General features: G+C 42.9%; 1 protein-coding gene across 2 annotated transcripts; it reads right to left on the reverse strand.

Moving 5' to 3' along the window:
- Positions 1-10,430: 10,430 nt before the first annotated feature.
- Positions 10,431-119,080, reverse strand: TOX3 (TOX high mobility group box family member 3). Of its 2 annotated transcripts, none has more exons than XM_059383985.1 (7): positions 118,763-119,080; positions 40,680-40,745; positions 36,272-36,523; positions 23,334-23,603; positions 18,851-19,078; positions 16,748-16,828; positions 10,431-12,433 (listed from the first exon to the last, which is right to left on the reverse strand). In XM_059383985.1, the coding sequence occupies exons 1-7, from the start codon at positions 118,847-118,849 to the stop codon at positions 11,681-11,683; spliced, it is 1,737 nt and encodes a 578-aa protein (XP_059239968.1). In that variant the 5' UTR covers positions 118,850-119,080; the 3' UTR covers positions 10,431-11,680. The 2 variants fall into 2 exon arrangements, with proteins under 2 accessions (XP_059239968.1, XP_059239966.1); XM_059383983.1 differs by having other exon boundaries at positions 36,272-36,526.
- Between the last annotated feature and the right edge of the window lie 25,099 nt (positions 119,081-144,179).

The following is a 144,179-nucleotide window of genomic DNA, read 5'->3' on the forward strand; positions in this document are numbered from 1 at the left end:
TAAGCTAGCGCAATGTCAATTTGGAATTTCTTCCCTCTTAGCCAGATAGGCCTGGACTAAATGGCTTGAGCTTGAGATAACACTAAGAGTCATGGTCAAATTTGGGATCTTCTTAGGGGCCACGGGAAAAATCCAACCAATTCAACTTCTCCTTCTCATGTGCTCCTTGTGAAGCTGGATTCTGGGGACCATCCCAGTGCTCCAGAGGCTGGGACAGATCATTTGAAGTCCTCTTGCCATCCCCCTGCACTAACTGTTATTAACATGCTACTCTTAAACTAAAGAATTATTAATAAAGTAAATGTTGATTAAAAGTTAAGAACTCTTATTTAAAATCAATAAAGTCCTCTTCTTGATTTCACATGAAAATTATCTGAAAAATCAGTCAATCCACATATTTAAGCATCCACTGTGGACCCAGCACTTTCCTTGGTGATGAGGGACTGCGAAAGATTCAATGTAAGACCCTGCGTGCCATGAGCTTTAAAATAGGTAGCAACCTATCCAACAAAGAAGATAATCATTAAGTGCTTATTTGTTGGTTAACTCAAGTGCTCCATGAGCAAAAGCACCACATAAATATTTGTGAACAGATGCATGAATGAATGAGAATACTATTATTAATATTATGCCTACACTTGAGCCAAAAAGATAATGGGATAAGGCATAAGAAGTCAAGTCCATTGATACTCCATTTCATAAAGCTTAGAGAAAAATCAAAACATTTGTAAACATGAAAAGGTGAGAATAATTAATTGGTAGCACATTCACAGTGAGCCATTAACAGAAACTAGGGTCTTGGAAATAAAATCCTAAACTCCGAGACTAACACCAGAAGGAACAATTGTGGGACGCCTGGGTGGCTCAGTTGGTTAAGAATCCACTTTGGCTCAGGTCATGGTCCCAGAATGCTGGAATCAAGTCCCGCATCAGGCTCCTTGTTCAGCAGAGAGTCTGCTTCTCCCTCTGCCTGCCACTCCCCCAGCTTGTGCTCTCTCTCTTTCTCTCTCTCTGACCAATCAATCAATCTTAAAGAAAAAAAAAAAAAAAAGACAATGATTCTCTTTCATTAACAGTCCCTTGGGCTGCTTGCTGCTTAAACTGTAGAATTAAGCCAGGTTGATTAAAAGGGGTGACATATAGTCAAATAAACCAAACAGTTGTGATATATTGGTTAAGCTTAGTAGTCCATAAATGCATATGCATGTTTATCTGATCTATTAAAAAAAATAGGGTGTGTCAGTGCAGGTCCAAGGAGGGAAAATCCTGAGCACCCTTGCTTACTGAATATTCATATTCTCTTTTGCAAGAGAACCTGATCCCAGAGTTGATTATACATGCTGCTGCACTCATGGAGTCAGGAGCGTTCTTGGCCATCTTCCAGGTGCAGGAAACAGCAAGACAGTTTAGAATCTCTGGAAGGCTGGAGCCATCCACATACCCAGGCGTAATGCAGCAGGGTACCAAAGCCATGCTTCACTGCGTCCCTCCTCCAGGGCCAAGGAGGACAACCAGGAGCAGGTCTCCTTTTCAGAAACCATGCCTAAAACAGGTCGTTTCAATCTAGGCTTGGAACATTTAGTTTTGGCCTCCATCATAACAAGGGAGCTAACTCTCACTCGTCCTGGCTGCTAAGGCAGAAGACATCATGTTTGTTGTCACCTGGCAGATAAATATTCAAGGGCAAGGTCCTCGGAGCCACAAGGAGTGAGCTTATGTGAGTAATAGTCTCCAGCCTGGCGCTCACTCCTCTGCATTAGGAATCGCCGACCTTAGAGAGGGGTCCAGAGGGTAAAGATGCTTCTCCCTTCTTGATGATAACACAGGAACGTTGAAAACCCCCGATAACGCTGTAATAAAGACTCCAGTCATCAGAGTGCAATAATTACCCTCAAGAATCAGGCAAAAGTTCAGCAGTGGATGCCATCCATGAGCAGGGGGGGGGGGGGGGCGCGGAGCACTGCAGAGAGCTGCATTGATTTCAGTGTCCATTACACATGCATTGGAAAACAAGACTCTCACTGAAGTCATTTGTTCTGAAATTTACTTCCCATGCTCTACTGTTCCCAGTGAGAAGAGCTGCTGCGCTCATGGACACAGACCTGCTTTGTAAATGCAATTAAAAGGAAATGAAGTTTCGCTTAAAACGCTAATGAATTTTCTTTGTGCTGGTTTTGTCGCTTGGGGGTGATAGGGACATAGGCTCATCTTTTCTTCCTATTAGAAGACATAAGAGTTTATGTGTAGAAGGATCTGATGTCTGTAGATTCACTAATTCCATCCAGAAACATTAAAATAAGCATTATGCCGACGTACCAGTTGTCACAATGTGGCGTAACAGAACTTTGCTTGGAAAAAAACTGAAGAATTGGGTGCTTTCAGCAGCACAGACCCATTTTTTCCTTTTTTTTTTTAACTGCTAAAATATTGATATATCCACAACTATCCATTCATTTCAGTGGCCTACAGCAGTTGGCTCCTCAAGTCCCAGGTGGCTTGCTACTGGAAGCAAATAAAGGGCCACTGGTTTTCCCAGGAATGCCAAGAAGGAGAACCTGGGCGTTTTATATTTGCAACTTTGCCAAACCTTGCAGAAGTTTGTAAACACCATAAAATATGTTATGATGTTTACAGCATATGTCTCTTATTGTTAAGAACTATTATGAAAGTATGAACAGAGTCTACTTCTTAAAATATTTTTTATATAATAGTTATGGCATCCAATTATACAATAGTAATTGTGAATAATTATACCAAACCCCAGTCTGTTTTATGACTACTTCTCACGCTGAGCTCGTATACTCCACATAAACACCATCTGTATCAAACATAAAACTCTTAGTTGTTCTAAGAATACAGGCTTACAAAATGCAGCTTATTAGTTCTGGGGCCAAGCAGTTTCAGGGCTGTTCCCCGGGCCCCCAGAAACCACAGGAATCCAATCATCTCCTCCTTCCTGGGGCTGCGTTCTCTTTCATTGACGTAGTTCCTACTTACCTGTCAGCTCAGGCCTGTTGCAGGAATCGCGGCCAACGTGTGCAGACCCCTGACACACTTCTGCAGAGTTTTTGTGTAGTGCCGAGCATGCGTAATATGCTCTGGAGAGTTGTGTTCATTTCCTGCAGGAGTGACAGTGATGTCGGCACTTGAAATTGACCAAATGGTGTTTTGTGAATTTCCCCCCGGGGGAAGTGCTGGTGAGGTCTTGGGAGTGCCAGCCTTTGCATCCAGAAATCCCCAAAGGAATTTGTAAAAATTTTTAGCAACTACAGAGAACAACTTTTAAAAAACGTGACTCTGATCTTGAAGCAGTTTTGATTCAAGCATTTATTTTTTTAAAGACTTTTTTCATTTAGTTGTCAGAGAGAGAGAGAGAGAGCGCACAAGCAGGGGCAGTGGTAGGCAAAGGGAGAAGTGGGGTCCCTGCTGAGCAGGGAGCCCGATGTGGGACTTGATCCCAGGACCCTGGGATCATGACCTGAGCTGAAGGCAGACAACCCACTGAGCCACCCAGGTGCCCTTTGGATCAAGCCCTGAATCGGGCTCAGTGCGAAGCCTGCTTCCCCCTCTCTCTCTGCCCCGTGGCTTGTGCTCTCTCTCTTTCTCTCTCTCTCTGTTAAAAAAAAAAAAAAAAAAAAAAAAACTTAATAAAAGAAAAAAGAATTTAAACCTCTGTAGAAAGTTACCTTCTCAAGAGTCTGACTTCCCTATTTTGTTCAAAATATGAACAAAGCACATATTTTATCCCCAATAAATAATATGTTCTTCAGCAATAAACAAACTTCAGGCACAACCTGCAAATAAATGTCTTCAGAGAAGTTAACCCAATGCAAAAAAGATCGTTTGCACCCATTCTGAAAGTCATTCTGGCTGCTTGTGTCTACTAGTCGACTGAGGGCCAAGCAGGGCTCTCAATGACCTAGAAGCAAGATGGCTAGTAGAAGCCACCTTTTCTTGGCGTATTTCAATCCTGAAATTTTTTCCTGCCAATCATCCCAATCTCCTTACTAACTCGGATTTTAGGATTTAAACTGTGAGAAAACACACTTTTTTGGCGGGGGGCGGGGCGGTGGTAAGACGTTTCTACCTCCAAATAACTTAAGCAACAATTTTATTTTCTGCCTATGAAAGGCTAGCACATTTCCCCCACGGAATTACGTTCTGCTTTGAAAAGAACGATCGCTCTCCTCACATTCGTTGGCTAACACATTTTGAACATCATTAAAAAGTCCCATGCTAGGTATGCCAGCATTTGGACACAATTTATAAAAATGTTATTATGGAGAAAATGGTGCCAGTCCTTCCAGGTAACTGTCCAAACATCCAAAGATGGATGTCTTAATTTGGCATCCAAAAAAGCACACCCGAGGTCGGGCTACATGTAGGTAATTTCCTCAGATGCTATTATTTGTCCCCTGGGATTCTACATACTCAATAGCAATTACGGAAGAGAGGATTAAGAATGAGCGGAGAGGGCGGGGGTGGAACAGCAGGCCTGAATGATTTGGACTAAGATCTTGTATCAAATTTGCAAATTACCAATTAAGACAGGTTTAGAACACGGCATCATTTTCTCTCCTTGTGACAAAGTGAAAATTAAGACTCTCTCTGCATGTCAGAGGCATGACATGTAACAAGGACTGGTATCAGAAAGAATATTACCGGGTAACAATAGATCCGTAGATGTGAGGTGACGTGACTAGAAAGAAAAAGTGGGCCAAAAATCTGAAGGTAAGCGTCTCAAAATAACCAGGATGTGCGTCTCAAAATAACCAGGACTCTGTGGACTCCGTAGAAGTCACTCACTTTGCAAATGAAAGCCCCTCCTGCGCCCCCCCCCCCCCCCAAATATTCATTTACCAGAATGCTCACGCCTGGTGTTCTGGGTTTTAGAATAGTTTTTCATTTTTTCTTTTTTTAAGATTTTATTTATTTATTTATTTGACACACAGAGAGAGAGATCACAAGCAGGCCGAGAAGCAGGCAGAGAGAGGGGTAAGCAGGCTCCATGCTGAGCAGAGAGCCCGATGCGGGGCTCGATCCCAGGACCCTGAGATCATGACCTGAGCTGAAAGCAGAGGCTTAACCCACTGAGCCACCCAGGCGCCCCTAGAATTGTCATTCATTTCTATTTGATTTTAGCAAGGAACTGTCTGTGAGATTGCTTTAGAGCTCCGTTCATGTAAAGTTGTGGCAATAACAAAATCTTGCAGACAGGGGACAAAGGATTAGCGAGGTCCTCACCTATGTATTTCCTTTAACAAGTGGTGGGCCGGGGTAGAGCCCACCTCGCTCAGCTGCGGAGGAAGGGGCTGTGGTTGCAGAGATGGAGCGGTCACTCACAAAACAGTAGGCAGGGTCGCTACCGCATAATCCCTAAGGAGATGCCTTTCCTATACAGGCATTGATTTCCCTTGCTCAATATTGATTCACGGGATGCCCTAAATAATGCATAACGACCCACATCTACCTGATGTTCACCCATCCCAATTTCCTTCAAACCCGATTTTTTCCTTCTTTTTTGCACAGGTGGTACAGTGTCATGCTTTGGCATTTCTGGGCTAACTCTGGTCCTAACACTCAAACGCCACAGGTCAAAGCTGTTTGCCTGAATACGAAATAATTACAGAGAGACCCTGGTAGAGAAAACAATCTGACTGGAAAGTATTCACGCTCAAAAACCTGCCATGTGGCATGACGCCCCTTGGAGAACACAGACGAGGCGGCGTTCACTCTGGTTTAAGGTCTGTCCAGCCATAAGGAAAACATGGGTTACTATTCTCTTTTGTATTGATGGATTTCTGTCATCTATGCAAGTATCTATCTGTCATCTGTTATCTCTATATCTATCATCTATTCACACACATATCTATTTGCCTATCTTGTATACCAATATAAAACAGATATAAGTATGTATCTTAGATATGCCATTCCTATGCAAGTATTAGAAGATGAAATCACAGGAAAGCTACAATGAGGATATTTCCATTCCAGTTCCAACTGTGCCTCTTCTAAGCAGAGCTACTGGAACACGTTACAACTCTCTCTGTGCCTCAGTTTCCTAATTTGTTACAGAAGCTTAACACCTGCCTAACTAGAAAGGGAACTGCTTTGAAAAGGGCAGAGCACTATACACATGCTCGGGATAATGAGATGTTTTACAGAAAAGCATTATTCCTCTGCTAAGAAGTGTACATCCACGTTCACATTTTCTATCTGTGAAGGTTCGTCTTTGAAATTAAATTGAGACCATAACCAACCTCCCTCCCAGTGCTGCCTGCCCGAGGTTTTACTCAGCAACAAAGCACGGGCTTCTTTTCATCATTCATCACATTTGAGTTCAAGCACCGAGAGGTACTTCTTACAGTGGTGAAAATAGCTTTCTTTTCACAGCAGAAACACAGAAAAATGATCTCCCTCTCGATGCTAATGTAGGGATAAGGCTTATTCTACAGTCGTCGCCGCAAATGCCTTCCTTTGGCTGTGTCGTTGGTGTGTTCTTGCACCAGGAAGGCTGACGTGGGGTGAGGTGAGGCGACATGAATTGACAGATGTATTGAGGCATGTGAGTCATTAGAATATTGTGGTACATTTTCAAGGGGCAATCTTGTTCCCTTTTTCTTTCTGCTTCAATGCCAACTGGATACCCTCTTCTTAGAAGTCTGTTGATAACCCTGCATGCATTTTATCAATCTTGATCATAGCTTGCTCATTTGGACTTCAGAGCCTTTTGAGTTAAGCCCAAGTCCCTTGCCGGCCTTACCCAGACCTTTGACAAATCTACCTCCTAATTTCCTTTCTAGTACATTCTCCTGCTCCCCTTCCCAGAAGCACTGTGTGTCCGGTTTGCTATACTGTCTACTGCTGTTTTGATGGGGCTGGTGCTATCAACCTACCTGAATGGCTTTTCTCCTGCTCCGCTTGTCCTGGTATCACTTCCATCCTGGCCCACTGAAATCCCACCTAAACTTCAAGATACATCTTAAATGCCAATGATCCCATGCAGCCTTCCCTAATACCCCTAACGAATTGTGACCTCTTCCCTTTCTCAATAAATGTTCAATTTCTTAGATTACCAAAGAAAAACCCAAAACCCAAAAACCAAAAAAACCCCCACCCAGAACAATGTGCTATATGTCTCTTGTTGGCACACTCATCATTCTATCTGGGGGGTACGTTTCTTTGCCATCATAAGCAAAATGTTCCTGATGTTGAAGATGGTTTATTATTATTATTTTTTAATTTTTAAAATCTTTATTATGGAAAGTTCAAACATATACAAAGTAAACAGAAGGTCTTGTTTATTTTTGCGTCTCCTTTGGGACCCATCACAGTGTTTTGCATGTAGCAGAAGTAAATTTAAGTAATTAGGGCAGTAGGCAAATGGAGTGTCTGTCTGCCTATCTCACTTCGTGATTTGTGGGTGGTTAAGCTTCCCCCCCCACCCCCCGCAACACGCTGGCACACACATAGCCTTCACACCTGTAGGATCACAATCAACATGGGTTGGACAGTTCACTGACTTTAAAATTCAGGGAAAGTGTTTAATCCTGAAGGTTACTTCAGATAGTTGGCAAGCTAACTATATTTGAGGGGTGAAAACCATCTAGGAATATTTTCTAAGAGAATACTAATCTGGTTGTGCATCTGTGTGATTTTTCCCAGTTAGGCATTTTTTTTTTTTTTTTTTTTTTTTACAAATTTGCAATATTTCATGGGTAACTAACAACTAGGAGGGCTGTCTGTCTGAACACATCCGGATCAGAGCTTTTCTTTACCTTGCACTGTTAGCTGACACAAGCCACAAGCATCCTCACGAGATATCCTTCCCTGCCCTACACCTCAACCTTGGGACTCCTGTCTATAATTTTAGACATCTTTTTTTTTTTTTTAACTTGTGTCTACTTAGCCTGTTAATTTCTGCTATTACTCCGTGTGTGTGTGTGTGTGCAATGAAATCCTGAAAGCGAACCAGAATTCTAGAGTGATAGATTACACGCCCATGCTGTGTCATATCCAATTAACTCAAATTGACTGTATAGTGCATTATTCTGTGAGTGCATGGAAGATCAATAAATATGGGGACTGTCCACCCCAGCGCCCCACTTTCCCATCCGATTCTCGTAGATCGGTGGCAGATCACGCTACTGTGATGTGGACGCCACAGCCCAGGCAGGCAGGTGGTGCACAGACACCATTCAAACTTGGCCTATTCAATCTCAACGCCTCTAACTCGCCATTCATGCATAGCAAAACACCATCTGGTCCTATTTTGCCTCCAGCAATCACAGCTGACCAAAACCGATAATAACAGCTGTTGCAAAACAAAAGCCAAACAAAGGGGGGGGGGGGGGGGGGGGGGGGAGGAAAGGTTAGATTGAAGTCCAGTGCTGAAATATGCTCCATGAAGTGAGTTACGGGAAAGAAATCATTCAGAGGTCTGAAGCCCGCTGAATGGACACAGCGGAGGACTTCTCCTTAAACTTGAGATATTAATCCATCTGTCTAGAACGCCTTCAAACCTCCGTCAGGTGGTAATAATATATGGCAGAAATTATGCTGCACGGAGGCATTTAAGCTTTTGTTCTTTGAGTTGAGAACTAATGACCCCGTGTCAGCTAAAAATGAGAACCCCCTTATGTTCCTCCATCGTACGGTGGTGTGGGTTAATGCGAAAAAGGAAACGTGTTTAGCAGGAGTAACCTGGCAGGGGGAGAGAAAAGGTGTGCGTGATGGAGATTGGGGGGGGGGTTGTGTGGTGGGGGGTGCGTGATGGGGGGTGGGTAGTGCGCAGGAGCCTCCTTAATGCCCGAGACCACTTAGGAGGGAAGGCAGTTAGACCATTTAGAAATCCCACTCATCAGTTACCAACATTTCTCGCGCCTTATTTTTCATTGCCCTGATTTATTTCTGACCTGTAACCAAAGCAGCACAGCAAGTACTTACTGACGTTTCAGGACTAGGAACCAGTCACATGTATAAACTGAAATACAGGTTGATCCATAATATGCTTTAGCGAATCCTGAGAAAAATAATCGGGTGACAAGGTTGGAGAAGTCTTTTCATGATTCAAGCCTTTTGACATTTTAAACATACAGTTTTGCCTGATGATTAATTTTCCTAAACTGTAGTCATTAAACTATTTTTTTCCCCTTGAAATGGACCGTCAGTGGCTTAGCAGCATTTAATCAAATGTGATAAAACCCAAGATTTATAAAATCATTTAATAGATGTTGCAACACCTGCTTCTAACTGCAAACAGTTGAAAACAGACTTCGCTTGCAATTAAGTCTTATCACTAGTGACATTTTTTTCCCAAGCAATACTTCATGGGTTTTCAAAATGACAATGACAGAACTAATACACAATTACTGTCACATGTAGTTTAGCAATTAATTTTGAAGACATTTGTCTAAAGGTTTCACAACAGAATATAAAATGGTTCTTATTGTTATGTAATGTTAGTTTCAATTCACAGAAAATCTCTTACCATCAGCTCTGCTTCTGATGGGTTGGAGGCAGATCATTTCTTTGTGGAACACAATTGCCTCCTTGTAGATGTGATTAGGCATCGTTCTAAGACTGTTTGAACACTGATACCTGTCAACTAATACATCTTATGAAAAGCTTCAATTTAGACATAAATTTTCCTACAGCAAGAAATCTATAAATTTATAATTAGAATCTCTTGCTGTTCAATATTTGTACATAATACAGAGTACAAGAGGATTATGAAATATTGAAAGCTGAATTCATTATTCATAGCCCACAACATACAGTAAATATTCTTTGAAATACAACAACAACTTTGAGGAATCCATATCCCGTTCTCTCTGAATGTCTCACACACAGGAACTATGGACACCATAACCCACACCCTCATTTTTACCAGATTAGGATTCTGGTCAGGGTTGACACTTTCTGTTTTTAATTTTCATTTTATCATAAGCAGTTTAAGACTGTTGCCAGTGGTAATTTGCAATTTTTATCAAGACCTCTTCATTATAGCTTCTGACAGGACAGATGCTGTAATTAATCATGCAAGACAACTGGGGATAGTGGTTCACACTGTTCTCAAAGAGGAGCCACTACAGAGCAAGAAAAGGGGGGAAGAAATGAACACTGAAATAATTATTTTCACCATCCTTTTTAATAGCAATAACACAATGCCATAAGTTCTAGCCCCAGACAGAGGACAAACGCTCTTTCCTCTACACTTACCTTGCCACTTGCATCTTAACAAAATGATAAAAATGATAAAAAAAAATTTTTCGATTTTCTTAAAAGGTCCTGGATCTAGACCATATGATCCAAATTCCTAGCAATGAATATCCTGTTTCCAACTGAACACAGAAGATGACGCTTTGGCTCAAATAAATGTTGGTATGTCGCGTCCTTTCCCATCATATACGTATTCAAGGAACCGAAAGTGAAATTTGACATATCATTTTATTTGAAAAGTGAACATTTTCCTGGTTGTTGCATCAAAATACAGTCCACAGTTTTTACTGAAATGTGTTTATTCTATAGCAAGATAAAAGCATTTTTGTTTTAGTTAAGCAAAATACAAACAACTTAATTGCTGCTATCATAACTCATAAAAAAGTATAAAACAGCATAAAAACACAATAAGCAACGTAGCAATGAATGGTTTATGTCACCAGTGTTTACGTTAAAGCCTTGTTTATGAAAACTTTACAACACATGATATGAAAACTTACAACTTTGAAAGAAAATATTTACATTGATTATTCAGATGTGGTGCGTTTTTTAAATATTCTACCGGTATCACATCATAATAAAAACTCTTGCATTTTTTTTTTAAATCTTAACTTTTTGTAATAACTGTTTTCATTTAAGTGCATTTCCCTTTTTAAAAATACAGTGTTTTTATTTTTCGAAACTTGTCACTCAAAACACAGAATATAATATTCACATTCTTTTCTTCTAATTGGAATGAGTATAATGGGCTAACAGTGGCCATAGATATCGTTACAACATATACTGTGGTCTGATTTGGAGAAGTCATGGGTTAAAAAAGTGGAAATGAGTCAATAATGGAATCTAATCACTTGCATTTTTTTTTTCTTTTCTGGAGAGATTTAGGAAAAAAAAATAAGAGCTTTGGCAAAAGTCTGTGATTTACATTATTTTTTTTCATGACAAAAAATGCCATCAACGATTCACGTCATACAAATGTTTGTATGAAACCGGATCTTCATATTTCAGGTAATTAGGACTGTGCTTTTTTATTATTTTAGGGCTCTGGAAGTTCAAATAGCCTCGAAGTGTGGTTTATTCACTTCTGGGAGGGAAATAAGGCCATTTTCTATGACTCAGAGAGAGGCCGGTCTACAGTCATCAGTATGTCCCAGGGTTCGTTAAACTGTTTGATTCACATATTGTAGGTATATAGCCTGAATAAATAAAAAAAGGCATCACATAAAAGAGCACAGCTTCTCTTGTTTAAAAACAAAGTGATTTATAGTCAGCTAGAAGATGATACTCAGCTACACTGTGTTCTTATTGCCTATCTAATAGACACTTGAGAGGACCATGTGATCTGTTACACGTTTCCGCGTCACGGACAGCAACTTAACGAGCTGCGGCCGCGGGCGCGCGGCGGACCCTCCTTCCGGGCGCCCACCCCCGAGCGCACCTGCCTCTGCCGCGGGCGTCTTCAGAAAATACTGACCTGCGACAGTACTTGAGTCTGTGTCTGAGCCTGTATTTGCGACTGGTGCTGCTGGGAGGCCGGCTGGGGGCTCCCGATGGCGGGGAGGGGCGACGTCATCTGGGAGGCGGCGGGGGAGTGCTGCCGGGGGGAGGGCTGGGACGGGTGCTGCATGTGCTGCAGCTGCTGCTGCAGCTGCATGTGCTGCTGCAGCTGCTGCTGCAGCTGCTGCTGGCTGATCTGCTGCTGGAGGTGCTGTTGCTGCTGCTGCTGCAGGTGCTGCTGCATGTGGTGCTGGAAATGCTGCTGCTGCATCTGCTGCTGGATCTGCTGATGCATTTGGTGCTGCTGCAGTTGCTGCTGCTGCATCTGCTGCATCTGCTGCTGCTGTTGCTGCTGCTGCTGTAGCTGCTGCTGCATCTGCTGCTGTTGGGTTTGCACGGAAGGGCTCACTTGGGTGGAAGAGGCGGAGCCCACCAGGGTCGCTCCCATGGAGCTTATCAGCGGGGCCCCAATGTTCGATGGCATGTTGGCTGCAATGGTGACCGACGCCACGATCTGGTTCATGGGGAGTCTCATGGTTAGGGGCTTAGGGGCAATTGACCGAGGGAGCGATTGTTGGAGAGTCTGAGGGGAGGCCGACACGGTTGCGTGTTGCGACAGCGGAGGGTTGAGAAGGAGCGAGGATGTCAGATTGGTGGACGCCAGGGTCTGCTGAACGGAGCGGATGGTCTGGGCTTCTGCTGATTCAGCAGCAGCCTGCATGGTGGGGGAGAAAAGTCCCCAAATATTAAGATAGCCAGAGACTGACAGATTGAACTGTTTTTAAGTACTGTAAATGGATTTTTTAAATAAATATTTTATTTATTTATTTGAGAGAGAGAGACAAAGAGAGAGAAAGCATGAGAGGGGAGAAGGTCAGAGGGAGAATCAGACTCCCTGTGGAGCTGGAGCCTGATGTGGGACTTGATCCTGGAACTCCAGGATCATGACCTGAGCCAAAGGCAGTGGCTTAACCAACTGGCCACCCAGGTACCCCTGTAAATGGATTTTTAAAACATGACCGCCATTACTCATTCTTCCCTAGACCCAAGTCTCTGGTCATGTGACTTTTTAGCTTCCCCTCCCCAGAGGGAGAGTGAAATCCCCCACCCCTGGGATCCTGGCCGAGCCTGGTCCCTTCTAATCGCTCTGGGAATCCGCCATCACCATGTATATGGTAAGGGACATACGGCCCTGTCACCACTCAGAAGTCAGCCAGCCAACTGCCGTGTACGTGAATGAGCCCAGGCCCTGCCAACCTCCAGGCTGACTGCAGACTGAGAAGCAGGACCAGCAGATCCTGCAGGGCCGAGACTGCATAACTAGCCAGTTCTCTGGTACCCTCTGAGATAAAGACTCCTCTGTTTTGGGAGTCTTTGGGGCTGGTTGTTACACAGCACGATGTAGCAAAAGGTGGCTGATACACTTCTTCAGTAGTTAAGTCTGAGCTGACCTGCATCCCTAAGAAGCATATTGAAAGACAACAGAGTATCGACTGCCTGTGTTCCAGTCATGCTCTACTACTTAACAACTTCGTGACTTTGGACAACTTAAGTTCCATACTTTCCTTACCTACAAAATGGGGTTCTATGGCATTTACCTTACACAGAGGTTTTGAGCATTAAACTGGCTCATATTTGTTAAGCATTTAGAATAGGGCCTGGCCTACAGAAGCATTTAGCATATGTTAGTAATTTTTTATGAATTAACAGTTACTATTGCCAGAAAACCATGACTTGAAAACACCAGGGCTCTGCACGGGCACAGCAGCGTGGGACCGTGCTCATGTGAATGTAAGAAAAATGTAACTCAATTCTGCAGAGATACTAAATGGAAGTATTTTACAACCTAAGAAATTGTTGTAGTTGACCTGGTATTTTCAAAGATCTCCACAATTTATCACAGGAGTCCTAGATGAGGGGAGAATGTTCAGTACTCAGGTGACTCCATAACCTCTCACAGGATAAGAACAAGTGATCTGATGTGAGGCTCAACGACAGAGAGAAATGACCTATTACATTCTGCGCTGAACATACACAAATACAGTGACAAAAATAAATACTTTTACTCATGCAACAGTGATGGACATAACTGTGCTTACTATTTTTTCTTATTCATCACAGAATTAGGTGTTTCTGGAGGCATTGAGCTGATATCCAGTCTCTTCAGTGATATGGAATGCTTACTTCCAGATTTGTATTACTCACATTTTAAAAATCTACCATGAGAAGGAACCTGAGAGGTGATCTTATATTGGAAATCACTCAGTGTGGGAGAAGCCATGGCTAATGGCTTCTGTTTGAACACATTATCATTGTAAAGCACCATGGATCCGTGGACAGCTCTCTGGTTTCGTGCAGAGGCTTGGTGGCCTTGCATGTCTACTGGAGGGGCACATTCTAAACCCTTAGGGTAAGAAGAAACCTGCAAAGACTCATTCACCATCTAAAAAAACCGTTAAATCACCCATAAGGTAAAATACACACAGTGTGGTACATATTCACAAGAAAATAATTCTTATATACTCTAATGTTTAAAAATCACCCAGCTAGTCTTAGTATGAAACTACAAGGGAATCTATATTTAGACACCTGGGCAATCATACCCGTGTGCCTTTCAGATGCCACCCTGGGGGCGAATAGAAATGAGTAGATGAAAGAGGTCTTGCTTGCCTGCCAGGTTTACTCCCTTATGTTTTACTATTAGGCTCCTATTAATTTTTGTTGGCTGTTGGGAAGATTAAAAGTAATATAGTACGGTGGTGCGTGGGTGGCTCAGTGGGTTAAAGCCTTTCCCTTCGGCTCAGGTCATGATCTCAGGGTCCTGGGATCGAGCCCCGCATCGGGCTCTCTGCTCAGGGGAGCCTGCTTCCCTCTCTCTCTCTGCCTCCCTCTCTGCCTACTTGTGATCTCTCCCTCTTGTGTCAAATAAATAAAGTCTTAAAAAAAAGTAATATAGTACAGACACATCTTAAGAGAGGGGGCCCAGGCTCTGAATGTAGGGGCAAATGTTAAATGCATTTAACGCTACTCACGATTTCTAATGAACATTGAATTTTTGCTGCCTGTGACCTCACTCCCTCGATGAGGTCTTCTATCTGGGGCACAGAGTTCAAACTTGGGCTTCCCACATGATGGCCTTTAACTTGAGGATCAAGATCACATGTCCCCAAGTCCTTGCCCCCATGATTCTTTCAATTATTTGAATATAGTCTGATTTTCAGTCCTTACCATCGTAGAGGCAACCCTCCAGAAGGGCTTTCAGCTGGTTACCATTCCTTTTTAAATTGTAGGGGCCAAAAGAGAACAAATTCTTCAGATGTGGTCTCATCACCACGCTGTACAACGGATACTGCTTCATGTGGGCTCACCACTTTGGACGCTATCTCATACGTTAGGTTCAGACTGAAATTATTCGGAACATCTACCTCAAGGACTATTTGAGTTCCTGCTAGGGCTCTGAATATAAATTAAGGATGCTCTCAAACTGCACTAACTTAATGAAAAGCAAAACAAAACAAAACAAAGAAATCCCAACAAACACTATTTTAGATTTTTTTTCCTTTTAAATTCCATCATACTGGTTTTCGGGAATCGTGGACTTCCATTCGGAGCTACTTCTGAATCCTGATTCTGGAACCCATATGTAACTTTCACAGTACCCCTTCCACTTCAGTGACAGACTCGATGAGTCCAATCGTGGTTGCTGTTCCCTGAATGCCTTTTGAGATATCCGCTCTTGGCTGAAATCCATGTGTGGTCAATTATTCATGCTCTAATGCACAAAGATCACCTATTCCTGCTTCTGGGTAAATGAATGAATAAATGATCCACTTAGGAAGTACATGTACACTGTTCCTATTCACGTCACCCCATCTCATTAGCCAACTATATACCTCCCTTCTTAACATCTGTAGCCCACACATTCGGCTGTTGTCTGCCAATATGCAAATCTGAGGCCAGGACTGGTACATCTTACACGATGGGTCTTGCAGCGCCTCAGAAAAAGGTTTTACTATTGACCTGATGAATGTTTTCTCTTTCTAATGAAGTGGAAGGTGTCCTAACAGTTGGCAGTGGAACTGGATCAGGACCTCTCCTGATCTGATTTGAGCAGCTGCCAATGGTGCATCTTAATATAAAGAAGAGACAGCTCAGGTGAGGAAGAGAAAAAAAGGAATGACATCCTTTCTAAATGGCTACACAGGCAACACCTACCATGCCTTGTAGCCCTACATGGAACCCGAGGCCATGCGCAAGACCATGGAATGGAATGCCCGATTGCCAGAGGAAATACATCAAGAGCAAAAACATTAGTTCCAATTAGTCTCCCCAAAGCCTCTCTAAATTCTAGGAAGGCCAAAGACAAAGTTAATTAAATGTTAAAATATAACCTAATAGCTCATGCTCCTTTTGGATCAAGGTAATAATAATCTAGACTGACATTTGCTTTGGGATATGGGTGCATTTTATAATACATCAAGGTCCATTTTATACTCTATGTATAATATATATACATGTCTTTTTTTTGTTAAGTACTTGGAGCATAATTTTATTTTAAATAATCATGAGGTTTATTTATTTATCTGATGGGGAACAGTTTGGTCAAAAATGCGATACCCCCATTACAATAATATAACCATTGGAGAATTTACTTTAGGATGTCCCAAATATGACCAAAACACCACCTGTTTAAACAGAGGACATTCGCATAGATCTCAGTCCCTGACAAAAAGCAAAGATAAAGAGGCTATTAAAAACCTGTCTACCCTATTTGTGTCTGTTAAATAGTTTCAACACACAGAAAGAAAGACCACAGAATCTTCTGGAAACAACTCAGATTCAGCAGCTTCCATTAACTCCTACTTTTCGGGCCATCACTGTGGTCATCTCTCATGGAAATGAGTTTATGAGTTGTCCAAGATGCCTTTTTTTTGGTCAACTCTAAGGGGAGCTGCCTTGATGTTTTCAACGCCCAGTGGGTGTTCTCAACGCCAGGACTCAGAGACCCGCCATCCCCGCACAGGCTTACCTTAGAAACAAGGCTGGCCCGGTATGCGGCCAAGGCCTTCAGGTACTCCTTTTTGGCAGCTTCTGTTTTCCTTTTATACACCTATTAAAAAAAGACCACAATTAGCACCACCTTTAGCATACAGTTTCTCAGCCACAAAATCACAGCCGTGCAAATGAGGTCACAACCGAACTCACTGAAAAAGTTGGTCTGTGTGGCTTTGATTTTCAAATGTGAACACACACACACATGCGCGCGCGCACACACACACACACACACACACAGACATATTAAAACAAAACCCTGCCATGCTCATCAGAGCACAGTCTTGATGTTTCCGATGATAAATGGAAACAAGATTTCCAGTTGTAGCACAGATGCTTTGAGAGAAACAGCGGAAGGCCTCACTCTAGGGCCCAGATAAGGTGCAAGAAGAGTCAAATTGGCTACAAACGTTCAAATTACAGAAAATCGCAAGTTTCTCTATCAGTGCCTCCTTTCCCTCACACACATTTCTAACCCGCACCAAATCAGAGGATTTAAAGACCAACCACAAAAGGTACGTGTTGTGAAGGCACAAGAGAAAAGATGAAACCACCTTGGGTTTCTTTGGAAGGAAAAAAAAACCGCCAGGAATGAGAAATTTCTGTTAGTGAGGCCAGTGAGTTACATAAACAAGTCCCAATATAGTAAACGTGATGGGCGCTTCCTTTTCGTAACGGTGTCTGATGGCCGTCTGTTAGACCAAAGTGCAACCATCTTTCCAGAGATAAAAGAGGTAGGAGCCTGCCAGTCCCCTTAGGATTACATTTCGGGGACAGAAAATCAGTGTGCCACATACAACAATAAATGGTCAAATTCTACAGCTGCACTGCACCATCCCAAGCTAGCAGGAATGAGGTCATGATTTGTAAAAAAAAAAAAAAAAAAAATCAAGGATTTTCCCCCCATGTTCATTTCTGAGATGGTGATTCTATTTTATTACTAAGAGAGGTCCAGTCATCTGAGGACATGGAACGTCCATTCCTACTAATGGTCATTGGGAGTTTCACACAAGGAGCAAGGAAGCCATTCTCCCTCTCTGTTTGTGGCGGAGATGCTGTAAGGGGAGGCCCAGGAGTCCAGACCCTAAAGAAGTATCTCCTGCCAGCTTGGCTAATCACTCAATACCTCTCATATGGCCGAGTTTTTCAATGACCTTGGAATAAAATTTCAAATGCCCGGTGATGGTAGTGAGACTCGCGGAGGTGGGTTCAAAGTTTGGAGACCCACCAGGACGGCATATAGGTTTGGACAGATGATCAAAGACAAGGCAAGCGGGATGGACCTAATCCCTTTGTAGTGCCCTTTCTGAACAAAGGGGGCAAACTTCACGTTGCTTAAAATGAAAAGATGAGGGCGCCTGGGTGGCTCAGTGGGTTAAGCCGCTGCCTTTGGCTCAGGTCATGATCTCAGGGTCCTGGGATCGAGTCCCGCATCGGGCTCTCTGCTCAGCGGGGAGCCTGCTTCCTCCTCTCTCTCTCTGCCTGCCTCTCTGCCTACTTGTCATCTCTCTCTGTCAAATAAATAAATAAAATCTTTAAAAAAAAAAATGAAAAGATGATCATCAAAATTTAGGTGTGCAGGATGCCACCTGAATTTCCCCATTTCTCCTCTGAATGGGTTCTGAACACGCACCCTTAAGGGGGACCGAGAAATCCATATAACTGGGGAGGGGTTTGGATTTACTTAACTGTGTTTCTAAATTCCATAGCTTAGAAAGGCCTTGATGAGAAACAGTCATATTAAGTGAACGTTCATGCAGGAAAGATGTAAGAGGGGCGCCTGGGTGGCTCAGGCTGAAGTTAAGCATCTGCCTTTGGCTCAGGTCATGATCCCGAGGTCTTAGGATCAAGTCCACATGGGGCTTCCTGATCAGTGGGGAGTCTGCTTCTCCCTCTCCCCTTTGCTCCCTCTGCCCCCCGTTCATGCTCTCTTTCTCTCTCAAATAAATAAATAAATAAAATCTTAGAAAGAAAGAAAGAAAGAATGGAAGGAAGAAAAGGAAAGGAAAGGGAAGGAAAAAAGTCCAGGAAATACTCTGGTGACTTTTTCCTATATGGCCGTGCTGGGTCTTTACCTCACCTGCTTTTGTTCTTCGCCAAGGCTGTCCCACATGGATGCCACAATTTTTGAGACCTCTCCAAAAGTGGCATTGGGGTTTTGCCCTTTAATTGCAGCCTGTGTGTCCCTGAAAAACAGGGCATATGCTGATACCGGCTTCTGGGGCTCGTTGGGATCTTTCTTTTTCTTTTTCTTTGGAGTCTTGGGCTTCTTGCCAGAATCTGGAGCAGCTCTTTTCTCTCCAATGGCCTGCAAAGCAGGAAGAAAATTCACTGCTTAGAATGTCCTTGCAGAGAAGGTGGCAAGACCTACCCAGGTCTGCAACTGTACTGTGAAGGTTTTGTTCAGCTGATTCATCAATCGAGGAATCCCCAGCAAAAGCAGGGGAGGGGTGAGTTTTCTTAGAGTTAACTGGACAGCAGAGATTAGCATTTAGAACATTGATTAATGAGACCCAGAAGTATCTTCAATACATTCACAACATATGCTCTAAATAGCAATTATGAGTAATGAGAAACAGAGCAGTCTCTGCACCAGGCAAAGACGTGCATGTGTATATGTGCACGTGTGTGTGTGTGTGCATTCCATGTGTACACATACAATATTTTACATTTTCAGAGGCTTTAGAAATAACTGTAAGTAATTCAGGATGTTGATCTTATCCAGATATTTTAAATGAGGTCCCTGGCCATAGTCACGTGAATCGACTTTCGCAAAGTTTCATTTTTTTATGTTACCTTGCTCAAGGGTCTCCAGAAACTAGCGGAAATTAGCTACAATCCCCGAGCTTGCACAATAAAAGAAAAGTCATCTCTATTTCCTTAAGTCATGATAACGTTCGAAACAATAGGCTAACAAGAACTATAAAAAATGTCAAAATTCCTTTAAGTGGAGATAGAGAAGAAATTTTCTTCATTAAAATTAAAAACCTCTAAGAGTGCGATGATTGTTCAAATCACCAAGGCTGAAAAGAAGATCGATAAGGAAATAGTCCCACGGAAAGTAGCTCTGTTCAGAAGCCGACTGCCACAGGGACAGTAAGTGCCTCACACATCATTACCATCGTACACTCTGAGACCAAGGCCACAGAAATGACCTGGGTATAACTCCCCACGTTCATATACCATGGAGCTCCAATATTCACCTGCTACTCCCCTCATCTAATTTCAGTGATCACATATTATACTTATTAGAGAGGCAGGAGGAAAAATTGATCAGCCTTGCATTCTCTCCCTAGATTACAACAGGACTGAACTGAAGATCATCTTGTAGCTAACTTCATCGGGGAAACGGAAAAATGTGACAAAATTGGTTTTAAAAGCCAGCCGTGGGGAAGATCAAGAGAGATAGACTCAAGTCACTAACAGATTGGTTTTTAATGGCCTTAAGTCTCGGATCCTAAATTCAAATTTTCCGAGAGTATCATTACCTCCTGAATGAGAGTCATTTGGAACTTAATCCGATTACTAAAATTCTTAGAGAGAAGACTGTGAAGTAACTTGTCTCTGAGAGCCCTGAACCCTCAAGATGGGGGAGGGAGCCACAAGTCTACTTCTCTGTGGACCCCCTCAAGTCGTAACAACTGTGTACTTCACACAAGTAGTTTACATATCTCCAATGGTGGTAAGCCACATCTCAACTCTCCTCCAAAATGCCATCTTTCATAACTCACGATTAATGCAATCATTTTCAATAATGGTCTTTTTGTTTTTCCTCTAGATTCTCAGGATAAATGAGTCTTGTTTATTTCTAGTTAATGAATCTGAACTTTTAAGAGACTCGGATGCTTTTCAGTTGGAGGTTCAGCAGGGGCAAAGTTTTCCTTCAGTGAAAAATATCACTTTAGCCCCACAGGAAAAGAAAAAAAAAAAATATATATATATGGAGAGAGAGACACAGATTTTTCTAATTGAGTCCAACAACTATACTGTTTTCCTGGAAGAAAAGTTGATACTGTTGGCACCATCAATGCCCCAACCAATGGCAAGGTGAGAGTAATTTCCGGGGCAGCCTTTCCAAAAGAAAAACAGCTCGATCTCTCGCTCTGTAAACCAGCATTCCATGGTGACAACCTTTGGTATTTCCCTTGGATAACCATGACTTGCCCTAATCATCATTACCTTTGAAGAATAAACCTAAAATGAAGAATCTCACAGTTTAAACAAAAGCTCGGAATTAATTCTCCAAAGGAAACCTGAGCGTTCGGGAAGGGGGAAGGTGGAGTTTATCCTCAATGATGATTTTAATCTTTCTTTCTCAGCTCAGGTGCTTGGAAGACAACCAGTTGGATTCTGTGCCTTTATACAAAACCTAGACCCTTGCTTACAACGGAGTAAGGCGAGGAGTTGTGGATAAGATTCTCCTTAGCCAGGACAATTTCAGAGTGGTACAAAAGTGAGTAGATCGGGCGCCTGGGGGGCTCAGTGGGTTAAGCCGCTGCCTTCGGCTCAGGTCATGATCTCAGGGTCCTGGGATCGAGTCCCGCATCGGGCTCTCTGCTCAGCAGGGAGCCTGCTTCCCTTCCTCTCTCTCTGCCTGCCTCTCTGTCTACTTGTGATCTCTCTCTGTCAAATAAATAAATAAAATATTAAAAAAAAAAAAAGTGAGTAGATCATCTGTGGCAATGTGAGTGAAATGAAAAGAATCCATGTGAATTGTGTCCTGGCCAGCTGTAACTTGGCGGGGCCTTTTTCACATCTCTTGAGTTTCTTTATAATCATTGTTCTCAGGTCACCTTCACAGAAACCTGTGAGCAGAGACTGTTAATGCGTTAATGTGTTGACCCCATCTGTGTCCAGCAGGGTGCTAACATGTCCAGTGAGGAGCTAACATGTCCAGGGGGTGCTAATGTGTCAGGACAGATCAAACCCTTCTTCTTCCAATCCCTGCAATATATTCTTACCTCCCTTCCCTCCTCTTCCTCACTCTCAACCCTCTCTAGTTCCTCTTCTTCCATTTGCTACTTAAAAATAAATGATGCCCAGGGCTCTGGCCTTGACTTGTTCCTTACACACACTGAGAAATCCCAATACTTTTCCCTATCTTCACACCTAGGTGCTGATGGTCCCCAAATGTGTAGTTCCCTCCCCCGCCCCCATGACCTGAGTTCTACACTCAAACATGCTGCTTTGACTTCAACCCAGACCATGGCAAACTCTCATCTTCTCCATGGGAGAAAAAGTAACACTCCTCTTTCTGGGCCGATTCTCTCACTCCCTGATAATCCATGCTGGCTCTCATACTAAAATCCCACTTATCTTCCATGCCTTCAGATCCCAGTGGATTACCAACACCTCATGATCCTCCCTCTTACTTACAATTCTCGCTCATCTGGTACCTCCTGTCCATTCCCTCCTTGGCTAAAAGGAAACACTTCATAGCAACTGTTGATCATTTCCCTTTCCTCCAGTCCCTCCCTCTGTAACACATTCTCTACACAGCCAAAGCCATCTTTCTAAAGCATGAGTTGCTTATGCCCCTCCTCTATGCAAATAATTAATCAGCTCTCAACTACCTGCAGGAGAAAGGCTACCACATTTCAGCGATGGCTTTCTTCAATTCCTATTTCTTTCTTCCCCACATCAAACTGTTCATGATACTCATAAATTGACGTGTACTTCCACTGCTCCCTCGACCAGAATGCTGGCCTCTCTCTTCTGCCTCACAAACTTTTATGTATCCTCTTAGACCTAATTCAAATATCACCTTCTCAATAACGTCTTCCTCAAATCACTCTCCCAAGCAGAATCGATTACATTCTTAGCACATCAAGATACATCAATTATACCTCTAATCACCTCTGGAGCTAGTATTAAACATTGCTTTTCATCCCCAGTGGGGAGTCCCCCAGGTAGTAATTCTCTTATAAATCTTTATATCACCAGAACCAAGTAAAAGGCCAAGCACAGAGTAGGTGTACAAAATATGATGAAAAAGGAAAGGACCTAGGACAGGTAACGTTAATGAAACAGAATACCTTTCTAAGCATTCAGAAAAGTCCTCCCTGAAATTAAGTTTTGATTTCAAACCATGTATATTTGAATTACCATCCTCCATAACAAAAGCAGAGATGTGGAACGATTAGAACTTACTAAGTGATCAACATAGAAGGTGTCAAATATGATGACAGTGGCTCAGCCAACTAACTGGATGAAACTTATCCACATGAACAGTAACTTAGAAGCAGAGCACTTCAGAACTTCTGGGGAATCTAGTGGAAGTCCTCCCTTTTGCAGAATGGGAAAATCATGCCTACAAGAGTTAAGTGACATTTCAATGCCTTATAACCAGTAGGAGAAGCTAGATCTCCCAATTTCCAGTGGAATATGCTTTTTCACAAAAACAAGTAAGTAAAAGAGAGAAGAAAAAAATTAAACTGTCACGAATGTAAATGCTAGCCAAATGCAGAAAGGGGGTTCATACCGTGAGGGAAATTCGAAGACATAGCATGGGCTGATTCCAAATTCTTAGGTAGTGACATAACGAAGGCAGTCAGTCAACTTACTCTGTTGGATTCATCAGCATCCTCTTCATTGATGGAGCTGGAAGGGGAAGGGGTTGCAGACTTGCTCGCTGGTGGTGAAGGAGACGTGTGTGGCATACTGGCCCCTCCCAAATTCAGCCCCAACTGGGCGCTGAGCTGAGACTGGTTGATGGTAGTGAGCTGAGTGGGAGGCATGATCCCAGAGCGAGCAGCGTCAGTCATGTGGACGATGGACCTCATGATCAAGGAGTGATCCTGACGGTACTGGGGCACTTGTGTGTGGCTCTGGTCCTAAAAAGACAACAGACAATGGTTGTGGGGGGGGGGGGGAGGAGGGGAAGATCTTAGTCTTCCCAAATATCAACAAGCTGAAAATGTTAGCACTGGTTCCTCAGACAGGTCTGACCTACTCCAGGATGATGGTCCCTGTTCATTAACTCTAAGGACTCATGCCCTAAAAGTTGAAAGGTCAAAAGCACAAAGCCCAAATGGTCCAGCCTCATTAGTCTATTTCACTCTAAAACTGTCACTGGATGACTTTTAGAGAAAATAATAAAAGACCTGGCAGTGAAAGAAAACTTCCAACTCTTATGGAGGAAATGGGTAAGAAAGGGTTGAAGCGGAGGCTCGGGCCTTTCTGGCTCAGCAGTTGCTCTAGTCCTCCATCCTTCTCACACACACTTTCTAGCTCCATTCCCCTTGACCCAGCTCTGTGAGGGAAGGTGAATCCAGTCTTTATTTTATCCTTCTGGGAATGCATTTGACATGTAGAGAGGACGGGCTTAGGGAAGCAGAGAGCCAACATCTGTTTGCTTCAGGGCACCCTTTGTATAAAACCCTCTGTGGTTAACCAGAGGGTCATTCCAATTCTGAATTACATTGTCAGAGGCATCTGGAAGTCATTCAATGTCTTTGGAATTGGATATCACTTTCTTCTTCTTAAACCTGCCTTGTTTTCTTTCCTTCAACCCGACATGATTTAATGGGCTAATAGATTTTAAAAATATGTATAAGGAGGAGGTAGAGATCATCAGAATTAACTTCTCTGAAAATTACTGCAGTCCCTTCAAAAGTAGCCTTCTGTTTTTGGCAGTCATGTAAAAGGCTGTAGAGCTGTTGCCGCTGCTCCTTTTTTTAATTCCAAAGAATCAAAAAAATGAAGACGTGCTTTTAAACAACTTACTTTAAGACTTGTCATTTAGTGTGAGTCTGTGATTTTTACTGAAACCAAATTCTCTTGACTCACAGTGACCCAGAATCCAATTTTATACACAAGCCTACAAATAAAATTTTAAGTGTTCTTCTTTTGAGTCTTTCCAGTATCTTATTTTTGCTTTTTAAAGAAGCAACAAAATGAGTTGTAAATATCTAAATTGGAACATTTGGTTTCTTAATATTAAATATATAAACGCCACTAAGTAAGAAGCCATCAATAGGAAACTAGTTGAATAAATTATGATCTACCGTACTACAAAGTATTATGAGGCTTTTTAAAATAATGAATTAGATTTATGTGTATTGACTTAGAACAGAGTTTCCAATCTTGGTTCTATTGACATTTTGAACCAGATAATTCTTTGTTGTGGGGCTGTCCTTTGCCTTGCGGGATGTTGACCGCAACCAGCCTCTATTAGATGCCAGCAGCAACTTCTCCCTCCCCACCAGTCATGGCAATCACAAGTATCTCCAGACGTTTCCCTTGAGGAACAAAATTCTCTCACCTGAGAACCACTGACCTAGAGTGATATCCCAGCTATCATAATTGAAAAAAATGAGTTGTAAAATAATTATAGAGTATAGCCCCTCTTTTTTGTTTGTTTGTTTGTTTGTTTGTTTAAAGAAGTATCTAGGGGCACCTGGGTGGCTCAGTGGGTTAAGCCTCTGCTTTTGGCTCAGGTCATGATCTCAGGGTCCTGGGATCGAGCCCGGCATTGGCATCGGGCTCTCTGCTCAGCAGGGGGGCCTGCTTCCCTCCCTCTCTCTGCCTGCCTCTGCCTACTTGTGATCTCTCTCTCTCTCTGTGTCAAATAAATAAATAAAATCTTAAAATTAAAAAAAGGACTGTCTAAACTTTGAGCAATGGTTATATTTTAAGGGGTAGAACTGGAGGGTGAGGAGAAGAGCATCTTAAATGCTTCCATTTATAAAAACACAAAATGAGTTTAAAAACCTAAAATCCTTGAGTCAAGAAAAGCTTAAAACAGAATAGCTAATTGCTTGGGTTACATCTTAAATATATAAACTTCCCATTCCTAAACAGTTTGAGTTATTAAATTGCTGTGCCATCCCAGGAGAAACGTGTCACATGTACTAGAACAATCACACTCTTTTCTGGTTCACTGACAGTATCGATATCCTCTTCCACTGTTCCTAAAATACCACATTCTATTGGCAGGTGTTCCTCTGCAGACTTGTATCACAGAAGTGGATTTTACATTATCCGTTTGTCCTTTTTTTTTTTTGGATTAGCATTCTACTACTCGTTCAGCTTTTTCTCCTCCTCAAAAATTTGAGCTGTCTATACTCTTCCATGTTCTTCTCAAAAAAAATTTTTTTTAAGATTTTATTTATTTATTTGAAAGACAGAGATCACAGGTAGGCAGAGAGACAGGCAGAGGGAGAGGAAGGAAAGCAGGCTCCCTGCTAAGCAAAGAGTCCAATGCGGGGCTCGATCCCAGGACCCTGAGATCATGACCCAAGCCAAAGGCAGACGCTTAACCCACTGAGCCACTCAGGCCATCCTTACTCTTCCCTGTTCTGTTGAAGTTCCACCATTGCTTGCTTACATCACTTCCACCCTCCAACTACTGGCAATTAAGCTACCCTCTTCTTTTTATTTTTTTTCTAAGTTTTACTATTATTTTTTTAAGTAGGCCCCATGCCCAACATGGGGCTTGAACTTACAACCCCAATATCAAGAGTCACATGCTTTACTGACCGAGACAGCCAGGCACCCCCGAAGCTATCTTACTCTTCATTCTACACTCTCTATATGTTCTTCAGAATGCACTTTAAAAGTCCTTTCAGACTTATTTAAATCTAGATGTTTTAAGTGTTTACAAGCAACTTCCAGAGTCCATTTGAACTAAGTATTTTAATTTGGACTGTAAAACAGTAAATTAGCCGACTGGCATGACCAGGAGATACGATGATCTGATTTATGCAACTTTCTCATTAACGTAGAAGTTGCTTTGCTCCAAAACCTATGAAAATCAGCACGTACAGATACTTGTGACTTGTCCCACATCTACAGCTTTCCAGATGAATCTCATCATCAAACAGAAGGCCAGGAAGTAAGTTTCCTTGGCTTCATCAGCTCTTTCTAGCCTCTATGGAGCTAGGGTGATGGGAAAACTGTGCTCTAGGGAGCCATGGCCCACCAGTGGAGGCACATGTTGACAGAGAGAGATGAATGGGGCCCCAAGCTCTCTACCACTATCACCACCCCACCCTGCCCTTCAATGAAAGCACTCTGTATTCATTTATTTTAGAAGTTGAGCACGCTCGAAACACTTCACTTTAAAAAAAGAGAGCGAGAAATAATGGGGATGTTCTGCAGTGGGGACAGGGGAACACTACTCAAGAAACATACTGGTGGTGAGGCCCAGGCCTGACACAGCTTAGAACCTTCACATCTGCAAACATGTAGGCCCCATCTTTCCGACCTCCTATGGGACAACACACCAAGAGCCTCTGAAGTCTTTTCAAGGAATCCCTGACCACATCACTGATGCGTCAAAATGTGCTAGCTTTTGCCATGGTCCACAGCTGTCCCATAATAACTTCCTATGCGTGAGGGTTAGATTAATGGTAAAAGGGTCTTTTTAGAAATTCAAGTTCCTTTAGGGCTGCCAATTATTCACAACTACCTTGGGGAAGTTGGTGACTCTAAACAGTTCCAATCGTTTTCCATAAAAAAGGGTAACCTTTGAAAGACACTTCCTTTGATCTTAGGATTCCCACTTAAAGAAAGATGTCAGCACAGTTCAAAGGTACTTACTGAGCACCTGTTATGTGCCAGGCCAGAGAAACCAATAGACCAATTGCTCAAATCCTTGAAAACTAGAAAACCAGCATGTGGTTCTTTTAAACACTACCCAAGTAAAACACAATTTAGAATGGATTAATAGACTGACAAAGCATAGGCAAGAAGAATTCATATCTACTCCTCAAAAATAGCTTGCGATTTCTCCTAGTAGTCATAACACAATAAGGAAATATATAACCATCGATAAAGCCCTAAGAGATTTAATGAATTTTTTGAAAATCATTACCTCTCCCCCATTAGAATTCAGTCTTAAAAGACTTACCCATGATCACTGAAAGGCAAAGCAACTAGTGGGTTCTAAGAGATTGCCACGATCATGTCCGATGTAAGAGCTGAACGCTAGCTTTCACAATTACATTTTCTATCTAGAGTTCTCTTATATCATTTCCTAAACTGTTCATCCTTTGGGGAAAAACTCCTTCTTTCCTTGGTCTCACTCTGTCCTCTGATTGTTATAAGATAAGGATTTCCCAACCTCAGCAGGATTGACACTGTGGTCTGGATAATACTTCATTGGTGGAGGAGTATCTTGGGCACAATAGACTGCTTAGCACCATCTCTGCCTCCTACACACTAGATGGCAGAAGCCTCCCCTCTCCAACCTGGTTGTGACAATCAAAATGTCTCTGGACATTGGCAATTGTCCCCCTGAGGATGGGGGCAAAATGCCCCTTGTTTGAGAACTACTTTATTAAGCCATTATAATGTAAACATCTTGGGTGTGGAGGAAGAGGGGAGCCAACCAGGAAAGGAGGGTAAATAAATCATGTTCCAGGCAGAGGGAACAGCATGTGCAAAGTCTGAGGTAGGAGAAAGCTTGGCATGCCTGAGAAATGGAAAGGTGGCGGGTACAGGTGGGAGCAGGGTGGGCCAGGTGAAGAGGGCAATGCAATGGACGGAGAAGTGGGAACGAGCCATTCCCAGATGACCCCATCGTGCAAGGTGGGGTCATCTGGGAATGCTTCCTGAGGAGGTGACCCACTAGAGTCAAGGTGCAAAAGGAGCATAGAAGCTACTTAGCTAGAAAAGAGGGAAGAGCATCCAAGGTAGAGAAGAGTATGTGCAAAGGCCCGGCGCATGGAGAAGTAAAGGAGAGGCCAGTGTCACCGGGCCAGGAAAAGCAGGACTAGCTATGAAACTGGAGAGGTAAGGAATGGCCATAAAATGACAGGGTATCCTAGGAAGTCTGCATATTATTCAGAGTGTAGAAGGATGTCATGGTAAGCATAAAGGGTGGTTATCTATCTAGCAGGGTTACTTATTCCAATAGATATTAATTGATCGCCCCTCCAGGGCAACCCATCTAAATCAATGGTAGGCTACTGGATTATAATATAAGTAATATAAATATATATCCCAACACTTTAACCTACATTCTGAAGAGGACCAAGTCTTTCTGAACGGGCAGGCCATGGACTTCACAAGATAAGAGGAGGCACACTGCTTTCTAGTTGCCCATAAGCACAATTCAACAGAGCTTTGATGGTCTGCACACATCTTGGTGCGGGGAGTGCCCAGATGCCATGCCCTTCTCTCTCCACCTGGTAAGAGCCTCTCTGTCTTTTCTTCTTAAAACAGGAAACCGTGGAATGGATATTTCTGGTAGTGGCCCCTCCTTTTCTTAAATTGTCTGAGATCCAGTTTATTCCTGAACCTTAATTATTTGAGTCAACTGTTAAAATCCGAATAATGTTATGTGAAAAGGGAAAACTTTGGATCACTAGTATAAATTAAAACCCAGGGACACGTGGACCAATGGAATGCCAAATAAACACCCAGAAAAGGAAACAACACGGTTGTAGTCTGTCTAAATACAGGGCCTGCCTAAGGCTCTGAGCCAGAACTCTGCTTTCTCTTATTTAAAAAGGATAAAAGAGGTGTGGGACTTATTAGCCCCACACTGAGACTTTCTCCTGGACTTCAACAAGACTGAAAGCAATTGGCAAGGTGAAAAGTGTCCTCACTAAATTACAGTGGGGTATTACCCTTGGACATGAATCATACAAAGATATGTCGGGATTCTGGGGGTGGGAGGGGGCTGGGTGGGAAATGGGCAGTTTGCTCTTACCTTCTCAGCCAACAAAACTCTACCTCCTCTACATATTAAATCTGTTCTTTCTCATTCTACCAGGCCTGGAGCAAGGGCCAGTCCTCCATGGCATTTCCTTGGTGCACGGGTGAAACCCCTTTCCCTCTTGCATTGGCATTTATTATAATATCTGTGTGTTGCACGCTTAGTAGTGTATAATTACATATCCTCAAGTACTGGGTTCGGGTTTCTTTGGCAAATGCGAGACGGAGGCTTTCGAATTGATACCTTATTTGAGGTATCACACATGATTACTCTATTTTATTTATATTTTTCTCATGGCGGTGTCACTTACTTCCTTCTGGGTTGATTTTTGCCATAAAAGATTTTTAAACATCTAATGTGCATCTTCTGTGCACGTGTACAAATAAATATTTTCTGTAACGATCCAATGTTAGGTTTTCATAACAGAAGACAGCATCTAATTAAGAAGCAAATAACCCAAATATATTAGCGAGTGTGACTAAACACATTTGCACTGGGGTGGTTTTTTAAATCAATATTTCTTGAGAAATGGAGCAATTAAACAATTATCAGTAATAAAAATTGCTTTGTATTAATAAAGATCAGAGAACTACAGATATGAAATTCAGGTCAGTAATTTTACGCTCAATTATTTAAGTTACTGCGTCCTATAGCGATGTTAAAAACTTTGTCTCCAAATGAACAACAATCAACCGTCACGGCCAGCTAGTGTATTCCTGACCCCAGTAAATCCTGAAATAAACACCGTTATGACAAATGCATACCAAGGATAATTACAGACCGACATACCACAAACCTTAACTTCATCAAAATATGTGCCCTGAAATAGATAATTTTTCCTTAATAGCTACCCTCAGGGTTATAATCAAACATACCTACACATGAGTGTTTTGTGAAAAACAGCCTTCCTAAAAGTTAATTAATAGTTTCTTAGCAAAATAAAATTTCCAAGAGTTTGCCATAAAACGCTTAATGGTATTGCACCTGTAGACCCCGTCACTCCTTTCTTTTACCAAGGAGTCGGCTCCTTGTTGATTTCTTTCAGCCCCAAGGAAAAGTTCAAGGAGCAATTCCATGTTTACAGCTGTTTATACCTCAAATGGCCTCTTTCATTTTTACTTAATAATCAAGTTATGCTCTTAATAGCAAATACGCAGTCTGTCTTCCATTCATTCTTATATGCAACAGATAAAACACTTATTGAGCGCCTAGTGTATTTTAGCTCAGACACCGTTCCAGGTGTGAGCCTGCCTGCTGCCCATGAGACAGGCAAGAGGAGGGGACAGGCTGTGTATGGGCAAAGGAGGCCACTTCAAAGAGTGACAGGTGCCATGATTAAAGGAAATGGGGCAACAGCACGGAGTACAACCTTCATACCTCTACAAAAGAAGTCTGAGCCCTCACGCCAGTTTTATTCGGCAATCTGAGCGTTGTAAAAAATGCTGTCTCTCCTGTCCCTGACCCACTGGGAGGTGCTGGCGGTATCACCATATAGTAGGTGACTATAGGTTATATAGGCTAAAAGCAAGATCCAGGGCAATAAATCAGGACATGACTTTCTAACAATTCTTTTTCTTGAGTGTTACCAATTAGGCAAGTGATCACGTGCCACGCTTTGCACACACGCGAACCGGGGTTAGCAGAAGTTTGGAACACGCTCCACCTTTTAATGGATGACTGTGAAGTTAACTCAATTTTAAAGACAGAATAAAGAACATTTATGTTAGGGGCACCTGGGTGGCTCAGTGGGTTAAAGCCTCTGCCTTCGGCTCAGGTCATAATCCCAGGGTCCTGGGATTGAACCCTGCATCGGGCTCTCTGCTCAGCAGGGAGCCTGCTTCCCTGCCTGCCTCTCTGCCTACTTGTGATCTCAGTTTGTCAAATAAATAAATAAATAAACTTTAAAAAGAAAAAAAGAACATTTATTTTAAGCTATGCCTGGGCCAAGGCTATTTGCTCTACAGAGAAAGGCAGATCATAAAAATGCCTGTGGCCTGTGTATTTGGGGCACACAATGGTCAAGGTATAGTAACTGCTAAGTTAAAAGTGTGGATGAGAAGCCCCTTTAAAGCAGTCATCAGACTCTGCAAGTTTTTGGATGGCCTGGAAGAGACGCTGCTATTTGAGAAAGCAACTTTGTACATAGGATAATCACTCTCTAATCATTGAGAACAATATATGGCACTCTAGTAGGTCTCAGCAAATACCTGCCAAAGGTGATACCATTTCAATGTGCTCACATTTGGACTTGAAACGGATAGGTCCCACTCCACTCAAAGTAGGTGTTCTGTTGAGGTCATTGGTGCCTTTTCTACTGTTGACTCAGAATAAAAATACTTTTTTTGACTAATCACTTGACCAAAAACATATCTAACTCGTCGTTATCATTCAATCTGTAATCATTCAATCTGTATGAGAGACTGTCGGTCCCTCCAATGGCTATGTGGTAATTATCCTGTGGCATGTAGCTGTGTAGACTCTGTTGACAATGGCAATGAACATGTGCATAACAATAATAAGGGCTTGTTTTAATAGAACGTTCCACGCGTTAAACACATTAATGACCCATGAAATAACTGTTTTATCTGTAACACATTAAGCAACATCGCTAAAACAATGTATTAATTGAAAGTCTGCTATTTCTCTAAATGTAAGATTTTTTCTTAAAGTATAAAAATGGCATGAAAGTCATTTTGTAAAAACGAAAATAATTCAACTTTGAAATCAGAGCCATAACAAACAATGATTGCGAGAAAAACTTTGAAAACAGGCCTGGTAGTTTTCGGTGTGTTATTCTGCTGGTAGCCCCATTTCTCTGCTTATAAGTGGTATCTGTCCAGAGTGTAACTTAAGAATCTTATGAATATTTTAAAAGCTTTTAATTTTCTTCTCTGCACGCATATCTTCTATAGGACTTTTATCACTCCTTTTCTTTTTCCTTAACAGGTACAGAGCCTTCCAAACTCCAATACGCCTCCCTTACTTCCTGCCTTTTCAACTTCCTAACACTATGTCTGATATGACCAGAGTAACGAGAGTAGCATTTTCTATAAATATGCGGTATCACAATTAAATCCAAAGCAATATCAAACAGAAAAATGTCAGTCCTCTAAACATGAAATATAATGTATGAAGGAAAAGTATGTGAATTATCAGTGTGTTTTATAAATTCCCTTTTGGGGGGCATACAAAATATCAGACTAGAGACAATTATTTTACTGTCTGTTTCTTGGATATCAAAGAGAATTTTGAAATTCATCAAAGCTAACCTTCTGTTATGTACAACAGGCTAAGCTGAAAAGAATGTTAACAAGTTCAATTTTCATTCAATCAGCACTACTGCTCTCTGAAATGTTTCATTGCAGGAAAGAAATAAAAATAATCTATATGGTAATTATGAGGATGAATCCCCCAGTAACTTTCAGCTACATGAAAGGTCAGTTCTATTCAAGATATTTTATCAGTCCCCTGCACATACTCCTGTCCTGTCATTTTAAATCTGAACAGCATTTTATTTTCCCATTTACAGCTACCTGCAGAATTAAGTACTTAAGCCAAATAAGAAAAAAAAAAAAAAAAAAAAAGAAAGAAATGTTGAACGCTGGCAAAGGCTATAATAGCACAGAGATAAATCGTTCAGCTGCTCTCTCAAGCCTCTAGGGCTGCTGATTTTTCTTCTCCTGGTGCACTGTGGGTATTCAAAACTTGTTCAACATGATTTCATTTCATTTCAGGCACTGCCTCAGAAAACTAAATTACAGAATCAATCATACAGAAGGTCAGAGTGAGACTTCATTACAAGTATTGCATGCTTGCATGAATATCTTTCATTTATGACTGACCCAATATGTCACAATAGCTGTCTAGTAAAAATAATCCACTTTCTGAAATTGATGTACTACTGATGTCAGTACTACTCAGCAGGCTGGGCAGATTATAGAGAGGTGTTAAAAAAAAAAAAAAAACACCATCAAACCCTTTGGAGCGCACGTTGTAGATTTTTAGAATTGCAATCTTTTGGAGATTAAAATAATTTCCAGATGGTCATCTGTACTGACAATAATGCTTAGAGGTAGAGATTTTTTTTTTTTAACCAGAATATACTGTTGGTTTTGACTGGCCAGCCATGTCCTGTTTCAAAATACACATATACCCCCCTCCCACACCCACACCCACGCAAATCAAGGTTGTTCTCTGAAGCCACAAACACATCCACGTTCAATTTTTCAACAATTTGCTTTCTACTAGGAGGGCATTCTTTGCATATGTTGCAAAATGAATGCTAATCACTGGGCTCTTTTTAATCCCTCCTGTTTTGTTCCCTGCTTTCTGTTTTTACATATAATGGCATAAAGATAAGGAAGATAAACAGGTTGTGTTTGTTGCCAACAAAAATGCGGCTCATCAGTCATGTGACGAAGCTGTCAGTCTTTCTAAAGGAAAACCGGTGAAGCTCTGAAGAGAAGCCAGTTGGATACAGCATAAACAAGCTGGCTTCTCTCCTTCTGGGATAGTCTTAATTCACCGCAGCAATCCTTAACAGACGGCCATATTCATTTGGATAATAAAACTTCTTACTTGGATAAGGTCTGAAATATCCTGAAATATCCAGCACACACTGGGAAACCGAATGCATGATGTATAAAGTATTATTTATTATTTTTCTGGTGACCTTCCTAAGGCAAATCTCCAAGGAGCTGCTGTGGAGTATTATGATGAAGCCAGCCAACTCGGTACCCGGAGGGAGATCTAGAAGAACCTTGACATAGCCTATTTTTAACCATGCCTCTGGCGATTCTGAATTCAAGTTTATAGGTGAACATGTCAGGTAGTACACAGAACAAAGCCAACGACACATTGTATTCATCATAATTCTGTCCAAGTACATTTTATTCTTTCCAACATTTGTGATTTAAAATCCCATGACATTTCTTCAAGGTGAAATCCGACTAGAATTTTCAATACAAGATTAGTTTGTTTCAAGCCAAAATAAATATCACTCAGGTTCAGCAAAACTTCAGAAAGGCACTCTGTAAATGTGATGAGGTCTATGTCCGTACCGTGACAACAGCTTGCACTTAGCTAAAGCACTTCTCCTTTTAAAAATCAATGAAATAATTCAACTGCTTTAGTGATTAGCAATACATTACAAAAGAAGCATTAAAAATTGAGTCCTCTCTCCCAAGGCCAGTCCGTGAAAGCATTGTTCTTTAAGTGTATGTGAATATCATAATTATTTTATGATTCCATCTTTAGTTCTTTCCAATATAGTAAATTCAATTGACCATGAAATGAAATTTCATAGTCAAAATGCCTCCTTTACACTTTTTTATAGCAGCAATAACAGTTTTAGAGCGTTAAGGCAAGGTAATTCATCAGATGTTTAATTTAAAGGCAGATTCTTATATTATTAATAAATATTTACCAATTTAATAAAATACACATTTTAGCATGCATTATATAGTCTTTTAACTATTTCTGCAACTGAAATGAGCCTCGCTGAGCATCTATGAATAATGGCAAACCCCGGTAAACTCCCCTGGTGACTAAACACCCTTTTTATTTTCATGAGTTTCTGGGCACAGCACTACAAGGCTGACTGTAGAAGAACAGAGGACAGAACCCTCCATTCCAGTGTCAAAGGGACAGCAATGTTAAGAAAGTCCACAGGAAACAATTATTTGCAATGGTGAGGGACGTTTATGAATACTTAATGACCATTTCCCGACTGTTCGCTGCCTTATTTTCTGACAAAAAAAAAAAGTAAAAATAACAGCCCTGATGTTCAGCTCAAACACAAAAGATCACAAGCAAAGAAAATTATGTTGCCGCAATCCTATTTGGGAAAGTAATCTTATATCTCAGAGAGCATGCTGAATCTTTGCACCGTTAATCCACTATATATTTTGCAATCATCTGTTGTTATCTGGGGAATTAACAATGAAACCAATAAACATCACTGGCATGGTCCTAATGTGCAGAGAAATATGTAAACAAGAAATAGGATTTGTTTTTTGTTATACCAACACATCTGTTTCATTTTAGCAGGGTTAAAAAAAAAAAAGCCTTATAAACCATTAATCTTGTTTTAAGACGTCTGCTTAGTACCTCACCTAGATAGACACAAATGTATTATATATAGTATGATGGAAGAAAAAACCAATCCCAGCAGAAGACTTTAAAATACTTAAGCAGATTTACTCTGGTGATTGCTGACTATAATTGCACACTAAGAAAAACAGAACCAAAATTATTGCATTAGTGATTTTGGCTCTCTGGAGTGCCTTAGTCCATGTTTATGACAATAAATAACACAATTAGGTATATTTCACACAATAACCGACTCTATGTTTTCCTCTGCTGGCTATGAGCAATTACTCTTTTTCCCTTTCTCTGTATCACAGTTTGATATTTCATTTGAAGTAGGAGCAAATCATGTAGCATAAACATTATGTTATGATCCAACGAATGCAAAAGGCCTAGGTACCCGGTAAGGGCCTCCATTTCTAAAATCTCTCCCGGGCAAACTTCTGACTCAAGTACATCTCTGTGTTAGACCAAAGCCAAGGGAAGACTGCTTACTTCCCAACCAATGGATCAGACTTGCTGAAAAATCATTTCAGATCAGAAGGATCTTGCTGGGTCATCCTCCTTCATGTGATCGTTAATAAACCCATAACCCTCTCGCCTCTGTTTAAATGGCACCGGGAAGAATAATCCTCAGGTCCTTTGGCAGATGGGCAGAAGCCCCTTTCAGAACGTGCATTCTCAGGTCTTTATCATGAGAAGTGTAAACAATTAAAAAAAACACTTTCAGGCAATAAAGGTAGCACCTACCATATGCAACCCACTGCTATGAAGCACGCCATCTTGTTCCACGAGATTTCTTGAGATTGTAATGGAAGGAAGATCCAGGCTTTGAGGGGGAAACTGGGGTGTGAACTCACTTCCCTGGGAAGGCAGTGGATCACTGAGGCCTTGAAAGGGTAGAAGAACATCGGGCATGCCCAGGGCGGGGTCTGACTCTGGAGGAGGCGTGATAGGGGGGATCTCAAACTCCTCATCCCCAAGGCTTGGCGTATGGAATGTCTGCTAAAAGGAAACAAAATAGAGACATCTTCATATTCTCTTCCTACGTCTTATTTCTCCTTAGAGGGAAAAAGAAAGATGTTGCATGATAACACTGCATAGCTAGGCCAAATATTTATTTCTCAAATGAAAACATCTTAAACACAGATTTCCATATATAAAGTTTTGCTGATCGTTCTGATTAAAGATTTAAGTCTCATTATCATATGGTTTTAATGGAGTATCAGTATTAACAGTTTTTTAATGCGTACTTAATTAGCAACATCTGTCTTTGTTGTTAGTGAGAGCATCAGCGACATTAGACTTGGCTATATAACAAATTGCCACTTTATTGATATGTTAGCGAAACAGCTCAAACCGCTTACATTATCCACATGCTTCATAAAATGCTGACGATTTTGTGGTGCGCACACACAACATTAATCTGGAAGTGAACATTACACATACTTACTTTCTGCCACAACATACAAAACACGTAATATTAAATTTGGGGTGTGCTTTTTTAATTTCCTTATTGGTCTACTTCCCAAGCGCAGTGAAGGCTTCTATGGAAATTGTTACGGTTTATAATACAAAATTTTATATAAGGATTATCGGAGCATATATTAGAAGGTCCCAGGGCTTTTATTTAAACTCTAAGGAGAGTTATTTTCTTTCATGATGATTTTAATATGTATCCATCAGAACACTTCTGGCAGTCTTCAACTTCGAAAGACTATCAATAGGAGTGCCTGGGGGGCACAGCTGGTTAATCATGAGTCTTGATCTCAGCTCAAGTCTTGATCTCGGGATTTTGAGTTCAAGCCCCATGTCGGGCTCCACTTAAAACAAAACAAACAAAAAGACAAAACCAAACCAAAAAAGACTAGAGAATGAGCACAGAAATACACTGATACAGACGTACTGAATCGACTGAGGTTGCTCACTTATTCAGAAAAGTGTTATTTCTCAAGACCTAAGGAAATAATAACATTACACTCTTCATTGCTCCTTCGAGTCTTAAAGATAGTGTTTGAAAACTGGGTATTTGGATGCAAACCAGGGCTGCCATGTTCTATCAAGCTAACCACCTTTCTTAAACTAGAACTTGGATTTGGTGGGGTTGGGGTGGAAGACTAATATCCAGGATATTCGTTTTGGCGGGGTGAAGGGGTCAGATATTTTATGTTCCTAGCTCAGAAGATCAAAGGTATCATCCATTATAAGTAGCATTTTTTTTTTTTTAAGAATTAACTGATGCAAGGTAATTTGAATCTGAGACAATTGGTTTAGAGAACTAATTAAGAGCTACAAACCATCACTCCTCAAACTATTAATGACACTATAACTTAATAATCACTTGTGAGAAAATAGAAACAAACTCAAGGAAAAAAAAACCAAAACCATCCCACATATAGGATCTGTCCACTGTTGGTTCTATCTTCCCAGAAATAAAGAGGTCACAAGCTATGGGAGGCTACGGTGGCACAAGTGAACATCTTGAGGTCCCTAGCAGATTTGCTATATATGCAAAACGTGAGAGCATAAAAAGATATTTGAAAGCTAGGATGGAGTATGAGATTCTTTGACATACTTATTCTAATCCTGACCCCCCCCAAAAGATATCAATGTCTGCCTGTGGTACCCCGAGTTCTCAAACACAAAGGGATAGATTGGCCACAAACGTGGTTGGCTAATGAACATAGCCCTATAGCTGGCATTTGCCGTTACTTTGGCACTAATGTGGTCTAGTAACAGATGCAACTGTAATTTGTGACTCATTTGCTACCCCATTACTGCTTAATGAAATCTAACATATCACATTAACAATACGGATAAACACTCATTCTTGATATGTGGCATTTGGCTGTTTTCATTACCACTGTAATTAACACTTGAAATATTATTTCAATAAATATTTAAAGTACTTTAAAAATGGTCAGAGTAATCATGACACAGACAGAAAACATAAAGCAAATGTGTGAATTTCCAACTCGGAGTATCTGAGTCCCCGTGGTGTTATCTACAGGGCAGTATCTATGGGAAGGGAATTGGTTTCAGGCACAATTTCGACTTTCCAGCATTCAAACCTAAAGTCTGCCTGAATTACTTTGCACTCATTAAAATGTTAAAAAACCAAATAAATTTAGTTTTAATGCAATGATTGGGAAATTAGGCACATGCTATAATGCGGTGCATTAACATTTACTTGGGCTTTCTTTTTTGTTCAAGAAAAGATGTACGGCAAAATCATTGTATAAGATTAGGTCTTAAACTCTAACGTAAAGCATGTCTTCTGCTAGGCGGTCAAAATTAAAGAGGCTTTTGTCTTTATTTTTGTTAAGGGACAGAGAGATGTCTTACGTGTAATACATCCCTGTGGGGTAATTTAAAAAAAAATTAATTTTAAGGAAGACTCGGGTCCATTACTAGAGCATAACCTAGCAAAACAATATAATAAAACGACATTAGCATAAATAACCAAAAAAATGCTAAGATCTTGAAACACTTTTAAAGAGAGGTAATATATGAACAATAAAGTTAAGCATTCCTTAGAGAAAAGAGAAGGTGCAAACACTGGGTATGTCTGAAAAGCTACAATAACTATGTATGGTCCCACCACCGACAAAAAAAGACAGACTTTTGCAGCCCTGCCGTATGACCGGTATCAGGTTCATCATCGAGAGCCAACATGATTCCTTCTCACAGATACGGACTCTTCAAGTGTTTACCTTGAACATGTTAAAATAGTATGTACATGGTTAAATACCATCTGTACTGAAATGTTCAAAACATTTGTTCCTTTTGATAAAAATGCAAATCCCGAGAACTGTTGTATCAACATATAACAGCCAATGTCTGACACGGTGAATTATCACAGCTGGAATTAAATTGTCTCTGAACAGCTGCTGGCAGTAGAGCTTTCATCAATGTTTGATTCAAATGTAGGGAAAAAAATCCTACAGAATGAAACATCATGTTGTCCTTACAGATGGGGTTTGTGTTCATTATCACAAACAACACAGCAGCTAGTGCCAGACAATATCCCTTATCTGGGCCGTCTTCTTGGTGAGAGAGAGGATGGTCACTGGAAAAAATGATTCATCTACGAATACCCTTAATTCTTGATTCCTCATTTTTTTCTACTAATTTCTCCAAGTTAATTTCTTTCATACCACTTGCTTCCCTGTACCGAGATCATTTACAAAGCCATTATGATTTTCATCCTCTGGGGTCAAGTTAGTTCAGTTTCCTATATTTGAGAATGTATTTGGGAAAATGAAGACTTTTTATTATAGGAACCCCAGGAGGAAATGTCCCATTTGGACCACTTTCACCTGTGTGTTCTTGTTTTAAAAATCTGATATCTCACGGTTTGCCTTTTTTTGGGAAACTGTTTTCTTGATCTCGTCAAGATGGAGGTTTTTCTGGAGGGCCAGCCAGTGAGCACAGAAAACAGCCGCAGGGCATGTAGTAAAAACAGCAACAAGAAGACGTTTGATCCCTTTGTTCCAGTATGTTCTAGACAGACCCAGAGTCTACGTGGTGCTGCCTCTCAAGTCTGGCACCCAGTTTTTCCCCCCATGGCCAAGTCTTGGAACATATCCTTTCATTCATTCATTCTATCTATATTCATTGAACACCTACTAAGTGCCAGGCACTGTAATAGGCTGTGGGGACTCTAACGAGAAAACAAAACACTCGCTTCATATCACTCCCCTGAAGACCCAAGTAACCATAATACTACCCTGCCACATCCTTTCCCCAACCAGGGTATCTTAATGAAATTATCTCCAGAGCTCAGCCAAGTTGAAGTATTTTCTATTGAACGTCACTTCCACCCTAAGTTTTAAAATCACCACTTGATTTGCTCAGATACCTATTTGAGAAGATAGATTTTATGTACTTTCTTATGTATTCACTTTCGTTTGCATGAGCATTTCTTTCCATCAAGAGATGTGTGTGAATTACTAACGTTGGTAACAGCCTCTGGACAACTGATAGACTTGTCAGGTCATTTTCTTTTCCAAAAGGTTTTTCTCGTTTCTCCTCCAGAGTCGTTACCTTGCACCACATAAGAGAGATAAATTCGATACTTTGCTTTTTCCCTGCAAGCCTTTTAAACCATCTAAATGACACACAAAACATGAACAGACATATGAAGGCAGACACCTACCTCACTGGCTGCAAAGAAAGCACTGTTTGCCTCAGCCATGTTCATGTAATTATTGTTACTCCCGAACTGAAAGAAAACAGATTGTCTTATGTTAATATGCAGAAAAATAAAGAATCCTGATGGTTTCCTTAATACTCAGATGGGATTTGGCAAGAATGGTGGTGTCAAAAGATTTAAGAGTGGTTTTCCTCAGACCAAATGGGGCCTGGGACAGAGGCTCTGTGCTATGTGCTGTCGGCTGCTTCTCTCAGGAAAGAGAGCACGGAGTTAAGCTAACTTGAAAATTCTAGAAAATGGTGTTCCTCATCAAGACGGGCAGTGAAGGGAGAGGATGGACAAACATTTGGCCAACTGGCCACGAGTGGGTGTGGCTTGCTGAACCGGCCTTTGTCAGAGAGTGGAAGGCAAAGTTCCCAAGAAAATCACCTTGACACATTTTTAGAGCATGTTGGGATTTCGCAGCGTACTTTTCAGGAACAGATGTCTCAAGTGTGAGGAGGTTAAAATGTGAAATAAAGGGAATAGAATTCAATTCTCGGGACTCAAATTCTATTTTCTTGTGAATGGGGTGTGGCATGAATATAAATAAATAATGAGACGAAAGAATTTTTTTTTTTTAATCTCCAAACAGAGTTGAAAACGATATCTGTGTCCATCAGAGCTGTTGAAAACAGTGATATTTAATCTCTCAATGTAACATTAAGTGCAAAGAGGTTTAAAAAATAAGCGGGATCCTATGAACACAGCAATTTTTATTTAATTCCCTAACACAATAGCCTATTCATACCATCACAAATAAGACTGTATCAGCATTTCAGACATAAGCTCTTTACTGCGACAGACCTGTTATCAAAATGTAAAACTTGGATTTTGCCAGAAATGTATTTTCAGGTTCAGATGGTGTAAGTAGGCACGTTTTGTTGCTTTAAACATTTCGTTATCAGTCTGGCAATATGGAAACTCTCCATGAGCATAATTATTTGTTGCTATATTATTTTCATCATCTTTCCATGATGGAAAAATGCCCTTCTTCTTTTTATTTATTTATTTATTTTTATGGCGCGTATTGTTTCCTGCCTTCGGTGCATCAAATAACACGCAGGTTTGGCCTCCAAAGGATGAAATGTATATGTCCATTCTCTAATGTAAACAGAGCTAGTTAATTACTTAAAGTAAAAGCGTAACTTTCCCAAGGAGGGAGAGGAGAAAGAGAGAGAGAAATGCAGATACATGGACAGGTAAATGCAGAGAATAAATATAGACACGGAAGACCCACATAATCCTCCTCTCAACAATTCTAGGGGACTCTCAGCCCCTGACTCAACCTGTAAGATCCGCGCACAGACGCGGGATTGACATGCTACACTTTATCATGTCAGGGATCCAAGAACTAAGCGGGATTTACACGAAAGGCTCTAATGGCTCCGGAATGCCACTCTGGTCTACGGAAGCAAAATCCCACCCTGGAAAACGACCCCTAAATACATACTCACACAATGAGCCCTCAGATTCATTTGGATAAACATCTTTATAAGGATTTCTGAAAGATGTATTTGTTAGCACTTAAGAAAGACCTTTATCTGGTTTCTCTGAAGGCATGTGATACCAAAAACATGAGGGGATGCTTTCACCCACGTCTACTTGTCTCCAGACTCACAAAGGCGTCTACATGAACTATGCACAGTTTGTTGTCTGTCCACTGTATTTCAACACAGGGGTTTAAAAACAATTTTAAGATTAAGAAAAGTACATATGGGAGCAGGTACCCGTGCACTGCCGCCCCCCCTCCCCACACACAGACATCTTTCCCCCATTTTTCCACAATGTTAGTTATATGCAAGAAAAAGCATAGGTTTCTGTCTTGGAATTTTCCATGAGTTAATGATGCTAGGATAAAATCTCAAGGCCTCCCTTCCGAACGTTCTTTTTGGGTATTTTCTGAGAACCTGGGTCATGACGTAAATTCCAGGCACCCATCCCGCTTTCCCAGATCGCCAGGCAGCCTGCATCCCAGCTTTAACGTTATTTAAATGTAGGTTTTGCTGGGGAATTAGAAATCCATTTAAGGAAAGCAGCTCATTATCAGAGAGTAATTTTTTTTTTTTTAAGATTAAACTCACTTATTATCTAATAGCACCTAAAACAACAAAGAAAAATAAAATGGCTATTAAACTAAGGGCCTAAACAATTCAAAAAACAAATTAAGCTTTGAGTGAAGTAAGAACTGGGTTAGAAATCCTCTTCTGAACAGTTAGTCTGCGAATGTAATTACTGAAGAAACTACAGCTAATCAGCTGTGAATTGTATCCATTAATTAGTATTTGCCCTGGAGAAATGAGAAAAATCAGTAACAACGCTGGCACCGCGGTGTGCTGATGAGCCACAGGCCCGCCGCGCTGCGTTTAGTCAAGCAGGTGGCTCCAGTGGTCCACGTAATTTGAAAAGCTCTCACCTGAAGTACGGGGCTGGAATTACAAAGCACTCCTTGCATATCTTTTGTATCTATATAAGGCCTTAATTAATGGCTTTTAATTTGGAAACCCTTGGCGATCAGGCAGGAACAGTTATAAATCATTTCAAATAGAAGCGAAGGTTTTCCGTTCAGTGTGGGGTTAAAAAAAAAAAAAACAAAAAACCTCCCCTACAAAGATGCCGCAAATATTGACTTAGGCGGGGAACGAACGGCTTCTCTCTCTCTCTTGCACAAGTGGCTGGGCCCCTGGTTCAGCGTGGTAGAGTAGCTTAACAGACAGAGGGTACCCAGTTAAATCTGGTTTTCAAATGAAGAACTTCAAGTGTAAGTATGTACCATGCACTATTTGGGATATACTTATACTAAAAAAAAAGTGTTCTCTATCTGCGATTCAACTGTAACAGGCCACTCCGTATTTTTACTTGCTGAATTTGGCCACTCTACAGTGTGGTTAAACTGATCAGGGTGAAAGGGATGCCACTTTCCATCTGATTTACCTTATCTGGTAACACTAGCTTAATTTAATTTGTTTCATTTTAAAATGTGACCTATGAGTCCTCCTCTACTCGTTTTGTGTATGAACAGATCTGATTCTGAGAGAAAAAGTGATCCTTTGGGGCAGATCTCTAATATAATGACCTCGGAACAATTAACTTTAACTGAATTGTGTACAATTAAATTTACTTTATGTTCTAAGAGACAGCGACATCGGTAAACACAATATATGACAAAAAACCCCTAGGTCCATGAGGGAAGGGGCTTTTACTGCATTCACTACTGTCTCCCCCCAAAATCAACAACAATGCCCAGCATATTATAAACATTCCAATGTTTGTTGGAAGGCTATTTAGAAAGATTGATCACAATTTTTTTTTTTTTTTTTACCTTCAGTGTCTCATAATCACACATCTTGACTGGAGCAATTTCATCATTTTTTTATGATGATATTGAGACAATAATGATAGTAATAATAATAATTACCATGAGAAACCCTCTACATACATTACTTCCTTTAACTTCCCCACATGTGACTAAATGCAATTTGTTTACCCCAGCACAAGTTAGGAAAAAAAAGTCATTATTATCCCTATTTAATAGGTAAACAGACTGAAGCTTCTAAAGGTCAATGGCCAAAATCATAGATGTAAGCATAGGAGTCTGGCATCCCTCTTGCCTCATAGTATGTATCACTTATGTTCCAAGGGCCACAAAACCTTGACTATTTCACTCAATCATCAATTCAAGGTTAAGACTCCATTTTCATCAGTTTTACTCAGGGCCAGAATTTCCTGGGAGGTACTTCCAGGCACCTCATTCTGGAAAAATGCTCCTGAAGGAAAGAGTTCCAAGGCTCTTAAGTTTGAGAAAGGCTGCAGACCACTGCCCCTCTTTGATGAGCCACAGTGTCCACCACACCAGGTTCAATGTTCTGAGAAGTCCTGCAGCTTATTCATTCAACAAACATTTACTTATGCACCTCCTGTGTGCAAGGCACTGGCCACAAAATGGTGAGGAAGGTGACAAAGTTCCTATCCGGATGAAGCTTATATTTTTCTTTAAGTGGGGGATGGTAAACCCTCCCCCTTTCCCCAAATTTGCCATGGGATGCTGCTTTTGCATTCCCCCACAACAGTCTGTGGGAACACTCTGTGAAACCTTGTTCCAAAGCCTTTACTGACAATACTCTTTTATTTTCCCTGAATCCTTACCAAAGCTAATATCCTCATTTTGTACCACGGTAAACTTCACGCATTTTGTGAATCACCTGAGTAAGAATTTCTAAAAATTATGCATTCCGGGTCATTTAATTGGCTGATTTCCAAACTTTCTAGATAGTAGCTGTTCAGGGATATTCCTTGGAAGATCTCTAACTCAACCAATATAAGGTTTTATAATGTGATTTCAGGAGTCAAAACAAAATATTTCAAATAAACTAAATGAACATCGGGTGAAACGGAGTTACCTGCGGCAAAGAGCATATAAAAACATTGTGAAAGAGAGTCCAATTCCAATGGTTTCCAAGGGCTTCTATATTGGGGGAAATGGTCACTACAAGGCAGGAGCATTTATGAAGTACACTGGGGATGATCGGTCCTTTCCACTTTGATAGGCTCTAATAGATGTGATCCCCAAAGATATAATCCCCAAAGATATAATTATAAAGCAGAACTAAATTACTCTGCCTGTCGAACTTCTGTATCTTAATAATTTCACAAAAGAACATCTTCATTGTACCTGGAGGTAGATTTGCTTTGGCTGCTTGATGAATAATTACAGCTTCGGCAAATACAATTTATGAAGGACATCAATTAAAAGGGAGCATTGCAGGATTTCTAAAAAAATTTATTAGAAACCATCGTGTTCATGGCCTGTCTCACCATGTGAAGTGCCAAAGTAAATTAATGGAGATTGTTAATTCTAGCTTGTCCAGCAAAAGGCCTGGAAGAAAGTAGAGCAGCACAGACAAAAACCCATCTGTAATCACAAGACAAAATACTCCAGCCCGATGAGTTCACACAGCATCATTTCCCCTGAAATTATTTTGATGCCCATGTGAAGAATTGTATGGGCTTCTAATAAAGCGGCATTAACTACCGGGTATCAAACAGCTAAATGGCACAAACGTAATCCTTTAAAAAAAAAAAAAAAAGATAATCCTTCGAATTCTCTTTTCTTTTTTCCCCATTACATCTGTTAGCAAACACCATCCAATGTGATGCCTCAGTAAGGATGTCGGTCAAGTTGCTTACCCAAACGAACTGTGCCATCGTGGCTCCAGCGGGCCAAGCACGGTCACGTGAAGGGAAGGACAGAATCCCGCTCACTCGCATAGTTCACGCACTCTCAAAAGCTCAGCTACCTACCCCCGCGGAAAAGAACTTCCCCCAGATAACCAAGTTTTCACCATTTCCAGCAGCGGTCGTCTGTCTCAAGGTAGACAGCCCAAAAGAGTGAACACAACAAGTCCAGTAGGACAGATGACAATAAATACCGGCGATTACTGGGTGCACCTGCAATCAAGACGGTCTACACCAAAGGTTATGGACGAGACCACAGCCTGGACACGAAACACTGCCAACAGTGGACCAGGAGGTATAATGAGTGGGTGACGATACACAGACGTGCACAAACACGTCTGCTAATTAAGTATATACAGTTAAATACAGAGAGAGGCTGATGTACACACATATGTATAATTATACATATGCATCCATATATTAACAGGTTCAAATATAAAGCAAGAATTTTTTAAGAAAATAAATTTTCAAAAATATTATTTGCCTTTTCCATATGCTAAAAACTCCTAGATAATTATCTCCCGAGTGCCAGACTCATCTATCCAACTGCCTATAGCATTTGCATTTGGATATCAATAGGCAGGCTCCATCCTATGCACGAAAAACTGAATTCCTCATCTTCTCCCCAAACCCGCTCCACCCACAGCCATCCCCATCTCCTCTGATGGGGAGATGACTCACTTCCGGTGACTCAGGCCACAATGCATCCTTGAATCCACTCTTTCTGCCTGCCCCCCATCAAATCATCAAAGATTCCGTTGGCTCATCTTTCCGGTTATGGCCCCACGGCTGGCCACTTTTGTCACCCAGGCCCAAGCCACCCACCCCCTCGTGGGCCACAGCAGTCACTTCCCAGCTGGTCCTGCCTTCTCTAACATGCTGCCCATCAGTGTATTCTCAGCACAGAGCCGAAGAGATCCCTTGAAAACCGAGGTCAGAGCCCATCTCTCCTCTGCACAGAATTTCCAATGGCTTCCTCCTCCCTCAGGGAAGTAGCTAAGACTTCACGAGGGCTCCCCGTTTCTTCTCTGACCCTTGGACAATGTTCTCCCCCTTGCTTATCCTACCTTAACCCTGTTGGCTTCCCTGTTGCTCCTGCAGGCCCCCAGACACATTCTGACTTCAGGGCCTTTGTACCAGCTGCTTCCTCTACCTGAGCCAGCATCCCCAGCAAGGTCCCCAGCAACGTCCTCATGCCTCTCTCCCTTCCCGTTTTTTGGAGGCTTTTCTCAGATGTCATACTCTGACTATGCTATCCAACGTCTTTGCAGCTCTCCTCCTCCACCACCACTTTCTATCCCTCTTTCCCGTCTTGTTCTTTTCTGCAACCCTTTTCCACGTCACATGTTTATTGTCTTTCTCCCCCAACAAGAAGTAAATGTAATGAGGATAACCACGTGTTGCACTGTTTGCGCGGAGGTCCCGGTGCCAAGGAGAGAGCTTGATAAATAGTAGGTGTTCAACAAATCTGCACTGAATGAACCAACAAAGAAATTAATTTCCAGATGGGAAATGCTGGCAGAACTGCTCTCCAGGCCCCCATCTAAGCACCTGAAATTCAAGCCAAAGGAGAAACCAGGCATCGATCCCCACAGGTTCCAGCAATAAGCACACCTAGGCGAAAAAAGGAGAAACAAGAAAGAGTTCTATATTCTAATAAAATTAATATTTTAAACAGTAGATATACTGAGCTTGAAAAAAAAATGCTTTGTTCTAGAAAATGCACCAACCCTTTTATAGAGAAGATATAGAGGCCTGGGTGGGTGGGGTTGGGGTGTGAAGTGGAGGTGGCTGAAAACACACTGCAGGGAATCACACTGATTTGGGTCTGCAGGCGGAGAATCCAGAGAAGAAAAAGCCAATAACCTAACATCAAAGGGGCAAGAATCTTCAGTATTAAATACTTAGTAATAAATAGGACAGTTGATTTTTTTTTTCTGATTTAAAATACTCTGTTTTTTAAAAAATGTTTGCTTTATTGGCTAGGTCAGAGTTTCTCAAACTCTGGGCACCAGGGAATGCCAACTGACCAGGCTGAGCAGATGCCTGTTAAAAATGGGGATTACTCAATTCCCCAAAGTTTACTCTAACAGCATCTCTAGGTGGCGGGGCCCCATGAATCTGTATGTTTAACCAGCTTCTCAAGAATTCTAGGACACACTAATATTTGAAAATGACTAGCCTCATTCCTTTTAGACAAATATGGATTTTTTTTTTTTTTAATAAACCTTTCCAGACATCTGATGATGATCTCATGGAAATGTTGATGGGGCATGAGCTGTTCTGTTTAGAGCAACAAAGGCTCGGCTCAATTATTTCCAATATCTTCTTATGTCCTCACTTACAGGAAAATGGAACCAGCCATGATGGGACCATTGGCCCCTCTCCCAACCCTCATGCGCAGAAGGAAGGATGGGAACATCTTAAGTTGGACCAAGGAGGGAATGCAAGTTCCACTACTAGATTTCTTGACAAGTTCTGTGGACCCACACAAGGGACAACAATGCCTAAACATATGGACTCTACCCAAACACGGGGGCCTTTGGATTTTCATGATCTGGACACATTTGAGTCTGTAAATTGCATAACCATCTGGACTAGTTAGAGGTGGCAAGGGAAAAAAAAAATACCCACAACACCCTCTCAAACCCAACTGCACTTGTTTAATATCAGAAAAACAATTAGAAGCAGAGGAGAGGCTCCTAGGCTTCCCAAATCAAGCTTTCTTTTTAACAAAAATGGAGCAATCTTTGGGACGGGCCTGGCTGGCAAGCATCACCAATATTCAGAGAATAGAGAAAGAAAGGCCTGATTGGCCTTAAACACACACACCAACAAAAAGAAGCCAGTTGTGCTGCACCGAGGGCTAAGTGGTCACCTCTTTGGTGTAATTCTGATTTCTCCATGCACCCCCCCAAAAGGCCTTACCAACTCTAAACCCAGTACCTACTAGATCCCAACTAGTAGCATACGTCTAGGGAATACATCTACCTTTCCTAAGACAAGAAGCAGAAGTAGAAGATACTCTAGTGGCTTTTAAGGGATGACAACCCAGTGAGGGAGATGAGGGCAAAACATTTCTCCACCTAAAGGCCAAGTCAGGGAGTGACACTGACCCATGACCTGCTCATTTAGAAGAACCAAAAGGGAACGAGGAACTTGTTCCACTCTGAGTAACAAGTCTTGAACCGAGGAAGGAGGGGGAAGGAGAGGGCATCCCAGGCGGAGGGAACAGAGTGTGCGAAGCTGCAGACCTACATGAACAACACAGAGACCAATGTGGCCGCAGGGAGGTGTCTGTGTGGGGGGGGGGGGGGCGGGGGAGATGGCAGGCAGCCAGGCCCTGGAGAGCCCCCAAGGCCAATCTTAACACTTTGAAATGCACTAAATTTCAAGGTCTGTTGGGAGGAAGAAGGAGAGAGAGATGGAAAACCCAGCCCCGAGCACACAGATAGTCGGACGTGGACAAGGTTAATTACAAGGGAAAAACTGGAAACAAGACCAGGTAAGACTTCAAGGCAGGCATGAGGCTGCAGGTATCTAGACTGGGCAGAGTCAAGAGTGGGAAGACTCGAATACAGACAACACTTCATCTCGAGAGTCACCAAAGTGGCTTTGAACCCCAGTCCTACCACGGTAGCTGTGGGTTGGTAGTAGGTAGGTCACTGAACTGGTCTTAAGGACAATTCAAATCCCAGCTGAGGTACTTGCTGGCCACGGAACCGTGCACCGGCCACTGGGCCTCCGTGCGCTTCAGGGTTTTGAGGACTGAATGGGTTTGTACCTAAAAAGCACCTTTTCCATCTGTACTAATGGCAAGGTAACACTTCAGTGAGCTCTGCGACACCAAAACAGGCCACGCATGTCTGTTGCATACATTGTCGTGGCTTCTAGCGTCAGAACAGTAGAGTTTTACTATGCAACTCCAATGGCTCCCCAATGATATTTACAGTAAAATCCAAGTTCCTGTATGAACTGGCTGCTGTTTGCTTCTCCAGACTCCCTCCTCACTGAGCCCCAAGCACACTGCTCCGACTCCTCACTGTCTTCTCCGGGCCTTTGCACGTGCCCTCCTCCTGACCCGACCACTCTCTCCCTCTCCACCCTTTATGTAGCTTTTGGCTTCACAACTGGTTCCACCTGGTTTCCTCTGGCCCCAGGGCAATGGGTGGCCCAAGGTTTGTAGGTGCTCAGTAAATAATTGTCGAACGTGTGAGTGAAGGAACGGGCCAGAGAGATCCAAGTTCAAATTCCAGTTCTGTCACTTACAAGCTGAAGATCGTCAGGTAAGCTGCTTCATGTCACCGCTCTGAATTTCTGTTTCTTTACTTCTAAGGGCAGAAGAAAGGAGCTTTAGGGGGACTGGGCTGTGTTAGAAGAGAGAAAACACGAGCCACCCCCCCACCAACCCCACCCCCAGCAAATGGTCTTAGATGGAAGAAGCACTTGGTAAATGTCAGAAAGCTGAGAGTGAGGAGCCTGGAAAGCTAGGACTTTGATCATCTGGGAAAAATAAATGGGTGATGGAAATATTTTACATAGTATTTATTAGGTGCCCATAATCTAAAAGAGATAATGGTGGTATTAGGTAAAAAAAAAAAAAACACGTAAGACTCAGACTCCATGTGGCAGGTGCTACTGCGCATGGATATAACGCAAAGCACGCCCCATGAACAGCAAGCAGATTTCAAAGAAGAGAAGCCACCGGAGTGGGGCTTTGAAGGATGCATAAGAGCTTGCTGGTGAGACAAGAGCATTGTCGTAGAGAAAACCACTTGGGCAAAGGCCCAATGTCATAAAAATGGGCCTGGCTGACAAAGAAATGGTGATACAAGCCTTCTTGGCAGAGACAGCAGAAGGAGGGCTGAAACAGGAGCCAGCAGGCACAGAGCATACTTTGGAGAGGTTTAGCTCAAACATGCTTCACGGATAAAAGAAGATTCGCACATGTTTGTAGGTGGCAGCAAGACCAAACACCAAAGTGAGGGGAAGAGCAGCCAACACGAAGCAGAAGATAATACGATTCGGAGCACATTTTCCAGAGAGTAAGAATAATGCCTATTCTGTGTGTTTTCGATTGTTTCCAGCAAACTGGGGGCATCTTTTATGTAATGCCAGGGACTTGTGAAACAGATGTGCTTGGTCTGTTCTGGTTTCTTGAAAAGCACTGAAATGATAGCTAAGAGTAGTGATTAGTCCGTATGGAAAAGGTGGCTCCTTTCTCTGAGGTCAGGATTAAAACCAGAAAGACCGTGGCCCCTGACATTCTGACCGTCACGTGCAGATAGATTTCCATCACGAACCGCAGTAGACTGCCTCACGTGCGTTTCGAAAGGGCTGTGTCTCGTGATAGATCCTAGTATCTCTGGGAGGAATAATAACTTAGCTCTCATCTGGTAGAAGCACCTCAGTGCGAATTCGTTTACAGGGAATGGATTCCCCTGAAGCACACAATAGGTATCATCAGCAAGGATGGTAGAGAACTAGCCCCTCAGAAAAGTCCTCCTTGGGACCGCCTTGCCCACCGCTGACTGCACCGAGTTCTCCTCCTCCAAGCTCCAAGGCAGGCTGTGTGTCTCTCTGTACTGCGCTCAAGTGATCTACTTCCATACCGGTCTCCCTCGAGGGCAGAGGCTATATGAGAGCCCCACTGGCCACCAAGCACCACTGCCCGGCACACAGTAGGTCCTCAATGGATAAGGCGGTGCCTCGGGGTCAAGTTCAGCAGTACTTCCAATTGGCAGCTTCGGTGGCCTTAAAAACCTGTAACCAAACTATTTCTTTTTATGTACACGTGATTCCGTCCACATCGAATTCAGGTGAACCACCATTAACATCAACCAAAGTACGGCCAAGCCTTGAAACAGAACAGAAAGGGAAAATCAGAGAAGAGAAAGTCAGTTATTTTCCTCATGCTTCCAGACTCCATGGTTCACGCTGCAGTCAAATGACTAAGGGCCTCAGAGACTTTCCACCGAAAACAAACTTTAAGGTCTCTAATGATGTGACCTATTTATACCAAACACCCTTAGTAAGTCTCCTGGGCGGTGTTCCTTACACACCGTATGAAATTTCAAATGTAAAAAAAAAGACCAACAAATGAACCCAAATATTCCTCAGTGGTTTTTAAATGAAACTGTTTTAACCAATAACAGTATTTCTTGAGTTCCGTAACTAAACTCTATTAACCAATGGTAAAGCTAACCCTCTCTCATTTCAGTTGGTCCCTGTAATTATGATTTATCATGAATTCCTTCAAAACATCCATGACTTCTATTATCGGTCTTCTGTTCTTTGATCGCTGAAGTAGAAAATGCAGTGCTCTTAAAGTGTAGGGTGTTCAGGTGCCTAGAACAAATGTGCTAATACAGAAATGGCAGAAAAAGCCATAGACAGAGAGAGGCAGATAGAAGCAAAGAGGTCTACAGATCACACATTCTCAACCATGGGCAGTTTTGTCCCCCTCCGCCCGCCAGGGACATTTGATAACGTCTGCAGAGTTTTTACTGTCACTACTAGAGGCTACTTCTGGCATCTAGAAGGATATTGCTAAACATCCTACCATGCACAGAACAGCGCCCACAATAAAGAATGATCCTGTCCACAATGTCAACAGTAGCAAGACTGAGAAACCCTGATACCGATCAGTCTACACATTCAGCATAAACAAAAGACATTCAAGTATTTTAAAAAATAAATATTACAAGATTATTGCTTCTGCACTATCCAAACACAATCGGGGGTCTGTCTTCAAGTGGGCATTACGCGAACTTTAGATGGATCAACGTGTAAGACTATTGCCTGTAATCAAGGATTACTTAAATGCGTTTCCAGTATGTATCAACTAGTTGGTTGTCAGCTAGGAAGCTTTCCATGTACATAAATACTCTGTTGCTTTTTCTCTCCCTGCTGCACATACATCAAGAAATAGAAACAGTGTAACATGGTATGCTAAGGCTAACATTTTAAAAAAGAGCAACAAATCTATGAATTCTTCCTGAAGAACTGTAAGTGATCTCATGTGTTTGTTTTCCAGTCTCGATCATATTTGATAAACCAAATACCGCAGGCCTACTTGACTCAAAAATCATCAGTGATAAGAAGATACCAACCAGATATAATATGTCATCATTTAAATCAAACAGGATCCATGCCTATGAATTCACATCTATCGTTCCCAAAAGTTAAGAAAAGACTTTTTCGATAAGAGCGAGCATTTAAGAAACTACTGGCAGGGTCTTGGCTACTAGAACAGGTCAGGGCTACAGTTTTATAGCCTGGTGGCCCGGAGCTTTTGCTCATACTGCAAGAACATCTTGATTACATACATCTTTCTGTGATTTTATGATTGCCTGAATTCTGTAGGGACAACTTTTTACCAGATGGGTGATCATACAGCTTTCATTAGTTTCCTGTATCTCACCAGTTATGTTTGTTTTTTAATCTAACATCTTTGACTAGGAAAGGGCTCACACAAGACTCCAAATGCCACTTCGGATAAGGTCTTGGGCCAGGAGAGAGGAAAACTACGTTCCTTGCAACCAGCTCTTCCAAAATGTGTAATTTAAGATTTCATAACACGTTTATTTTTGAAAGAGGGGGTTTTGTTATTTTCCCCCCTAGACCTATATTTTAATTGGAGTATGAGGCTAATGGCTTCTTAAACATAACCATAAAATAAAATCTCTTACATTTCATCTGGGAGACAAAAAATGGAATTCAGTCAAGATGCCGATGTTAATATGGTATATAGCTCAAACTTATTCTAGCATTTTCATATAAAATAACCATGAATTTAAGTAGTCCTAAATAAAGGAGGCATTTCATTCTTGCAACCCCAAAAGTCGTTGTGTACTAACACATTCAAGATTACCTTAACATTACCTTGCATGAATTTAAAGAGATGTGATTATACAGCAATTTGTCAGCAGCTCTCCTTAAATCACATATCAAATTTTATGCACTTCAGCAAAATCCCAATTCTATTCCAGAAGAGTGACTCAACTATATACGAAGAACAATTGTATCCAGTTATAAATGCAAAGGCAACCAAAAACGAGGTAAAACAGAGGCAAAAATCTTAAAACAATCATAAAAGCGTATTTGTGAGGCTGCTTGTTAAGCTAAAGAGTTTACGAATACTATCTAAAAAAACTGCCCAACCCTCTTGACACACCACAGTTAAAAAACACAACCTTATTTGGGGAGGAAATTTTTGCTTAGAAACTTTATCACAAAAGGACAAACTGCTTAGCTTTAAAATAAAATGTTAGCACCTTTTTATGGTGACTCAAGTATACACACTACCAACCTGTACCGACTCCATTTATTCCTAGAAAGAGATTTTTTTTTTCTCATTGCTACTAGCACAAGAATATATATGGCACAAAGGAAAAATTGCTAGACATTTCACAGCGCTGGTTAATAACGGAGGGAAAAAGTAAGATCCGTCTATAAAGCCTATCTATAAATTTCTTCGGCTACCATAAAAATAAGTTAGAGGTATGATCTTTTTTTTTTTTCAAGAACTGCAGCTGCTTTCATATCAAGATTAATATTGAAAACAAACCCCCTATAATAGGGCCCCCTGGGATAAGTAACAGATTCCATGAGGGGTGTCCATCTGGTACTGGCCATAAGCGACTCCCTTCCCCATCGGGCTGTGGAAGCATTCCATACCAAAAATAAGCGCTCACAGAAAGACCATGCCCTCAAAAGCCATGCTTATTGCCCAAATTGTTTCACTCTTAAGTTTTAATAACTTTCATAAGGTGATAAAGCAGGGAAGCTGATACCAGAATGAACAACGGGGCAGGGGGAGTGGGGAGTACATAGAGCACAGAGTTTAACGTCAAAGATGAGGTTCCAGGGCACCTGGGTGGCTCAGTGGGTTAAGCCTCTGCCTTCAGCTCAGGTCATGATCCCAGGATCCTGGGATCGAGCCCCACATTGGGCTCTCTGCTCGGTAGGAAGCCTGCTTTCTCCTCTCTCTCTCTGCCTGCCTCTCTGCCTACTTGTGATCTCCGTCTGTCATATAAAAAAAAAAAAAAAAAAAAGATGAGGTTCCCCCATTGGGAAAATAAACCCTCCAGATAACAGGATATATATTATAGTGAGTCAAAGTTCTTGATTCTGGCACTGACCACAGAGCAGAGCAGAGCAGAGCAGAGCAAAGACCAAGTCGGCATCTCGTTCCAGCATCGAACAGTGAGGAACTCTCCTCACACACCTTTTTTGAAAGTGAGCTAAACCCTCACATACCGACACCTCTAGGGTTGGCCAAAGTTTACTTTAAAGCTGCTACCTTGGGGCGCCTGGGTGGCTCAGTGGGTTAAAGCCTCTGCCTTCGGTTCAGGTCATGATCTCAGGGTCCTGGGATCAAGCCCCACATGGGGCCCTCTGCTCAATGGGGAGCCTGCTTCCTCCTCTCTCTCTCTGCCTGCCTCTCTGCCTACTTGTGATCTCTCTCTGTCACATAAATAAATAAAATTAAAAAAAAAAAAAAGCTGCTGCCTCTGCTAGTCAGGGCAGTTTTTAATACAGGAAAAGTAACTTAACCAAAGAGACACGATTACATTTCTAATGACAGACCCCGAAGTCCATGCTTTATGGTGTCACCTGGAACTGTATAGAGTGGCTCTGTGACCGGTACTGACCAACGCGTCCTCAGCCTGCTCTTGAAACGTACCTTTGACGCTAAACACAACGTAATACACTGTAAATGCAGCCTAACTTTCATCAAACCTTATGGACTCCAGGAGTGTAGAGAAACTCCATTAACTAGGTAAGGTCTTTGTGAGAGCTGTAACTGCATCAACTATAAACATTCTGGAAAGGTTGTAGGTCTCAAATTTATTCATTTTATTTTAAACAGTTCTGAAGTGGTTTTAACGACGTAGGAAAATGGCCAGGGTGTCCACACCATGGTTCAAAACCATACACCGTGTGATGTAATTTTTCTTCTTTTATTTTTGTATGCTTTCTAAAATTAGTACCTACTAGTTCTGTACTCAGGAAAAAAAAATATATTTACAATGGAACTGCTCAGGAAGGATTTCCCTAATCTCTATCAGCATAAAGCATGTAAGTAAATAAAAATCCTGGAAATAAAAAAAGAGCAATAATCAATTTTTACTGTTCATTCATGTACTCATTCTAACAACAAACATATTCTGATAACATCTACGTTGCCAGGCAGTTTGCTGAAGTATTGAAAATACAACGTGAGCCCAAAAAGTCCTTGTCTTCACAGAGCACATAGCTCTGATCAGGGAAATACGAGAGCCATCATATGATAAGAGAAATACATGGTGAAGGGCGCCTGGGTGGTTCACTTGGTTAAGCGTTCGACTCTTAATTTTGGCTCAGGTCATGATCTCGGTCATGAGACTGAGCCCCGTGCTGGGCATGGGGTCTGCTTAAGACTCTCTCTCTGCCCCTCCCCACCCCTCTCTCTCCAAAGAGAGGACAGAAGGGAAGGGGAGGGGAATGGAGGAGAGAGAAGGGGAGGGGTGACGGGGGGAGGGGAGGAGTGAGGATATGGTGAAATGTCACCTGTGAAGTATGCCATGAAGAAAGACATAGAGCGCAGAATGGATTAGGAATGGTGCCGGTAGACCAGCTAGGGAAATAATCCAACAGACCAGATGAGAGATGATGGCAGCAGGAACTAAGGAGGTAATGGGGGACAGAGGCAGGGAGTGGGGTCAGGGGCAGGTGAGGGATGAGAAAAATTAAGAAGTGGATGGAGTCCCAGGATTTTGACCCTGGATTTGATGAGTTGAGAGGGGAGAGCAAGAAGGGGCTGCCAAGGAAGGCAGCTAGGGTTGGAGCCTGCATAACTGGACACAAGGCAATATCATTCATGGAACTAGGGGAGGTAGAAAAGAATGAGTCTTGGGGGAAGGGGGGCTGAATCATGGTGCCTTTTCAATATGTTGGGATTCAGGCACCAAGAGATGTCTGTAGTTTAAAGGAAAGGTGTAAAATAGAGACGGTGTGTGTGTGTGTGTGTGTGTGTGAGAGAGAGATCTGGGTGCAGATGTTCAACGAAGCCAGGGACACGAATGAGCCCTATGGAGAGGCACCTACAGAGCTGGGCGAGAAGAGCCGCCGAGGGCAGAACCTTGAGGAACTGGAGTGTTTAATGACCCAGATGTAGACCCAGCAAAGGAGCCTATGAAAGTGACAAGGGTTATAGATGCAGCTTAGAGAGGGTCGTGTTCCTGATGTCAGGAGAAGGTTTCAGGAAGAAGATAGGGATAAGTAATGGTAGATACAGAGGCTAAAGTGTACCTGTTTGTTTCATGACACCCAGACCCTTCGCCATTCACAAAAAGCACAGAGCAGAAATACAAGGGAGGGACAGGACCCCCAGCCCTTGAGGAGTTGTCAAGGTGAGACAGACAGACTTCCAACAGCAGAGAACCGTATCCAAAAACCCCTCAACTACTTACTCCAGGTTTGGTAGGAGAATACAGAAGGGGAGGAGCAGGAGGGCATGCTGTCGCTAAGGACAAATCACACATACGGGGACTCCTGAACGGTGTGGGGGCAAGAGGCACCAACCCCCACACCGTTGAAAATCCACATATAGGGGTGCCTGGGTGGCTCAGTGGGTTAAAGCCTCTGCCTTCGGCTCAGGTCATGATCCCAGGGTCCTGGGATCGAGCCCCAGATCGGGCTCTCTGCTCATCGGGGAGCCTGCTTCCTCCTCTCTCTCTGTCTGCCTCTCTGCCTACTTGTGATCTCTGTCTGTCCAATAAATAAATTAAAAAAAAAAAAAAGAAAAGAAAATCCACATATAACTTTGATTCCCAAAAAACTTAACTACTGACAGCCTACTGTTGGCCAGAAGGCTTACCTACAGGTAACCAGTCAATTAACACATATTTTCTATGCTGGAGATAATACATCCTGTATCCTTCCAATGCATAGCAAGCCAGAGAAACGAAAATGTTACCAGGAAAATCATAAGGAAGAGAAAACACATTTAGCGTTCTGTACTGTATTTACCCAAAACATCCACATGTAAGTGGACCCATGCAGTCCAAACTTGCATTGGTCAAGGGCCACTGGTATAAAGAAAATGTGCATACTCCTCCTGAGTTCCTGATTTATTATGGAAGGAAAGATGGCAAGCATTATGCCCATGGCAAGTAAATTACCCCTCAACAGATAAACAAGAGTCTAAAAATATCTGTCAAGGAAAATTCCTTAGAACAAATGGACAAAAAAGATTTTCTTACAATGAAGCAGTGATGTACCTTTGGGGATTACAGAAATGACCTTGCCTCACCTACGAACCGTGAGTGCTGTGGGTTCCAGAAACTGGTGGGTTTCCGGTGGTGAAGGGGAACAGGGCTACTACTCCGTGCTCATGCCGCTACCTCATATCCCTCCCCATCAGGGGCCAGTGGAGCAGCTGAGTCAGAGCTGACGAAAAAGGAAAAGGAAAAAAGACATCCCCTTCATCATGAGTGATGCAAACTGGAGTAAAACTGGCTTTCCCGATACCCTCTCACTGCCAGGAAAGGTCATATATTAAAAGGTATTAGAGGCTGACTCCAACCTCAAGACTGAATACTAATCTAGGGGCAATTCAAAATTAAACATCCATGTATTGAACAAGAAACACCTCTCATCTCCCGTTTTACTGACCCACACGCTTCAGGATGAGGAACTTCCAGACATGCTCAGAGGAAAATGACATCCAGTAGGAGAAGCAGGATGGAAAGCATTGCCTCTGTGTCTGGGACAACTGGAAACTGGAAACTGTCACTGTCACATGTCTTCATGATAATGTTTTGAGAACAAGAGAATCAAACCAGACTTTATAGTTCAAGTTAAGGCAGGGCAATAGGAACGGGGCATTTGAGGAAATTTTTCATAAAACGACACCATTCCTCACACAGCAATTTGGTTTTGATAAACATTGGTGCTGGGGATCTATTAAACTGTCTGCGAAACAAAGTGAATTCTACAATTTACACAATTTTTAGAACTGCAAACGGAATGATTAAGAAAATACGGAAATATGGGGTGCCTGGGTGGCTCGGTGGGTTAAAGCCTCTGCCTTCAGCTCAGGTCATGGTCTCAGGGTCCTGAGATCGAGCCCCGCATCGGGCTCCCTGCTCAGCGGGGAGCCTGCTTTCCCCCTCTCTCTGCCTGCCTCTCTGTCTACTTGTGATCTCTATCTCTGTCAAGTAAGTCAATAAATATTTTTTAAAAAAAGAAAACATGGAAGTAAATTCTGAAAGAAAACAAAAGTAATGATGAATGGGCAAGAGTGAATTCCATCCACCTTCCCCACTCTTGTATTGTATGAGGAATGAAATTCATCCACGTGGACTCCCTTCCCTTTCATCTGAGGTCCTGTCAGCTCTCTTAAGGAAGCAGAAAATGTCCATGCCCCCAAATTTGAGTAACTAACTGGCTGCACTTTCTCGGTATGGGAAATCCTGGAATATATTTTCGGCCTCTAACATACCCCGCAGTCTCCCAACTTGGTGCGTGCGTGCACCCGTCTCCACCTGAAATGCTTCTTCCCACCCCCATTCCAACAGGCCCTTGCCCGAAGCTAGGGGCCTCCCCTCGAAATTCCTTGCATTCATTGAGATGCCGAGCAAACAGCTCTGGCAGAGAGCCTTCTCAGCTCAGGCCACCAGAGTTGCTGTCTCCTTCTTTAGAATCTTCAAAGCCCTTCCTTTCTATCTCGTTTATGGCACTCAGCATGTGCTGGTAATAAGGAGTTCCTCCTGCTTCCCCCCACCACCCCCTTCTCCCACTCTAATGGAAGCTTCTTAAGGGCAAGGACCATCTTGTCCACTAGGACTCCTTGGCAGGACTCACTATCCACAGAAGGGACACAATTAAGTATTTGGTTTGATCTTTTCATTCTCCGTGAACTTTTTTTTTTTTTTTTTTAGTGTTAGAGGAAATACCAACTGAAGACAAAGAAACACAAAGGTCATAAAAGCAAAACATAACGAGGAAAAGGGACTCAAGTCTTAACATTATATTATCTGGGTTCCATGAAATAGGCCCTCTCCAAATGGTTTGCGAATCTACAACAACTGACTCATTTATTCAACAGGGGTGTATTGAGCCTTCATTACAGAATATATAAATAGACATGGACACACACATATATGTACACACAAAGGATTAAAATAAGCCTTGGAGACAGGAGCACCAATACTATGTATGTCCCAACAGGCATGATCTATCTCTTTATTATTAGGTTTCTGATCTCAGCAGAGCCCCTGTGAGCACACAGGAATCCCTAGTAACTCTTCCTACTCATTTCTTAGAGCAGCTCTAACAAACCTCTGCCCCTTCTCCCCTTCCCCCTGCCCCCTCCCCTCCAGCATTCTCTCCTATCCTCCTCCAAAGAACATTGTTCCTTACCAAGAAACAGGCCATGAGTTGAATTCTTCACCGGTCGCCCCAAAAACCAGCACCTGAAACCATCCTTTTCCTTCCCTTACCAGAAAAAAACACGTTCTTCTACCACTACTCCAAACCCCGGGCCCCATCTAGAGGTGACTTCCATCAATTCACCTCTCATTTGGTTCTGCAGGTTTTCCCACTGCACCGCTTCCTCCCTCAATTTACAAAAAAATGTTCCAACCCTGTTCCTCTGATGTGGAGGGGGAAGGAGGGGAACCACTGAGACCACAGAGTCCCTCTCAAATCAGTATCACCTCCCTCCCCCATCCCCACTCACTGGCTCCATCCCCACACCTGGATCTTCCATTCACCCCTAACCCTCCTGCCATCAGTCTTCCTCTGTCATGAACCGCTCTCATTAAGTCCGCCATGGACTCCTAAATACCAAATCCCACAGACGCTTCCCCATCGTGTCTTGGTCTCCAATGATCACTTTTCCTTCTCTGACAGGTTCAACCACTCTTTTTACAAAAAGAGTATTCTCGTTTAGAAACAGTTACTCTCAGTTTTCTTATCCCCCTGAAGATTTCTCAGTTTCTTCTTAACACATGCTTTGATAATTCATCACGTCCAACGTGTCAACCACCACCAACTCTCCAGTCTAAACATCAGTTGTTGTACTGAGCTACAGTTTTCCAGCTCCTTCTGAATAGGACCAAGGGCGTCCTACCAACTCAAAGTCAACAAACCCAACGCAGAGCTTTTCTTTACCAATCTTCTGCTTTTCTTGACCAACTACAGACAAGTTCCCCTCAAGGAACCCACCACTATCAGTTCAACCTTCCATCGAAACATCGCCCTGGATCCTCTCCCTCATCTTCGACCAGAGGTCGTTCGGCTAGTCCCCTGGTCAGCTACACAAACCTTCTTTCCCATTGTTCTTAGAATGGCCCTGTCAGTCCCAGCCAGACCTCAGGTCCCACTCCAGATTAGAATCCTTCTAACCCATGTCTGCAGTTACCTTTCTTTCCATTTATCTTCCCGGTAACAGTTTTATTACACTGTAGAACAAAATGTTCGAAGAGCACAACGAACAGAAAAGTCCTTTCTCAACCCACCGGATACACCACCCAGTATTTTCGTATAATGCTTTCCCAGCGTTTTTTATCTTTCCTCTCCACAATGTACAGAGTAATCTCTCATATAAAGTTGGGACCACAGCGTATATGTAAATACTTTTTGAGCTTAAAGGTATTCTCCAACCATTTTCCTCATCGTTACCTTCGAAGATGTGACTTTTAATAGCTATACCGTGGGCCAATGCTTGGGCATGGCAAAATTCACACCCTCAGTGCTCAGTAGGTCCAGCTTTCCAACATGGAAATTGGACCATGCCTGTCCTTGTGGGGCTCAAAATCTTTAAAGGCTGCCCACAACTTACTGACTCTAAGCTCTTTTCCTCAGGAGGACAAAAAGGCCATTCACAAATGGATGTCCCGTTATCTATACAGCATTATTCCCGTTCCTTCCCCTCCCCTGCCATCAACCTCACCCCCTCTACTCCCATGACCCTCTGCTTCTTGGTTCAGCATTTCTTCTAGAAGTGTCCTCTCCTTCTATTATCCAATGGTGACAGGTCTGCTGCCAAGATGCCTGGGCTGTCTTTCACACTACATATGACTGTTTGTCTGTTTCTCTCTTTAGGCTGTGAGCCCCTATGAGACACATCATTTTCTTGCATGGCTGAAGACTCAGCAGCCCCTCAAATTTGTGTTAAATAAGCGGGGACAATGGGGACAACAACAGGCATGTCACCTGTGAGGACTTACTGTCTAATACCTATTATAACAAGAGCTCAAAGTTATTGAACATTAAGTGAGAGCCACGTGAAATGCTGTCTGAGCTTCACAGTGGCAATTTTATTTGTATTTGTATAATTATTTGCCAGACATACTTCCCCATAGACTGGAAATGTCACAAGGGAACCGCTTCCCTCGGTGTTCAGTATTTGGATTGAGTATTGGACATACTGGGTGGCACGAGGTAGGTGCTAAATCAAGGTTTCCCACGTCGATGAACAAATGGCCCTGGGAGGTCACTAACAGGGTCATCTTCATCCTTCAAGAGTGGAAACTCAAGTTCAAACGCTCGGGTTGGGGTGTTCTATCAAAACTCAGATGATATGTCAGTATGGTTTCAATGTCCCCTGACAACTTCTCTGAATGTTTCTTGTCTCTCATGAAAGAAGACACACGGCGGCCATATGCCAAGCAGTGCTCAGGGCTGGATGCCACGTCGCCTGGAGCAATAGAAAGTTCAGGGTCTTTGAAGGACTCCTATCTGAACAGCTCAGATAGGCCCCCTTGACAGGACAAAGGCCGACCTTGAAACAGTACTCTCTCCATTGTTCCTGGCTTTATATATCAGATCCATTTTGAGAAATGGAGCTCTACAATGAATTTTGGTATCAAATTCTTTTGGCAATGTTCTGAAAATGTGTTCACGGAGCTACTCAGGCCAGTCACTTTTAAAACTACCAAAAACATTCCTTCATTTGCCTTTTATGTAGAATATTCCTGAGAAGCTGCATTTTCAATATACCGCACCTAGGACCCAACACAGATGGCCAATCAAAGCTAAGTCCCTCTTCCCCTTTCCCAACTGAGTCGGGGCTCCAAACGTTACCAGGTGTTCTCGGCTATGACAAGAAAAATAAAAGGCCATATCTTTGCTTCTGAGTCACAGAATGATGAAAAGCATCTTCTTCTTCTTTTTTTTTTTCCTCAAGAGTGGAGTCTTTCAACTCTCAATTTTGTTTTCATGAGAGGCACAAGGTAGATCAGACAACCCAACTGACAAAAAAAAATTTCACCTCAGCTTTCGTTCTGAGAACAGTCGGATCAAAAGAATTTTTCTGAAGGCAAAACAGGTGGGTTTTTCCCCTTTATACTTACAAGTGAAACAAATATGTACTTTGTACTTTCACTGAACACAGAACGAGTGGACAGAACTGGGCTCCTCCAGGCTTCGTTAAATAGTCGCACCTGTAAAGGACTCCTGTCTCGCAAAGGAAAGGGGAACCAAACCAGTGACTTATCACTGGGGCAGAGGGAACAGGAACTCAGACACAGCACTGCAAACAACTCGTGCAGAATAAAGTGCACGGAAGGGAGAAATAAATGTAAGGAAATGTTAAGAAATATTTAACTTTGAAAAAAAAAAATATTTAACTCTGTTTACACACCCCCCCCCCCCCCCCCCACACACACACACGCCCCTCGACCTGCTTCCCCTCAGAAACCGGCTCTTTGGAACAGTGAGAGCTACGATTTTTACTCAGGTTCAGCATATCCATAAACTGGCCCATAAAATAAAAGTAGTAATGGTGAGCTCCCAGGAGAGGTTAAAAAATAAACGTCTAAGTAAACGACGGGCTGATGAGAAGCAATAAAGCACTTTTTGTACCAAATCTCATCCGAAGAGAATTACTTACTGGCAGGAATAAAGAGAGACAGTTGGTTACAAATGTTTGACAGCCCTAAATACTCTCTTTGTCCTTCTCGACCCCTGTGTTTCTCCCAAGGAAATGTCCCCAGTGTTGTCTTTTCATCCCAGTCTGCCTCGCAGAAATCTTCTTTAGCAAACTGGGCCTTGGTTGGAGAACATGCCTTCTCCTCCAAACGTTTGTTCCCACCCCTTGAACCCCGACCATCCCTGCAAAGCACCCCCCGCCTCTATTTCGAAGAAAGGTGGCAGATATTTTCCAAACTCCCATCCCTTTAAGCGCCTAATTACCCAGACAGCTCTTGTCACTGCCACCCCCCCCCCCCCCGCCACTTTCTATTCAGTGTCAGGACTCGAGATGCTCTTCCGGTATATTCTAACTCTCCCTGCAGACGCATGCTCTTTAAACATTTATCTGCACCCATGCTGAAAGGCTCGAACATTCTGTCTTAGCAGAGCAGGCGCTTCTGACTGATAATCCGAAACTCCCCTTATACGTTGAGGAATAATTTTCCAATCTCTTCTTCCAACTCCCAAAAGAATCCCCCCATCCGGGCAGACCAACCTGCTTGTCATTTGCAGCTGCAGCGAACTGTTTTCTGCAAATCAGGCTCCTCTTTCCATCCGGGAGCAGGCCCGGAAAACCCCCTGCACTTCCGTGACACCCCGCACCCAGCTCTCAGGCAGGCTCTTGCCGCGGCAGGGTGAGCAGAAAGGAGGGACGTCCCTCCTGGGGCCCAAGCAGTTGAGAAGCAGGTGTCGCTTTCCCACTTCCTGTCCCGGCTGGCTATTGGCACTTAAAAGGAAGATGGCAGAGCCTCCATTAGCCTAAGTTCACTGCCCACCAGATCATCCTTGAACTGTACAGGTGAGGAAGAAATACACCTCGACTATGTGTACCCCATCTCACAGCTGAGGTCTACTTGTTAGAGCCACTAGACTATTCTCACTGGGCCACCGTCTCCTGTTTCCTCACGCTGTCATGCCTCCGAGGCCATCGCCATGGTTCTACATGACCAAGATCACCCTGCGCCCTTCAAGTCCTTCACACCTCTGACCAGGTTCATCTCTCGAATAGAAACTTCCACCCAAAATCACCCTCTGGACACATGCATTGTTTATGTCACCACTCACTTGAGCCTGGTTCCTTCAGCATTTCGATCCCTCCCTCAATAAATATGTATTTAGTACTTACCATCAGATAGGCAAAGTTTCTACCAACCAGCTCATCTGATACTGGAGGAGGAAGGAGGGCTTTCTCATTTGCATGAACTCCTATGACAAATCAACCACCTGGGTCACAGGCCGGGGGGTACAAGAACTTATGTCCCCTGGCCAACAGGGGTTTAAGTCCATCATTTATGACAACACCCTCCTTCGTACCTTCCAAGGAGGGGTGGCAAATAAATCCCCTGGGAAGAATTCCTAAAAATAGGAAGAGTGCCTGATGTTGTGGAAAAGGGCCTGGGTGTACAGTCTGGGGGACGTGGGTTCAAATTCCACCCACCAGCTGGGGTGACAGAAGTTCCTCACCAGATCCTTGAATCCTCCGAGCTTCCACTTCCTCATCTATACAAGGGAGCTAATGCTGAAGTTGGCCTTGCAGGACTGTTGTCCATCAGCTGATGAGAGACGTAACCCCTGTACCTTGAAGACCTCATACTACCAGCTTCCAAAGAGTCAAGATTTCCACAAGTGCTTCTGGAAACAGGGAAAATCTTCCTGTTTCTCAAATTGCAAACTCCCCTGATGTTTCATGTCTCTTCAAAATTCACGGGAGATGAATTTGAAGGGAAGATTTTTTGGGGAGATGTGGAGAATAGCCATGTGACTTTACACTAATCATTATCAAATAATGTGGCAGGGGAGGGATCATTAGGTCCCAAATTTAGCACTCCCGAGTCAGCTTTTCCAGATCTTACTGGCTCTGAAACATCAACGAGAGAGACCACGCGAATGACGTTTACTGGCAAATTTCAGTACACCCTGCCTTGACCACGAACCAACGACGGATGCACTAGTGTCTGCCCCCATTGCAAAGACACAGCTGATTCTCAGAGAAGTTTAGTATCTTGCTCAAAAGCCACACAGTGTGCACGTGCGGTGGACACAGGACTGGAAGGCGGTCTGCCTGTTGCCAGATGGTGTGTTCTTCACCGCCAGTACGGTGTTGACACACACCCTGGCCCTTCCAGAGCCCAAAATGGCATGTCTATAATCTCCAGATTCTTGCAGCAATGCACTGGATCCTAAACTTTCCTCCCCAAATCATCTAGAAATTCTCTGAACCATCCTGGCTGGGGGGCGGCGGGTGAAGGTACAAAGCCCTATTTCGGTACGGTGAAACCCATGGATCACATTTTCTTCCATTTGTTCTCAGTATGGACTTTAGACATGAGAAAGGTGGCCGGCCACCCCCAACCCACCATCAACAATGATTGGACACGACCATCCTGACCCACAGGCCAGTGAAAAGAGGACTTCGATCCCGTTTTATTAAATGCTATTCACAAAAGAGTATCAAGTTCTACCTATGAGTTTTTTTCTCATTCTCTTTAACTAAAGACTTAAAAGCCTACATAAAATAGTAACTGGGAGCTTAAGAAAACATGTAAAATACCATATAATCAAGATTGTTTAAATGTATAAAACTGTCAAGTAGATTATCCTTTATGCAATTCAAATGAGCCTTTGGGAAACAGAATTAACTGAGGGCAAACAAGAGCTTAACTTTAAAAGACAAAGAGTTGGCTTATATCAAGTTGACACTTGCAGATAAGATACCGCATTATACCAGGTTATACTCGCAATAATAATTTTTGATTGGCATATCATTTGCCGCTAACTACTGCTTGGCTCCCACTGAGCACACGCAACATACTATAAACTGTTTTGAAAGATGTCTTTGTATTGTTCAATATTTACAGGGTGTGTTATTTTATAAATGCTCGAGTTGGCATAAGTTAAAAAAAAAAAAGACATTAAAACATTTCAGATCAAAACGATCTCCTCTTGCCTTACAAAAGAAGTACTCTCTAAAGACAGGTGACGATTCTGTTCAGAAATCTTCACACCAAGGCTAAGTAAATGTGCAGTGGTAAAAAACAGAATTGCTTTGTTCAGCTGCACAAACAGATTTCTACATCGCTTCTATTTGCGTATTCCTGAATATCCCCTTTCAGATCCCACTTTTATGGGGAGCAAAATCAATTTTCTTTGGGACAAAAAAGTGAGATCTGGTCTAATGATTTTAATCTTTTAAATAAACATGAACTGAACTTGGAGCACAAGCTTTTTCCCTTAAGAAAAGATCTTTGTTGTTCAGAAAGATCTCTTTCAACCTCGGAGCAGTTAATGCCAGTGACAAGCTAACCTGGGGTTGGGGGGTGGGGGGGAAGAAAATCTGTATTTCTACCAATGTCTTTTTAAAAGGAATAGCGAATATTAAACACACACACACACACACACACACACACAGCCGGCAACCACATTATTCAGCCCCAAATGCAGACTGATGTGAAGTTTAATTTTCGAAGCAAATGAGGTTCCCCAATTCAATTTTCAACAAATAGAAAATGAGAAACAGAAAACTCTGACATAAAACTTTTATGGCTACTTTGCTAAAAAAGCACACTCATGTTTATGAAAGAGAGTCTCCCGAAGCCTCAAAAGGGGAATTATTCCGAAATTCGGTAATGCTGCGGGACCCTCACGAACAGCAGCCCCGTGCAGCTTTTCCAGGCCTGTTTCAGGCCTGCTAATAGTTATTGTTTGTACAACTGTAACCAAGTACATTACCAACCAGTTGTTCAATCTATATAAATTTAAGAAACACACATTGCCAAGGAGTGACTCATATATCAGTCTATTATATGCTACAGGGCTGACTGTATTAAACAAATCACTCTGCCTACAGCCGAAGAATAGAAGCTATATACAGAGCAGAGGTGATTGTCTAATTTAAATCTTGGCTCGCTTCCCAGTGCTGTACAAGATTCCAATTTGTGGAAATGTTGCTCTTTGCTACTGCCAGAAAGGCTGCAGAAAATGGTATTGGGAGCCTTCCAGAAATATGTCTGCAAAACGCCAATCAACAAGTCACTAAAGATTAACAGTATGACTGTACCAAATTAATTTAAATTATAGAAACATATGGCTAGGATGTTTGCTTTGCACTTAAGACAACACCTTCCTCGCGACGAGCTAGGTTTGCTCGGCGGTGTAAGATCCTAGCCCGGCAAAACGGGAACGTCGGCTAATAAATTGGGAGCCAGAGGTCCCTGCTGAGCCCGTCCTTTTGAAGGTTTAGGGTCTTCCCTCGAATATATTCAAAACATATGGGAAGGTATGTGCTCATCACAAGGTAGTTCTTCCCCTCCAAAGATATAAAGAAAAAATCAACATTATTCAGTGACTGAAAACAATTTGCTCTGTAATGTGAAGAAAATTCCGGCTTTATTGAGATTTGCCGTAGAACCTGGAGGATGATGTGATCTACTGCACATTATTCCCAATTCTAAAATATGAGAGTGGGCTAAGAATTTAATATCTCGCCAAGAGAAATGCACCAATTATATGGCCAAATCACGAAAATCAAAAGACAACACAATTTATACCCCGCCAGCTGCTCTCAGTGTATATGACATTCACGCTGCCTCCCCATTATTTTCACACGGATCTTTAATATATACAATCATGTCATCAACCAAAAGGGGGGAAATCAATGGCACTTCAAGCCATAGTTACACATTAGTGTACGCTGTATTTCAACTGAATAGGAAGAGAACTGTTTTATGTTTCTCTCCACTGCTTTTCTATTATTGCCTAGCTAATGGAAATACATCAAACAAATGTTCTACAAGAGCAATAAATATTAAAGTTGACCTATCCGTCTGGGAGAAATGAGAACAGTACTGCTCACTTTTAGCCCAAATATGACACTGATAAATGGAGCGATGAGATTCTATCACACCCGCAACAGTCTGGGCCGCAGCCCCCGCGTGATCCCGGTACCAGCAATTTTCTCCATTCATCTTCATTAGGCAGTCACTTGACCTGCCTCCCGACATCGCTGTCAAATCAGAACCTTTGGGGGGCTTGTTGTACTTTCTAACAATGTAGCCCTAAATGCGCTCTTCATTTTTTTTTTTTTTTTTTCAGAAGCCAGAGGAAGGCCTCAATGAGCATGAAAGAGGGTGCGAACAATTCCTCGGGATGCAAAGAGACATCAAATGTAAGTCATGATTAAAAGGGAAACCGCGGTATGAAATGGGGCCACGCAGCCCCCTGCTTGCCAGCGCATCGCCAGGGTGGCAGGGGATGCCTGGGGCGGGGGCAGGGGCGAGGGCGGGGGGAGAGTAAGGGGGAGCAACATGCACCCCCCCTGAGCCCTACAAAGACAATTAGGTATTCAAATGAAGGATATATGTGGGGCTTTATCACAGATGTAGAAATGCTTTCCATTTCCTACCTCAATCACAGTTGCAAGTGAGCTGGAACAAGAGAGGAGGACATTCTTACCTCGCACAATGAGCGGGTGTCATCACATTAGCGGTTCTACATGGCAGTTCCCATTATTTTCTATTTCAACGGCATAATAAGAGGGGTGCTGATTTGATTATTCCGTAATAGTGAAAATGAATACCAATGCAATATAAAATTGCTATTATAACACAAAGCTACTAATATGATTCACAAGACCCCCTGGAAATTAGGTTTTATAACCATGATCACAGGGGAAAAATTAGAAAGCCAGTAGGCAAGAAGGGAATTAGGTGTTCCTACATCGGTCTTAGCGAGGCGGGCGGTTTGCTCAAATGAAGCTGGCGTTTCCTTCCAACCACATACAAAACCCAGTCCACGTGAATTATCGGAGATGTGCTCCTTTGCGTCGGTCTTTCTGGCATGTGTTCTCAATACTCATAATGTTAACTAAAGCCATGTTCGAGGGTGGTACTAAGGCAAGGTTTTTCTGATTCAAAGAAAGCCGTAAATGAAAGCATGCTAGGTGAAGTACAAAGAATCCATCACTTTCCCCAGAACCAGAGTTTTAAGACCAGACGAATTCTAAAAATCCACAATAAACAGAACGAGACAAGAAGTACAGTTGCCCAAGGATTTCCATCGAAGGGACTCTTTTATCCCTGCCCTTCACCCCCCAATAAAAAAAGATGCCAACCTCACGATCAAGGCTAACGCAATCTCCTCCCTCGCAGTCTTGGAGGATCTAAGACCCAGCTCTGGATCTCTGGAGGCAGGGAGTACACACCTGATATCAGAGAGGCTAACCAAGCTGAAAATACACTTTCCTTTTGTCTTCCAACACAGGCCTGCCTGGACAGGGCGTGGTCGTGAGTGTAGAAGATGCTGGACCACATCTCTGCCATCACCAACCCTCTCCCCTGCCCTGGGTACAAGGTGAAGATCCAAGACCCTCTACAAAAGCTCTTTCCAAGTCAGTTCTCTTCCAGCTTCTAAGGGTGTATGAGATGTCTAAGACAAGCAAAAATCATAGCAAGCGTCAATCTTTGGCTTCGACACCAGTGTCACCAGCCCCAAAGGGACAACTGTAAATTCTCGCATCTGACCCAACGTGAGAAGGGATACTCTTACGGAGGCCAGAAGTCATCCACCTTGGCAAAGACAGGGTGTTCTAGAACTGGAAAAGGATTTCCTATTCCTTACAGGACAGGATTTTCTTCTCCAAATAAAAAAGAGATGCTGCTGTATCCAAGAGACCTAAGAAACAACTTGCTAATGTTCTGTTGGCAGAGGAAACCACCTCGCATCAAATTTTACCCTGTGTCTGCGTATTTCCTTCGTGTGTTTCAACATCTGTTATGGGAGGAGGCGGCATTACGATGAACAAAAACCAAGGATTATGTAAATAAAACAGGTACATCCCACACACATCACCCCTCAGCACAAGCCATAACTCCTGTTACAGCCTTGTCATCAACAAATACCCTGCCAGTTGACAGGGCCAGTACCACCTCAACAGTATTCGGGCATATGAACCAATGGTATCACAATGGAAGGCCTCACAAAGAGCTCCAGAACGTTAAAATGCTGCCAGGTTTTTTAAGCAGGGCACCGGAGAGGCACTTCCAAGACTGGAAAAGGCTGACAGTGACACTCCAAAACTCTGCACTCAGTGCCACCACGTTTTTGAATAATCCATACGCAATGTGTCTTGACAACAATATTTACTGAGCACCTTCCGGACGCTGGGTATTATGCTAATCACGTCCGAGTTATTTCATTTATCCTTTACAGCTATCTTAGGAGGTAGAAACTACCATATTTCACAAAATCTAAGACACCACTGATTGTAAGATAAAACCCAACTACAGATATGTTATAATGTGGAAAAAAAGTATGCCTTCTTCAGTCAATGAAATATGGCATTATCATTATTATTTTTTTAAGATTTTATTTACTTATTTGACACAGAGAGAGATCACAAGTAGGCAGAGAGAGAGGAGGAAGCAGGCTCCTTGCTGAGCAAAGGACCCAACGCGGGGCCCAATCCCAGGACCCCGAGATCATGACCCGAGCTGAAGACAGAGGCTTTAACCCACTGAGCCACCCAGGCGCCCCAGCATTATCATTATTATTAGTAGTAGTACTATTACTATCCCCATTTATATCTAAGGCTCAGAGTTCAAAGCTCAGACAGGTTAAGTAACCTATCCACAATCACACACCAGGAAAATCTGGACTCCATACTGAGAACAGTTGGATTCTGACGTCTTAAATTCTACATAAGTAGTCTCCGGTTATTTTTAGTACATGCCTCTACTAAAGATATTCACAGACATAATCATAGTTCACACATTGCTCTTGCTTTCCATGGTGCCAAACACAGTCCAAAGCCCTCTCTGTGGGCTAACTCATGCATATGTCTCATTAACCTGCAGGACTGATACCATCACTGTACCCATTCTACAGAAGAGCAACTGAGCCCCTTGGCCAAGGCTACACAGTGATGCAGACAAGCAGGCTCCAAAGCCCACACTCCTGAGCCACTGCACTGTCTCTCTAAAAAATGGGCATCCACCCCAACATATGCAAATTTACTTATTTATAATTTATATATACAATGGTTACCATCTGACAAATTATGCATATTTCAAAACATCAAAAACTATAATAAGAAAGGATTGAAAATACAGAATTACTAATATTTTCTCCAGCCATAAAAGTCCCTCCCTGAGCTCTGTGAACTGTACTAGGGAAAACCACTGCCCTCAAGCCACTAATCTAAACAGATTTGTTTTGACAACCTTCCCTATCTAGAATGATCTATAAAAGACAATCATGCCACCAAAGAAGGCTCCCTCCGCCTTCCTTCCCAGGGGGTAGCATGGACTCTTCTCAATTAAGCCCTACAATTACTTGAGGGAAGGTAGCAATAGAAAAGGGCAAGCAGTCTCCCATCATCTGAATACCCACCAAATAAAACCTGGGCTGTGTCAAAAAGGGAAAAGAGGAAACCATCCTCCAGGGAGCTTATCAATACACAGTAACCTGAGACACCGTAACTCCATTTCTTCCTGAAAGTTCCTTCCCGCCCTCTAGTAAGAAACAATTAACATCTCTTGAGCGCCCACTGTTTGCCAGCTCACGTGTGGTACCAGGAGCACAAAAATAAAAGCGAGAGTCCCTCAGGAAAAAGATTTCACAGTCAAAACGAGGAGGAAAATCAAACATTGGTGGAAAAAGCCCCACACTTCCATGTTTCAAGTTTAATTCTTATTTCTAAAACGTCTTCCCTTAATATAAGCCAGAAAGCCGGTCTCCAGTAAGATAAGCTCCAATAAATACGATGCAAGTCAAACCCACAAGAACAGATCTTCAAGAAAAGGAAACAATTTTCGGATCCATGCTGCCATGTCTAATGAGAGACAGTGAGGTTTCTAAGAAAATCTTAAGTATTGAAGTTTGACCAAAAATATTAATTATGTTGTAGTCAAAATGAAGAACTCCACAAAGAGTTCTCAAATATCCCTTTTTAACAAAACTAAGAGCAGAGGAAGTATTTTACAATCATGATAAAAAAAATTTTTGAGGGACTAACGTAAGAATTCCATGATATCCTATTGAAGACTAATCCCAGTAACTCAGTTTCTAAGAATTTGAAAACACTGTCAAACAATATTGCTTCTTGCTTCATGTATAACATAGCTGGTGGAATACTAATGCTACTAATAAAAATAACAATGCATTTTTTCACATTATTTTAAATCAGGGGTTAGCAAACTTTTTCTTAAAGGACCAGATCATAACTATTTTAGGCCCTGTGGGCCATCAGCTCTGCCTGAGGTAGCATGAAATCAACCACAGAAGACAGAGAGTACAGAAATGAATGAGCATAGCTGCGTTCCAATAAAACTTTATTGACAAAAAAAACAGGCAAACCAGCCCACGGACCCTAGTTGGCTGACCCATGCTTTAAATTATTATTTGTATCTACTGAGTTTCTTTTCAAGATTCATGTTTCTCAGGCTCTTTTCATCACAAATACTATGTTTGTTCATTAAAGACATTTGGAAAGTGTAAAAATGCGGAATGAGGAAAGAACACTGGGCTAGGACGTCAAACACGGACGAGGTTCCAGGGCAGCTGTGGGACTCTGAGCAAGTGACCCATTTCAAATTGTCATTTCTTCACTCAAGAAATCAAGATGATGACCATCCTGACTAAATTTTTTTTTAAGATTTTCTTTATTTATTTCACAGAGAGAGATAGAGACCGCTAGAGGGAATCCAAGCAGGGGGAGTGGGAGAGAGAGAGAAGCAGGCCTTCCGCTGAGCAGGGAGCCTGATGAGGGGCTGAAGCCCAACTCTGGACTCTATCCCAGGATCCTGGGATCATGACCCCAGCCAAAGGCAGAAGCTTAACGACTGAACCACCCAGCCACCCTTTATCCTGACATTAAGCATCATCAACATTCCCAGAGGAGTGAATGTGAGTAGAGTTCAAGCCCAGCGCTGGCACTCTGTCACAAATACCGCTATCAACTTCCTTCTAATTCATCTCTGGTGATATTAAAGCACACCCAGCATGATACCCAACATAACTAAGTAGAACGTACTCCTACATAAGCAAATGAAAACGGTAAAAGGATGGAGGGAGATGGTGAATTTTGATCTTAGTTTCCAAGTTAGCGTAAAACCTGAATGAACCTCTTAATGTTTTCTAAAAGAGAAAGGCAACAGAAAGTAATCACAGATGTTTGAACTGCATTAGTAGGTTTCCTAGAGAGAATTCCCATAATTTGTTTTGCTCAGACCTAAGCGGTAAAAGAAAAGACCTGCTATTATACGATATGATTGAACCCAAGGATGCGGTCACAGAAATGACACACAATACTCCAGGAGTAACAGTACCAGGCAGTCACACATCTCTCCAAAGCTGACTTTGTCACTGTTTTTAAAATCTAGGGGTCCTAGGCGCCTGGCTGGCTCAGTGGGTTAAGCCTCTGCCTTCGGCTCGGGTCATATCTCAGGGTCCTGGGATCAAGCCCCACATTAGGCTCTCTCTGCTCTCTGCTCCCCAACCCCTTCTCTCTGCCTGCGGCTCTGCCTATTTGTGATCTCCCTCTCTCTCACTCTGTCAAATAAATAAATAAAATCTTTAAAAAAATATCAAGAGTCTTATGTTGGTGTATGTCTCCCAACAGCATCACCACTTTTGTATTCACAACAGTAGGAGATGAAATATTTAACAAATAATAGGTCAGGAAAATAAGGGACTAAGTCATTTCTTTTGGCAACACTGGACAGGAGAGCAGCATAGGCCAACCTAGCTGTGCAATGATTTCTGTTGTTGGGAATTGACCAAGAAGTCCAGTGTGTTCCCTGAAGGAGATCATGTTCTAAAATGGGGAGCAGGAGGAAATGTCCCTGTGCCCACAGGCCCCCGTAGACCCACGTTAGCTGGAGAGCATGGTCAAGTCAACACGCTCTCTTACCCACATGGCAATATTTCAAAGCACGGGTGAGATTCAAAGAAGGGAAGGGGAGAGATGTGGTTGGTTTCACTGAGGGAATAAAAGAGGCTTGCAGACATCTACGGGGATGGCCAAGTCAAGAGTCAAGTGTGAGAGACAGAAAGGCAGGGTGAGGGGCTCGATCTAGGGAAATGGGAAGAAGAGAGGAAAAGAGGAGACAGAACAGCAGTCCTTGGCAATGTACTAAAAGAAGAGAAACTCTGAAAGGAGCAGGATAGTGAAGATCAGGTAAGGAAGGCAAGAGATGGGAAAGAAAAGGCCTGGCTAGGAATCTCTAACCCTTACCATTTCTATATGGTGTCATCGTAGTCATCGATGCAGTGAAGGTATAATGATTAATTTATGCCACCAGTAGCCCTGCTTTTATTAATCTCTTGCTCAAACAACAATAATCTGGCTAATCTATTACTTCTGAGGGAGGACTTATTTGTTTGTTTCCTTAGCTATAATAAATTGTGAATGCCAGGGTCTCCAAACTGAGCATTAAACAAACTGATTGATAATTTGGAAGCATGGGAATAATTACAGATTATGTGAGACAATATAACTAGATTGTGTTTTCATGAAGCTGATGACTGGATTTTGCCACCAAAATCACACAAACTGCTTTGGCGTCCAGAGAATGGCCTCATGGATAAGCCCCAAGTTCCTTCTGGAGAATGCAAAACAGTCAGAATCACATTCAACGAGCTAATAATTCCGTATCACGATAAGAATTCAGAATCCCTAGGAAGGTCTCCATTTTTATCTAAACCCATTTGAAACCTCAATGATAAATTTATTAACTTGGCCCTGAATTGAAACTTCCAGTCAAAATTATTATCACTGGAGAAGGGTCTCAGCCTTAAACTCTTAAGCTGTTTTATTTACATTCAGGAATTTGGGGAGCACTGTAATGAAAATTTCTCATGCTAAAAACAAGGCATCAGAAGTACTTTTTAGTTTTAGGTCTCACTACGCACATGCCTGAAACACACAAAATGCTCAAGCTGCCAATACCCAGGTGCCCAAAGGTACAGCTACCAAAAGAGAAGAACAAATAGAACAGACAGGCGTATTTTCCGCCAACTGGTAGAAGCCAAGTCCAAGGTGGAGAAAGAGGACAGAACACCAAGTCCTACTGCCTTCATCTCAACCCAACTCACCAAGTAATATAGCAGATTGGGCTGTAGAGAGATTAGAGGCTTTTTAAAAAAAAAAAAAAGATTTTATTTATTTATTTGCAAGACAGACAGTGAGAGAGAGCATGAGGGGGAGAGAAGGTCGGAGAGAGAAGCATGAAGCTCCCCACGGAGCTGGGAGCCCGATGTGGGAATCGACCCTGGGACTCGATCCTGGGACTCCAGGACCATGATCTGAGCCAAAGGCAGTTGCTCAGCCAACAGAGCCACCCAGGTGCCCGAGAGATTAGAGGTTTTATAAAGTGGTTTCCGTATACAACCGAAGAGCTTTGTGAATTCGTAGCCCTTCTTTGAAGAAGGAGGGGTTCTTGACAGTGGAATAACCACAGGCTCATGGCGGCCAGCCCCCTACCATAAGATACTCATGACATAGAAGTCTACTGATCAGGTTCATAAAGTAATGAGGACCCTTTAGAAGCTACAGGCAAGACGTAGCAAAGAAGACTCTTAGTGCGGCAGGAGAACAGGGCTAGAGAGGTCTCCAATGATGAGATACTATTTACAATCATTGTAAAGATGAAAAAAGATGACTAAATCACATCTTAACACTCTCCTCCTTAGAACTCTGCCTTTCCTTAGAATGCCCTTCCAAACCTATTGCATCAAACAAGTGCTACCATTCGTAATGTAATACGGTTTGTGTCAAATTCTCCAAGGAGGTTATCATGGAGACTGGAAGTACCTGGAAGCCCTAGATAGAGTCACTCACAGAGTTGTGAATTCTGCTCAGTGTTCGAAGCTTCCCAAAAAAATGGTCACCGACCCTCTCGGTGATGAGACCCCCTTTAGCTCACATTTATTATGAAAATGTGTAGGGGTTTGGTACCCCACTACTGGGACTCACAGACACCCAGAATCCATACAAAACATGTGCAGAGTTATAGAGTGAAGGTGATAGTTTCCCAAACGATCAATTTTACTCCAAGCATGGGGAGAGATTGGGAACTGTGACTTACGTGTTGTAGCAAACACAGAGACGTTATATAAAAGAATGCAAAATCTGTATTAAAAAATAAAACAAAGGACTTTGAAGAGTTGTTGCAAGCTATGGGACTTTGAAGAATAGGAGCTCTCTACCTTCTTTGCCATCTAGGTGCTCCTGGGGTAAAGCTGAAGAAGGTGTGTTTTTCAGAAGTCATTGACATCTTCATTTCAACATTTATGCTTACCTGTTTGTACATATTGTAATAAATAAAAGAAGCCACAAACAAGGAAAGAATTAGGAAAATATTGTGTCAAAGACTATTTTTAAGGAAAATTATCTATAGTCAGTATGACCATGTTAATGGAGCAAAGGAATGCCACAGAAAACCCAAGAGACCTGGTTCTGGAATCTAGAAGTCATCCACTAAGAAATGAAATCCACCAGATTTTTCACAGTTTATCTAGAGGGCTAGTATCTTTTTTTTTTCTCCCCTTGGTACCTAGATTATATTATTTGCAAATAATAATCTAACCATATTAGGTGGCAGAAGAAAGCCCAGGAAACAGAGAAAGTAAATCAGATAACTCAGCTACGTCCCAAGTGAGCTATAGAGTTTGCGTACCTACAACAACATCATAGGTTTCAGGTTGGTTACAGAACATGTTTAATATTTGATCAAAAATATTGAGTGCTTCTGATGAAGCATAGTAAGCAAAGAAATATGCCATCCAAGCAGAACTCCTCTAAGTTTCCATTTTATAAGAAGTTTCCCTCTGATTTAATCAGACGATCAAGCCTACAAATATCTGGAGATAGTATTATGGAGACTGATTTGGACAAGCTGTCCAGCAGAGACACATTCTGGATGTTGCAACCACTCAGGACAACATTTCACCGTGACCTAATCAAGCCTGTTACCCTACCTGAAAACCCATGAGTTCTACCCCTTGGTAAAGAGATGAAAAGAACTCTTGCATGTTGCACTGGGGTGCAGACACTCAGATGTTTGTAGGGATACCGTTCCTATGGGCAGGATGCTCAGAACATATCAAATGTCCGCTGACAGTGTTGGCATGTTCATACAACGGAATACTACAGAGCGGTGAAAACAGAAGTACAGACCCGTGTGTCAACGGAGGGGAATATCACAAAAATAATAATTGGGGGGAAAACAGCAAGTCACAAAAGGAAATGTACAGCGTAATTCCACTGCTACAGAGACGAGAAGTATGCAAAACCAGACAATACATAGTTGAGGGATAACTAGATGCCTAGTCAAACCGTAAAGAAAAAAAAGGAAATGATAAATTCATGAGGATGACTACCTCCTGGGGATGAGGATGGAGAGAACTGCAACCAGAAAGGACCCCAAGGGGAGAGGGGGAGGCAGGAAATCAATGACAACTTTCAATTGAGTTGGGTGTTGAGTAAGTAGGTGATCATTTTATTATTATTTTTTAAAAGTGCTCATCAGGGGGCACCTGGATAGCTCAGTGGGTTAAGCCTCTGCCTTCGGCTCAGGTCAGGATCTCAGGGTCCTGGGATCAAGCCCCGCATCGGGCTCTCTGCTGAGCAGGGAACCTGCTCCCCCGCCCCCCGCCTGCCTCTCTGCTTGTGATCTCTCTCTCTGTGAAATAAATAAAATCTTAAAAAAAAAAGTCTTCATCAATCATACTCTTGTATATAAAATAGATTTCATTATTTAAATCCACATGTATAGCTCTATATACACATATATATTATATATGTAACAACGAAGAGGCTTAAAATGCCATGGAAGAGGGAATAAGCCCAAATCTCTGGCATAAGAACAATCAAAAGATGATTGTTATTAATAAAGTAACTCAAAAAAAAAAAGCATTAGTGTATTGCCAAAAATCCCGGCTGCTGTGATGTTCCTTCAACCCAGGACAGCCAAGTTAAGGAAAGTTCCACTTTGTGTATCCTTGTTCTAAGCCGCAAGTATGAATAAATGTTTACTTGGAATTATCTCTATAACTATGCTTGAAGCTAATGTTGCAAGCGAAGCTATTTATATAGCCTCATCATTGGTTTGAATGCTTATCACTGCAGTTTTATTACAAAGAACATCTAAAAGATTTCTTTCCAAGCTAAGAGAAAAAAAAAAAAAAGCAGTACTATAATAAGGTATCTTACATTAGCGGGTAAAAATACTCCGTTTAGAGAACATAATATAATTAGTTTCTATTCCAAGTCTGTCAGTGTGCACTGTTAACCTCTGACAACTATACATGAACCTTTTAATTAGTGTGTTATCTTTGGTGCAATTAATAACTTGTACCTCATGTTATAGGCAAATTAAAGTTTTCCCACTAAAGCCAAATTCTTCAGTTAGCCCTAAAACTGTTTTGCCATTTAAATGAAATTTTAACATTCAGATCTCTTGCTCCCCAAACACATAAACCATTTTTCCAGAGCTAGACAGCTTTTTGCTATCACTGTTCTTTCAAATATTTTACCTAAGACAGAGAATCTCATATTAAATTCAATTTCACACTTGCCAATCACACCCACCCACTCACAATTCCTCCAGATGATGTGGCGTGGCCTAATGCCTGTGTGTGTGTGTGTGTGTGTGTGTGCGCGCGCGCGTGCGCACAGCACGCACAGAATGCTTAAATACACAGAAACACATTAACTGCTAGGGACTGGTCAAACCAACAGACTTTTAGCATACCATCAGCAATGGCTGATAGTAGCAATTCTACTAATACCTTTAAATGTGAACTGGCAAGTCCAAGGTCTAAGGTCTAAGGTCCATAGCTGTGGTTCTCAAGTTCGTACTATCATGGTGAGTCATGGCGTTTATGAGATAAATCTAAAAGGAACCCCTCTCTCCCAGTCCCACCTCCCAGAAACCAAAGGTATTTGCTACTGGTAATGGGTGAGGAGGGAGCTTCTAAACGCAAAATCAGCTATATTCCTCCAACCCCTGGAAACCCACCTCCTCCCCTTGTGCCTCAAAAAATACATGTTGCATTTCCAAGAGAAAGAACAAAGGTGGTAAAACCAAACAAAACAAAACAAAAAACAAAAACCACCACTTAACAAGATAAAATGCAAGGCTCTTTTTCACTTTTCTTTTCCCTTTCTCTGATGACAACCTTAGATAATCTCAAAATATCTGTGTCAGTAAAGTGATGCATGAGACATAAAGATTCAAGCAGAGAAAAGTGATACTTAGCATGAGGGCCTAAAAGATCTAAAGTAGCGATGTTGAGCAGAAAAACCTGTGAAACATTTATATTAAAACAAAATAAAAATGGATTTAGTAAAGCTGGATTTAAATTGAAAATAGCTATTTGAATTTGTGACCTTAACAAAAAAAAAAAAGATCTTTACAGCTCTCTCCTTAAAATGACCTAATGGAGAAGTCATTTCTTCCTTCTAGAAGTATGTACATGGAACTATAGCCAAACTTTAGACTTGAATCTGTTCTCCACTCAAAAAGATCAGAGCTCTTTGGAGAACAGTGGATTCCAAGTGTTGGAACAGGAGAATATCGAGATTGACTGGAACTTTTTGTGATTCTCAGAAAACAAAAATGCTTTCAGGATTGCATGGGAGTGAGGCTGACAGGCCATGGAGGGAGCCCCAGAGGTCACACTGTGACCATCTGAGAAGGGACAGGAGAATATAAGTAATCAGAACAAGTGCATCTTAGAAAAAGCTGAATTGAAGATGCTAAAATAGAAAAGTTCATGTAAAGTATATTTTTTAAAAAAAGGTTATCTGTAATACAAAAGAAGAGTGAGTCTAAGAAGATATTTTAAAATAAATTTTAATGGGGGGGGAAGTATTCACAGATTCTGTTCTGTTTCTCCTATTAAGCATTCGCCTCTTTATAAAGTACAGATCTGCATTCTTCATTATGTTGTTTGTACGAAAGAATGAAAACAGGAACTCTGAGTAACCCAATAGTTCCAGAAAAGTATAATACGTTCTGAGAAAACATGAAGGATCCCAGCTCCAGTTGGAAGAATGATCTTAAAGGGTCAGGAAGTTTGAGAACTCTTAGTCCATACTCTCTTGAAAATGTAGCATCCTTTAAAAAAAAAGGAATTCTTCAGTATAAAATCCCAGTGGAGCTCCTAAGGGAGGCAGCAGAACACAGTGGAGAAGCAAATCTGGAATCAGATAACCCTGGTTCAAACACCACCTTCCCTATTTCCCAACTTAAAAAATGTTACCGCCTCCTACACTGTTGGTGGGAATGCAAGCTGGTGCAACCACTCTGGAAAACAGCATGGAGGTTCCTCAAAATGTTGAAAATAGAACTACCCTATGGCCCAGCAATTGCACTACTGGGTATTTACCCTAAAGATACAAATGTAGTGATCCGAAGGGGCACGTGCACCCGAATGTTTATAGCAGCAGTGTCCACAATAGCCAAACTATGGAAAGAACCTAGATGTCCATCAACAGATGAATGGATAAAGAAGATGTGGTATATATACACAATGGAATACTATGCAGCCATCAAAAGAAATGAAATCTTGCCATTTGCAATGATGTGGATGGAACTAGAGGGTATCATGCTTAGCGAAATAGGTCAGTCGGAGAAAGACAACTATCATATGATCTCCCTGATATGAGGAAGTGGAGATACAACATGGGGGGTTAAGGGGGTAGGAGAAGAATAAATGAAACAAGATGTGATTGGGAGGGAGACAAACCATAAGTGACTCTTAATCTCACAAAACAAACTGAGGGTTGCTGGGGGGAGGGGGGTTGGGAGAAGGGGGGTGGGGTTATTGACATTGGGGAGGATATGTGCTATGGTGAGTGCTGTGAAGTGTGTAAACCTGGCGATTCACAGACCTGTACCCCAGGAGATAAAAATATATGTTTATAAAAAATTAAAAATTTAAAAAAAATGTTACTGCCTGCCATTCCTCCCTCTCAGAGAAAATGAGAGGATCAAATGTGCAATAATGTGTTTCAAGTGACAATCTCTGAGGCTTGTATTTGAGGGCATTTGCTAGTCCATCTTTAAGATAGTTGGACCATGAAAAGATTAGGACATTTTATTATCACCATACTTCAGAAATCAGGACTCATTCTGGAAAAGACAAATATTAGCTCTGTTGACTTACTTTTGACTGAATCAAAGGGGTAAAAAATTTACCTCAGGAACAGTTGCTAAAGTGTCCGGAAGGTTCTGGAAGGAAAAACTACCATACTGGCAGATGGCAGTCAACCTCAAAATGATTCCAACCCCAAATGCTCTATAACCCAGAACTTTACTCTGGGGATATTCTAACCAACATGAGTCTGTTTTCCGTTTACCCAGAGCATAGCTACCGCTCAATATGTCCATTTATACAACATATGCCATGTGCTATTCTGCGTGCTTACGATGTAACTGGCAACAAAAGAGAACAAGGTCCCTGAGCGTGACAAGTGGGGACAGGCAAACACAGTTGGCCATCAGTAAGAACTGCAGATGGGGAAAATGCAACAAGATTATGTTACTTAAAGTGAGTTGGTAGAAAGATACTTTTGAAAGAGGGACCAGGAAAGGCTTCTTGGAGAAGGTGACACTTGGAGCTGAGACACACACAATGAGAAGACAGCCTTAACCAAAAGCTGGGGCAAGAATTCCTTGCAGAAGAAAGAGCGGAGAAGCCCTGAGTTAAGAATGAATATGCCCACAGCAAAGGAAACAGTCAAGAAAACAAAGAGGCAACCCACGGAATGGGAGAAGATATTTGCAAATGACAGTACAGACAAAAGGTTGATATCCAGGATCTATAAAGAACTCCTCAAACTCAACACACACAAAACAAATAATCATATCAAAAAATGGGCAGAAGATATGAACAGACACTTCTCCAATGAAGACATGCAAATGGCTATCAGACACATGAAAAAATGTTCATCACTAGCCATCAGGGAGATTCAAATTAAAACCACATTGAGATATCACCTTACACCAGTTAGAATGGCCAAAATTAGCAAGACAGGAAACAACATGTGTTGGAGGGGATGTGGAGAAAGGGGAACCCTGTTACATTGTTGGTGGGAATGCAAGTTGGTGCAGCCTCTTTGGAGAACAGTGGGGAGATTCCTTAAGAAATTAAAAATAGAGCTTCCCTATGACCCTGCAATTGCACTCCTGGGTATTTACCCCCAAAGATACAGATGGAGTGAAAAGAAGGGCCATCTGTACCCCAATGTTTATAGCAGCAATGGCCACGGTCGCCAAACTGTGGAAAGAACCAAGATGCCCTTCAATGGACAAATGGATAAGGAAGATGTGGTCCATATACACTATGGAGCATTATGCCTCCATCAGAAAGGATAAATACCCAACTTTTGCAGCAACATGGACAGGACTGGAAGAGATGATGCTGAGTGAAATCAGTCAAGCAGAGAGAGTCAATTATCATATGGTTTCACTTATTTGTGGAGCATAACAAATAGCATGGAGGACATGGGGAGTTAGAGAGGAGAAGGGAGTTGAGGGAAATTGGAAGGGGAAGTGAAACATGAGACTATGGACTCTGAAAAACAATCTGAGGGGTTTGAAGGGGCAGGGGGTGGGAGGTTGGGGGAACCAGGTGGTGGGTATTATAGAGGGCATGGATTGCATGGAGCACTGGGTGTGGTACAAAAATAATGAATACTGTTATGCTGAAAATAAATTAAAAAAAAAAAACAAAATAATATAAAAGGGAAAAAAAAAAAAAGAATGAATGTGCCAAGAAAAAAAATGAATGTGCCAGAGAGAGGAAGAGAAGAGGAGGGAAGAGGAGGGGAGGGGAATAAGAAAGGAATAACAGGAGAGGAGAAGAGAGGAGAAGGAGGGGAGGGGCGGGGACGGGGGGAGGGAGAAGAAGGAGGGAAGGAGAGAAGGAGGGGAGAAGGGGGGGAGAGGAAGGGAAAAAAGAGCAAGTAAGCAACCAAACGAAGGTGGCTTTAACAAAGTGAAAGCCAAGAAAAATTATGACTTGAGCTTGGACAGGAAGGAAGGAACCAAAGAACATAATGTAAGCAAGGTAAACAAAAATAAATAATATCACTCTTAACATCCAAAACTTGATCAATTTTCTTTTTGCAATTCCAAACACTATGTCAGGACATAATATCACATTGTGCACAACTGCAGCAGGTGAAAAGGAATGAATGGTTATAATGTATATAGACAGCAGCGGATTCTTATAGGGGCTTAAGAAAGCAGAGGTGAAGGGGTGCCTGGGTGGCTCAGTTGGTTAAGCGTCTGCCTTTGGCTCAGGTCATGATCCTAGGGTCCTGGGATCTAATCCTGCATTGGGATCCCTGTTCAGTGGGGAGCCTGCTTTTCCCTCTGCCCTTCCCTGCTGCTTGTGATCTCTCTCTCTCTCTTAAAAAAACCAACGACAACAACAACAAAAAACCTTTAAAAAAATAAGTAAAAAACAGAGGTGGACAAACCAATATGCCAATACAAAAGGCCGAATAAATCACAGCCTTATCCAACAAACACTTGTAAGGATGGATGCTGTAGAAAAGGCAACTGGTTCTCCATTTTCACTCATGCCCAGCTGAGAGCCATCACTAAGAGTAATCTTCCAAGCAATCAGATACACATCACCTGTGTCATAGAAACATTCTGTGTTATGATAATGGGAGATTTATGGGATATTTGTTATAAGGATGCAACAAATCATCTCCTCCTTTGTATACTCAATGTAAAGACATATCTAGGACCTAGTCCATTCTTCCCAGTCACATTAACCGGAGCTGTTGTAAGGGTAAAAGCATGAGTGAAAATCACAGAAGCCTAGATGACACAGAAATTGAAAATATACTGAAAATGATTTCTCTTGCAGTTAAAATAGGAAAATCTATGCAAAGCTCCTAGCAGAGTACCTCAGATCCTATAAGGGTTCAGTAAATGCTAGTTCCTTTCTAAAATAAAAGTAACCTGGTTTTTTCTTCATTGCTTCTACTCTAGTTCTAAAGCTAACTCTACTGAATAAAAGCAGAGTGATCTAGAATTGTAATGGAAAGGTCGATCGAAAAAAAAATCTAAAATAGAGAACTTTCAAAATAAGGAGAAGTTATTTGATTTATTAAAACTACTCAGCAGAAGGGCAGGGAATTTACATATATTTTTCTAGATGCTTTACAAACATTAAACCTTCCAGAGGAACTGGGGTGGATATTACAATCTCCTTATTTCTGAAGAAAAAAAATCACGGTTGGGAGATATTAAGTAATGTCAACAAAGGCACAAAGCCAATAAACGGCAACTGTGGGAGTAGAACAGAAGGTTTTTAGGCTCCAAATTTAGGTATTTTTCCACTATATCAGATTGCCTCTCAGATACAAAATTTAACAAACTCCAAATCATTGAGACCTAAATAAATATATATTTTTATTAAACACTTTATGTCTTCTTTTGTGTTTCTAGGTATCACTGTAGCCATAAATCAAAAACTAGCGCTTTCTTTTTTTTTTTTTTTTTAAAGATTTTATTTATTTGACAGAGAGAGGTCACAAGTAGGCAGAGAGAAAGGGGGAAGCAGTCTTCCCACTGAGCAGAGCCCGATGCGGGGCTCAATCCCAGGACTCGGGGATCATGACCTGAGCTGAAGGCAGAGGCTTAACACACTGAGACACCTAGGCACCCCAAGCAGTGCTTTCTAATTTAACTCCACATAACTGATCTTCAGCAAGATCCTGACTGATACTTAGTCCCTAAACTACTCATAGCACACTTCATTCAACTTTGAAACAGCCATTTTAAAAAGGGGGAAATGGGTATTGTTTTCACAGTGTGGTTGTAAAAGATGAGGTAAGAATAGCTCTAACAAGCTAAATAGAGCTGGAAATAGAAAACTCCAGAAGCCTATGAGAGAATGGGTATACTGGAAGAAGACAAGTAGATTGAAAATCTAACAACAGGTATTTATATGGGAGATAGGAATTATCTTGGAAGGGCCAAGGCCCAGAGGAAAAGAAAGAGCATATAACTTTAGAAAGGAACCAGCTTTATAAGGGAACACAAGAGAATACAGTCCCATGAGAGCAGAGTTTTGGTCTGTCTTGTTTTGTCACACAGTAGACACTAACTAGGTATTACTGGATAAATAAATGAAGCAAATGGTAACTTAAAAGCACAGGTATGTAGAGTTTATAAAAAAGTATTTTTTAGTGGGGAGAGGCATGCCTGTGTCCCTGTCCTTGGTCCTGAACGGTTGTGTTTGGTTACATATGGTTTTCCTAATCCCAGGTCACCGGTGTTGATTCTTTGTTTGAATTTTCATCTTTATGAAATAAAAGAGGATGATTTTTTTTGAGCTGTTTAACAGATCATCCCCTGACTTCTGCTCTGAGCTTGCATTGCTGGCTGCATGGACTTAACAGTTCTACCATGCTCCACTTAACAAATATTTTCCCTGCTCCCTTTGGGAAGTTGGGCGTTATGTGTTTCTCATCCTCCCCTGATGTTATACTTTAGTTTAAAAATAACAGTCATTATCACTCAATTATTCAGTGATCAAGTGTAACACCAGGTGCAAACAAAAGTTCTGACAACACTAAAACATGCCCTTGTTACTGCAGAGGATTTAAGAGCCTGGCATTCACGAAGCTAGTGATCATGTTACTCTCTCAGTTTGAAGGAGGTAAAACAGAAGACCAGCTTAAGCTGATTCTTTTTTTTTCTTTTTGCCCTTGTAACTTCCCTTTTTTGGTATTAAGGGATAGCTGTAGCAAACTATATGTTAGCTTTCCATTTTCTTCACTTTCTCATCAACACAATCAACATCGAGAATGCTTTTAAATTATTTTTATAATCAATCTTCTGAAACAGTAAGTCTAAAATAGCAACAGTATAACAACTTTGGGTTTTTCTCTTTTCCTTTTCATTTATTATTCATGTGTGTTTTGCAGGGTGGGTCTGTATATACATAGCTCTATACAACCACACACACACAAATATAATGCACACATATATGGGGGGGGGGGGACTCAAAGAACTATGTATTTAGCAACTGAAAGGGCATTTGAGTCCAAACTCGTAGTCCTACAGATGATCTCAAATGTAAATTAACTTTCAAATTTCACACAGATGTGTAACATGGTCATGGATATAACAGCTAAGAAAATCAGCTAAAGATTATCATTAACATATTTAGATTTTAAAATCTCATTTAATATTTTTATCAGTTTTCAAATTCCAGGAACTAGATCTTTAAAGCCCTGTGCAACACACTATAAAAGGAAAATCACATTTTTCCCAGTTTAAAAATAAATATATAAATGAAAATTTATAATTGCAAGAGAAAGGGACCTGGATGCATTACTTATATGCTTTTAGAAAAATCTATCTCAGGGGTGCCTGGCTGGCTCAGTCAGTTAAACATCAAATCTTGATCTTAGCTCAGGACTTGATCTCAAGGTCATGAATTCAAGCCCCATGTTGGGCTCCATGGTGGGCATAAAGTCTACTTTAAAAAAAAAAAAAAAGAAAGGCTGGCAACAGAGATAATTAATTATACTTATTTTTCAAGAAACAAATAATTTGGGGTATTTAAAAATCTTTTTTTGCTATAATTGATATAAACTCTTCACTAAAATTCCTTGCATTCTTTCTTTCTGATAATGACTCAACATCACCAAAAGTAGCAAGAGACTGAAGAAATAAAACATATGTTAATCCACAGAGGTTTACCAATATGAATATATTTAAACATTTACATGCTTCTTGGCTTAACTTAATTGCTTTAAAAATAAATGTATATCATAAACACTATATAGACAGAGACAAGATGAGTGGTTAGGGGTTAAGTTGTACAAAGGGGCACAAAGAAACTTTTTTTTTTTTTAAGATTTTATTTATTTAGTTGACAGACACAGCAAGAGAGGGAACACAAGCAGGGGGAGTTTGAGAGGGAGAACAGGCTTCCTGCTGAGCAAGGAGCCCCATGGGGGGCTTGATCCCAGGACCCTCGGATCATGACTTGAGCTGAAGGCAGACATTTAATGAATGAGCCACCCAGGCACCCCTACAAATAAACTTTCTGAGGTGATAGAAATATTCAATTATCACGGTGGTGGTTGTTCACAACGATCATATTTATCAACTTACCAAACTACACGATTAGAATTGGCAAGTTTTATTTTATGTAAATTATCTCAAGAAATCTGAGTCCACCCCCGCATTCCCCCCCTGCCAAAAAACCCAAACCCTGATGTACCATGACTCCTAAGAATAATTTCTATGGAGTACCTGTCTAGAACACCATGTGCACACAAATCCTATGACCTAACATGATATAAAGCGTGCAGAATGTACATGGTGTTCTCCAAGACAACCACACACATGCTACCTGTTAAGGAATAATAAGTACAAAAATTCAGTCAGACACCATCATACAGAACAGAAAATCTATTTCCCACCCCCTGCCCTGACTATCCCTTAATCATGCTCAGTCTAACTTAGGGAAGAATGGGAGAAGTTCCTGAAGTGTCGTAAGTCACTTCCTCCAGATATCCACCCCCCGAAGACTGCCCTTCTTCCCAGGCACTTCCGTCTAGTCTCACTCGATGTTCAGAATGATCCTGACAAGGAAAGAGTAGCTCACCTCCACCCACGCCACTGCCTCAACACCAGTAAGAATGAAGCAGAAAAAGAGATTCAGATACAGGAAGGAAAAAGATCTAGCGGCAAGCCAGGTTTGTTATGGCAAAACCTCCTCTTGACACACTGATAGCTCCCTTCTCCTCGGAGGTGCCCTGGGCTGGCCCCCAAGAGTGTCTATATAGAGAGAGCAGAGGAGAAAAGCACTAATAACGACTAATGTAACATAATTAAATAATTTATGAAGGATAAAATATTAGAGCCAGGGGAGCTCTGGAAGAACAGAAAGGCTACATGTGTCTTATGCACAAGTTCAATCTTTAAAAACCTAACTGTAGGGGCTCCTGGGTGGCTCAGTCGGTTAAGCCTCTGCCTTTGGCTCAGGTCATCAACCCAGGGTCCTGGGATGAAGCCCGGGGTTCAGCTCCCTGTTCAGTGGGAAGTCTGCTTCTCCCTCTCCCTCTGACCTTCCTACCCACCGACTCCCACTTGTGCTGTCTCTCTCTCAAATAAACAAAATCTTTAAAAATAAAGAAATGAAAATAAACAAATAAAAGCCCAACTGTCTCTACGGTGCTGTCACTTTCCACGCAAACTAATAAATCGGGAACACTGTGGTCTTTCTGGTCAGCATGAACCCATGAAGACCACTTCGAATGTATGCAGGAAAACACAAAAGTATCAAACCATAGCATTGTATTTTAAAAAATATAAACCACTCAAAGTATGAAAATATTTGCATTCAGTCCATCTGCGAGCCCTCTGAAACCCCCAAGCAAAGGAGACACAAACATTTCGGCTTCCAAAAAACAGTTTTGTCTTTCTCTGTTTTTTTGGACAAACGGTATAATACATGTGCTTTCAATTTTCAATTTTATTTAATAAAAAGTAGGGCAAAGTAAAAAGCAGGTGCTTCTACAGATGGAATATGCTAAACACATGCAACCCCTCTGATAATTCCAGATCCCCCCCCACCCCCTGCTTTTGGAATTTACAACAGCCCTAAAAACCTGCATTTCAAATATTGCTAAATATTTAGAGTCTAAAAGGATGGGGGCCGTTATTTTGCATGGTAACACATCTTCAAATAATATTTCAGGCTAGTTTTGAAGATCTGCAATTGATATCTTTTCCATATATGCTTAACCTCCTACAGATTTATTTGATTCTCAATAATTACTATTCTCTGGTAAAAGGCATATGTTATTACAGTACACTGCACTCCCACAAGCTGTCCATTCAGTGTATTTTAATAAATCTCTGCCAGAGCTGTATAAATTTGATCCTGTTTAAATTTAATAAGGATCAGAATATATCAAAGCACAAATACCCATGGGAGAAATAGATATTTTGCATAGTTATTGAATGGCCTATTCAGGGATACAATATGTAAGACCCAGACCATCAACCTTGAATTAAAAAGAGAGATTAATGTGTTCAAAGCCGGCTACTTGTTAAATAACATATGAAATTAGTATTTAATAAAACATCTTCTCTCTATTGCTGCTAATGGTATCAGTCCTAATACAGCTTTAATATCAATATTCCCACACAGAATTCTAATATTTACAAGAATTGTCAGCAAAATATTTCTTAAATATCTACATTTACTCTGATAAAATGCAATAGTGGCAAAATGCTACATGGCACAGGGATGAGCAGTACCTTCTACTAATTTAGAATCCTTAATGTTCACCTGAATAATAGAAATGAAAAGAACAACTACTTTACTTGATACATTTCTCACAGATTCCAAGCATAATGAACAATGAATGTTTTTCCAAACATCGTCTTCCCATGGTAGGATGTTTCTGATTTGAATCCTATTTCAATGATCATTAACATTCTGTGATTAAGCAAATCATTTCAATTTTTTTCGTACCAAAATTCATACTTGAGTGTAAACACAAAAGACAGTGACTCATGAGCCTGGATTTAGGACCAGGAAGAAGGTAAAAAAAAAAAAAAAAAAGCAAAATGTCAGTCATCAGGAAATCCTTCCTCATCGTGAGGACAACAATCACCAAGATCAAAGGGAAACCATATCACTCAAGACATGCAAAGCCAACCTCTTCTAGCACTAAACGACCTTCCATGGCAGATGGATGGGCTAACAGGGCTTGAGTTATCTACAAATATTTTTGGAGGCTACAAACTGTTTAAAGCCCATGAAATCGACATTAGCTCCCACATGTTACATTGAAATTTATGCTTTGTTACTCCCAATCACTTTCATCTTCTTTAGACTAGAAATGTAAGGGCTAGTTCATTCATCACTCGAACTGATAAAATACACTACCACTTGCCCACCAAGATCCATTAGCCAACCTTACCAGAAGATTAGGTCTTACTATCAGATAGGTAGTTATCAGGTAACTAAGCCTTATGTCAACATGCTCTGTGCCCTAAGCTAGGCAGTCAGTCACCCCTCCTTCTATATTCTGTGAGCATCTGAGTCTTTCTTCTCTGCCACTTCTGCCTCTTCTGTCCCTCTGCTGGACTGGGCTGGGTGAAAGAAATGAATCCTAGTGAGCAAGTGAAGGCAGAAGGAGAGGGTTGGGTCATCAGCCATTTTTCTTCTCTGGTGAAAAGACACGCTTAAACACAATGACCTACAGATACAATGGCCAACGGAAACCGAAATGTGGATGCAGGTATCGCGTGTCAGATAAACCCAATGGTATGAAGTACTACTGCATAAAATCCAAACACAAAAAAGAGATCCGTAGGAGTAATTGGTGCATTTCAAAGAACCTTGAGGTCATACCTCTACCTCTATTTACAAACTGGCTCTTGGTTGAATGTCTTCAGTTTTCCAATGACAGTAGTGTAATTTTTTCATACTACAATTTCCCTGAGAAGCTTTTAAGATCAGTTTAGCAGCAGGACTAGCCCCTTATCTTAGGCAGAAGACAGAAAAAAGAGAGATGCAACCACTAGCAACTGTTTAGAGCAGCAAAAACTGAGGACTCTATCAGATGTCATGTTTGTTCCTTTCACGTTAATAGAGTCACTGCGAATCACAGCTCTTCACCTTAGATCAGCGTCTGCCAAATTTCAATTATTCATATAACATCTTTATGCATTCTGCCAATTAAAGCAGGTGCACATTCATCTTTATTCCTAAAACTTTGGAGCTGGAATATGTTTTACAGTTGAGAGTTTTTAAGGTTTAGAAAAGTAATACAGGACATATTCCATCTATTACATAATACCTCTAGTGGTTGGATACAGGACCTCATAATCTGCAAATATTTCTGCAGCAAAATGTCTTAATATGGACAAATACATAATGAAAACAGTCTTGTGTGAGCTCAGTTCAGGTTTTGCTGCAAACATGTTGCCATAAACTTATTTTTTAAGCAACTTTGTTTTACAGAGCTTTTAGAATTCTGGAATTATGGATAAGGTATTGTGAACCTTTATTTCTCCTTAAGTCAGCCACTTGAATAAAAACAATTGTGTTTTTTACTAACAAAGAGATACTTGATAGCCTAAGTGGGGGGGGGGGGGCAACATTCTTTGCCATAAATGGAACATAGTCACCAAAAGAAATACAATGAAAGTAAAATAAGTGATTTCATTCTAGCAAACTTCTAGCTCCAGGATTCTGTAACTAAGGAACTAAGTCCCTGGCTCTCTCCCTTTCCCATTCCTCCCTCTCTCCTTTTCTTCACTCTCCGTCTCTCAATCTTTGTGTTGAAAAAAAGAGATTAGCAAGTGTTAGGTGTTAAAGACAGATTGGCACCAACCTGAGAATTTTCTCATTGATGTAATAAGAGAGACTCGAAGGGAAATGGAAAGAAAACACTTTCTATATAATCCAATATGGTTCAATGACATGTCCTTGTAGGTAAAATTAAGTCACACCCTACCACTGGTAGAAGCTCGCCACCATCCAGTTTCCTCCTGCCCTACACCAATGCATCCATCCAACCCAGTGCTTGCTGGTGATCCTGGCCGGCCCTACCTTCTCTGTCAGATGTCTGGAAACTCAGAGGTCTCCAGTATTTGCCTGAAAGGAAACGGAAGTTTATATAAGGCCACAAGGGAAGTGCTTCATTTCCCAAAAAAACCCATCTGAGGCCTGTTTAATAGGTTTTGCCTTTGTCTAGGGATGCCACGGCAGAAGACACTAGCATCCCCTGAGTAGGCAAGCGTAACAGAACACCTGTGTGCGCAAAGCTCCAGTGGACGCCAGTGTATTCTCTCCAATGGCCCCTGACCCCTTGGAGAGGGGTTCACAGCAGTGATAGGTACTCAAACTGAGATCCCAAGACAACAGCATCAGCATCCTCTGGGCACATCGGAAATGCACATTCCTGGGCCCCGCCCCAGACCAAGTAACTCAGAACCTTTGAGTGTGGGACCCAGCAATCTGGATTTTTACAAGCCCTCCAGGGGATTCTGATGTTCATTAAAATTTGAGAAGCAAGTTGGAGGAGGTGGGGGTTGGGGGGAGTTGGGTTTAAATCCCTGCTCTGACACCTTCTAGCCTATGACAGTGAAAGAGTTTCTTCATGTAGCCAGGCCTCTATTTGCTCATCGGCCAGCTGGGACATTAGGAGGGCTTGCCTTGAGCTGTTGAGGGTTCAATTTACTAATACACCTACAGTGCTCAGAATAGGTCCTGGAAATACTCCACACTTATATTAACATCATTTCACGGAAGCTACGTAAAACCTTTACCTACAGCTAATCATGACATTTATTTTCTCCAGACAATACACTGAATAACCATGTTCTTCATTTACCACTTGAAAATTAAGATTCACGGGCCCTCTCTCCTAATGAATTGAAGTCTGGGTCTACTTCAGTAGAGGTAGCCAAATGACAGCCCACAGGCCATATGTAATCCTTAGACAGTTCCAGATTAGCTGCCAACATTTACAAATGAAAAACTACCACAGAAGGAAAATCTCTCTCGTTCCCCTCGAAAATTCGGAGCTCAGAGAACACTGGCCTGCAATTCCCCAGAGCTGTCAGAGTTATGACCACTGCCCTCAAAAGGGTCTGTGCACTCCTGTTCACCAAAGCCCCCAGCCACACACAGGAGCAGGTCTGCTGTCACCAGGTATCATCTTCTAGGTGTCTGTGACCCGTGGTTTTGGGAGTCCTGTCCTCGTGCAAAGTCCAACATCTTCCAATATGTTCTCTGTGCCTATGGTAACCAACTGTCCCAGCCTGCCCGAGACCGAAGGTGTCCCCTGGACATGGGTCTTGCATGCGAAAATGGGAGAGTCCCAGGAAACCCAGAACATCGTGGTCACCCTTTCCATGCATAGGGTCACCAGATCGGTATTCTAGGTGCCTCTCCTGACACTCTGGTCCAACTATCATGGGGAACATTTCCCTTGCAAATTCCACTTTTGCCTCCAAAAATGCCTTTCTTTCCTTCACCCATTCCTTCCGCAAACACTTCCTGAATGCCTCCTCTTTGACAACAGGGGTAAAGCAATGAAGAAAGGAGACAAGGCTCTCTGTCCTCACAAGGTTATAACCAACATGGAGGAGAGAGGAAACTGATAAAATAAGAGTATGTTTTAAGACCACACACTTGGAGAAAAACGAAATAGGGGCAGAGGAGACAGAGAATATCAGGTGGAGGAAAGAGGGTTCAATTTCAGACAGGGTCGGTCATCCACGGCTTCCCAAAAGACCCCGAGAAGATGAAGAAGGGAGATACGGAAGTATCTGAGGAGGGTTGGGGGCAGAGGGAGGTAAACCAAAGGCCCTGAAGAGGGGCGTGTGCTAGAGTTTCGAGTGATAACCAGGAGGCCAGTGTACGGCAAGAGCAGACTGAACCATGCCCAGAAATTTCATGGTCAAGGACATCATGGCGGTCACCTAGTTAAGGCGGTGCAGGTGCAGGCCTGCATGTGGACTGCGACTCTTACCGTGAATGGATCAGAACCACTGGCAAGTTCTGAGCACAGGAGCAATGTGAGAGATAATAAGTAGCTCAATTACTTTTCTAGAATAGTCACCACCATACAGTTGCCTTTTGGTCATATCCAAGTCAGCTCAAGGAAGGTAGGCTCTACCCCTCTATCATTTCAGCATCGTTTCCATCCACCACAGGAACTACACCGAACATCACAGGGTCCTTAAGCAACAAAGACTGACAGAGAATCAGGCAGTTGAAAAGCATGTCTGACCTCAGTTCCTCCACTGGGATTTATGTACTGCGGGCTACTATGCTATTTGTGTTTATGAAGACATTCTGATGAACGATACTTTTTTTTTTTTCCGTTCATGAAATTTTCAACATAAAAGAACCCTGAATTCCTATTTTGAAATCCATTGTGCCATTTTTATTCTGCCTGTATTTTAATATAGCATCAATATTTAACTACTCATTAAATGAAGTGTGACTTTTATAGTGAAAATGTCAGTCTTTGCAGTTCATTAAATTCATTTAAAGCATAGCTGCTTGATATTTTTTTTTTCCTGGAAGAATAAAAGGACTATGAATTGAAGGCATAAACTTTAAATTTAAGCATGTGTTTTCCTCAAAATTAACATTCAGGATCTGGAACATTTTTCATAAGATTGAGGGACTGTTTGTATCTTCCTGCATTTTACTGAGTGACTGTCGTCTTTAAGGAGTATAGAGCTGTTTATCACAGTTGGATATGACCAGTGGAATGTCACTGTGGACATTAAGATGTCATAAGCTATTATGAATCTCTGGAATTCTGCATGTAGTATTAAAAAAACATTATCTTGAACTATGGCATCAGAAAAAATAAAACCCTGGGAGACGTGAAATTTAATAACTCGCTGCATCCGATAGGGGCTAAAAGTGGCCTATTTCAGTTTAAAAAAAAAAAAAATTCTGGTAGGACATTAGATTGCCTGAAAGGAAAGGGTATATTAAAGATGGAATTTGAGAAATGAATTCAAATGAATTTTTTAGATGTTTCCGATTTTTTTTTTTCTTCCTAAAATTACTATGATTTACATGTATGGAGCAGTAAATGCAAATGATTTCAAATCACCACGGGTACGTGTGCATGATTACAAAGTCTCCTAATGAGATTTTGGAAGACTTCAGCTTTCACAGAACAAGACATAAAGAAAATGAAGGCTTCCAGGCCCTTCCTCCGCTGGCAGAGGGCTGAAAGGGACTCAGCTCTTGGGACAAGGACAGGGCCACTCCAGATACTCCTCCCTCTCCTCCTCTCCCAGGGGTGCCCCTTGACGCCAGTTCCAATCTTCCAAAATGGAAATTTAAGCATGTCCCTTGATGTCCATGGAGCTATGAAGTACTTAAAGATAAAACCTAAACTCTTAAGGATAACAGCCTAAGACCTTCCGAAATCTGGCCTCAACTCTCCTCCCCAGATCTCCTGTCTCTGAGAACCCCCAGTTTTTCCCGTTCCTGACCCCTTGGCCTGCTGATGCTTTTACCTCACCCCCCTCCTCTGCCCTGGCACATGTCCCCTAATGTTCTTCTACTGAGGTAAAATTCCCCCAAAACAGTTTCTTTAGCTGGAGTGATCATGATAAAAGAAAAATTCTACTTTATCCTATTCTGGTTTCAAACATCTAAAGAGAAAGCTATTTGAGTGGGGAGAAAAGAGGTTTGTGGGTTTTTTTTTTTAGTTGTTCTTTTTTTTTTAAAGATTTTATTTATTTATTTGACAGAGAGCGATCACAAGGAGGCAGAGAGGCAGGCAGAGAGAGAGAGAGGGGGAAGCAGGCTCCCCGCTGAGCAGAGAACCTGATGCGGGACTCGATCCCAGGACCCTGAGATCATGACCTGAGCCGAAGGCAGAGGCTTTAACCCACTGAGCCACCCAGGTGCCGCTAATTGTTCTTTAAAAAAATAAAACTGCAGAACCTAACTGGGACTGTGTGTGCCCGATCCCACCACACCTATGCAGATAGAGTAAATAAAGTGACTGGAGATTCTTTCTGACGAATGCAGAAGGGGATGGCTGGGGCAGGGACGCTCCATGGGTTATGACGCGATACACTTGAATCCGTTCATGGGGTTGTTTCTTCCTTTTCTTTTTCTTTTGTCCTTCTCCCTGCAGCCTCTCTGTTGGAAAGGAAATAGAAAGAAAACTTATCTGGACCCCAGAGTACCTACCTAAATTACTCGGACAGTAGAGCACCTACAAAATAAAATACTAGGATGCCTGGGTGGCTCAGTGGGTTAAGCTTCTGCCTTCAGCTCAGGTCATGATTTCAGGGTCCTGGGATCGGACCCCGCATGGGCTCTCTGCTCAGCAGGCAGCCTGTGTCCCCCCTTCTCTCTGCCTGCTTCTCTGCCTACTTGTGATCTCTGTCTGTCGAATAAATAAATAAAATATTAAATAAGAATAATAATAATAAATCAAATTGGACTTCAGGCATCCTGACCACTTGCTAGCAAGTGTGCATCCTGCTTCAGTGACTTTACCAGCTACACCTAGAGGGGCAAACACTAATTTCAATTCAGTGGCTACTGCCAAACGCTTATGAATTTATCTCATTGCTTCTTTGGTATCACAGAGAGTAAGGGCATGAATTACAAAGGCAGCAACCAAAGGAAGGACCTCTTTCCAGCCTTTGCTCCTCTCCCCGCAACCCCACTGGGAAGTCCATGGGGACAGGAGGTGCCCAAGCCAGTGCACGCACACGCCATAACATTTTCCAGTATTTCTGTATTTGGAGATAATGGCAGGAATACTCTGTAATACACACCTGCCAAGAAAACCGAAAAGGAAGAGAAACTTTAAAAATGTGTAATATAGCCCACTGAAAGATACCTTCCGGATTAAATTATTTGAATTATTTGTTCCTACCTTTAAACAGCAAAAATCTTGGTCTGTCATAAAGACATAAATGTTCATTTGTTTTCATTCAGATCTTCCAGAATTGACTCTACAAGAACTGCCCCTGAGCTCCGAAGTGGCTACTTTTTATAAAAATTTCCCACTGCCTCGAAAACATTCTCCAACATTCCCAGTGGCTTAAGCATTCTCTCCTACTTTTCCGCCTAAATTTGTCACTCCCCAAATTTAATTACCCCAGAACAATTCAGTCATCGACAACCATCTAAAAGAGTATGGAATTTTTTCCCCCATAAATCTATTCATTGAGATTCTACCGAGCCTGGAATGTTCAGGGAAAGATTCAATAATCAGGGGAGAAATGAGTTGCAGAAACTCAAAGAGAACAGAATAGCCAAGGCAGGAGATTAAGAAGCCAGGAGATGAGGGCTCACTGAATTAAACATTCTTAAGCAGACTTACATACATAATGAATTGGTCAATTCTGTCCAATGTTTCTGAAAGAGATTACCCTTCCAACAAGCCAAATGAGTGTTCAAGGATGGCAGCTCGGATGGATTCCCGAACAAAATAAGTGTTAATCACTTTATCTCCTCCAATCTTTTTTTGTGAAGAAGAGCAACTTTTCATTTCCATAAAGCCTTGAAATCGTTGGCTGGCGGGGGCTTGGGGGGGATGGGAGAGAGCTGGTTAGAGGATGCGGACAATGAAGTCCCTCAAAAGGGGGATTTCCTGACAATAAAACCCTGATCACAGCCAGAGAGGGGACATTGTTGTCTGCAGCACTCCCCCCTTTCCTTTGGGAATTCCAGGCATGGTAGAGAGGGAAGGGTCATGGCGACAACTGCGTTGGGAAAGATCAACCAGGTAGGCTTTGCAATTTACTGCTTGGGAAATAATGCCGGACCAGCACAATGCATGTTCTTGGAGTCTGTCCTTTCAAACCGAATGCTGCAGCCTCCTTGAGACATCCTCCCTCAAAATGGTTCAAAAAATGTGTAAAGTAAAAAACTACAAAATCCTTAAGCAAGGGACACTGAATTGTGGCATGAAATCTTATCATGAGTTACATGTTGAAATGTTCCTACACACCAGGCACAGTGCCAGGCACTGAAGACGGGGCAGGGAACAAGACAGATATGGCCACTGCTCTCTGGAAGCCAAGTCTGAAAGGCCAAGACTGTTTCTGAAATTTCTATGCATGCCACACCATACACAGCAGCCATTCCCAAGATATTTGAGGAATAAATGAAGAAGAGACTTCTGAGGGGCACCTGGGTGGTTCAGTGGTTAAGCCTCTGCCTTTGGCTCAGGTCATGATCTCAGAGTCCTAGGATGGAGCCCCGCATAGGGCTCTCTGCTCAGCGGGGAGCCTGCTTCCCACCCCCCTCCACGCCCATGCCTGCCTCTCTGCCTACTTGTGATCTCTGTCAAGTAAGTAAATAAAATCTTTTTTTTAAAAAAAGAAAGAAGAAGAAGAAGAAGAAGAAGAAGAGGAGATTTCTGAGCATAGGATTCATGTGACTCAAAACAAAAAAAAAAAAAAATGAATTAATTAAATTAAATTAAATATAAGCAGCATATAAACTGGAAGTGACCAGAAATCTGAAATAGTCAACTTGAGTCTGCCCTCAAATTAAAAGAAATCGGATGAGAAATTGAAAAATTTTTTTTAAGATTTTATATATTTATTTGAGAGAAAAAGATGGAAAGGAAGCACAAGGAGAAGGAGAAGAGGGAGAAGCAAGCTCCCCACTGAGCAAGGAGCCCCATGCGGGACTTGATCCCAGGACCCTGGGATCATGACCCACACTGAAGGCAGATGCTTAACCGACTGAGCCAGCCAGGCATCCTGAGAAACTGAAATTCTTGACAGTCAGGTCCTATCCATTATTCCGATACAATCACTGCACAGAGCTAGTCACCAGTTGCTCACCAGTGTTTTCAAAATTCCTCCCCAATGGTTTTGCAACTGACTTAGTTCAAGCACCTAGAGACAGGTAGGCCCCGATGGTGCCAGTTCCCCAGATGATGGTCCCTTACTCCCTTTAACAAATGCAGGCCTTCTCTTCCCCATCCTCTAGATCACACAGCTTCCAAAATTAAAGACATCTTTACTAAGTCCGTGAGATTCCCAAACAAGTTGAGAGAAGCAAAATGAGGGGAAACCGTTGGCAGGTGTCAAGACAGGTGTTGACTCCTGTACTTGGCCCTGGAGCCTCCCTTCCCTGCTGGTCATCCATGGCTCAGAATGGATGCCGGCCTTCGTAGCCTTTCTGAGGAACATGCAAGGGAGAGAGGCTTCTTTTAGCTCCATCAGGCCCGGGAGAAGAAACTGCCCTATATTTAGACAGATGCCCTTTGTAACAAAGGAGTAACTCATCCAGTTAGCACTCCCTAAATGACAAAACCAGAAAGCTTTTCCAAAATATTCCTTTAGCTCAGTGGTTCTCAAGCCGGGGCAAATTTGCACACGTGCGTGCGCATGCACACACACACGGAGAAGATCTGGCAATGTCTGGAGACCTCTTGGGTTGTTGTCACTTACTGGCATCTGGTAAGTAGAGGCCAGGGGTGCTGCTAAACATACCACAATCACAGGAAAGTCCCACAGCAAAGAATGATGTGACCCAAAACGTCAATAGTGTTCAAGCTGAGAAACCTGACCTAAGTATAGAACAGAGAGGGTCTACCCAGCAATGCTCAAAGTGTTAACGTCTCCCCAGTGAGTTCTGTTAAAATATCAAAATATTCTGTGGCAAGATTCTTCTCCCATGGTCCGTGTTCAGCAACCTAACCTTATGTTAGGAAATGTCCCAGATCTCAGGACAATAACAGTATCTTATAATAACCATGATGACAATAGCTAACATTAAATGGTACTTTGTATGGGGTTACAATCAATACGTAACAGCAAATACTATTAGGATTCTCTACACAGTTAGCTTCTCACCTACAATAACCCCATGCCGCAGGTGGGTTTCCAAGTCCCCAGAATCTAAATGTGATGGGGCAGGATTTTCTTGGTTTCATTCACCACTGTTTACCCAACACCCAACAGAGGAAAATGCCCATTTTAAGAGAGGAAGACACTAACAGGCTCAAGAATGTGCTGGAGCTCCTGGTGCCAATAAGTAAGTGGTGGAAATGGGTTCAAACCAGGCTTCTGCCCGCACGCCTTTCCAGCCTGCCAACTACTCGATATCCGAGGACATCAAAATCCAAAGTACTTCTTGGGCCTGACCTTAGATAAATAAAACTCACAGCAACTTAAGCAGGAATGAATCAGAGACTGCTTTCCAAAGTTACCAAAATAAAAATGTCCACTTTTCAGGAAGCTGGTTAAACAAAACAGTGACCCCAAGACAATGGTGAAGTGTATTTGCATGGCCATGAGTCACTTGAAATCAATCTGAGAGGGTGGCTGGTTTTACAAGAAGTTAGCTGCTTCTTTCAATTTGAGCAGGGCTCACAAAGCACCAAGCAGCTTTCCCCAAGTCAAGCCAGCTTTCTCAAAGGACAAATGCCCTGGGTGAGCACAGAAACTCTTTTCAACCACTGGGAAGCCAACTCATGGGTCATGAGATGCACGTGTGGACCCGTCAACACTTGACAACAGGTCCAATGGACGCCCCAATGCCAGTCCAATCTTCCCATACATCGTCCTCAATTCAGATCGATGCTGATTCTGGCATGATGCAAACTTTCGGGAATTTGTATTTTTTGAATAATAAGAGAGCCCAGACTTATTGAAAGGCTCAGGGAGTGAACCAATTTCCCTATTTTCACCATTTCAAGAGATGCCATGATTCTGGTGGAAACATCCTTTAAGAAACAAATTCTAGGGAGAGCTATAAATTGAGAATTACATTCATCTTTATAAAAAGACCAAAAGGGGAAGTGTTCAGTTTTTTAGTTCTACAATACTGGCACAAGTAGACTTTAGCTTTTTTAAGTGGAACTTTCTCTTGTAGAAAGATAAGCAAAGTATCCTTGACACTACACAAACATATTCATCGCAATTCTAAGTACTTGAAGTATTTATTCACAGCCTGCTTTTCTCCACAAAAGGAGTTAGGGGTGAATTTTTAAAGTACTTTTGACTTTAAAAGGAGAGGTAATACTTAAAAGAGTCAAGGCAAAGAAAAAATAAAATTAAGAAGGTAATAAAGCCAAGATGGCCAGCACACGGAATGCGTGTACTACTGTGGTCAGTTACATGTTGGTTTTATGTCGGACTCCAAGCTTCTTGGAAGCTACTGCCAAGAAGGAAACGAAAATGACAAGATTAGTAACACTCCTAAGATAAAACTAAGTGATTTTTTTTTTCAGCTCTTCCTGATACAGTAAGCTAAGACGACTCTCTGGTAAATCATTATAAAAATGGACACTCTTGGGTGCCTGGGTGGCTCAGTGGGTTAAGCCGCTGGCTTCGGCTCAGGTCATGATCTCAGGGTCCTGGGCTCGAGCCCTGCACCGGGCTCTCTGCTCAGCAGGGAGCCTGCTTCCCTCAACCCCCTCCCTCTCTCTGCCTGCCTCTCTGCCTACTTGTGATCTCTCTGTCAAATAAATAAGTAAAATCTTTAAAAAAAAAAAAAAAAAAAAAAAAAAAGGACACTTGATATGTAACAGGCTATATTCTAAACAGAGCCCAAAAAGGACATTCACAAAATTATTATTCATTAACTCCACTCAGTGCAAAGTGAGTGTGTTCATTCCACACATGAGAGATAGCCAGGGAGGGCAACTGCGCAAGGCCTTTCGCAGTGATGAGCCATCATGAGCAGCTCCTAGCCTGGCAGAAGCCTCCCATCAGATTAGGTTCTCTAGATGAACAGAAGCACTGCATCTTCTTCAGGCCACTCTCCACAAATATATCATTTCTAACAACAGAACACTTAATAAAGATTCAGCAGCAGACTTCAAGACTTTAATTTCTGATAAGAAACCAAAGAACAAAAATGTGGTGTCAGTCATTAAGCAGGACTGGCGAAACTTAGCATCACAAACAAAATTTCCCAGAAAGTTGAATTCTAACCTGTACACGTTAGATCCCAGTGGGAACTTTAAGTCAGCGACTAAAATCAAGCAATGAGGGTACTGAGGTGGTGTTGTCCTCCAACTTTAGGTGGAATTCGCCTCATGTCTTAAAATCTACCATCTCTTTTTCCACTCCACAACTAGATACTGATTTTTTTGGTCTCTCTTCCTTATTTAAGAATCTTCTAGATCACTCTCAACCATTGTCACTCTTCATGTCTTCTGTTATCACTATTCTTACTTTTCTCATTAGTCTATCAGAATTCCCTTAACTTGATTTGGGTTTCTTCACTTGGTTTCTCCCTTGAACTTCCACAAGTTTCTCTCTAATAAGCATGCAGCCTCGAAAAATGCGGAGGAAGGAGAATGGAAATGGCTACCCACCATCCTGCCCCTGCTTGAATGGCAGTACATTCAAAGTGCCAAACTATGAAGAGAAGCTCTTCATAAGAAGAAAAGATCTTCTTCGTAAGAAGATGATCAAAGCAGTATGTATCGTAACTACAGAGTTGCCTAGGAATCTAAGATTGAGACAAGCCACAAAAATGGAAATACGTACTATATGATTTTAGCCCACTGGCAGTTAGAAACCTGTTAAGCCAAAGCCAGAATTGAAGAGGGTATTTGAAAAATTATTAAGGAAGACACAGCAAGGCTATTATGCCACCCAGAAAGCTATTTATTATGAACAACCGGGATTTGGGGGACAGGGGAAAAGAGCGGTTTCAAATTAATATTTTCAGAACAACTAATATATCTATGTAATATCTGAAAATATTAAGATAGGCAATCCTACTTTGTGGTTCTGATCTATAACCACTACAGTGACCTTGAGCAGAACTCTAAAACTTAAGAGAATTCACCAGCTTTTTTCTAAGGAAGTTTGGTTTTCCTTAATGTGGTAACTCTGGCACTAGACATGGAGGGTCTTCGATGTCAAACTGAAGACACAGCAATTTATCCTGTCGGCCAGTTCTCTCAATATCTATTACACACACTGGGCTGATTCAATTGGTGTATAAAGTTTGTAAAATGTTCATAGTTGTGCATTTATTGTATGGGTGATTTTTATATATTGCAAGTTATACAAGGTTGCCTTAGGCAATAGTGGAATTAATTTTTAAATGAGTCAATGCAGGGAGGCCAGGGTGGCTCGGTGGGTTAATAAGCATCTGCCTTTAGCTCGGGTCATGGTCTTGGGGTTCTGAGACCGAGCTCCACATGGGGCTCTCTGCTCAGCAGGGAGCCTGCTTCCCTTCTTCTCTCTCTGCCTGCCTCTCTGCCTACTGTGATCTCTGTCTGTCAAATAAATAAAATAAAATAAAATAAAATAAAATAAAATAAAATAAAATAAAATAAAATAAAATGAGTCAATGTAGGGGCATCTGGGTGGCTCAGTCAGTTAAGCCCACAACTCAGGTCACAATCTCCACGCTCAGTCTGGAGTATGCTTGAGATTCTCTCCCTCCGCCCCTCTCCCTGTTCTCTCTCTCTCTCTCAAATAAATAAATCTTTTTAAAAAAACATTAAAAATAAATTAAAATGGGTCAATGTAAAGAAATTCAAATAAATAGCGATACCCATGGTAGGTAGATGTGGCATAGATGAAGGTGGCGGATCTGAGAAAAGACTGCTCGGCACAAGGACAAGTGATCCGAAGTGTTTTCAGAACGAGAATGACAGCTTACACTGGTATCCTTCCAAGGATTAAAGCAGAAGTGGGCCACGGATTCAGCTGGAGATGGGAGAAATGCAGGGTACAGGGGGTCAATGAGGACCCTGCGACTCTAGGCAGAGGCCCAAGCTAGGATCCGTGGAAACACAGACACAAAAGAGATCATCAGAAGGAAAAACAAAGCCCACGTGAAGACTCACAGCACAAAGGGAGTGAAAGGGGACACGTAATCGAAATTCACTTTGTGTACCTGGGAACACAGGGGCGTTGAGAAAAATGGCAAGAACCTGAGCAGGAACTTTGGTTCCATGAGGTTTATGTTGGACTTGAACCACCATCCCGCCATGAAGGGACGGCCTCCCGTAGAGAGCCACGTGCCATCTAGAAGGTGACACATACAGGTTAGGGTAGGGGCAGGAATTTATATCCTTTCCCCTTGAGTCTGGGCTGGCCTAGGGACTGGCTCGGGACAGCAGAGATGGCAGAAGCAATGGTGCGACGTGTCTGCACCTGGGCTCAAGTGCTTCAGGGCACCCCTCAGAACGCAGCCCCCAGGAGGGCTCTTGGGTACAGCGTGCTGGAGGAGCGGGACTCTGTGCAGTGAGAACTGACAGGGAGGCCCCAGCTGGAGCTGGCCAACCTCCAGAAGCAAAGTCAAGCCTGCAGTCGACCGCCAACACAGCGGGGAACCCAGCCTACGGGGCGGACTGGCAGAATCACGAGGGAGACGGGTTTGCGGGTTTGATGGTTTGTCGGAAGCCTCAAAGTTTGGTTTGTTACACAGTAAGAGATGACTGATACAAACAGTACCAGTGTGGGAACAGCTGAAGACAGAAAACAAGAGGCACAGACAACGTCAGAAGAATACAGAGGCAAAAGAGGAAGAAGCCAAGTTTTGGAAGGATGTCCCCCAAGGCCTGGGAAGGGGCTGGAGAGCAGACAAGGTAACAGAGCAACAGCAATCAGAAGCGGCCACATATACAAGAGCAGAGAAAACCAGGGACATGGGAAGGTAGGGGAGACACAGGGATAGGGCAGTCAAGGAGTCATCAGAAAAGCATAACCCCTGGGCTCAGGGCAGTGGCTGGCCTAAGGAGGCACTCCATCAGCTTGGATGAGTGAAAGCAGTCAGGTCTGGCAAGATGGGAGTGCCCTCGCTTCAGAAGAGCGGGAAGATAATTTTGATAATGGAACAGAGGGGGCCTGCGGCGTGTTGGGGAGGGCCAGGTGAGAAAGACATGGAAGCCTAAGTAAAGATTTCTGATTTGAGGAACTGTTCAGAGACATGTTGGAACAGGGGCCCGTGGAGTCAGGAGGACTTCTGAATGTGCATGGTCCTTTCTCTTGGACTCTACAGTTCCAAGAGGGGCCAGCGGCCAGCAGCAGCAGGATCCCCCTGGCAACCTGTGGGCAACGCCAGTTCTCAGGCTCACCCCAGACCTGCTGATCTGCATTTTACCCAGAGGTCGAGTTGACTTGCCTGCACATCTAAGTAGAAGCAGCACCGCTCTGGAGGTACAGAGACAACAAAGTGAGAGAGCCTTTAATTACATCTTGAGAAAGTCATTCTGTTTTGAATTCCCTTTCAAGCTTCCCATTGGCAGTCTCCCACACTCCAAGATAAAATCAAAGACAAAGTCTCAGTTTGGTGCTAAGGGGTCTTCAACACCTTCCTCACACTTGCAAATCTCCCTTTTCCACAAACAGAGGCAAAGCCTTAGGCAAGCAAGGTCTCCAGTAAGCTTTGGATAATGGTGTTTACTTCCCTTGTGTTTATTTTCAGGATTTTCTTCTGTGTAAGGAAAGTGATGGGGTTTTCCATTTGTGGTGGTCTTCATTTCACATTTATCTAAGGGAAGAACCAGAGTTCCACAAAAACATGAAGCGAAACAGAATGTGGATGGAATGGGGAGTGAGCCAACGTCATTGCAAGGGAAGCGACACTCAGCAATCTGAAGACTGGAAAATCCTTGTGCAGGTCTGAAGACACTTAGGCACTGGTGGAAAGTACAAAGGAACGAAACAGGAAAGACAGGAGCTGTCTGTGAAACCAAGAGTATGCTACACTCAGGAAGGGATTAGCACCACTGGAAGGATTTATCCCAAAGAGGAGAACTGCTCTCCCCTGGGTCTGGAAAAATGACAAGCAAACTATCAACGTTCCCCATAAAGTCAAAGACCAGAGCTCCCATCTAAGGAGAGTAGGGCTGGGTAGACTATACCAGCAGAAATCTTGGACCAGCCGTTGTGGAGAATGGCCAAGAGAATCAAGAAATGAACAGAAGTTTGACCCAGCAAAGGCCCGAGTGCTCATTGTTAGTCAGGAAAATGGGCGCCGAGTTCAGTCACCCTCAAGTTGAGAAAGGCCACCTCCTGGAGGCTGATAGAACATACACAGCAAAAGGAGAGGGGATTGTGGCGCCTGGGTGGCTCAGTGGGTTAAGCCGCTGCCTTCGGCTCAGGTCATGATCTCGGGGTCCTGGGATCGAGTCCCACATCGGGCTCTCGGCTCAGCTGGGAGCCTGCTTCCTCCTCTCTCTCTCTCTCTGCCTGCCTCTCTGCCTACTTGTGATCTCTCTGTCAAATAAATAAATAAAATCTTTAAAAAAAAAAAAAAAGGAGAAGGGATTGAGGGGGTTGGTAGGGGCTAAGGATGGTGACAAGTCTTTGTCATCAAGGCTGCACAACGGTCAAGAGTTAACAAAATCGGCCCGTGGAGGGACAGAGGAGGAAAGAGTATACGAGAGCATAAAGAACCCCAGGTTTCTAGGGAAGACGACACAGGGGAGTCAGAGGTAAGCTGGGTTAGACTGAAAAAGAAAAGCATCAAGTAGAAAAAAAATTTTTTTTAAAAAGTCTAGTTTAAAAAATGTTGGGGTGCCTGGGTGGCTCAGTGGGTTAAAGCCTCTGCCTACAGTTCAGGTCAGGATCCCAGGGTCCTGGGATCGAGCCCCGCATCAGGCTCTCTGCTCAGCAGGGAGCCTGCTTTCTCCTCTCTCTCTCTCTCTCTCTCTCTCTCTCTCTCTCTACTTGCCTCGCTGCCTACTTGTGATCTCTGTCGGTCAAATAAATAAATAAATAAATAATCTTTAAAAAAAAAAAAAAACATGTTGCCTGAAGATTGACCTGTACTCAAAATTTTATTACCAATGGTCAGGACTGCTGAAATGGCAGTATAAAAATTCAAGAGGTATTTTTTAAAAAGAAGAGAAACGAGGGCCGGAAATAAAGGTAATCAATTAAAATCAGGACATAAGGATTTGCAGTTCCTGCAAGAAGAAGATAAATCATTGTGTATTTTAAGCATGCCCCAAATAAAACCCCCGGATGAACAAAGGACTGAAAAGCTCTCTCGTCACAGTGCATCGCCAAAAGGGGACCCCTCCAAAGAGCAAATGAAACTAAAATATTGAATAAGGTTTACCAAAATATAGTGCTATACCCGGTACACAAAATCCTCAACCATGAAGATACCCAAGAAGTCTTCCTTGGACCTCCCCCATCATTCACTCACTCCCATGCACCTGCTGAAATATTCATTTTGTCCCTGTCTGTTCACCCATCCCTTCTTCCACAGCAGTGGAGTGTGTAGCGGGGCACAAGGCCAGCCACAGCATGGACCGCATTTCCTGGATACCTTAAAGGCAGAAGTGCGGCTATGCATCTCAGTGCCCACCAATGAGAAATAAGCACGTATCACGAGGTGGCCCCTGGAAACCTCCCTTTTCCCTTGACCATCTTTCTTCTGGTTAGACAAGGATGTTGATGGCGCTCTACGCTGCAGGGTAAAGGGTCACATGGAAGTCCGAGGTGGCTTGGCTCCCAGGTGTCTACGAAGCCCCAACAGCTCTGGACTGCTTACCCCTTGAGTTCATTAGAGAAAAGAGAGGTGAGGGTCTACCTCATTTATGCGATTGCTACTCAAGTTATGTTTTTCTGCTGGCCCACCTTAACTAACACACTCTTCTTTGCCTTTTAGCAAAGTCTTCCTGTCCTTGACCATTTGACCTTCCTCGGCCAGCCTGGATCCTTGGGATTGAGAACAGTCATTTCAAACTGCCCTTCTCGCAACCCTTGTTCTTCTCTAGCTCCTGCCTAAGCAAGACGCAGGCCCTTGTCCTCACCACCCCTCGCTCTGTGCCCTGCCAGCAGCACACGAAACAACGAAGGGGGAAATTTAAAATAAAATTTAATCTTAAAACCATCCAAGAGGGACCATTCTTTCAACCCCAGGCCAGTTCCTCAAGAACAGGGCAGGTGACCCCTCACCATCGCCTCCCACTGTCTCCAAGTATCTGGCACAGAGTAGGTCCAGCATGTGTTTATAACTGAGGGTTTTGGAGGGGAGGGGGGTCGGGGGGTGAGCCTGGTGGTGGGTATTAAGGAGGGCACGTATTGCATGGAGCACTGGGTGTGGTGCCTAAACAATGAATTCTGGAACACTGGAAAAAAATTCAAAAAATAAAAATTTTTTAAAAAAAGAAAGAAAGATTAAACTTCCATGAGGTCTACTCAACAGTACTCTGACGCATCTCCAGTTCACTCCTCATCATGCCTTCCTTCCCATGCTAAGCACTGTTCTAGAGGCTGGGCATAGAGTGGTCAGCAAAGATCCCCACCTTCACAGAGCTTTGCATGCTAGTGGTAGGGGTAAACAGGGAATATATAAATGAATGAATGAATGAATGAACGAACAAAAAAGTTCAAACAGAGATACACACTACGAATGAAGACAGTGACTGGAGGTTGGTGGGGGGTGGTGGGGAGGGATTTTAGATATTCAGATGTTTTTATCTTTTTATTTTTTAAAGATTTTATTTATTTATTTGACAGACAGAGATCACAAGTAGGCAGAGAGGCAGGCAGAGAGAGAGGAAAGGAAGCAGGCTTCCTGCTGAGCAGAGTCGGATGTGGGGCTCCCTCCCAGGACCCTGGGATCATGACCTGAGCCGAAGGCAGAGGCTTTAACCCACTGAGCCACCCAGGTGCCCCAAGATATTCAGATGTTTTTAAGAGGCGGGGCCATACTGGCAGGGTAAGACACACCCGGCCAAGGTGGAGGGACCAAGGGCCAGAGCGGAGGTGGAAACAGGCAGGGGATGGATCCTGGGTTTGTCAGTCAACTCCCCCACCCGTTCCTCCTCACGTTCTCCTCTTCCTCCCCGCTGCTTCTCTCCCCCCTTCTCACTCTGACTCTGTCTCTCTCGCTCCCCCCACTTCTTGTCCACTAAAACACACATCTGAATCTTCAACCATCTTCCCTTTCTGCCCAATTATCTCAGAGGAAGGGGTAGCCAACGTTCAAGGCGGATAGCCCTTTATCTACAGCCTTCATTCCTACACCAACTGGTCATCGGTCCATCAGTACGTCACTCTCTTTGTGTGTCTGTATTCTCCCCTTCAAACATTCTCGGGTGCAGCTGAAACAGCCTCTCATTTCCTCCCCTCCAATTCAAATGGTCATCCTCTACGTACACGCACCCCACAAAACTGGCACATATGGAAATACACATACACGCCGAACAGATGCACCCACACACACATACAGGCACACATCCTTTACCAATCTCTGGTGAAACCTCAGCTCTGTCACCAGACGTGCCGGCATCCCCAGACCCACATCAACCACCAAAGGAAACGTCTACTGAGATGCAAACTCATCTCCCAACACAGTCCCACGGGACCATCCTACACAGGCCCAATGGGAACTTTGCTAGGGTGTCATGCTTACACAGAAGGCCTGCCTGGAATTCCCTCTCCAGCCTTCTCTTCTCTAACACCCCTTTTCCAACTTGTCCTTTCCAAACCCTCAGCCTCTGTGAGCTCCTGCACCGGACCACACCCCCCCCAAAAAACCACTTCTCTTGTCCCATCCATTCCTGAAGTTCTTTTACCTACTACAGTATCTCCCTTAGACTCACATATACTCTCTTTCTCTGTTTCTCTAACACACACACACACACTTCATGAATGCTCACATGCACACACCTATGGGGATGTGCGGACGTGCCTTGGAGTTACTGCTGGAAGCCTCCCCCCACCTGAGTGGGGCCTGACAGGGAAGCCAAGAAGGAAGTGTTGATAACATCCCTGGAAACTCTGGGTTCAGTCATGCCTGAGAGAAAGCTCACTACCCTTTTCCTATTTAATTAAAAGTTTAAGGACTTTTTCCCATTTGCAGTCAAAAGAATTTTCACAAATCCAACAGTTTTAACTACCTCTCCATTAAACACTTCTATCGGAATTTATATAAAAGCCAAATAATAAGGGTTGAGGTTCTCATTAAAGACACACAGGCATATAGGCGCCTGGGTGGCTCAGTGGGTTGGGCTGCTGCCTTCGGCTCAGGTCATGATCTCAGGGTCCTGGGATCAAGTCCCGCATCGGGCTCTCCGTTCAGTGGGGAGCCTGCTTCCCCCTCTCTCCGCCTGCCTCTCTCTCTACTTGTGATCTCTGTCAAATAGATTAAAAAAAAAAAAAAATTGCCCAAGGTCAGATGTTCTGCGCAGAAGCACAGAACATATTTAAGAGAACATGGCCTCCCCGAGGAAGGGATTAAGGATACAAACCCCAAACCCGGGAAACAAAGAAAACAAAATAATCTACTACAAAGGGAGAAGACAAAACCTATCAGAGGCTCATGCAGACCTTGAACAAAAGCCTCTACTTTATTTTAAACAGGGTTTGAGGAGTTTCGTTTTTGTTTTTGTTTTTGTTTTTAAAGAGCTCAATCCACTTTCCAAATACCTTTTATTTATAAGCCTCCTTAGCGAAAACCCCATCCTTCCTCATTAAGCACACTCAAAACAGATTCTCCAAGGTACTCATGACTTCACTCATGTCATAAAATCCAACTAGAAATTGCACCACTTACATGAAGAAAAGACACAAAACGTTTTAACTCCTAAATGGCTGAGAAGGTTTTCAATTACATTATTATGAATTTTACATCATTCCCCCTTAATAACAACAATTTAAAATTGTTTCTTCCCAAACAACTATTGAGATAAAAAGGCTGCACCATCAAACACACACACACACACACACACACACACACACACACACACACGTACTCCTTTTTTATACCATTGTTGCAATGGTACAGCAGGACTTCCAAGTTTTCTGAGTCCCACACATCACTTCCTGAAACACTGCCTCGCCAACTGGGGAGGTGAGTGTGCAAACTTTGGGGGGAGGCAGTCACTTGCATTTCCATCACTCTACTGCCTACAGGACTCCCACTTGGGTCCGCCTCAGCCCTGAGGGCTCTCCAGTGCATTCATGCACGTGTCTACATGATGTCTCTGTGGGAACATAGCACCAAAATAGCCAAGATCAGCTTTCCCTTTCCTTCAAAACCAGCTTCTTCTGTGACATCTCTGCTTTGGCTCCAGACCCTACCATTTGTTGAGAGCCCTAGTTCAAACACCCTGAGTCACCGGTACGGCCTCTGTCTCCCTTCTAAGTTACAGAGATGCTCTGTTCAGTGCCCTCCTCTCCCTCCCAACCATAGTCACATCACCTTAGTTGGACTCTTCTCACACCTTTATCTCCATTGGGTGGTGGCATCCTCTCTTGTTCCCCCTACCTCTTATCAGGCTCTACACTAATCTAGTCAAAAGGTCAGATCCATTCTCACAATGTACAACTCCATCCACGATGCTGGTCCACGCCAAAGTCTTCAAATGTGCTCAGTGGTAGAGCTGGTTGTCTTTCCAAAGGCCTTCCTCCTCGCTCATAGAGCATTAAGATCATTGATGTTCATGTGACGATGTGCCTGGCCCCCAGGGGATGACAGGGGATTGGTCTAAGTTGATCACAGCAAGCTCCTTCTTTGTCAATGGCTGGCCTATGCCCATCTGAGGTCAGCTGATCCATTTCTGATCAATAAATTTAAAAATCCAATGGAACTGTTTCCAGGAAAGCTAGTCCTTCTTATTAAGAGATATATAGAAGAACTTTTGCTATCACTTCCACCCCCACTGCTATCTTGCTTCCTGTTTTGCATGCTATCATGTGAGGATGTGATGTCTGGAGCTACAGCAGCCAATCTGTGACCATGAGGAGATGGCTGAAACTTCAAGAATGGCAGAATAAGAAGAAAAAAGGGTCCTTGAAGACATGGTTGCTTTCATCCAAAATAGCCTGAGACTGACACCCTAACAATTTCTCTGTAAGTAAACAAATGTCCTTACGCTTTACACCACTGTCTGTTGGATGTTCTGTTACCTACAGCCCAAAGCATTCTCACAAACTCTTACAAGGAACAAACTCTTTGCCTTACTACTGGAAGGTCCTCTGTGCTATGTGTTGTACTCAAAGCACAACATCAGCATCAAGTGGGAGCCCCAGCTTAGACTCCAGGATTCAGAACCTCTAGGGGTGAGGTCCAACAGTCTGTGCTCTAAAAAACTCTTGGGGTGATTCTTGGGCATGCTGAAGTTTGAGAAACACTCTCCTATAATATGCTCACAAATTACTTTTTCCTCATTCACCTATTACCCTACATACCCTAAGGAATACTGGGGTCTGTATTTCTCCAGTGGTGGTAACCCCACTTCACTAGGTTTGAGCATCACATTTTTTGCTTATTTAACTTCATCTCTTCTTAAAATTTTCAAACTCAAAGCCTCCAGGTGCTGGTGAGGGACACCAAGGCCTAAGTATGAGAAAGTCAGAGTGGAGAGGAAAACATGGCCATGCAAGGGAACAGATACAGGACTGCCAAATTTATGATTATGTCAAGAAGAAAGGGAGGGAAGGAGACAAGTCAAGAAAACAGAAAGGAAGGAATGAAAGAAAGACCTAAAGACAGACAGATTTACATGCAAGATTTTTAGACATAGACAACTAACTGAACTTTTTAAATTACTGGTCCAAATTAGATAAAACAAGTCCTCAGTTAGACTCAGCATCCCCCTGACTGTCTGTGACCCAAAACATCAAGTTCTTAAAATATGTACACGTACTTTGAATGTTGTGGCCATCTACATCCATCTACTTGATCTAAAACGACTATGATTATTTCTCTGTGGCTTACTGTGTATCAGCCTTTCCTGGGCACAGGGTCTTCATCAACGCCCCCCTGTTTGGGGTGGCAAAATGGTAAGTTCATGGACCTTTAGTTAGTGTCAACAGGACTATTTTATCCATCAGTCAGTGAAGATGACATCTAGAAGCACAGGCCTCTCAAGGGCTTACAAAAATGCTTATGATGTAAGGAAAAAATTAATTGGCCACACCCCTACCACACACATGTGACAGAGTTTAAACTAACAGATGCCTACAACATGTGAATATAAGTCAATCAAGCAGCATCAGCTCAGATGGCACCGTAAATGCAGGACGTGGACACAGCATTTTAACGTCTGATATGATGTGGAGGGGAGCCAGACTAACAGGGCTTAGGACCTGCTGAGGTCTGGAAAAGGCCCCGAGTTTCAACATGGAACCAATAATCACTCCGTCCTAAGTCTTGTCTACTTTATAGCAATCCCCAACTTCTTGACTCAGTTCTACTGCTCCTTAAGGTTGCTTACTCTAAAGGAGGATTCCCAGCCTGAAACAAAGTTTTCAACCATGGCTGCACGTTGGAATCACCTACGGAGCTTCAGAAACACGGCTGCCTGGTTCCCAGTCCCAGAGGCTCTAACTAAACTGCACCGGGGTAAGGCTGTGAGGCTGAGTATCTTTCACGAGCTTCACCCCACTCACCATAGCTCGAATATAGCCAGGGTTAAACCCCCACCATTTTAGAAACATTCTGGAACACTGTCTCTGACATAGTTCATCTACCCAGTTACACCACCTCATTAACTAGATTTTCTTTCTACTGCCAAGTCTTGGAACAAAGGAAGACCCTGGTGCTATCAAGCGCTCTGGTGATCTAGAACAGAGGTCAGCAAACTGTTTCTGTAAAGGGACAAATACTTAATATTTCAGGCTTCGCAAGCCATACCGTCTCTCTCACAGTGACCCGACTCTGACACAGCAGCATGCGAGCAGCCACAGACAATACATAAACAAATGAGGGGGCCGTGTTCTAATAAAACTTTATTTATGGACACAAATGTGAATGTCATGTAATTTTCACACTGATGAAGTCATCTTTCTTTTGATTTTCTGCCATTTAAAAACAGAAAGACCATTCTTAACTCACAAACCAAGAAGGAACAGGTGGTGGGCCAGATGTGACCCATGGGCCACAGTTTGCCAACCCCTGATCTAGAACTATTCCACAGACTCAAGACCAACAATTAATGAATGACAGAATTTATATTATCCAATTAGAACTATGTTGAAAGTGGTCAGATCCTACTACCTGCACCCATTCCACCGAACTGTCCACGCAGGTAGATGCCAGTAGAGCTGTCCATACAGCTGAACATAAACCATAAACGACTTACTAAAAAATGATTTTCAAACCTCGGCTGTATCTGAGTTTATCAAAGACAAAACCCTGCAAAGGAGCAGTACACAAGCATGTTTTAAGGGTCTTACATAAGGATTTCAATAATGGGTTAATTTGCTACCAACATTTAGCATTCAGGCTATTTCACATAAAAACTCAGATTATCATTCTCTTGGAAAAATAACTGCAAAATGCAGATACTGGGCCCAAACGTTGGCATGGCAACAATCTAGGGATGCTGAGCAAGGCTACCCTTTTACATGGGGCATGTTCTCCATCTGACCACAAACCCTATCTTCATGTAGGTTAACTGGCTATCCCTAGAGGCATTTTGGGTTTATGACCCCTTGTCTACCATCCTTAGAAAAACCTTCTAACTCTTTCACAACATGGCTTCAATAGCTATCTTATTTGAAGACCTCACATGGAAATCACTCAATCTTCTCTCAAAATTCAACACCCCCATACACCAGGCCCTAGAAACAAAATCTCTGGTTCTCACACCAGTGCAAGGTCTCAACTTAAAAAAAGTTTCATTCAAATCCCCCTCTCAGTGTGGCCTCAATTTGAACCACGGTCTCCAATAAGATAGACAAATGACAAACGACCCTTCAGGTCGTCTTACTCTCCAAGCTGGCCAAGGTAGAGGACAGCCCAAGGAGGTGGGGCAAAAGCACTCACATCAGAACACCTTAATTAAGCAGAGTGATCAATCACACATATAGTAATTAGAAAGCAAGATTTGGGACTGATAAATTAAAACGAACCAAAGGCCATTCTGCACAGGGTAAGAAGTCAAGAGCCAGATTTTGGAAGGGGGCAGGGGGTTAAAAACAATCAAACAAAACAAAACAAAACCTAAGAATACACAGAAAAAGCTAGTAACTAGAGTCTGGTCCAAGTTCATTATTAACCTACTGTGTCATTTCACTGGGCTCACACCCACCTTCAATACAATAGTTTATTTGGGGGTGGCAGACTTCTGACAACTACATGCTAATTGATCTGATGCATATTATCTTACTGGTGAAAGGACTGGGTCCTTTCCCCTTCCCTGGGGAAAGAAAAATTCCAGATATATAGACAGTGGATCCCTACTGCACTTGGGCAACATAAGCCTAGCCCCGCCCCCCCACAGCCTTTTTAAAAAATATAGGTGTTAGTTTAATTTGTTAGCCACATCAGAAAAAGGAATGTTCAAACAGTAGATGTTCCACTTGAAATTAAAATGGAAATTAGCCCTTAGAAAGCAGAGATGACTGTAAGTTTATACATCAGCGGCTGGTTCATGAATTATTAACTGATTTTAATGATCCTGGCTATATTTTATTTGAAGTTATTCTCCTACTTGCAATGACTTTTGAACCCTCAAAACTCTTTCATCCATTATCCATAGACAGTACACTTTCCGAGCGCTGACATTTTAAAAGGATCCATATACTCACAGAATGTAAAGATAATACACACAACATATAATTTATACGGAAGACTCTGGTCATTTGTTAAAGAGAGAAATGAATGAAACCCTATTATTCACGGTTGGTAAATAAATTTAAAGATAAGTGCTGACTTTCCACTTGTTAAGCCTGGAGCAGAGGGTTCTGTATTTCTTCTAAAAAGTTTCCCAGATGGTAGTTAAAAACAAGAAAGGGCAGAAACATACTTTGTTTGAAACCCATCATTTTGCCTCCGGAGTGATAATATACCTCACCGAGAGTTAAGTCTTAAGAGATTAATAATTACAGGTATTTCCAAATTAAAATAAATGCATGTCTTCGTATGCTAGTTTTGTTTTTACACTTTCAGTATAAATCTGTACTGAATAGTACCACCTCAGACACACAAGTTAGCTGTGAAACAAAATGCTATAAACCCTTAATTATCACTTGCTGTTTTATACCCACGAAGTTAATACTTCCTCTTCTACTACATTCTCCCTATAAAGAAAAATCACTGTGAATAAAATTGGGTTTTTTCTCTGCTCAAATTAAGAGTACGAAGATAAAGTATTGGGGCTCAAATGCAAGATTATTGGATTTTTATCTGCAAGGAATTAAATGCGGACATCCCTTAAAAGAAGTACAATTTGATTTCCACCAATATTAAGCACTGTGTCTAACTTTCATAAATCAGATACACACCGCACTTGGGACCACCAGATCGGTGAATTACTAAGAAACCAGGTTGTTCCAGGCAAAAAGCTGTGTAAAGAAAATATGACAGCAAACCAACTTGCATTCTCACTCCCGAAGTTGAACAAGCATCTCCATAAATAACGGGTGGGTTTCGAGCTTTCTATACCCTCCTGAAGTAAATGTTCTGAGTTTAAATGGGCTCAAAATAGCTTTGCTCAAAAAAATAAAAAAAAAAAGAGACACACACACAAAACACCCACAATTTCCTCTGGTCCCTTGAAGTACCCTTGGGATCGCAGTGAACAGAGAGATTTGCCACGCACTACAGAGACTGGATTAGCACAAAAGGTTTCTATTTTGGTGTCATTCGAGTGTTGCTGATCTTAAATCAGAGAAAGAAGTAGTTACATTAAGCAAGGTAATGGCTTCCAAAATTAAGAGCATGCCCAGTTCTCCCAGGCTTGCATACACAGGCTAAGTTGTAAGCAGATAAATAATACCCCACTGGAACAATTAGGTGTGTTCTCAGAAACACGACATACTTAATTAGGCTGCCTAAGTCACTAACTGAGCATACAAGGGGGACTTTTTAAAGCATTTAATAACCTGAGTAAATCCAAAATCAGAGGACAGAAACTAAAACCCTTAACCCTGGCTACTGACAGAGGCCTTTTCTTGCTTCCCTTTCTAAGCTTCACATACCACTCTTGGAATTTTGAGAGCATGAACGCTCCCCCCCCCACCACCACCACCGGCCCTCCACCGCCAGCACACCAAAGGGTTAAAACACACTGAATAATGTCCCTTGGTTCTTTACTGGTCGGGAGGCCCGCGATGCCAAGCGAGGGGCTGGGCGACGGGGGACAGAGGGGTTAGGCAAAGAGACCCTAAAGGTCTTTCACAAACTTCAGCACTGGAGTTGGGAACGGAGTATAAACAAATAGAAAGGAACACGAGCCTCCATCAGCCACGGGGCACAGCAAACTGTTCCTCACTCTAGATACAATCCCTCCTCTTCCTGTTATTTATTCATTAGTTTTGTATAGCACCTTTCTTTCAGCGGCTCCTTATTTCCTCCTCTGTTATCCAAGCAATCATAAACAAACTACGATTTGAAAGAAAAGGCGGGGGGAGGGAGGAGCAGGGGGAAGGAGAAAGAAAAACCACATTCAAAAGGCACAGGCCATCCAGAGCACAGCTCTTTCTCTGAGCGTCGCCCTCGGGGTGAATGTTTCCTCCAAAGCTTGGACCTGGGGGCTGCAGGAAGGACCCAGAAGGGGAGTCCACGCCGCCCTGGCCCAAGGGTTGCGACTCCAGCCCCGCCTCGCCGGTCCGAGCTGCGCCAGCTGCCCTTCCGAGACCCACCTTCGCCCACCTGAAAAAACTCGGTCCTCGAAGTTGCCGCGGGGGAGTGGGGGGAGAAGAGGTGGGTTGACCCAGGGCGTGGTGGGGAGGTCTCCAAGCCTGATCTCCCCGAAATGCAAAACTTACCCCTTCCCCCCCAAAAATGAAAGATGTAAAGCAGCTTGGAGCTAACGAGGGAGGGGCTGGCACCTCCGTTCCGGGGTCCAAGGCGCCCCAGCGAGAGGGCAGCAAAAGCCACCTGCGGGGGTCCCAACACTTCGCGCCCCCACCGCCCCCGCCCAATCCAGGGCACGCTCAAAAGTTTGTTCCTTTCCTCCCCCCGAGCGGCCCGGGGTCCAGCTCTCCAGTGCGCGGGGAAGGTAAGAGGGGTTGGTGAGGTGGGGGTGTGGCGAGGTCGTCGGACCACGAGATCGGGGACTCGTGAGGTGCCCCCCCAACTCAGGGGCGCTGCGCCCATGTTTACTAATAACAACAACAAAGAATCACAAGCGTGTCCCCTCTTTCAGTCCTCGGGCTGCTCTTCGCTTCTTTGGGGCAGCAAAGGAGAGTCGGCGGGGTTGGAGGGGGGAGTAGAGGGGGGAGAGAGAATGTAGCGCCGGCATGGGGACAAAAAGGGGGGTGTGGGAAGGGGGCAGAAAGAGTAGAGTGAGAGAGTTGGACAGAGACGAAGGCGCAAAAAGGAAAGGCGTGGAGAGGGGAGAGAAAAGTGCAGCGGGCGGGGAGCTGGAGCGCGGGGCGCGCCCGGGATAGGGAGGTGGCCCCCGCCCTGCCGCCCCCCGGCCCCGGCCCGGTCACCTTGCTGTAGCCGTAGTAGCCCAGACACTGCGCGAAGTCCAGGCCGGCAGGGTCCCCGGCCGCCGCGGGGTAGAACCTCACATCCATGCCGGAGCCGGGCCCGGGGCCGGGGGCCGGGGCTAGGGCTCGCCGGGGCCGGTGCCCGCTTCCTCGAAGCCGCTAGATCCACCGTCGGGGGCGCCCGGCCGGGGTTGTCCGGGGGCGGCGCGCGGGGCTCGGGGCCGCAAGAGCGCTGCGACCGGAGCCCGAAGAGCCCGGGAGCCGCGGCCGCCGCACACAAAGGCGCGGCCACGCGAGCCGCGGGAGAGCGGGAGGCGGCCCGGGGGACGCGCCCCGCCGGGGCACCGAGGCAGCGCTGCGCGCGGGCCGGGCGCCCGGGGCGCGGGGCGCGGCGCGGGGGCCCGGGCGGCGCGGCGAGTTCAGGTGCGCGGGGCGAGGCTGGGACGGCGGCGGCGGCGGCGGCTGGCCCCGCTCCTCCTCCTCCTCCCCGGGCGGACTGAGGAGAGGAGCCGCGGAGACAAGGGGCCCGGCCCCTCCCCTCCTTCCCCCCCCCCCGCCCGCCCCGCCGGTGCGCTCCTCGGCCCGGACCGCCCCCGGGCGCGCCGACCCCGCCCCGCTGCGGCCCCTGCCCCTCGCGGCCCCTCGCGGCTCACCCCGCGCCTCGCGCAGCCCCGGCTGTGCCCATCGCGCGCGCCGCGGCCTCCCCCCTCCCCGGGGCCCCTCTTCTCCCCACCTCGCCCCCCCTTCCCTCTCCGGTCCTCTTTGTCCCCGATGCCTCGGAGCGCTCCTCGCTCCCTTCCGCTCCTCGGCCGCTTCGGCGGGCCGGCCGCCAGCCCGGTGCCCGGTGTCCGGTGTGGCCCCCCCCCCCCCCCCCTCCGAGCCCCGCTTCGCTCGGCCCCCAGCCCCGGCCACCGGCGTCCACACGCCGTCCGCTCTCTTGCCACCCCTCGTTCCGGCATTTCCTCCCCTCGTCCCCTTCGTCCCTCGTGGTGCCGGTCCCCCGGTCCGACTACCCTACTCCGCCTTCACGCAGGAATGGCCCCTACTCGGAGGCACCTAACCGAGCAGCTAACCGGCATGAGGGCCTCCCGGGACCCCATGTACACCTGTGGTATTTTCCAGAAGGGGTGTTGGGGCCTGACCTTTCACAGGTAGGCAGACTTGAAGCTTCCCGAGTTAAGCCTTGTGTCGGTTCTCTCCGTATTTCCTTTGCTCTTGTTTGTATTCGATTCGAGTAACTGGATCTAGGCGGATCATTCACTGCTCTCAGAGAGAAAATGTCCCCATTTTCCTAAAAGGTTCTGGGTGATTAACTTCCTCAAACAGCACTCACCCACCTCCTCTTTATCTCTCTTTCTTTAAGCTACATCTCTCTCTCTCTCTGTCCGGGTCTCTGTCTCTGTCTCTCCCCCCTCCTTCCCCTCTTCCCTCCACGCCCCCCCCCCCCCCTTGCTTTATTGCTTTGGGTTAATTTGAGAGTTTGACCCTCAGCCTTGGCGAAGGGAAGTGACTTTATTGCTTAGATGAGAACGTTAAGGAAAGGCGGTGGGATTTTTGCCACCCCACCCCCTTCCCCGGTTTGGTTATCTAGAAGCTGCTTTAACCGGAAGGGAGAAAGGGAGAAATTTCAAATATTTTAGCGGACACTCTCCAACACTTCCGTCGCCTGAACACACTTGGCTGGCCCCGGGGCCTGAACTTTTTCAGACGAGCTTCAGATGGGTTGCTTTTCTTCTGTTCTTCTATTCTCCAAAGTAGGCTCTCCAGCTTGGTGACACCTGTGTGTGTACCTTCCCCCAGTATTATCTTTCTGGAACCAAGCAGGAAAAATAAACTGTCAATTAGGTGAAAGTTTGTGTATTTGCTCTTCTCTTAGCCTAAAGGTGTGTTTGGACACCGCCCGAGAGAGCAGTGTGTATTCAGGGAAGGAACAACTGCTTACATTGTCCCTGGGTTGACTGCTGTCCCCCCCCACCCCAAAAAAAGCTTAGGTCCTCTCTCCCGAGTCTCCATTTAACGTTGACAACCCAGCCGCGCTCCCTAATGGCTCAGCGGGTTGCACAAATTGGCAGCGAGCTGAGATATTATCAGGACAACACCCCATTGAGCAGGTTCTTGAAACTGCAGACGTGGAGGCCCTTTCTCTGGGCCACTGGGCGCCTGTGGCCTTTCCACCAATCAGAGCGGGAGGGTGCAGTGGCCACCTGTTGCCTCGAACGAGAACATCTTTTAAGTTTCACTATTAGTATTTAACAATGGCGTATAGGGCAGCATCTGGCCGCAGGAGAGAAGCAGCCTGCTGATCTGAGGTACCAAAAAGAATTTTTTTTTTTTCTTGCAGATAGTTGTTAACCAGAACCCCGAAGGCTGGGAAGAAGAAGTTTTTCATTTCACACTTCTCTTGCCCACCTTGTGCTCACTCTGGTGTAATCTGAGCTTGATTCCACGGGATGAGGGAAAGTATAATCAGAGTTACGGAGAGACTAAACCTGTAGTTGTAATCAGACCTCGGGGATCCGGAATACAAATACTCACAGTGGAAACCCCACTAGCTGCGAGCCTGGGAATTGCATGTGGGCTGACGTGTTGCCACAGCCCTGAGCTGTAGACGCTGGAAACTGAAGCGAGAACCTTCTCCCAGGAGGCTCTGGAGAGTTAGGAATGCGGGGTCACATCCAATACCACCTCTTGGCCCTTGTTTTGAAAAAGCCTTCCTCTTAAAACCCGCCCCATTCCCCTTATGATGCAAATGACTTGGGGAAGGGAACAATATTCATCAGTCACTATTTTATTATGATGATGATTTAGGAGGTAAGGTAGGTGATTTTCGAGTGTAGATCTTGATTAAAAGGGGGGGGGGGGGCGGAAGGGCGGAGAAAAAGAAAGGGAAGGGTCTGAGATACTTGTGTTCTGGCAATTGGAACGGAAAAAATCCCTGGAACAGAAACAGGTCCTTCGGGAAGGCTGCTGACCTCACAGTCTTGCCTACAGTCTCCATGCCCTCAGCAGCTCCTCGCTTGCCTACCCCGTGCTGTTTTAGGCACTTGTGAATGAGAAAGAGGGTCCCCAGATGACATGCATGGAAATCCTCTGGGGACACTATGGTTTGGATCCGTCACACTCCTGGACACACATATATCCCCATGCACACATGGATGCATACCCCGTCCCATCCACTCACCGGGAGATCCTGGCCTGACACAAGCCACCAGTGCTATTGAGAGAAGCAATCTGAGAAACACATTCACAAGTAGTAGGAGGGATGCCAGGCTCTGTACTTCCATGATATTCGTAAAAGAAAGCTCGGGGTGGGGGAGGAGGGGGCACGGAACATGCCGGATGGCAGCCGTATCCCAAGAACCTTGGACTATGCTTGGTACTCAGAGGGGTTTGCAATGAATGAATATCCATTTAAGTGAGGACCATGAGAAGTAAGAAAGGCAAGAAGGGAGAGGTGGAGAAAGGCAGGGCCGGGGAAGGTAAACAGAGGTTTTAACTGTAGACAAGCATTCCCAGGGAACCTGGTCAAGGGAAGATTGGGGAAGAGCGACCCAAGACCGCTGATGTGGATAAGAACAACCTTCCTGAAGGTGCGCGGAGGGGTGGGGGTGGTCGTAGGCACGCTGCTGTTTTAGATCTCTTGTATACAACACAACTAGAATCAGACGTTGTTTCATTTAGAGTTGATCTGACACTGCTGCCCGCTGCGTTCAGAATACCACCCAATTTTAAGGGTTCGAGTGGATTTTGAAGCCCATCCATGGAAAACTTGAGAATGATGCCTTTCAAACATGAATGCAGTTGTAACTGCCTTGCTATTTGTCATCTTAAGGGTGTCACCTTTTTCGGGCTGTCAGCATTCGTTTCTGAAATGCCACAGACAAAGGTTTCCTTTGTACTAGGTTAGCCTTGAGTTTGAAGAAACTTCTCCAAGAACATATCTTAAACATGCTTTGGATTTATGCTGAGCGGTGCTAACAGTTACCGATTTGGAAGGGCAGTACAAGATTCAGCTATACAGAAAATAGAACTCCTGGGCATAAGAAAATTCCGGTAAAGTTTTTGGATGACATGAGTCAAAATGGTCAGTCTCATTAGCTTGATGTTTCCAATTGAACAGTACTATGATCCAAGAATCTCTTTAAAAAAAAAAAAAAGCCAACCAGGGGTGGAGGGGTTGGGGGGGGTGGAAATACACAAGCTTATCTTTAAGAGATTCAGTGAAAATAAATAGTTTTTATGAAAGGAGAGAATTCATGATGGGAAAACTATCTTACCTCTTGAAAGAACTCGAAAACTCTGTTTCTCTACTCTGTGTCCAAATTAAGCAAGAACGTTCCCAGGAGGATTGCATTCAACCCGCCAAATATTATACCCAAAGATCTTCCTGAGATCCCAGCTTTTAGGGAATCTGTGAACAGTGATTTAACCTCTCTGTGAATTGGTTGCCCAGATGAGATGAGGATACTATTAAACATTACATACAGTTTAATTTTCCTGAGTTTGGGTCATGAAAAGTCTTATCCAAATATTATGATCCTTGTTTGCAGTATGTAATGTAGCCAAATTAACAGCAGCTCCAAATGGAAATTAACAAGGCCAGAGCTACTTCAGTTTCTTCTCCTCCTATTCCCATAGTAACAGCTAATGTATTATATTGGTAAAACATTTTATATTTGGTTTTATGTCTGAATTTGGCTTCCTGTCATAAAGCAGAGCATTTCTATCCAGCATGGATCCTTAGTATCTGTATAACTCATCTCCATGAAATTTAGAGTTTCATGTCAGAGAATCACGACTTTGCATTCGTCGTCTAAATCACATGCAGATAAAATCAAGTCGAGATCTACCAAGGCTCTCACAATAGTGGATGGTATAGAGGAAGCATTCCGACCTTGGGACCTCAGTACAAATCCCCAGAGCAGACTCTAAAACTACTCACCGGGAGAGAGTCCCACACAGGAATTAGGGTGTGAAAGATCCCCAAGCTTTGTCATTGTTAGCTTCAGTTTTCCATGAGTCCAAACTTTTCAGGTCGGGAAATAGGAATTATGTTGATATTGTTACTTAGGTCAAAAAATGCAGGAACATGAGCAAATTGGGAAAAAATCAGCTCACTTTTCATATATGTTTTACATTTATGTATATACATATATACATACATACATACATATATATGTACATACACATACACACATATATATTCACACATATATATATTTGTGTGCATGAGATCACTTCTCCCATTACTGCAACCAACTTTGGCCACATTGGTCTCTGTGCTACCAGGTGCAAGAACCACTCTAGAAAACCAGTCATTTTCCTAGTTGATTATTACTTTTACTAAGAATAGGTACAGCCATTGGTTCTGAGAGATATATAGTGATTAAGGAACAGTAACCCCAAAACCCTAGTAGCAAAAAAGTACTGAGCTGAGAATTCATTCCCAGAAATATGAAATGCAGCAAGTATTTTCTTGTGATCTAAGTAGCTCTTCAATAAAGCTATTTTAAAAACCAATACACTCAACACAATCAGGAGGTGTGCAATTTTCAGTGTGTTTACACCCTGCCTTAAAAAAAAAATATCCTGTATTCACAGAAATCCTAAACTGTTGTCCTGCCTGTTTTCTGAAATATATTCTATTTCTTTTAAAGTGAAAGAATGACCTCTTTTGCAGGAACAATTTTCAGAGACAGCGTGTTTATCAAATGGTTTCTCTGCTTTCATAAAAACAATTTATTTTCACTGAACCCTTCAAGATAAGCATCAAAGCCAGGAAGAATGTACAATGAAGTTTATAATTACACTCCAGAAACAAATACGGGGTAGTTTTTATTTTGCTCAAGTGAAAAGATTTTTTTTTTTTTCCCAAAGAGACAAAGGTAGTGATGGGGGTGGAGGGGTTATATAGGAGTGAAAATCAGGAAGCTCAGAGGCTCTCCAGCAGGAGGGGCCCTGCAGTGTTGCCCACAAAGACCACTGCCAAACAATGAAAGCTGAGGGCCAGGACTCTCTTAGCCATGGGTGGGGTGGGAGGGGGTGGTCAGTCCATTTTTTTATTCTTCAGCAGGGGCCAGCTAAAAGAGCATTAAGGAAAGAAAATCATTAAGCGGATATTAATTAAACCCTTCCATGACATCTGTATAGCATTGCTCATATATATCTCTCCCTGTCGGAGCCTCGGATGACATCCTTCCTTTGCTAGGCACCCATGCTTCTAGGCTTAACGGATGTGGCATGTTATGCTCAATAACCACCGAAAAATAAAATTGTCCAAATAAACAAGAAAAGAACCGAGTCGCATAAAGATTCCGTGTCTTAAGAAATGGGAAACAATTGCCTTTGATCACAGAACAGCCAAAGACCAGGAGCAAAATAATCTCCCCTAATTTACATAGATCTGTGCGTGCCAAGCAGATGAGTGTTTGCTTTTCGAGTAATAGTGCAGGTGCGTATCCTGCAGTGGCAAAATCTCTAACTCATCAAACTGTTTCACCAGAGTGGGACATGCCCTCTTTTCTGGAACAGTTTCAAGCTCTCTCCCCAGCATTCCAGCCACCTGTTTATGGAGTTCAACCTCGGGAGTACATGCATGCAATTAGAAACAAGAAAATGAAAATAAATGACCTTGTTTGTTATTTATAACAAAGAAACTCAGCGAAATTAATGCTATGCAGCTTGACCTCTTGACCCGGGAGAAACAGCCACCTCTTGGCTTTGTGAAGGATGAATAATACTTCGCCAGCTCCCTTTTGTCTAGCCGGCCTGACTTTTGGCTGGTCACTAAAGCCGTATATCCAAAATATTAAATGTTTTACAAGTTAGATTAGAGGATTTGCGCTCTTTAAAAAAAACATGTTTAAAGAAGCGAGGCGAGTGGGCCAAAGACCTTGTCTTTTTAAGGCGAGCAGGTAAAATCACTTAGTTTTATCTAGTCAGTGTGTCCTGTGTCAACAGCATGTTGAAGAAAAGGAAAATATTAAAAACTTTGAACTACAGCTTTGGGAATTGAGGGATTCTTCAGTATGTAAAGGAACTCAGACCGAAAGGTGGTCTTGCCCAGTAGTTCAGGGAAACCATCGTTCCCTTGTTGTGGAGGCTGCTGGTGGGAAAGGAGAGGGCAACTTCCTTCCGTTATACAAATGCAGTGCAGACAGCGCCCCCAGGAGTTGTGCAAAGACGTAGCACTGTCATTCCTTTCCCCCTCAACTTGCCTCAACCCACACAGTCCAGAAACCCAGGGCAGGCAGCACATGGTGGAAAATATTTCAGAACCAGTAGTTGGGGGCTGCTGGGGGTCTCAGTCAGTTAAGCACCTTCCTTTGACTCAGATCAGGTCAAGATCCCAGGGTCCTGGGATGGAGCACCCTGTCAGGCTCCCTGCTCAGTCGGGAGTCTGTCTCTCCCTCCGCCTGCTGCTCCCCCTGCTTCTGCTCTCTTACTCTCTCTCTCCGTCAAATAAATAAATAAAATCTTTAAAAAAAAAAAAAAAAAAGAGAGAGAAAGAAAGAAAGGAAGGAAGGAAGAAAGGAAGAAAGAAAGAAAAGGACCAGTACCTGATTGAAACATCTTCAGGTAGAATCACTGGTCGCAATGGACACCCCATAACTTGTGTGGCTGGTCCTCAGGCTGGCCTCTGCTACCACCTATTGCCTTAGAATCCTCCTTCATTCACCCACAATGCATTCATCCCATGAGTGTCCTGGATTCTTCTAGTCCTTACATGAAAAATCTAAATTTGGTTGTTTTTCCTACTCAAGTTGTTTATTTCGTGTCCTATCTGTCCAGTGCTCCTAGGTCTTTGGCTGTTTTATTTTTCCCCAGGAAAAAAAAGGTACTCTTTTCTCAAGAAGGACTCCCTACTTTCATTGTACAATGAAGCCAGTTTCATGCGAGGTGCAGACTGCCATGTGAACACTACCGTATTATTGACCAACCCTCCTCACCTTTTCTTTTCCTGCTGATGCCATCGGGTCCTTCACCGGGTGCCTCTCCCCACCTTCCACTGGGGGTGCTGCCGCCGTAAATCTGGAGCCATCACTACAAAGCCTCGTTGGTCACTCCCATACCCACACCCCAACAAAATGAAAGCCACAAAAGGTCCAATCTCCTGGTTCGCATCTGTGGGACTGGTCAATTATCCAGCCCAAAGAAAGAAGCTTCTGCACTTAATTGGTCTAAAGAAACCCATTCTGCAACCCAAAGCCTCATGTCAGTTATCCTTTCAGTGAAAGACTAAGCTCTCATAATCTAGAAACGTCACCAAATGCCTCCCACTGTGTGCTCCAGGTTCCAGGGATTACAGCTGCTTTCAGGGGGAGACCTAGCTGCTTTCAGTAGCCTGCGATTACTCTATCTTACCCAAAACTGAAACTCACACTTACTATTCAACACATTCTCACTCTGCCTTTGTAAGTATGTGGTCCTTAGGTTCTAGAAATGGGGGTGGGGGGGAGGGAAGCATGATCACTATCCACCATGAGGATTTTAAGACACAGGGAAAGTATTAAAATATTGAAATTTTCTCATTGGTGTCATAGGAGAAGGACCCCCTCCTTGATGGAGTCAGCAATCATTTATTTACAATTTATTTACGGGCATTATGGAGAACATGTTAGGGTGTTGCTCCGACAAGGGAGAGATAGTGGGTGATCAGGAGGATCAGGGAAGCTTTCTGGAGAAGACAGTTGACAGTAGAAAGCATTTAGGGAAGGCAAGAGGGATGAAAGAGTGCCCAAGGGAGAGAGAGATTATGAACACAATTCTCGAAGAGAAGAGGTCCTATTCATGGTGGGGAGATGAAGTTGAGTTGGCCATTTCTTGGATAGGTTATGCTACGGTAACAAATAACCCCAAATACCTTAGAGATGTCAGTTTACTCACACAAAGGGCTGTTTGTTGCTCACCCACGTTTCTATTTTACCACCAACCAGCTGCCGCTCTGCCCCCCACTTCCATCTCAGGGCCAAAGCTGTCTTGTGGAAGAGGAAGAAGACAGAGTCGATTCTGCTATGGCGTTCCAAGTTCTCGCTTGCATCGTGGCCACTGACTTCATTGGCCAAAGCCAGTCAGATGGCCAAGCCTCCCACCAATGGGGCAGAAGGAATGATCTTCCTAGAAGGAAGAGCCTAGAATTTTGCCATCATGCGGTCCGTGACACAGGAAGAGATTTTTGTTGTTGCTGCTGTTGTTTGGGTACTTAGCAAACGTCTCAGACCACCAGTAAAATTGTTCAGCAGAGCAGTGAGTGAGTGGTGAGGAGGTTGATGAGATAAGATGTTGGGAAGTTGTGGGAGAGGAGTCGGCCAGAGCAGAGAAGCCTGTGGGGTTGCCGAGTTAGATTGGAAGATGACACGAAAAACATGGTGGGGTGCTCTGATCTCCAATTTGAACTAACTCATCTATAGCAGATGTGTTAACGTTTTATGAGCTTATATCCCGTGCCAGTGGTGGCGTGATGTAGACATTTGCATAGGTACATATATATATATTTTTACATCTTAATCCTCATGACATCTCCCTGAGGTAGAGCCTATGCCCCTTCTTTAGCTCAAGAAGTGGGCTCGCCGAGGTTAAATGACTTGCTTCAGGACACAGGAGTGGCACACAGGAGCTGAGATGCAAATTGAGGTCTCTTCTTTCCAAGGCATCACTGCAGGGCGAAGAAATAAAAGTGTCACCTCGCTTTAGTACTGACTTGTTATTCCTTATGTCTCCCTAATACCCAACTGTCTGAAAGTGAGGTTAATATGCTACTTTTTCTCCTCCAGCAGAAGTTGTCATTAACATGATGTTTCTATAAGCACTCCTTGCCTGGTACAACTTTGTAAGTGAATAAAGAAGAGACGAGTCTTTACCTGAGGTATTTATTATAAAATCCTGTGGCAGAGACAGTCGCTGTTTACTAAATATTCCTGTGCTGTCCCCCACCCCCATCACGTATTTCCCAACGTGTCTTGCCTTCAGGTGACCAGGTGTGGCCAATGGACTCTGAGCACAGCCTGTATTCCAGGCTGAGACCAGCACGAGCTGGTATACATCCTCCATATTCTCCACACACCTCTCTTGCCCAATGGTGGTGACATTGGTGGCGGGGGAGTCCAGAAACCCTAGGCAGAAGTCGGAGGAGGACCATCCAAGCCTCGGAATCGACATGAGCAAAGCTATGTCTCTATGGTGTTACTCCATGAGATGTCAGAGTTTACTAGTTACTGCAGACTAGCCCACCCTGATCGATACAGATCCCTCTAGCTTTAAATGATGCAAGGAAAGGTGCCACGTCTGTCTTGCTCGTTTCCTGATCCCTGTTGCTGAGTGAAGAGCCTGCCACATGGCCCATTCTCAGGAGATACTGGCAGAAAGAAAGTGAGTGAATCCAAAATGGAGTCTGGTCTCTGTATGCTGTTCAGTTAAGCCACCTATGAAGTGTTTTTGGGAATCAGAGGTTGATCCATCTTCCTGAAATATCTTGCATCATATCAGATTAAGAGTTTACAATATATTTTTCAGTTTCAAATTCCTCCCCCTAACACTGAAGGTTCTCATAATCTGACCAAGATTTGTATGATTTTACCGCTTTGTATCTCTGACGTAAGCCATGTGACATGTGGCCTCTAGTCATTGGAGAGAGATTAAAGAAAATATCTGTATTTCAGCCACACATTTGTCAAAATTGTCCATGATAATCTTGTACATACCATCGCTGTCTACGGAATCTTAGTAACAGGAACCAGGAAGGTATTGTTGGTTACCTTCTCCAAATTCATTCTCTCTTCTTTTTGTGTAACCCTATCTTCCATGTATGTGGTCCCCACCATATTCATGTGGCCATGTTCACTCAGGGTGGATGATATCACGACAGCCCCATTTTCGCTGGCTATGATGCATTTTTGGTCCAGGGGGCATAAACAAGGGTACAGGAAGGTTTCTAAGAAGGGTTTCTTTGCTCTTGAAAACAAACACTCAAAAAGATGTAGTAATTTCTTCTTCTAGACAATATCATGTCTGACCATGTTGCAGCCATCATGTCAACAGGAAGGGATCTAACCTGAGGTCAGAGCTGACCTACTAAGAAGATAATGGTGAGGCAGAAACCTGCAAAAGACATAGATCCTTGACGATATCATGTGTCTCTGAAATAACCAGCCCCGGAGCTCTTTTCCTCCTAACTCCTAGTTATGCGAAATAAACGTGTGCTTATCCTTGAATCCAATTAAGTCCAAGTCTTCTGTGTATACAATTAAAAGCACTGAAACCCACTTGAACTTGTTTGTTAGCACTGCCATGCAATAAATTTATCACAGACAGGATGCTTAAACACCAGAAATGTATTTTTTCACAGTTCTGGAAGGTGGAAGCCGCAGATCAGGGTGCCTGCAAGTTTGTGTTTCTCCCAACACCACCTTCTTGCTGCCTCTTCTCAGGGTCGCCCCTCTGGCCTCACGCATCCTTGGGTTTCTCTGTCTGTCCTAATCTCTCTTTGGAAGAACACCCATCCGATTGGGGTGGGGGCCACTTCATCAGCCTCATTTTCACTTCAACACCTGTGAAAGGCTCCATCTCCAAACACGGTCACATTCTGAGGTCGTCAGGGTTAGGGCTTCAGCATAGGACTTTTGGAGGCAACAAAGTTACAACACTTGCTCAAGCCAGAAAGGGAGTTAATTTTAAAACTACAGAAAAAGACAGAATCAAAGTACAGGTTATAAAGTTAGACACCTCATGGGAACTGGGAAGCCAACAGACAGCGACTCTCTTTATCTTTTTCCCTCTTTCTGCTTTCAGACTTCTGTTTCTCTCAGCATGTATGCTTTGGTTCTTTCTTTCTCCATACAGATCAGTCCCGACTCGGCTGCACGTACACAGACCATGATGGTGCCCCACGATGGTGGTCTCAGCCCCTAAGTCACACGACCCTCCTGTTTAGCTTCCTACAGCTAACAGACTCGGGCTTCATGTCTTATTTCTCTTTTCATTTTCTCTGAGTTTTCTTTAGATATCATTGACATATAACATTGTATAAGTTGTGTGAGGCGCAGGATAGCATGATTTGATCTATGTATACATTGCAAAATGATGACCACAATAAGTCTCGTGGCACCCATCACTTCATGTAGTTACAATTAATTTCTTGTGATGAGAACTTTTAAGATCCAGTCGCTTATCAAGTCTTTACTAAACTCCTGAGATAGAAAAATCTGATTGGCCCACTTAGTTCACCCTTAGTTCACCTAATGTGGCCAGCTACCTAGGGGCTGGCTCTTCAGATCTACGATGAGGTCAGTTCAACAAGGAGAAGATTTAAGTGGGAATGAAATATCCAGCAGTCCTCATGGAATGAAGAAAATATGGGTAAGTTTCTACTACAGTCAGAGGGATTTGAAGTAGATTGAATAACCATACAGAGGGTGTTGATTTATTATTGACAACCTGCAGAGAAGCTTCTGGTAAAGTTTATTCTCCCCTTCATTCTGATTTTTTTTTCATTTTTCCAACATTTCAATAAATAACTTAGATGAGGACATCGAAGAGATGCCAAATGAATTTTCAATTGATAAAACAATGGAAACATTCCTTAATATGGTTGGAGACAAAATTCGGACTCCACAGGATCATGAAAGACTAGAAACCCAGGTAGAATGAAGAGGATGAAAGTTAGCTCCGATTGGTATGAACTTCCAAATTTAGAGTTCAGTGTTAAAGCCTGCAAAACAATGGGATGGAGTTTTCAAATTGAGCCTTTTTATAAATTGTAGGAGTCTGTAAGCCTGTGTCTTCTCTTCACAAGAAGAAAGCCTTTTTTAATTAGTTGCATGCTAAAGTTAGTTTGGTTAAGTAAATGTTTTCCTAAAGTTGGAGGGTTCCTATAATTTTGGTTTCCCTTTTATTTGCAGATCAAGTAGATAAAAAGACCCAGTCAGTAATTTTGGGTTCCCACAGGTAACTCATCAACCTGGAAAATCCCTGAACTAAGAAGCCCCTCCATAATGTAGCTTAACAAGGGAAAACCACTATAAAATACAGCGTGAATCTAACCATGATTTTCTCTCTCTCTCTCACTCTCTCTCTATATAGAGCTAGATATTCTGTAAACTCAGCTTTCCCAAATTAGGGAAAAAAATAAAGATAACCTCACTTTCCAGATGCTGTATCTATTATGCCGTTTCTATTTCTTTAATTTTCTGAAGTGACCTTATTACTTTTCTCTTATATATGAATATATCCTCATTGAAAACTAAAGCCCAAACGTTATAAAAATATGTAATGTAGAAAATGAATATCAGACACCTGGGTAGCTCAATAAGTTAAGCCTCTGCCTTCAGCTCAGGTCATGATCCCAGGGTCCCCAGATCAAGGCCCACATCAAGCTCTGCACTCATGGGAGAGCCTGCTTCTCCCTCTCCCTCTGCCTTTCCCCCTGTTTGTACTCTCTCTCTCTCTGTCAAATAAATAAATAAAATCTTAAAAAAAAAGAAAAGAAAATGAAATATTGCATGATCTGCAACCAATGTAAACAGGTAGGTGACTACACCTTTTTCAGATTATATTTCTATGCATATTTTAATAATTTATCAATACTTTATTTTAATGAAATAGGATTACACACATATTCTTTTTAACTTTCTTTTCTTATGTAAACATACGTCCTAGAGCCTATAATGGTACACTTATTTGCCTTATACCAGTTTATCAGCCAAGGTCAACTAGGAAAGCCAGACAAAGTATTTGATTAGGTTTGAGGCATCAGAGGACTTGAGAAAAGGCAAGTCAAAACAGTGAGCTTAACATTCATCCTGCTTTCCCCTTAAGGCCTTCATCTGGTTCACAAGCAGTAGCTGAGGACAAAGAAGCTGAGCAATGTTTCCAGCAGTCTCACCAGACAGATGGGGAACATGGGAATTCAGAACTCCGTAAAGGAAAGACGTCTTGATACGAATGCCAGGTCTTTCATTGGCATCCACAAAGGCTGTACTCTAGAAGTGGTCGTGAACCAGAAATAAACCAACCCTCACAAAGAGTGAAGTCCAGTTTTGAATAACCTCATCCTATGATATGATAAGGTGACTTGCCTCGACCCGGATTGTGAGAAGTAAAAGCAAGTCTTCTCTGTAAGAGAATAAAGTTACCCAGAGCCTCAAATGATCTAAACTGCCTTATATATGTACAGTTGACCCTTGAACAACACAGGTTTGAACTGTGTGGATCCACTCACTGCAGGATTTTTTTTTTCAATAAATACAGTCCAACGTAAATGTATTTTCTCTTTCTTAGGAATTTCATAATAACATTTTCTTTTCTCTAGCTTACTTTACACAAGAATAGAATACAAAATACACATAACATAAAAATATGTGTTAATTGACTTGATGTTATCAGTAAGGCCCCTGGTCAGTAGTAGGCTTTTAGCAGTTATATTTTGTGGGAGTCAAAAGTTATACATGGTGTTTTAACTGCATGGAGTTGGTGCCCATGGTGCCCCTAACCTGTGCTTTGTTCAAAGTTCAACTCGTGGTACCTGGCACTTATTTCTAAACTAGCAGTCATTTTAGGAGACAAAACTACATGATTGAAAAAATAGTTCAAAGGGGTACATTTAAAGGATGTCCAAGTATTAAGCTTATTAGACTTAGATTTTAAAATATCCATGATTAATACCTTAAAAAGTAGACTTGCAATGTGGGGAATTTCAGCAGAAAATTGAAAACTACAAAAAATGAAATGGAAGTTCTATTACTAAAAAATCACTGATATTAACAAACCATTAATTTTGACAGTAGATCAAATCAAATCATTTTGACAGTAGATTAGCCACAGAGAGCAGGGAGCTATCAAGAAGAAAACAGCTGAGCTAAAGTGGGAGCCTGGTTGGTTTAGTCAGTGGAACAGACCACCCTTGGGGCTGTAGGTTTGAGACCCACATTGGGTGTACAGATTACTTAAAAATAAAAATCTTAAAAAAAAAAATACTGAGCAAAGAAAGAAGAAAAAAGGATGAATGTAGTTGAGCCTCGCGATCAGATGGACATGGTTTTTGTAGAAAGATAAGTATTTTCCTCTTCTCAAAAGATGAGGAAAAAGTAAATGGGGCAGAAATAAGACATGGAAAAAACAATGGCTGAAAAATTTCTAAAACAAATAAAAGACTTCAATCCACAGATCCAAGAATGACTTTGAATCTCAAACAAGACAAATTTAAAGAAATAACACTGGGACACCTGGGTGGCTCAGTCGGTTAAACATCAGACTCTTGGTTTTGGCTTAGGTCATGATCTCAGGGTCAGGAAACCAAGCCCTGCATCAGGCTCCATGCTGACACAGAGTTTGCTGAGATTCTCTCTCCCTCCCCTTCTGCCCTTTGCCCTCTAGCTCACTCCCTGCTCATGCTCTCTCCCTCTAAAATAAATAAATAAAATCTTAAAAAAAAAAAAGAAAGAATACTTAGCACATTATAGTAAAACAAAAAAATCCTGAAAGGAAACATCCTTCCTTTAAAGAGGTAACAATTAGAATTGCAAATGACTTCTACATGGAATGATGGAACTCATTATACAATAGAGTAATATATTCAAAGTGGGGACAGAAAATAACCGCCAACCTAAAATTTTAAAAAGAAAGCTCTAAAAACAATGGTATGGTATTGTAAAGATATCCACTCTCCCCAAATTTCTGTACAGAATAAATGCAGTACCAATCAAAAATCCAGCAGAAATTTTTTTTAAGAACCTGACAAGTTGATTCAAAATTTATATTAAAATGAAGACGTCCAAGAATAGCAAGTCCATCTTGAAAAAAAAAGAAGTTGAAGAGGCATATTATCAGGGATAAGACTTCTTATGAGGCTATAGTAATGAAGATAGTGTGGTATTGATTCAAGGATAGATTAAAGGAGACCCACACACATATGGACACTAATTTTATGAAAAAGGTAACACTGTAGAGCAGTGCAAAAGAATGGTCTTTTCAGAAAATGGTTCTGAACCCTTAAAATTTATATGAAGAGGGTTTCTGGGTGTCTGAGTCAGTTAAGTGTCCAATTCTTGATTCTGACTCAGGTCATGATTTCAGGGTTGTGAGATCAAGCCCCACTGGGTGAAGATCCTGATGAAGATTCTTTTTCTCATCTCCCTCTGTCCCCACCCTAAAAAAATCATTAAAAAAAAATCTTTGATTATTCTTAATCTTATACATCCAAAGTGGATTGGAGATGTGTATTGAAAGGTAAAATAATAGTTTTCAGAATATAATTTGGCAAATGCCTTTATGCTTTGGGGATAGTCTTTCTTAACATGACATAACAAACAGTATAAAAGAAAAGATTGGTACTTTGGACTTCATGAAATAGAGAAACTGATCTGCATTAGAAGACACCTTGAAGAGAGTAGAAAAACAAATCGCAGAGTGATAAATAACTTTAAATACTAAAACTAGGAGAGTCATATCCATATTATATGCAAATTCCTACAAGTAGATAAGAAAACTAACAAAAAAGTGGAAAAAGATTTAAACAGGTGCTTCACAAAGAAGGTATCCAAATAGCCAATAAACACATGGAAAACTGTTGAACCTTGTAAGTCACTGGGGAAATGCACAGTGAAGCTACAAGTACTTGAGATTTCTGAAGACTCTACCTGAAACCAAGGCAACTTAATGTGGCGCACAGATACTAAATTGCATCTAAGAAGTCCTTTCCTTTTCTCTTCTCTTTTAGTCCTTCTGATTATGTCATGGAGGATCCCAGCTCCATGCTAATATGTCTAACACGACTGGATTTCCCTTTTTAATGAAGAAGACTTCAAACTTGGACCATTGGCAGTCTGTATCTTGGTATCTCTTTTCCAGGGGTCTTAAGAATGATGCCACAGCCTCCTTGGGAGGTTTGGTGATGTCTGTGGACTGTGTATCAAAATAACATTTGTAAATGCATACAATAAAATGCCTAGTTTTACAAAGGAAACAATATGTTGAAATAGCATTTCATTCGCCGCTCCCTTGGCACTAAGGTTTAGGATCACTGCATTCATACTCATGGTTACTTTCTAATTATGGAAATAATATTGGTTTCCATTTATAGTCATGACACACGATGTATACTTTCAATGTATTTAAATTACAGAGGAGAGACGAATGAGAGAAATACACTAAGTAAATAAGAGTAGGAGTTAGGACAAAAACTGTGGAATGATTATGTTGTGTTTGGGTCAAGAATGCTGACTTACCCAAAGAGATGACATTAGTGGTGGGAATGTCAGGCTGGTGATTTCACCAGATCAGGCTTGGAGCGCACCTGCCTATCAGTCAGCAGACATCTACTTACTGAGAAGGTCCACCAAGTCCAAGACAATCCTCCAGCTACAGAGATCGGGCAATAAACAAGACAAATAATCTATTCTCAGAGTGTTTCCATTCCAGTGGAAGGATACAGACAGCAAGCAGAAAATCACACCTAATAGTGGGATTAACTTTGTACGCTAGTATTGGCCCTAGAGAGTCACTGGAGAGGGTGTGACTTGGGGTACAAGTGGGAAACACGAGGGAAGGAGTCTTGCTTGGCCCCACGCCTAGTAAGAAAACAACAGGTCCCACTCCAACAGTGCCTGGAAAAATGCAGAGGGGCAGGCTGGGATTTCTGGATCATTACAGTGAGGAGAGGAGTAAATGTGTGTTCTCTCTCTGTACCTCCTCTTAACACCTGGGTAAATGGCTGTTTGCACAGGCACATCACCCAGCCGCTCCCTCAAAGGTAAACAGTTGCTTCCTGCCTTCCCTGCTAGCACAGATTGAGGCCCCAAAACGTTGTGTACCCACAGAAGAGAGGAGGTGTCCTCCATTCATGTTTTCATTAATTCATTCAAGCAAGATTTATTGAGAGCCTCCTATAGTCCCAGGCACTTTGGTAGATACTGGGAAATATAATAAAGAACAAAAAACTTACCCCCTGACCTCGGTCCACTCCACTTAGAATCCAGGGTTGCGGGGCGTCTGGGTGGCTCAGTGGGTTACGCTTCTGCCTTTGGCTCAGACCATAATCTCAGAGTCCTGGGATCGAGCCCCACGTCGGGGGGGGGGGGTCTCTGCCCAGCGGGGAGCCTGCTTCCCCCCCCCCTCTGCCTGCCTCTCTGCCTACTTGTGATCTGTCTGTCAAATAAATAAATAAATTCTTTAAAAAAATAAAAATAAACTTTAAAAAAAATTGAATCCGGGGTTGCCCAAACCAGAAGTGCTTCAGAATCCCAAGGCCAGTCCACTCATGGTACAGACGGGAACATCCAAATCTAGAGAGGGAAAGTGACTTGTCAAAGATGCTAAGCGAGATTATTGTAGATTTCTAAGCCGGTCAGCTCTGAAAACTCCTTTGTCAACTACTTTCAACTGCGTGCTGCTTTTGAGGTTGTCCATCTTAGACAGTATTTGGAATGGACTATCTTAGTGTGTTCTCCATTACCAAACTGTCACAGCTTGGAGAGAAACCAGATTGAAATATGATCCAGTTTAAGGTTCTTAAATCACTACTTGGGGTGCCTGGGTGGCTCAGTGGGTTAAGTGTCTGCCTTCAGCAGCTCTGCCTTCAGCTCAGGTCATGATCTCAGGGTCCTGGAATCGAGCCCTGAGTCTATGGCTCCCTCCTTAGCCAGGAGTTGGCTTTTTCCTCTGCCCCTCCCCTTGCTTATGCGTGCGCTCTCTCTCTCACTCAAATAAATACATAAAATCTTCTTTAAAAATCACCACATGAACTACTTGGACCGCCTGTAATTGAGACATTTGTCTTAATGTTTATTTACCTTATTCTTCAGGGAATGTTCCCCAATTCCAGTTTCCATGTTGCAGATAGTACAACCTATAGTCAGGACAAGTATACGTTACATTTAACCGTAGCTTCCATTTTCATAACTCACGGTATTTTCGATGGTTTCACTCGTTTGTCAAATCAGTGTTTCCTCGGTCCCCACTGTGTGCCAGGTTCCGTAGGAGGGGCTGGGATTTAATGGTCAGCCAAAGACAAACATACCTCGGAGCTAATCCCTACTTTCATAGTTAAATCGAAGAGGTAAGCAAGCTGTAACAAGTAATTCTATTTATAAATTTAAATTTATCCCCATAATAGATGCTTTTGCTAGTTCAGGTCCTCCAAGGAGGACACTAGGACAGGACTAACAAGCAGATTTATTTAAGAGGGAGAATAGGGAGGGGGCTGGAGAAGACTGGAAGAGCCATCAGACAGTAAAGCAGGTCTGGGGAGAAGAGAACTGGGTGGTCTTGCTCTGCAGGGTAGTTCCAAGGGGCTCTCGACTAAGCCAAAGTCATCCATCAGAGGAGTCTCACGTTCTGAAGAATAGACCTGCCTTAGAGTTCTAGTGAGGCTCCATCACGGGCTGGAAGCAGCCTGTGGGAAGTGTGGCCCCAGCAGAGGGGTGCTGGTAGATTCAAGGAAGAGCAGCTGGGGCAGTCAATTAGGCTCCCCTTCCTAAGGGATCTAAGAATTGTATTCTCATAACCACCACAATGCTTGCTGTCACCCTACTGGCAAGGCCAAGTAGGATTTGGGGTGGTGCATGATTACTCTGGTCCAGGAGGCAGTCAAGTCCAGGGGGAGCGTCCTGGTAAGACACATCATCTTGGAGCACATTGTACCAAATGACGCTACTTCATCAGTGAGAAATTTCATGCAAACCTTTAAAGATGGATTTTCAAGACTAGAGACTTTATTCTGATGTCGCTTCCTGACAGTTATATGGTAGAAATTATTAAACCATGTTGGTAGCCCATAGAAAAGAAAGAGCTAATTACTAAGACGCGTTATCAGTTTTCCAAGAACAGATCATGTGGTTCCAACAAATTTTCATTGTTGATCAAGTTACTTCACTGATAACTATTGATCTAAGCAAGGCCTCTGGCCGTGTCACTCATTAAATATTCTGTGGACACCATGTCAAAACACAGATAAGATGACTATACGGTTATAAAGGGATTTGTTATGGATTTCAACCAACCCTACTGTCTGCAATCTGGAAGTCTCTAGAGATACACCATAAGGTTCTTGTTTTTACCCCTGTTGTCTTTAATATTCTTTCTCATGATAATTTGGAGGAGGACATGGCAGGCCCCCATACCAAATTTATGGATGACCTAAATAAGCGAGGAATCGTTGATAGGTTTGATGACAGAATAAGGATTCAAATTGCAGTGACAGACCAGTCTGTGGGGTCAAAACCAACCATATACAATTTAAGAGTAATAGAATCTCTACTTAATGTTTAAAAAAAAAAAAGTCAACTGTGTAAGTATATGTTCGGGGACCCAGTTTGACAATGATTGAGTCAGAAAAGATCAGAGGGTTAATTAACCCAAAGCTCCATACTATCCAACAATGCAACTTTTTTCTTTTATTTAAAGCAATTCTAGGCTCATTAATAAAGTATTATTTTCCACTGAAGGGCAGTGGTGCTCCTAATAGGTTCTGCGAGGGGCATATTACATCTGGAGTACCTCGTGCTCAGTTCTGGGTGAAAGAGTGAGCAATTCTATTCAGGAGGGATTTGGAATGCATGTCACACCAGGAATGGTTATCAGCACTGGGATATACGAGAACAAAATGATAATATTTTCAGGGAATAATAGCGGCCTCCATCTATTGGAAGAGATTTCTGGTGTAAAAGGAAGTATACCTTGTTGTATGTCTTAGCTATTGCTGCATTAATGCTTATAGCCACATCTATCTCCCCCTTGCATACCCGCAGGTGAGCTGGAGTTTGTTTGATCTGATGTAAGCTCCTCTGTGCTTGGATCCAGGTTGTGATTTGAGTCCATTTTGTTCCCTGTGTTTCTTTTTCTTTGGGAATCAGTAGGTGCTCCTTGGAACGATTTTCTCATATTGATTGAAGAGTACAAGATGGCGTTCGCAAATGGACACACGCATTGAAAGCCTTTGCTGGCGTGACACCCGCCAACATTCTAATTGCTCAAATCAAGCCATCCCAAAGTCAAGGGTAAAGAAAACACTCTATTCACTCTGAGACCATGGGAAGGGGCGGAATGCATTAACACTACAGCTTAGTAGAACCCATAATTCAACTCATGTCATCCTCATAAGCAAGGAAAGCAAAAACAACGATCAGTGGGCTATATTTATAAAAAGATTGATTCTGGTATAATGTAATAAAAAAACAGAATGATCATGGAAACTGTCTAATAATAGATGCCGACTCGTGAAATCTTTGTGCCAGAAGATGTTAGACAGAGTCCAAGGGCTCATTTCCCAGGAGTGGCAAACAGGGAATTCCTGCATCACTTCGAAAGTGAGACACTAAGCCGGTAGCTATCTTTCCATCTGGAACATCCCACAATTTCACGATCCTGATCTGCCCCACACCCTTCTTTCCTGACTCTGACACCCTAAGGCTATTTCTTTCTGTGCTGTCACCTGGGGAGTTTAATTCTAGATGGCATATTTGTTTTCCTGAGAGTTTTGCATGAGTATTCCTTGACATTCCAACTACTTTCGAAGCATTTCAATGGTCAGGCTGGGTCTTATACTTCTCTTTCATCATCTATGGCTACTAACTCAGTGTTGAGCACCAAGCCCTTAGCATGGCATTAAACTGCCACTCAACACCTAGTCCGGCCCCACACCATCATTCTGGCCTCGTCTACTTTTCACACCTTGTGATGTGGTCAAGTTGAGCTATTTGTACCACCCATACACAGCCTGTGCTTCTCAGGGCTTAGCTCCCCACAATACTATATTCTCTTAACCTCATAATTTCCAAGCCTACCCATCTGCCTAAGCCAAACCAAATACTACCTTCTCCAAAATGTTTTCACTGATAACCCACCTAGAAAGAAGTCTATTCCTCTTCTGAATAGTTGAAACACTTCTCATGATGCTTGAGCTTTTCATGGGATAGAAGAGTGGTTCTGAACTCTTATTAGGAAGAACTGGGAGAATTTAAAATATGCATAACCAGGTCCCACCCCCAGACAGACTCGTAATATTGATCTGGTAATGGAAATTCCAAGCAGCAGCAGTTTAGGCAATAAAAACATTTTGTTTACTTGACATAGCAAGGTATGTGGAAGTAACTGGTTCCGGGATTGGCACAGAAGTTGAATGATGCCACTGAGAACATAGGCTCATTCTGTCTCCCTGATCGGCAATTCTCAATGTATCAGCAATGTCTTCCCACATGGCTGCAAGACAGTTGCTGTCGCTCCAAGCATCACATCTTCACACCAGCACACCAAGCAGGAACAAAACAGGCATGGGCTAAGTGTTCTTCTCACAGGTTTATCTTGCCAGAGATAAAGAGCCTAGAAGTTACCTGCAGACATTTGCTTACATCTCATGGCTAAAACTGGGACAAGCCTATATGGGTTGTTCAGATTGCTTTAAGCTAAGCATGATGCATTACTGGAGCCAGACTGTCCTGAGCAAAATCTAGACTCTGAGCTGGGAAGCGAGTAGGGAGGAATGGTAAGAAAGAAGGGCAGCCTGTGTATATAGATGCCCCTATGGGAGAGTAAGCTTGGGGAAGGAAGGAACATGTCCATGCACACAGAAGCCTTATGACTCTTCAGAGAAGCTCTGTAGTCAGTTGCTAAATAACGGAGACCTCTCTCTCCAAACCATGGTCTTAAAAGCTATTTTTATCCATTTTTAAAGATTTTTACTTATTTGGGGAGCCTGGGTGGCTCAGTGGATTACACCACTGCCTTCGGCTCGGGTCATGATCTCGGGGTCCTGGGATCAAGCCCCACATTGGGCTCTCTGCTCCATGGGGAGCCTGCTTCTCCCTGGGGAGCCTGCTTCTCCCTGACTCTCTGCCACTTGTGATCTCTCTCAAATAAATAAATAAATAAAATCTTAAAAAAAAAAAGATTTTTATTTATTTGACAGAGAGAGATCACAAGTAGGCAGAGAGGCAGGTAGAGAGAGAGGAGGAAGCAGACCCCTACCCCCAAGCAGGGAGCCTAGTGCGGGGCTTGATCCCAGGATCCTGAGATCATGATCTGAGCTGAAAGCAGAGGCTTAACCCACCAAGCCACCCAGCTGCCCTATTTGTATCCATTTGTAATCCATGCAGTCTCCAAGCCCCATTTATTTTGACTTCTGAAGATGTTTGTTTCCCCAGGATCCCTAAATACAAGCCAAGTTTTTATTGTGGCCTGCAGAGCCCCTCAGAGGTATAGAAATGACCTAAGCATGTGCTAGCGAGTTAGGTTCCTAGAAAATGTGTTATCTATGAAGAAAACATGAGTGAAGCAAGGCTTTTGCCTTCCCTTTTATGAGCTATCATGAAGCAGGACAGGGAGGGAGTAGATCAGACAAGCCAGGGTTCAAGCACCAGGGCCACCATTTACTGCCTGTGTGACCTTGGGCATTTATTCAAAGTCTCTGAACCTTGATTTCCTCACATGTAACACATGATCCTTCTCCGGGGGTGCTCCGTAGACCAACACTGATAATTCCTGTAAGAAAAACCACCATGCTGTGGGGGCCCTTTCCATGGTGGGCCCTCGACCAGGTGTTTCATACACATTTTTATTCCTTACATTCCCCAAAACACAATGAAGTCAGGGCTTGCTTTGTCCCCGAGGCTCAGAAAAGTTGAGGGACTTGGCCAAAGTCCTACAGCTAGGGAGCAGGGGTTGAGGTGTTTGACTCCAAAGCCAATTCTAAAATGTATCAAATTGCTCCCCATCTCTTGCTTTCCTTTCTCCTGTTGTCCAACTATCTGAAGCTGTTCCGAAGTCACCGGAAGGCTTTTTTTAGGCACTTTTTGCCCTAATTCCCTAATTCAGCATACTTCTTCTCTCTTTTCTGTTTGGTTCCTAGGTCAATGTTTAGTAATTTTTTAAATTTTATCTTAAATAAATTTTAAATTTGAGAGAAAAAGCCCACCTGTGAGGAGGGGGCATGGCAGGGGGAGAGAGAGAGTGTGTCCAGTAGACCCCACACTGAGCTCAGAGCCTGATGCAGAGCTCGATCCCAGGACCCTGAGTCATGACCCGAGCAGAAATCAAGACTCCTACGCTTAAGCAACCAAGCCACCCAGGTGCCCCAGTGTTTAGTATTTTTTAAGATGCCCCTACATTAATGCCACTTTTGGATTGTCCTGCTTTCACACAGTTTCAGGGGAAGCAGTAGAGAAGCAGGGAGACAGACCAATGAACTTCAATATCCTTTTTAGCTTTTATTCTGCCTTCAAGCCATGAACCTCCATGAATCCCTGAATCTCAGTCTCTCCTTTCCTGGAGGGTAGCAGCCTGCTTTCACTTCCCTTTTCAAATATCCAAGGATCTTTAGGGGCCTTGGTCACTTGGGCTGTATTGCACTGGGCCTCGCTCATGGCACAGGATTCTTTTTCATAGTAGGGTATCCCAAATGGCACAGTAGACCTTTGTACGCGGCCAGAATCGCGGCACTGATTGCAGACACCATGCACCGTTCTATCAGATTCCCTCATTTTCTCTTTTCAGGAAGGACTGGTGTCCGCTTTCGTCCTGCCTCTTATGAACCAGCGGCTCCTTTTCTCCAAGTCTTGAGGTTGCCATTTCCCAATCTCTGCCAGTTCCCATTTCTGCCTGTTACCAGTTGAACAGAATTGCCTCCCCTCCAGGACCGCGACGTGGGTGGGTGAAGGACAGCTGGTTTTCTCCCCACAAGTCCGTTCTGCATATATACCTCCAAACTTGTTGGTCTCCTGTCCACCTTCTTTTTTCCATAAGTAGAGTCCGATGGACACATCACTCTCGTCTTTGGTTACTAGTCTCACCCACTTATCATACAGGAGCCATTATTTGGCTGCAGCTGATAGTCCCATCATGGGACACTTAGCGTGCGTCAGTAGGGACCACAGAACATGCTCTAGAAATTGAAAAAGGATACTATAATAAAAACCCTGATGTGACCTTTTTCTCGACATATGAGTGTCACAAAGAAATGTAAGAGGAGAGAGCTTGAAAACAGGTTAATTGCAGTTTGATTGTATATAATAAGAGCTCTCATTGACTGAACCCCTAATAATGCGGGGCACCCTCCCAAACATGTTCTATACATTAGAACATTGCATCTATATAACAAGACTCAGAGGAATGTATCATTATCGCCCCCAGATTTACAGAGAAAATTAAGGCAAAAGCCAGTTAAGTAACTTGCCTAATACCGGACAGCTAGTTAGTATCAAAGGAGGGATTTGAACTCAGACTTTGGCAGATTTCCAAGTTCAGGAGCTTAGCTACTGTTTTCAGGTTTCACTTGCTTTTTGCTCGGTGCACCACCTCTCTGATGTTTCCGTGTTTGCTTTCTGGTTAATGTTTACTTCCTCCTCCCTAGTACACCCTGTCAAGGGTGTGGCACGGGCTTTTTGCTTCCCGAACGTTCCTGAGTTTCAACTGGCTTTACTCCCTTCCAAAGGGA

This window comes from Mustela nigripes, chromosome 17 (assembly GCF_022355385.1).
Source record: "Mustela nigripes isolate SB6536 chromosome 17, MUSNIG.SB6536, whole genome shotgun sequence".
NCBI lineage: Eukaryota > Metazoa > Chordata > Mammalia > Carnivora > Mustelidae > Mustela > Mustela nigripes.

Excerpts from the sequence above, each read along its gene's own strand:
- TOX3 (XM_059383983.1), bottom strand. The coding sequence starts at position 118,849 with ATGGATGTGAGGTTCTACCCCGCGGCGGCCGGGGACCCTGCCGGCCTG. Across the intron at positions 36,527-40,679 it reads CTTTCTTTGCAGCCAGTGAG|CAGACATTCCATACGCCAAG; the intron begins GTAGGTGTCTGC and ends GTTTCCTTTTAG. Across the intron at positions 19,079-23,333 it reads ATGCTGATGAATCCAACAGA|GCCATTGGAGAGAAAAGAGC; the intron begins GTAAGTTGACTG and ends CCTGCTTTGCAG.